This window comes from Cibotium barometz, chromosome 32 (assembly GCF_041138505.1).
Source record: "Cibotium barometz isolate CiBa-2024 chromosome 32, ASM4113850v1, whole genome shotgun sequence".
In the NCBI taxonomy this organism is placed as follows: domain Eukaryota; kingdom Viridiplantae; phylum Streptophyta; class Polypodiopsida; order Cyatheales; family Cibotiaceae; genus Cibotium; species Cibotium barometz.
The window spans coordinates 51,997,054-52,118,949 of record NC_141077.1 but is presented as its reverse complement, the minus strand read 5'-3'; the positions used below and the strand labels follow the sequence as shown (position 1 = coordinate 52,118,949).

At 42.0% G+C, this 121,896-nt stretch overlaps 2 protein-coding genes across 4 annotated transcripts; one reads left to right on the top strand and one right to left on the bottom strand.

Moving 5' to 3' along the window:
• Positions 1 to 9,477: 9,477 nt before the first annotated feature.
• On the top strand, positions 9,478 to 66,916 carry LOC147620326 (E3 ubiquitin-protein ligase SP1-like). Of its 3 annotated transcripts, none has more exons than XM_086772532.1 (11): positions 9,478 to 9,646; positions 9,746 to 9,798; positions 29,450 to 29,574; positions 47,468 to 47,563; positions 47,655 to 47,756; positions 47,905 to 47,970; positions 57,943 to 58,055; positions 58,210 to 58,320; positions 58,419 to 58,465; positions 58,567 to 58,687; positions 66,508 to 66,916. In XM_086772532.1, the coding sequence occupies exons 1-11, from the start codon at positions 9,573 to 9,575 to the stop codon at positions 66,608 to 66,610; spliced, it is 1,011 nt and encodes a 336-aa protein (XP_086628658.1). In that variant the 5' UTR covers positions 9,478 to 9,572; the 3' UTR covers positions 66,611 to 66,916. The 3 variants fall into 3 exon arrangements, with proteins under 3 accessions (XP_086628658.1, XP_086628657.1, XP_086628656.1); XM_086772531.1 differs by having other exon boundaries at positions 47,655 to 47,792; XM_086772530.1 differs by having other exon boundaries at positions 47,655 to 47,792; positions 47,905 to 47,997.
• Positions 66,917 to 83,514: 16,598 nt separating this feature from the next.
• On the bottom strand, positions 83,515 to 85,565 carry LOC147620325 (uncharacterized). The gene is made up of 4 exons (XM_086772740.1): positions 85,471 to 85,565; positions 85,247 to 85,368; positions 84,893 to 85,100; positions 83,515 to 84,223 (listed from the first exon to the last, which is right to left on the bottom strand). The coding sequence occupies exons 1-4, from the start codon at positions 85,529 to 85,531 to the stop codon at positions 83,706 to 83,708; spliced, it is 909 nt and encodes a 302-aa protein (XP_086628866.1). The 5' UTR covers positions 85,532 to 85,565; the 3' UTR covers positions 83,515 to 83,705.
• Between the last annotated feature and the right edge of the window lie 36,331 nt (positions 85,566 to 121,896).

The window sequence follows — 121,896 nt, the reverse complement described above, 5'->3', positions numbered from 1 at the left end:
TATCCAAAGGATGTAATAACCCAATAGATTTAAGGCGCTCTGCCTTATTAATATGACACTGATGACATTTGACCACATAATTCTAAATAAAATCTTTCATTTTTTACCAATAAAAAGTCCTTCTCACCAAAGCCAAGGTATGCTGTATCCCCGAATGTCCTGTCTCGATAGTACAAATAGGATCCTCAATTTAATTTCCGGCACATCCGGTACGCAAACCTTATCATTTCGGAATAAAAGACCATTCCGAATAAAAAATTAGTTGGCTTTTCCTTGATTCACCAAGTTTTGATCTACCTCAGAGTTGGATCTTGATTTTGCCAAATTCTAATATTTTCCAAAGAAAATATATGTACTGCATTTTCCCTTGAGTGAATCGTACAAGTTAGAAGTAATTTCCGTGAAGCTAAGTTCATTAACTTCACTAATTCGACTCAACGCGTCAGCAATGCTATTCAAGCTACCTTTTCTATATTTAACCATGAAATCAAAGTCCTGCATCAATTTAGCCCATATGGCCTTTCTACCTTTCAAGTCCGGTTGATCCACAAATGAACTATAAAGACTGATGATCTGTCAAGACCATAAATTGAGACCCATAGAGATATTGTCTCTGTGCTTTTAAAGCATAAATAATTGCATATAACTCTTTCTCATGAATTGGGTATCTAGTCTATGCATATAACTCTTTCTCTTGAACTGGGTATCTAGTCTATGCATCGTTGAGTTTCTTACTTTCGAAGGCCACAGGCTGCCCATCCTAGAACAAAGGTACGCTTATCACAAAATCACTAGCATCAGTCTCTACAATGTAAGGCCTACTAGGATCTGGTAAGGCTAACACAGGAGCATCTCAAACTTTATATTTCAAAGTATCGAAAGTTTCCTGTAACTTCTCATTCCACTCAATCGGAGAACTAGACTTCTTATTTTGTTGGTAAAAGGTAATTTCAACTTCGAATAATCCTTGACAAATTTTTGAAGAAATACCACGAAAGCTAAGAAAGATCTTAACTGCTTGGCTGTCTGGTCATTCCAAAACCTTAGATGCAATCCAAATCTATACTTAAGCTATCTCAAGAGATCTTATGACCCAAGTATAACAATTTCTTTTTAAAGAAATCACACTTAAATAATTTACAATACAGTTTCTCCTTCCTAACCTTCCTAGAACCTCTTTAAGATGATTCTCATGCTTAGTCAAAATTTTAGTGTATATCAAAATATCATCTAAGAAAACCACCACGCATTTTCCTAACAGATCCCTAAATATATCATTCATCATCTGTTGGAAAGTTGTTGGTGCATTAGTGAAACCAAAGGGTAACACTAAAAATTCATAATGGCCATAACGTGTCCTAAAAGCAATTTTAGGAACATCTTCCTCTACAATATGGATCTGATGATAACTAGTTCGCAAATCAAGCTTTGTGAAATGCTTAGCTCCTTGCAACCTATCAATGAGATCATCTGATCTAGGCAATGGGTATTTGTTTTTAATTATAACTTTGTTAAGACGTTTGTAAATAATCAATACACATCTGCCAAGTACCAGGATCTTTTTTCTTAACCAGGAGAACTGGTGCACCCTAAGGAGACGTACTTGGTCTAATTTGACCCATCCTCAAGTATTCAGCTAGTTGCTTTGCTATCTCATATTCCTCAGTTTGCCTAAGCCTATATAGAGGAATACTAACAGGTTCTGCACCCAAAACTAGCTTAATCTTATGGTCCACCTCTTGTTTAGAAGGTAATCCATGAGTTAATACATCAAGAAATACATCTTGAAATTCGCTCTTAATGGAATTTAACACTTTACTTTCCCAAACATCCATAGAAATAGTATTTACATCAAAATGAAGACACTAGATCCATGACCAATTGAAAAAGTTCATAGTTAAAAAGATTTTCCATTAACTCAAGCTCATTAATAAAAGTTTCCTTGGGTACAACAATGCTTCCCTTAAGAGTAACAAGGTTTCCATTGTGATGGAAAGCCATCAAATGTTTGACCCAATCAACAGAAAAATCCTTATTTTTTTTATGAAACCATTCCATCCCTGGAACTATGTCTACATGACCCAAGCTCATTACATGAAAATCAAGTCTATTTGAGTACAATTGGATGTCTAACGGTAGTTTTGACACCTTCTTGTCCCAAAATTGGACTTTTCCTCCAGCCATCCTGACCTTGTACATGTGATCAGCAACACTTGGCTCTAGCTTGAAATGGCAAGAGAGTAGACACAATGCTCTACACAAGAGAACATCCCTTGAGAATGCCCCATGCCCCTATTATATAGAAAGGCCCTCAAGTGACTCTTGACTCCTAACCCTAACCTCAACCCAAGGTTAGACCTAACCCTTGCCCCACTAGAGCAAGTTCCCATGCTCCCATGTTCACATGCCTAGGGTGGGTTACACATAAAACTCGTGGGGCCACATATTATGCAACAAAGTGGACGGAGGCTCAAGCAACAAAACACTGCACTACCCAGACAATGGCACAATTTGTGTGCAAGCATATTTTCATCAAGTTTGGATGTCTACTTGAAATCACAAGCGACCGAGGCCCTCACTTTGTTAATGGGGCCTTTTGGTGGCAAGCATTTGGTGGCAAGTTTTTTTTTGGCGAGCTTTGGTTCCAAGGGTTTTGCTTATGTGGACTACTCTGATGATGTTGTAATTAACATGTCCATGTCAACATGTAATGAGTCCATGTCAACATGTAATATGCATCATGGACATACATGCTATCATGTACACCATTGATATACATGTATCATCCACATGATGGCCATGCATGATGTCATAGATCATGGCCTTGGATGGTCCATATGGTCTTCCCTCCTCGTCGTTGTGCTCTATATAGTCCATGTGATTGGCATATGGTCAGAATGGGTTTCTATATACTTCTTCCCATGGTCTTTACATGCTTGTTCTTATCTTGGTGTGTTCTATACGATCTACATTTCTTGTACATGGTCAAAATTATGATCTTTATATGCTCGGTCTTCTCACATTATGTCGTGCATAGTAGTCCATGTGGTATGTATATGGTCAGAACGGACTGCCCACAAGAATTTTACATGATCGATGTCATCTCAATGTGCTCTATGATCCACATATGGTTGGAATGGGCTCTATGCGATCTCTATATGCTTGGACTAGTCGAAACAGACTTCCCCGGAAGATCTTTACACATGATTGATGTTGCCTCAGTGTGCTCTATACAATCCTTGTGATCTGCATATAGTTGGAATGGGCTCTATGTGATCTATGCTTGGTCTTCTTACAGTGTGCTCTACATGGTCTAGTAATCTCTATACATGGTCATAATGGGTTGCTCGAGATCTTTACATGCTCATTTGTCATCTCGGTGTGGTCTATACAATCCATGTGTCATGTACATCGGTGGAGTAGGCTCTATGTGATCTATGTATGCTCTCTCTTCTCATGGTGTGCTCTACATAGTCTATGATGCAGGTTCTAACATAAGGATTACTTCAACATGACTACTTTCTTTGACTCTTTTTTGCTACTTTCTTTGACATTTACTTGACATAACATTTCTTGGGGAGTAAAGATCAGTAGCTTGTTAGAGGCATAGCACATGATGGTGTGCACACAACTACAAGGGAGATGGGTGGCCTCTGTGACTCGATGCCCTCGATGCCCTTGGCATTGTCTAAGCATGTGGGCTATAGTGATGGTGTGCCCACAACTACATTATCCGAGCGTGTGGGCTATAGGAAGGCTAGATTGAATGGGTCAGGGGTCAAGACGAGGTATGGAAGGATCTTGCTAGTTGTAGGAAGGTCCAGGTGTTAGGTTATACCATGGGCCATGTCCACCATGGTCCCCCTATCTAGAAATGTACCTAGATGGTAATGAGGCTCAATGCAAATTAAAAAACAATGCATGTGTGTATTACATACAGAGCTCGTGGATATTGCAAGTGTGATGTGCATGCGCATTGGGCAAAAATGTGGGCTCGTATAGAAGCTTCTTCTCGTTAAAAAAAACTCTGCTTCGAAAGTGGGCCCATAAAAGATTGGGCAAGAAGTAAGCTAGGCTTGGTGTGGGGTGAGACCTATTAACCTACATTGGTACCAAATATGCCAACAATCTTATATAAATATGTGATGAAGGGCTTGCGAGAGAAAGCCATTGGCCGAATCGGCGCATGAAGAAAATCTACAATCTGGAAATTCAAAACATATTTTTTTTCCAGATTATTTACTTTGTAAATTTAATTCTTACAAACAAGTCCATCCCTTAGCCCATATTATAGATATAAATTTTAGGCAACCATCTCATAGATTTGGATTGGGTTTTCGAGAAAATCTGTACAATTAAGAGATTATAGAATCTAGATTTATTTTCACTTATCCGCGAATAATGCTCAACATCAAGTGGGTTCGACTTTTGTCTCTGGGGGTGGGTGTGCTAGGTGTTAACTTAGGAAATAACCTGCCACTTTAATTTGAAATCCTTAGCTGAGGGATATTTTAGGAATAGCCATGTGTTGTTCTATTTCTCATAAGCTGATAACTATATACCACCCACAAGTGCTAATTATAATCATGGATGATTAAGAAAATAAAGAAGAGCATTAAGAACTACACAGAGTCTATTTCCATCTTTGTATTGTCTATGCAATGTTGTCAGCATTATGTACTGATCAATTGTTTGTTGCTTAATTATGTCATCGTGTTTAATGTTAAATCTTTCTTTACCATGTTGGTTTATCTGCCAACACCAGCAACATCTTCACTACCCAAGCTTAGCAATGCAAGAACACGGTCATGAATAGGAAGGGGGGTATGTTAACCACTTCGTAGGCTAACATGGTTTCACCCACTCAACCTACCATAGGTGCTTTGCCATCTCACCCTCCCGACTTACCGTAAGGCGCTTTTCCATCTTATATGTGGCCAACGGAAGCCCATCTTTATAGCATGACATTGGACTTTATAAATCAGTCTTACCATGGCTTAATGCCAAATGGGAAAGTCACATACTTTGTGTATATACTTGCTTAAGGTTAGAACTAGTGGCCTATGACTATTTTTAAGTTATTTCCAACCTAGTGTGAAACCTAGCCATTTGTATATAAGTCATTTTAGACATTGAGCAACACACATCATTCCCTCATAGTAGAATACTTGTGAGATTTTTCCTCTTCCCTACTTTTTCTTGCTTATGTTCTAATAAATTCTTGCATGTTAGATGGTTGCTTGCTTGAATAGGTTTGATTGTAGGCTTTTCCCTCTCATTAGCTTCTTCTCCATTCACCTTTTGTGAGAGAGAACTACCTGCCTAAGAAGGCTATATCCATCTTGCCACCATAAGCAATGAGAGCTCTTCATTCACCCTCGTAGCCATGGGGCATTCCAATGTGACGGAGTGAAACACGACTGATGTGCTAGCACACCCACATCGGGAAGTTACATTTGTGGCTCAAATGCAAGACCTAACGACACTTGATTCGGCAAGCTCTTAACTTGAACACATGCTTAAGGAAGGCATGGACCTAATTTCGGGTTAAACGTTTAGTTATGCATGTTTCTCTTCTGTGTAATTTAGCTCATCATAGTTGGGACATTCATAGGGTTTGGCTGTGTGCCACATGGCACCTTCGTCTACCCACAAATTTTCCACCTTCGTCTTCACTTCTGCTCTCCTGATGCTACTTCCAAGTTCTGATTTATTGAGTTTACCACACACCAAATACTTGTTATCAGAGGGGAATAATAGTGTTGAAGCATGAGTAGTAACATATGCCTCATTGTCCTTACAAACCAAGTATTTTCTCACCTCTTTCATCCAGAGGGCTTTGCTTCCTAGAAATCACTCATATCACTTACTTAGTGAGGGTAAGAAAATAATAGTCATATATACATGGTTTTTATGAATATTTTTACTATTTCTTGTATGATATATACTTTGAAGATATTTTTTAGCACCCCTATTTGGATGTATGATATACATGGTTTTTACAAATATTTATGCTATTTCATGTATGATACTTTGAAGATGATTTTTTAGCACCCCTATTTTGGTTGCTAATAAATGGTGCACCTTGTGTAAATATAAAGACTGTAAGTGGTACCAACACAATGGTCTCTTGTGATGGCATGTGTTTTTTAACACCCCTATTTTGGTTGCTAAATAAATGGTGCACCTTGTGTAAATATAAAGACTGTAAGTGGTACCAACACAATGGTCTCTTGTGATGGCATGTGTTATCATATATATATATATATATATATATATATATATATATATATATATATATATATATATATATATATATATATATATATATATATATATATATATATATATATATATATATATTTGTAATGCCTTGGAGCTTTCATGCATAATCATTTCACATATACCTAGATTCACTTTACACCAATATAGCTTTTCTTAATTTTTATTGAAAAAACAAATAAGGCAAGTACAAGGAGGCCCTATATATATATTATTTGAATAAAGCCAAACCCATTTCAATACCCTCAACCTTGATTCATTTGAACTTTTCCTTAAACATCCAGACTTTCAGATTGTATTGATGTACACAATAACTCGTGGGAATAACTTTAATAGTTTACTAGCTTATAAAGTCATAAATCACATTTTCTCCCATTATTAACTTGTTATATGAATGATAATAAAAGAGCTTGAAAGAATAAGAAGCAAATTCAAAACAGAAGAATATAATAAAGAGGGTTCGGTAGTCTGAGAGAAAATGCACCACAATAAGCTTTTCATTCTCAACGGAAGATTTGACTATTCAAGTACATTTGAGAATCAACAGAAGATTTGACTATTCAAGTACATTTGAGAATCTACATCTTACATACTCTCTCTCTCTCTCTCATCATTGTCCTCTTAGTGGAATTTCGAGACTGGCATGCATTTGATGAAGGTCTCTAGAGCATGGCATTTGACATCAACAAGAGTCCAACTCTATGCCAAATACTCGTCTCTCTTTTGCACACACACACATATACACGCACCACACCATTACACTTGCATATTGTTTGACAAAGGTGGATAAGTTGATTAAAAGAAACGCAAGGAGATGAATATAAATATATTTTATTTTTTGACTATAAATCTACTATTGTTCTAACCTAACCATTGTTTTAACAAGGCATACACCCCAACCATGTAGTTTGCTAAGATAGAAAGCTGTCAAGGGCTTTTCATTCTCAACGGAAGATTTGCCTATTCAAGTACATTTGAGAATCTACATCTTACATACTCTCTCTCTCTCATCATTGTCCTCTTAGTGGAATTTCCAGATTGGCATGCATTTGATGAAGGTCTCTAGAGCATGGCATTTGACATCAACAAGAGGCCAACTCTATGCCAAATACTCGTCTCTCTTATGTACACACACACATATACATGCACCACACCATTACACTTGCATATTGTTTGACAAAGGTGGATAAGTTGATTGAAAGAAACACAAGGAGATGAATATAAATATATTTTATTTTTTGACTATAAATCTACTATTGTTCTAACCTAACCATTGTTTTAACAAGGCATACACCCCAACCATGTAGTTTGCTAAGATAGAAAGCTGTCAAGGGCCTTCTATCCCATAGACAAAATGTAAGGTGATTTTACAACGAAGGCTTCAACAAGAGTTTCAAATAGATTGCTAAGAGGAGATGTGAAGCAACTTAGGAAAGTTTAAGGGGGTGGGGTTAGAATCGAGTGGTTTAGGTGGCTATCTTTCTCCACACTAGTTTGGTTTCAATTGCCCCTTTCCCTAATTCCATAAAAGTGCTGAAGAGAGTGTGTGTTCCTTCCTCACATTTGGGAGAGCTGGATACCTTTCGGACAGCTCTTAGTAATTCTTCCCCTACTGATGGTCTTACGAGTGCAAATGTTGAAGGTAGTTTTCTAAAACAGAGGAAGTAAATAGAAAGAATATGGAACCAGCCAAGGGTTCCAATGCTCTCATTGTGAGAGAGAGAGATCCCATGCAAGGGGGGAAGTCTACGGACAGAAATCAGTCTTGTAGCAAATCACGTGGTCGCAGCAGTAAGAAGGACATTGAATGCTATTATTGTCACAAGAAAAGCCACATGAAGAAGGACCACAATAAATGGAAGAACGATAAAGGAAAGGACAAGAAGCAGGATGAAGGCAAAAAGGAGACAGGCTCTAGCGTAAAGATTGAGGATGGAGAAATCCTATTCACCTCATGTTTAGAGTGAATTCTGTACGTGCTGATGAGGATGGAGAAATCCTATTCACCTCATGTTTAGATGCTACACAACTTGTTGCTATGGATTCATATGTGTTCAGTGAGATTGGATCATTGATTCAGGTGCTTCCTTTCATGTTACTCCAAATCGGGAGTGGTTTATCACATATGACGCATCAAGAAAAGGATGCGTATGTCTTGGTAATGACTATGCATGCCAGATTGCAGGAGTTGGCAATGTGCATCTAAAGTTTTAGAATGGCTCCTCTTTCATCTTAAAGGATGTCAGACATATGCCACAGTTGACAAAAGTCATGATCAGTGTAGGACAGTTAGATGATGCGGGCTATCATTGCCAATTTGGCGATCACTCTTGGAAGATCTCCAAGGGATAACATAGGGAATATTTTTTTATTTCACCCCTTGTGGTGTGTGTGTGTGGAAGGGAAGGGGGGGTGTGGGGCAGGGGCAGGGGGTTTTTAAACTCATGCCCACATAGAGCAAAGAATACAATTCGGGTTTGTGTATTTTGTTTTATACATTTGACAAAAGTAAAAGATGGACCATGGAACTCATTTTTGATGCAAATATAATGGATGAGGTATGTGTGTAAAGGGCCATAAGAATACTGGACTCACCCACAAAAAACATACACATAATTTTAACTAGTTCTACACCCTCACATTGTTTGCGGCACTACCACAACCTATGCACAGTTTGTCCCTTTGTACACTACTACCACGTGGCTAGAGGTGGAAGAGATTTAGAGGTGCTAAAAAAAGTGACATATGGCAGGGGAAACCTGTGCTTAATAATGAACTAGTACTCAACCCGCACGTTGTTGCGGTATGTAAAAGACATTAAGAAAGGAATGGAAGCCGGAATACAAAGGGTTAATTGAAGGGGTTTTTTCCTCTTATTTTTTAAAAATCTAAGATTTCTCTTTTCTCTCCTCTTCTCCTCTGCCTTGGTTGTCCATGGTTAAAGATTTTTTCTTTTTATTTTTTAGAAATCCAGGATTTCTCTTTTCTCTGCCGTGCTTGTCCATGGTTAATATATAATAAATAGATAGATGGATGGATAGATAGATAATCGTACTTATAATTATAATACGGTACAAACGCACAAAAACAAATCACATATGTTGGCGTGGTATTTGTTTATAAGAACTGAACTGTGTTGCTCCCTCTCTCTCTCTCTCTTAGTGTTGCATTCTACCGACGTTAATACCTCTCTCTCTCCTCTTTCCCGACGTTAATACCTCTCTCTCTCCTCTTTCCCTCTCTGTGCATGGGCTAGGTCAGAGCGACAATAGCAGCAGCAGCAAGAGGCCATGCTTTCCTGGGGAGGGCTCACTTTCTGCCTCAGCGGAGCCGCTCTTTACTGCTTGTCTCGCAATACTGGCCGGTATATAAATCAAAAATGTTTTTCTCCCTCGTAATCTCAGTTTTTTCTTGTTTTACCATTATTATTATTATTATTATTTTTTTTGTGGGGCCATGGCAGGGATGCCGCTGTTCTGAAATCGGTCAAGAGAGTCAATCAACTAAAAGATTTAGGTATGTATGCAACAATCAAGGATGCAAAGACCAACCCATGGTTACAAAATATTGATCCCAAGGGATAAAAAATACGATTCTAATGGAAGCTAAATAATCTATTTTGTGTTTTGATTCAACCCCCTTCAGATCCTTCAAAAATTATCTATTTTGTGTTTTGATTCAACCCCCTTCAGATCCTTCAAAAGAATGAAATAATCTTTAGAATAATTTGGAGCCCTACCTGATGTTCATGGATGCAAATAAGGTAAGGACAGGGCCTTTCACATACTCAGATATTATTAATGTAGAACACACCATTTCTTAGCGAGATTATGGTGTTTGAGTTATCGCATTCAACTTTGCCCATGTTTATGATCATAGGTATTATTTTCAACTTTGTTGAAGTGTCGTGGATATGGCCATGACACATGCCAATACAGAGATGCTTGACCTTATTAACCTAAGGCACAACATGCTTTTGTAAGCATCCACTTCCTAAGAACCTTTCTATGCTTTATAAGATGATGCTTGCACCTCATCAGTGCAAACAAGGATATCTAAACTTTGCTATAAAAAGCATGGTCCAGCCAGGTTGTTAGTAGTTTTGAGATGTGGGTGATGTGTGGCTGCCAAACTGTACATGGGATGATCTTCTTTCTGGAATTTCTTTGCTATGCAAAAGAAGTTGCAAATTCCCTGCTGTCCTGCAGACGGGGACCAAACAAGCCATAAAAGGAAAAGACACTGTGTAGTATGCGGAAGCTTCGGAGGAGGATCGGTACTTCAAAACTCAGAAATCAGTACTCTTTTCGCGATGGAATTAATGCACAAACTGAAAGGAGATGTGCAGAAAATAGAGAGAGAAGGGGGAGATGGAGAGGACACAGTATTGGGTCCCAATTACCCTCTGTAGGGCCCCACCACGGATGGTGTATTTGCTTTATTAGAATGATGTAAATTTGAAAACAAATACAGAAAACTTGACCTTTTCTTGGCTGGAAAATCCTGCCCTTGACCTTCAGAAGTCCACCCCTTTGCTTGGCAATCTCCTTGGCTTGACTGGCCCTTGATTGGCTTGAGCACTTGGTGAAAACTGAGATGAATGATGGGATTATGGCCTCCACTATTTATACTCCTGTGCAGGACAATGCACACCTGACCTTGGACATCTGAGATGGATCCCTGGTTGACTCGTCCCGGATTGGGCTCACATGGGACCAGTTCACCATCCCAGGTCCTGCACCTTCTGTACAGAAATGTCTACGTGGCATCCAAGTGCGGGATGCACGTGACATCCCCTTCTGCTTAACTTGACGGAAGCTGCATAGCCTCCAAATAATCCGTCAATAATGCCGGATAGTCTTCGAAAAATTCTTTGTCGAGCCATACCGCTTCATGAGTTCCTCGGTCCTCAAACTTCGTGAGGAACTGTCGTAGTCTTTGGCCTGAGCCATGCTTGAAACGGTGCAGAAGGATCTGTTTTGGAACCATTACTTCTGCTTCATCAACAATGTCTGGTTCCGCTTCGTCTTTGACCTCTGAAGGGGGTGGACCTGTATATGGCTTTAACCAACTGACATGAAATACATCGTGCATAGTCCAACTCAGAGGTAGCTTTAAATGCATAGACACCTCATTAATCTTTTTCCGGATGGGAAATGGTCCGAAGCTCCTGAAAGACAACTTTGGGCATCGCTTGCCCACCTGCTTCAATCTTTGCTTCATAATCTGAAGATACACCCAATCCCCTTCCGAAAACTTCATGTCCCTTCGGTCTTTATTGGCCTATCGAGTGTAGGCCTCTTGCGCTTTAGCCAATCTGTCTTTAACGGACTCTAGGATCTCCTGGTAAGACTCCGTCACTTTGTTCGCCTCCGGTACTGAAGACGAAGTCTTGGTTAACAACGACTGGAAAGGCCTTCCAAACGTTGCCTCATATGGAGTCCTGCCAATAGCTGAAGAAAAAGAGTCATTCAAAACAGCTTGAACTAAAGGCAAAAACGATTCCCACTTACCTTGCTGATCGTGGACATAACACTTCAGCACATCAAAGGCCAACTGGTTGTATATCTCTGTCTGGCCATCTGTTTGTGGGTGGAATGCACTGGAAAAATTCAACTTAGTACCAAAATTATCAAACAATGCCCCCCAAAAATGACTGGTAAACTTGGCATCTCGGTCTGACACTATGGTTCTAGGAATCCCGCCAATTGGGTACCAATGCCGAATGAATAGCTGGGCAACATTCTCGGCGTTCACATTGGCCCTGCAAGGAATAAGCATAACAAATTTGCTGAACCTATCAACAATAGTTAAACACTGCGTATTACGCTTACTCGGACTGGGAGGCAGATTTGTGACAAAGTCCATCGAAATGTCCTGGAAAGGACCCTCAGGAATTGGCAAAGGCTGTAACAACCCTATCTTCTTTCCACAAGGAGCTTTCACCTTTTGACAAATGTCACAGCGTTGTACATATGTAAACACATCACGCCTCATCTTTGGCCAATAGTATTGCCGTTCTAATTTCTCCAGCTCAGTCGAATTCATGCCCCTATGACCACCTGTAATGGTGTCATGGGCATCATGGAGAAGAGCTGCCCGGAATGATTTCATGACACATAGTCGGCCTTTGTAGAAAAGCCAACCATCGCGTATCAGAAAATGGCATGGTCCTGTGGCATCCAATGCCTGTTCCCACTGAGTACCGAATTCCTCGGAATCCGCGTACGTGTGCTTCATGTCTTCTAGTCCTGTACCAACAAGGTCAAGTCTAGTGGTCTGATTCGCAGATACTTGTCCCTTCCTGCTCAAAGCATCGGCCACTGGATTGGCCTTTCCTGGAAGGTACTCAATCATACCACCGAACTGCTGGAATATCTGACTCCAGCGGTGTTGTCGATCACTCCACTGTGCACTTGGCATCGTCTGAATCCAGCGCAATGCCTGATGGTGAGTGTGAACCTCGAAGTCACGGCCATACAGGAAATGTTTCCAATGTTTCAAGGCCTGTATAACTGCTAGGAGTTCACGATCATAGACTGAGTAGTTCTTTTCGGCGGGCAGTAACTTACAAGACATGTAAGCTACCGGATGATCATTCTGTTGCAATACACCTCCAATTGCGATATTACTCGCATCGGTGATCACTTGAAATGGTTCGTCCCACGAGGCAAGGGCTAAACAAGGCGCTTTTGACAAAGCCACCTTGAGGTTCTGGAATGCCTCCAACGCTCGTGGAGTCATTCGAATCTTTTGCCTTCTTGTTTTCACTCCCTTTAGCAGATCGGTGAGGTCTGCCGAGAGGTCGGAAAATTTGTCAATGTGGGTGGAATATGCCTGGCATATACCCACAAATGATCTAATGTCATAAGCTGTCTGTGGTACTTCCCAGTTAACAATCTCGGTCCTTTAGCCGGGTCCAGTCGAATGCCTTCAGCACTAATTATATATCCCAAGTAATGTACCTGGAACAGATAAAATTCTGACTTCTTTTCATTGACGTAGAGCTCGTTGCTTTCCTGCAGGACTTTCTTCACATCAATGTCATGCTGCGCAACTGGAGCTGAAAATATGAGTATGTCGTCCAAAAATATGAACACACACTCTCCAATCAACTCCGGAAAACACGCATCATCATGCGGTTAAATGTAGTTGGGGCGTTCGTCAAACCAAATGGCATGACCACAAATTCATAGTGGGCATGTTCGGTACGGAAGGCTGTTTTGGGGATGTCCCCCTCTACAATCCGTACCTGGTGGTACCCACTCTTTAAATCCAGTTTGGAGAACACCTTAGCTCCATTCAGCCTCTCGAGAATATAGTCAATTCGAGGCATCGGGAATCTGCTCTTGATAGTTAGCTTGTTGAGTGCACGATAATCGACACACAACCGAGAAGACCCATCTTTCTTCTTGACAAACAAGATCGGTGCTGCAAATGGCGACACGCTGGGGCGGATGAAGCCAGCTTGCAACAATTCTTGGAGTTGGCGGTCCAACTCCAATTCCATTGCCTTAGAAAGGCGATACGGAAACTTGCTTGGGGGTTCCGAGCCTGGGAGGAGGTCAATCTTGTGATCCTCCGGTCTGGACGGGAGGAGCTGGGGAGGGAGACTGTCCCGAAGAAAAATCTTCTGGAACTTTTCATGGAGGACCGAGTACTTCTCAGAAGCACTGGCCACCGTCTGGGCTGTCTGGATGTAAGATCATTGCTCGCATCATCTGTTGGAACATGTCTGTGACACTCAAGCTTGGTGCCCTAGCTGGGCTGCCTGGTGCACCCTGGTCCCATGGTTCTGGTTCTCTCTCGTCGCCGAAGCTCGCCATAGCGAGAAAATGCAATTCCTTTCCGGAACGCAATCTAACCATCCACTATCTGTGTGGGAGGCTTCTGGAGGCTAAAAACCAACCGTCCTTCGAGGGACAGGAGTCACTCCGAAAGGTGTAGTCCACCGGCGTCTATAAACCAACCACACGAGCGAGAAATTTTTTTGGTTTTCCTTTGCTGAATCTTTGTCCTTGAAGTAGGCTCGGATACCACTGTAGTATGCGGAAGCTTCGGAGAAGGATCGGTACTTCAAAACTCAGAAATCAGCACTCTTTTCGCGACGGAATTAACGCACAAACTGAAAGGAGATGTGCAGAAAATAGAGAGAGAAGGGGGAGATGGAGAGGACACAATATTGGGTCCCAATTACCCTCTGTAGGGCCCCCACCACGGATGGTGTATTTGCTTTATTAGAATGATGTAAATCTGAAAACAAATACAGGAAACTTGACCTTTTCTTGGCTGGAAAATCCTGCCCTTGACCTTCAGAAGTCCACCCCTTTGCTTGGCAATCTCCTTGGCTTGACTGGCCCTTGATTGGCTTGAGCACTTGGTGAAAACTGAGATGAATGATGGGATTATGGCCTCCACTATTTATACTCCTGTGCAGGACAATGCACACCTGACCTTGGACATTTGAGATGGATCCCTGGCTGACTCGTCCCGGATTGGGCTCACATGGGACCAGTTCACCATCCCAGGTCCTGCACCTTCTGTACAGAAATGTCTACGTGGCATCCAAGTGCGGGATGCACGTGACACACTGCAAGTGTCTATGCTGGGCTTCCTGTTGACTCGAAGTCTGTCATTGTCTAAGTGTCTAAGCTCAACATCACGATCTAGACCTCCCTCAATGGTGTAAGAGTTGCAACCTCCGTTGAAATGGGCAACAATTGCTAATCCAAGTGCTTACTTCCCGCTAGTAGTCTAGCACTACTGCTCAGAATGAGTCCACACACATTCTTTTGAACTCAATTGGAAGCACTCTGTGGACCAGCAGCAACAAGCGAGTCTCTGTCTACCACTTACCATACTCCCCTTTGTGCTTGCCTGCCTTGTCCGCTTCTCCGGTATGTGGGCGAAGGATCTAGCAGCAGCCCACTCTCTGCTCTCCTGGATCACCTTCTGCTGGGCTCAGTACACCATGCTCTAATGTGCAATATCAGAGAACGGCACAAGGGCAGGACCTCCACCTGAGTTGAATCATTTGGCCCTCCTTGCCCCTTGTTACAGCTAACTTTGAGCAAGACATGGTGAGAAATGAGAGATGGGGTGATGGGCTGTCCAAAGCTGCCCATCACCTTGCCCTATCATGTGGCTTTAGATTGCCCATCACTTTCCATGCCGTCTCGACAAACTGCCTGCCATCAGGGCTGCCCAAAGCGGCCCGTCACCTTGCCCTATCATCTGGCTACAGAGAGCTGTCCCGAACTAACCGCTTAACCTCAGCCTCCTACTCCATGGTGTATCTTGGACCATTCCCACCATCCACTTCTCGATAGCAGCCTCACCACCGACTTGGGTGACGCAAGGACGTGATCACCATTAGGAAGGGGGATACGCTAACCACTCCGTTGGTTAACATGGTTTCACTCCCCGACCTACCGTAAGGCGCTTTGCCATCTTACCTGTCGAACAGGTACTTATCTTTTGTAAGGCAGCGCTAGAACATATAAAGCAGTCTTACCATGATCTTAATGTCAAATAGGGGAAGTCTATAGATTTAGTGTACAAGGTTGCTTATGATTAGTAATCGAGGCCAGACCATTTTTTAAGTTTGGCTGGCCTAGTGTGCAAACTTGTATGTATATAAGTTATTTTTGACAATAAGCAGTACACATTCATTCCCTTGTAATTGGGTATTTGTGAGCTCTCCTTCTTTCCTCTTCTAGATGCTTTTGAATTCATGCTTGCTTGATGGATGCATGCTTGATGGATGCATGCTTGAGTAGGTTTGATTGTAGGCTTCCCTCTTCAATTAGCTTCTTCTTTCCTTGCTTTTTGTGAGAGAGGACCATCGCGAAGGATCCTCTCTTCTTGCCTCCAGCTAGGCAATGAGAGCTCTCCCTTCACCTCCTTGGCAAGGAGCATTCGGGTGTGATAACGGAGTGAGGACTCGATACGAGCTAGCATATCCACATGGGAAGTTGCATTTGTGGCTTGAAAGCAAGACCCAACAACACATGCTTTGGCAAGGCTGAGGTAAGCTCTTGACTTGAATAGCTAGGTATAGAAGTAGTTGGCTAGCACTTCAGTGATCGTGGGTTCACATGAAGCAGTCAAGGAGCATCAAAATAGGCTGATAGCTCTATAATCAGCCGAGTGGGCATGGAGAGAGCTTTTTAAGCACTAGTTGGGTTACCTTATAATTCATCTAGCAGATTTGGAGTCTTGGAGACCTAGAAGAGGAGCAGAGGCATCAGAAGGCTGAGTATTTCACAGTTCAACCTTGCGCTTGAAGGGTGGTTATCAAGGGATGGGAAGTAGAAGTTGACATTTTGGGTCATCTTCTGTAAGGATTATTTTGTAATATTCTATGCTTATAGAATCTGAACATAATACAAAGTAGATTAGGGTTAAGATATGTGTGTTTTGTCTGGTGTGTTCTAAGTCTTCTGTTGCCTCTACACATTTTGTTAACACATCCATAACACAATTGTCTTACAGTTGGTATCGGAGCCTAGGATAGGGTAGAGCACTTAGATTCCAAGAGTGCACAAGTTCGGATTTAGGGAAAGTGAATATTTGGGTTCTCTTCATTGCACCTTGGTTAATTGGGGTATATTGTGCTTCCCTGCACCACCAAACCGTCACCTCATCATGCAAGGCTGAAATCCCTCACTTGGTCCTTGATCACTTGATATTTGTCATGGACTCAAAACTCACTAATTTGCTTCTCAGCAAGCATTCGTGGGCATGCAGGCAGCTAAAATGGAGGCTATATTTGTCCATCTTGACAGGATGGAGTCGGCACCTTGAGCATCTATTATTTTGGATCTGGAATCTACAAGGGCCCATGCTTCGGAGCAAGTGTTGGTCGATTCCGAGGATGAGGTGGCAAAACTTTTTGGAGAAGGAATTTTCACTCATTTGGATCCAGGCAAGGATATACTGGATTAGCTTCTTTCCCAGTTTGACAGTCATCATTCTACACTAGTGCGTAGATCACCAACGTGAATTGAAGAAACAAAGGGAGCATTTCATGCAGAAACATGACGAATTGATAATAACTAACTATCTTGCTTGTTTCCGGAAGCTTTTGCTTATGCTCCCAAGGACTGCCGCTACTCGGAGCAAGTTGAGCGATTTGTGGACGGTTTGAAACCATATTTGATGCAGACATTCGTGGACATCGGCCTCGTGATCTTTCAAATGCAGTTCATCTTGCTGCAACCTTCGAGCATGAGAGAGCGTTGGAATGAATTCTTGCCCTTCGCTTCTCACGCTCCCATGTGGCAGTCTATTATCCCACATAGTGGGTTGGGGTCAACTTAACCCCTCTGTATAGGGCAAAATGCCCCTTGGTCTCCCCTCATTTCCCACCTTTATTGGTGGTCTCATGGGATCTTCAGGTGGGGGGGGACCCGGCCGGTTGATGGCCTACATCCGCGTGCTACACCTCCGTTTGCATGGTGCTCCGTGTTCCATGTTCTTTCATGGTATCTGAGCCTCATTGGCTCCTGCCACTCGAGTTCGGGCTTTGCATAAGAGGGGGTTTTGGAATGGATTTTTGCCCTTTGCTTCTCACGTTGCCATGTGGCAGTCTGTTATCCCACATAGTGGGTTGGGGTCTAAGTCCTCCGTTAGCCAATAAAAAGGGCACCGATGTACTCACAAGAAAATCAATCAAGCAATCAAGCAATGTACCAGGCCATAGGTGTCACAGCCTTTGGTCATCTTTGTCCATGACCTGAAGACCAGATTTCTCCCGCCCCAGTACATGACCGGTCTGAAAGATGAGTTCTATGGACTCAGACAGAACGGATCCCCAGTGCTTCAGTTTTCTGGTAAGGTTATTACTTTAGCACAGCAGTTAGGGCTATCTACGCAGGCCAAGATGGAGCAATTCATTCGTGGATTGGATCCTAACATTCAGTTCACAGTTCGTAACTTTGAACCTAGTACATATGACCGGGCTCTGACTCTCGCTCAAAATGAAGAAATGAAGATGAACGGAGGCAAGCCCAAGCAGTCATCTCATTCCAGTACCAAAACCCAACAGGGGAAGGGTAATTCGTCTTCTAAAGACAGTAAGACGGACAATAGTCCTAGCTCTAGTTCAGGGGGTAAGGAATCCAAGCCTAAGAAAACCCCGGAGGAAAATGCTCAAGCAGGCATTACTGGAGGTTATCTTCCTCTAAAGGAGCAAAGACAATATCAGTCAGAAAACCGATGTTTTTTCTGTCACACCATCGGGCATGGTAAGAAGGATTGTCCAAAAGGACAAGCGGAGAAAACCTCCAAAGAGCCTTCTGCCACAATTGCCGCAGTATCCCCTGCTCCTCTAGACCCGCCTGCTACCACCAGTGCGGTTCAGATCTTACCTTCTATGCATTCCATGCCATCCGTGGTAATTTATTTGTCTCTCCTCTTTTGGGCTTAGGAATCCAGTGGTTTTGTGAATATGAGCCTATTCCCGATTGGGGGCAGGACACTTTTACTTTTATATATATATATATATATATATATATATATATATATATATATATATATATATATATATATATATATATATATATATATATATATAGTGATCTCCAGCCCATTTTACTCCATTTTATTTCCCTTTTTCATCGAGATATTTATATGATATTTTTAGGGATTTTTCCCATATTTCTTAGGCTATTTTAGGCATTTTTATTAGTTGTGGACATTTGTCCTCCAGTCCTACAAGCCGTCTGGCTCTATAGATATGTATATAAGCATGGGCATTGTTCATTCATAATTCATTCAATACTTTCAGTTCTTGGCTCAAGTGTTGGATCTCTCTTGGCTGTATACTCTCTCTTGTGTGATCTCTGTTTGCTTCCGTTTCATATTCACATATTCTTAGAGATACTTAGCTCTTCATCAAGACTTGAAGTGGAGTTCAAAAGTGGACAATGTTCAGTTTGAGTGTCTAATTCTGTAGTCCAGGGAGGACAGAGTGTCCACCCCATCATCAAGTTTAGCAGGAGCCTGTGCCATGGCATAATCTCAGCATATTATCTGGGTTAGGACAGCATCTTAGAGTAGTCCAGGGCATTAGCAAGGCAGTCGGCAGTAGCATGGGCACAGTTGGCAGCATAAACATCAAGGGCCATATGTGTGAACAAGCGTCAGCATTCAATGCTGATTTTTCCCTCAATTGTGGACATATAAACAGGCCGATAGCCTTTCATTTGGCCGACCAGCTTTCCCAAGGCCTATAAAGCTTTAGACATCATTTGTACAAAGCATCTCTTCTCTCCTTTGGGATTAGGTCATCATGTAGCCAGGAGATGCATGCTCGTGCGTCTCAGCTGTTTTCATTTCTCGGGTCAAGCACACACCCGGGATGCTTCATTGCATCATGCCACAAGTATAAACAGAGGAAGTTTTCAGCCAGGTCTCTGAGGGAGAGTCTTCATAGTTGCTGTTTGCACTCATTGGAGAATCTTTGGCTTCAGTGCGGTCGCTTCAATTTTTGGGGTCGTTCAAGAGGAAATTTCTCACCTGCCTTTCGCATTGGGTGGAGTATCTTCAGTGTTTGATGTCATGGAGGCACCATAAGAGGACATGCCTCATGCATACATGCTAATACTTTGGGTTTGGGAAGGCAATGTCCTCTCTTAGTTCCGGAGACTTCTTTGTCATGGCATCTCCTCTTTTCTTGTGGGATTAGGCATTGCAACCAAGTAGATTGGAGTTTAAGGTGACCACACAAGCATTGGCTTCATCAGTTTGCAACACCTACGATACAAGCAACCGCTTTAGTGTGACAAGGAAGGTGAGAACCATTCGACACGCATGCTTTCCACACAAGGAGATGAAGCTATGGAGCTTTGACTCTAGCTTGGTTTTGAGGTAAGCTCCCTAACGACCCTTGCATCAACAAGACTAAACATGAATTGGCACCGGTTTCGGGGAGTACCTTTTGCTTTACAAATCTTTCCAACATGCCACATGGTCTCGTTATCTATAACGGGATGTCCCGATGGCCCTCCTCCGGCGCCCTCACCTCCTTCCCTCGCTCAGGAGGTACTAGCACTGTGGACTATCTTATGGGATCTCCGGCTTTGGCAACACCTTATCCCCGACTTCTCCATTCCTCCACCCCCTTTTGAACCTGACCATGCCTACCTCTCTTTCACTCTTACCTGCACACCACCCGTCCCTCCACCACCTCCCCCCATCTCACATTACACTCAGGTCCTCTTTGATCACGAGCTTGACCTTGTTTACTCCAACCACATCTACCGCCAACTCCAGGATGTGGAACCTACTGTCCCCCTATCCACCCTCACAACACACAACTCACCACCATACTCCACACATTCGCCACAGCTTCTTTCATCTGCACGCGGCGGTCTACCGTCAAGCCACCTTGCGGTTTCATGCCCCAGAACTGTTGGTATGATGACGAATGTCGGGCCACACGCTCCCGTCTTAGGCATGAGGTACGGATTGGGCAAATCACGAAGCGCCAAGAGCAACGGATTTCTCAACGGCTCACCCGACGCAAGAAACGGGAGTTCTATGCTCGGAAAGAGGATGAGTCATACCGATTTTTCTTAGGGCCGAATTGCAAAGAGGCATGGAGGAAACTCCGAGAACATCGCCCTCCCACACCTATCACGTGCCCAAACACATGGCACTCCTATGCACGTTGAAACTCGCGGCGGGTGCCTAGGGGACTAGGGCCTTTGACACACTTGTTGATACCATAAATGCATGTTAAAACACTTAAACATGGCCACAGCCTTAACACATATCCATCATCACTTTGCATAAAACATAAAGCTGGACAAAACATCCACAAATGCTGAAAATGGAGCTTGCACACGTGACACTGCATAGAGGCCGGAATGGGCCGACCCCCCCCCTTGGAGTATTTTATTACCCAAGGAGGATAATATCATGTACAAGCTTTGAGGGCCTTACTCTCCCCACGGGAGATGCCGGCTTATCCATATACAAATGCCATAACACAGCCCTACACGAGGTAACCAAGCCGGAACATAGGCTGTAGAAATGCCGAGCCAACAATATAATATTACCATATACCTCCGTGTGGGTACTGATTCTTCCCCAAAAACCACGGGTCTTCATGCAATAGAAAGGGTACAGCAAGTACAACTCTCCATTCAGCAGGTACAATGGTTGGTACAGCCGGTACAGTGGTTGGTACAGCCAGTACGATGGCTGGTATAGTAGGTACAGCAAGTACAGAAGTTGGTAGTCGGTACAATGGGTGGTACAGCAAGTACAGAAGCTGGTACAGCTAGTACAAGGGCTGGTACAGTAGGTACAGTGTTTGGTACAATTGGTACGGTGGTTGGTACAGTCGGTACGGTGGCTGGTACAGCAGGTACAGCAAGTACAAAAGTTGGTACAGCCGGTACAATGGGTGGTACAGCAAGTACAGCAGCTTCAGTATTTCTTCGCGATGGAAGCCTCCAAAACAGTCCCCAACAGGCGGTATTCTTCATGGGCAGCTTTCAAGAGAGAGAGTAGCCATCATTAGGGCAGCCTGTAACGGTGGTAGAGGCTAGTGTGCAGCAAGACAGCCTCCATTAATGAAGAGAGAGGGCTCCAATTTATAGATTTGGGCCTCCCATGAGCTAAAATGGCAAGAGAAGGCTACAATGACAAGTGGAGAGCCACAATATAGCTGAAGTGACAAGTGTGAGGCCACTTGTCTCACTTTGATCCACTTTCTAACAAGTGTCAGGCCACTTGTCTCACTTTGGTCCACTTTCTTGCCACGTGTCCCAATCTAAGAGATGGGTCCTTCCATAAACTTTTTCTCTAAAAATATCCCAACTGGTAGACATTCTGTCATAGGCACTTTGCCAACTCTTGGTATCTCCTCAATTCCAGATGTAATGACGCGAACAGAATTTCCATCGGAGTCGGGCCAAAAATAGCAACTTTCCTAAATTTTAGGAGTGTGGTCCAGCCAGATTATCCAGCCAAAGTTTGCTGCAGCCCCGATGGTAGTGGAGGCACTCTTCCAAACAGTCACGTACCTTCATCGCATAAGTCACATGGATCCCCACAGGTACCTGAGGCTTGCCCTGGAGTCCTCCAGACAGCTAGCACTTGAGAGGCACTCTGGAGTATGGTATGCACTAGTTTCCACTTGGTTCTTAGTATATGGGCGTTGCATGGACCGCCTACCCCCCCTTCAGTACAATTTGGACTCCCCTTTTTTCTGGCTGTCTCACGAGGATACCAACCGGGTTATCTAGTCAGATCTTCTTAGCCTCTACACACATTGCACATGGATCACACCCCCGGAGCTCCCCACGAAGATGCACTTTTAGAGAGACCACTTCCTCACACTCATTGAGGATGGATTCATCCAGCAACCGGGCTACTTGAGTGTTCACATGTCCCATGCCATGTGGATTGCGATTGGCCAGATACGGGTTTCTTCCCACCGCCTCAGAGTGGAGACAGGTAGAGCTGAGCGCATCTTCAGAGCCGGGAAGCTTGTACGGACACCCAGAGAGGAGAGAATCTGCCGACTATGCCACACAGAGGTTGAGACGGAGGAGCATTACATATGTCGCTGCCTAGTATACTATGAGATCCGCGGGAGGTTTCACTGTCTATTTCGTGAGGGATTCGGTCTACTCTCCAGGATCATTGACTTCCAGGACCAGCGTTGCCTGGGCCTCTTCCTGCTTGAGCTCTGCAGACACAAGGACACCTTCTTGAGACACAAGCCCCAGCCACACCGCCCCCTACCTCGGCAGCCAACCATCACCAGTTTCTTCCGGACCCGGAGGACACCGACATAGTGGATCTTGTGGACCCTCCACGAGCTGCTCTGGAGCTACCTCGCCTGAGAGGAGGTACCTCAGACCGAGCCTCTGCACTCCAGCGTGCCCGACGCCCTCGACCCCCCCCCCCCGGTCGGCCACGATCACCTCATCAGCTCCAGATCTAGGACATGCTCCACCGCCATCGAGCTACCTTTCCACGTGACATAGCTGAGGGGAGACCTCTCGGCCATACTCGTCAACCCCATGCTTGAAATTTTGGAGAGTGGTATACCATCTACTCGGAGCCGATGTTGCTCCCATGTTTTTATGTTCTTAGTATTCCATGACGAGTTTCCATGGACAGTTTTGTATCACCCCAGTGAGATAGCTATATTTATGTTTTCATTCTGTTTTATTTTCCATTCCATGATGAGATATGCCATGGACATTATTGTACCACTTTGGTCTCATAGGCCCATTGGGTCTTTAGTAGACGCTTAATATATCTTTCTTTCTTTGTTTCTTTTCTCGTGTTTCCACTTTCCCATCTTCCGTTGTGCATTCCTTCATGGTATCAGAGCACCGGTGACTTGCAACATTAGTTGCTCCCTCCTCTTTCTTGCTTTTTTTTTTCCCAGATCTGCTGCTGGTCAGTTTGCCCTCTTCCAGGCGCTTCACTGTTGCAGTTTTGTGGTCGATCTTCATCAGCATTTGTCCCTGGGACTCTTGTAGTGCTGTTGGCCTGCACTGTGCAGGGCAGCAGCAGTGTATTTGCTGGGGTTTTTCTCCTACAGGCTCGTTTGCTGATGTTGGTTGGTTGATCTAAGGCTTGGTGGTACCTTCTAGGATCTGCGTTTTCAGATTCTGCCTTGTCTACTGCCCCTTTCACTTCTGCATTTTCAGATTTGCAGCCCTATTTTGCTTCGTTTTCTGGACTGTTCCTGCTAGTAGCTCTACCTTCACCCGGGCTTCATCATTTGGACCCGAAGGTACCTTCTCTTCAGTGTTTTTTCCTCATCTGAGGTGTGGAAGCTGGTTGGCCGGTATTTTCAGGTTTGCAGCCTCTCTATTGGCTGCGTTTTCTTCTCCAGTGGACACATATCACTTGCAGAGGGGTTTTTGTGTGGATTGTGTCTTTGGTGACAGTTTGGTACCTGAGGAGGACACTGAGTTTTCTGATTTTAGTCAGCGTTTTGCTGATTTTGGAGCATCTATACTTGCGTTTTGTTCCTGGCCTATACAGCTCCCCGGTTTCTTCACGTTCCTTGCCTTCTGTTGGCGGTGGAGTGCTGTTTTTTGCTGGGCAGCAGTGTTTTGGCTGCGTTTTGCTTCCTAAAAGAGTTTTCTCCACTCAGAGGGGGCCCATATCCAGCTACTTCACTTCAGGATCAGTTTCGGGAGCTGTTTTGAATCTGTGGAGACTTTCTTGCGATTGGAGTTTGTGGACTTTGGAGGAGAGTAGTTCTTTCTCGACGAGAGTAGTGATCTTTTCAGAGATCCTGAGCAAAGTTTATTTTGTCCGAGCCTATGTTCTTTGCAGTGTTTGCAGAGAAAGGAGGGTGTTTTGCTTGTGGGGTGTGATCCTTTCACAGGGATCACTTGTTTGATTCTTGGGATCTGATTATACTTATGGAAGAGTCTTCTACTATCAATGATGCTTTTGAGGACTTTGTTACCATTGTAGTTTATATTCGTGCTTCCCTTCCTCATTGTAAGGAGTCTACCTCTGCCTCTCTTTGTGATGCTTCTGAGGATGCCCCTCCCTCTGCTAGTTCTACATTTGGTTTGATGCGGCATGCAGGGTTGTTTTGGAGGATGGACTTTTGGACCCGATGGGATACTTTGGATCTGTGGTTGCTAGCCATGCCTAGAACACAGTGGTACTTCCAAAAGTTTTTTGGATTTGGATCAGAATCAGTTTGGGCTTGTACCAGTCCGAAGACATCATTTTTCAGAGGGGGATGTGGAGTTCTTTCATCTGGCGATAGGTTGCGACATGCTGCAGCCTGCTCCAAATACTGGTTCCACTCCCAAGTGTAAGAACACTCCCCGAAGTTAAATGTCGTGTTTCCAGCCTGGAGAAGGTCTATAAAACCTCATACCAACCAAGACCAGATCCTATAGATAATCAATCCTAGGAGAATCAGACTGCTCCTCACTGGAACCCTCTGAGTCCATCTGCTCAAACTCTGTAACAAGAGTTGCCAAACGCTGAGAAAAGAAGCATCCTCTGGAAAGGTCGGCATCACAAGATGTAAAGACTCTGTAGAAAAGATGGGGTCCATCTACTCAAACTCCATACCATGAGTTACCCAATGCTTTACATAAGCACACTCCACTGAGGTGGGCACATGGTTGTTTTCTTCCAGAGGAGCGGTGTACCTAGCAGCTTGTTTTGTTGCTTTTGTAGCTGAGTTGCTGAGGAGATTGCTTGTGGAGCTTTCCTGGTACCTGGTGCTGTAGTCTTTCATCTTTGATCGAGGACGGTGTCTCTGGCTTCTTGGAGTTCACTTAGCATCTGGTGATGAGAGGGGTTCTTAGACATCATCATCGCCTTGCTGTTGGCTTCCTTTGTGGTGTCCTATGTTAGCTAGCGGGGCTGGTCATCCCTCACATCATACTCCCACTTTTTCCCTATTTTATGGAGTCATTAGGTTTTATTCCTAGTTGTGAGGAGCTAGTCGGCTGCCCCTATTTGGGCATATATATATATATATATTTCCCATCTTCCGCTGTGCATTCCTTCATTACTTGGAGTATGTTCCATAGGACATGGGTTGTTTAGACATATAGGTGTTGAGTAGTGTTGATGAATATAAATTTGGTGCAACATTTTTGAGGAGTATTGTTCTTGCTTCTGCTTTCTTCCTTCAGGGTGCATTGGAGCTAGTGCAAGCAGTTCTTGTGCTCCATCTAAGCCGATGCATTAGTGACTGGATAACGGAGTTTTGCTTGGCCATTCTCTGGAGTGTTCTTCTTGCGGGTTAGCGGAGCATACTCAATGGTTTGCATCCTTTTTTCATGGATGATTGGACAGACGGAAAGTGCTTGATTAGGTGGAAGTTGGTTATCCAGAGGTTTCTTTGCAGGTCTTTGTGGTGATGTGGCGAGGACGGAATGTGAGCGTTCACATTGGACAAAGTGGTCTCGCGGAGTGATCGGGATCTTGGATGGTATCTTGGATACGCTTTGTTTGGATCTTTTCCTTTTATGGAAGGACACTTTAGATGGACACCGTGCAGTTGAGTACAGCTGTAGTAGTGCAAGTGGGGGAGAATATGGTACCCCTCACCTACCTCTACCAGGCTAGGCCACACGTGTGAAGGCGGCCAGGCATAGAAGCAGTCGGCCAGCACTTGAGTAGTCGTGGGCCCACATGAAGTAGTCGTGGAGCACAAAAACAGGTTGACAGCTATAATCAGCCGATTGGGCATGTCGAGAGCTATTTAAGCCCTAGTTGGGTTCCCTTATAATTCATCTAGCAGATTTGGAGTTTTGGAGTCCTAGAAAACGAGCAGCAACAGAAGGCTGTGAAGATCACAGTTCAGCCAACATTTACACTTGAAGGGTGTTTATCAAGGGTTGTGTAACACGCGGAAGCTCTGGGAGTCTTCTTTCAGCCCTAAACAGTTTTGGAAACATGCTGATGCAAAACGCAGATATAGAGAGTGGAGAGAGAGAGAGAGAAATGCTGGAAATTCAGGTATATTCATATAGTACAAAAAGGTACTCTTACATAGCCCTAGGTTGCCTTCATCTAAAAGGTGAACATCACCCAAAATTGTCCCCCTGTGGGACTCCTAGAGACCCAATCCCTAGAGGATTGAATGAATCCAACAATGAGCCTCCTAGCCTATTTATAGTAGTCTTATACACTTTGGTGTACTGGCCGACTGCTGGTCGGCCAGTCTTGTATACTTTAAATGCTTTAAATGTCCCTTTTTTGCGCTGCCCGACTGGTGGACTTATCTTTGCTCATCATGCGTCAACCGCCGCGTTGTCCTCTGGAGCGCTTGCAGTCGCCTAGTCTCCTGAAGTGCAGCCGCCGCCTCCTGATCAGGTTCAGCTGACAAACACTTGCAGCGGACTGCCTCTTCCATGCCATGCTCCAAATCCAATACCACCAAACAGCACTCCTTGCTCCACTTTTGGTTCTTCAAAGTCTTTATCTGGCTGCCTCTTCTGGATCAGCGTCTGAAGATTGTCCATGGCATTGATCATGCACATGACAGGTTGGGAAGTAGAAGTCGATATTTTGGTTCATCTTTTGTAAGGATTATTCTGTAATCTGCACTTAATAGCAAGTAGATTAGGGTTAAGATACATTTGTGTGTGGTGTATCTATGTCTTCCGCTGCCTCAATGCATTCTGTTCACACATTCATAGCACAAAAAAATAGTCTTATGCTCACACCATTGAAGAGCTAGGGGGGGATGATTTGTATAATCTTAATATTCTTCACTTGAAATCCCATGCCAAATTGTCGAGGGTATTCTCGACCGGAGACCTTATTCACATGCATTCATTGCACTTGAATGGTAGGTGGACATAATTGTTCAACAAATGCAATTTAATCTGTGTTAGAGATATGCATTGAGCATTAAGTGAGCCCTTGTCCATGGATGACTTGCCTATCACCATCAAGGTAGGCAAGGATAGGTTTTAGAGTGCGGTTCACTCATAAAGGTTGAGGTAGATCTTGTTGTGGCTGTCTATGCTGGACAACTGTAAATTGTGAGGCATGCAGTCGACTTTGTTAAGTGTGAGCCATCTTAACCTCGAATGGAGAAGAGAAGCTCCTTCCAAGCAGTGCACTCCACTATTACCACTAAGAAGCGGGAGTTGGCTCCTTGGTGATCCCTCAGAGACTCCCTTATGTTGAAATCATCCCCGATGCACCAATAATCTATGTAGGCAGGTCCTGTTGCACATGGATCCAAAAATTTGTGTGGTTATTGTCTCCGTTGGGACCCTCAGAAGTTGAGGAGGCAGATCCAGTCCCGCTCAATGGAGAGAATCACCCATTGAATTCTATGCGGGACAATGGTGTAAGAATATGTTGCTTGGGGCAGGAGGTAGCTGTTGATGGATATTTGACCTTGCTTTGGTTGCCTAGGGTTTCGAATGTCGAAGACCAAAAAGTGACCACGCCCCAAGAGAAGTGTCTTGTAGCGTATAGTCGGTCCCCATCGTCAAGTGGTGCTCCTTACTATGAGCATGTCAAGATTGCCCCCTGGAAGAGCGTGTTGAAGCACTGCATGGATCATCTTGTGACTGGCTCTAGCGAGGCCATGAACATTCCAAGTGAAGATCCACATGGGCAGGGAATACAGACACTAGAAGGCTCCCCTTATCGACTTTGAAAGTGTGTTTATATAGTTATGTCGTGTGGTTTAGATTGAAGACTGGTTCTATGCTTTATGGATTTCTTGGGTTCAAAGTAATCCCTGCATATGTGGACATCTTGTGGGACAATGATGATGTGTTCTGGATAACCTGGCCTATCCCATGTGTAGAAATTGAAGAGACCCCCAAAGCTTGTAACAAATAAATACTCCTTTGACACCACACTGGGACAGGAATGGGCCGGCCCTCCTTGGAATTTTATATCATATTACAAAGGATATTTAAATGTTTAATCACTTTAATAGTTGTGTGTGAACCTTGGGAACAATTACATTGCTATCAGAGCACAAGTTTCCTTTAAACTAAGGAAAAGGGTCTCAACCAGGAAATTCACATAGCTATTAGTGTGGTTAAGCCAAAGGCGTACCAATCCACTAGCCAGGCATCTACTAGATTTTGGGAGATTTCGATGGACAATATGGGGAAAATTTATCTCGCAAGTCAAATGCTTGGGCAAGCTAAGCACAAACCCAGTCTGAGAACCTTATGGCTATTTGCTCGTGAGAGAAGACTAGTTATGGGAGAAATTTAGCTTTGGATCTTAGGGTTTTTGGCTTTGACAAGAGGACCTCCTTTTTGTACTAATTGACAAGAAAAATTCAATTTGACACTCATAAAAAGCGAAGTATATTTTGAGTTTTGCAAGATTGCAGTATTTATTATGTAGTTTGCACGATTGTTGCATTGGTTTTACCTTACTGTTGTATCATTTAAAGGAGAAAGTGGTATGTTTTCTTGAGTGTGTTTTAGGAAAGCATTAATGAGCATGATTATTATGGCTTCTATATGATTTCTCATGACTTCCTCAGATGGGATATGTGTATGGAGCAGATTTTGCTTAGGGATCTATATATATGACCATATGGCACATACATATATATGGTTATTGTTGGAATTCTCAGGCATTATGATGTTTCTCTTTATTTCACTAAATATTTAATTGATTTTTAGGCAAAGATTGTGTTTTGCTATTTCCTTTGCAGCAATTTTGTTGGAGTCAGCTTGCAGAGCACTCCCATTGGTAGTGACTGTTGCTGGTCGGGTTGGGTCTGATGCGCCAATAAATTGTGAACATAGCAGTTTGCGTGGAGTCATTCTCGAAGAGATTGTAAACATCTAAACTCATTATCTTCTTGAAATTGAAAGTATGTCTTACTTTAGCACTACTTTAAGCTGCTTGTTAGAGCCTCTTGAAGAGAGGTGTGCTGGTTTAACAATATGAGCTTTCAGCTTAAGACATGCCAAATAGCTTTTAATTTAGATGATGTTCATATTCAGTCATGGGTCAGCAGAGAAGAAATCTGGACTGTTGAATCGTCCCAACAATTCCTGGAATCAACTTCTCCTTCACCCACTTGTCACCATCACCATTGACGTTCTGTGCTTGCTGATGTCTGATGATCCCTGTGCCTGCCCGTTAACTTATGCCTAAATGTCTGCTAGAATACTTGCCCGTTGTCTTGTCTAGCTCCATCACAACTGCCTGACCCATGACAGCACAGGAATGGCAGTTGGTTTGCTGTTCCATATCAAGAAACAGGTTGATGTGCCTCCTCCTTTTTCAAAACGGAAGGATTGCCGTTCCCTAAGACATGTTTGATGACTATGTAGAGTGTATACTTGCTGGCTGTTGTAATATTTACCTTGACTAGTTGTCTTGTCTTGTGTTTCCTTCCAAGATATCTGTCTCAACTCTTGATTCTTAGCACAGATGAACCGTCTAGGAATGATGTTGCATGTAGGTCTACTCTCTGTGGGATGGAATGACTCCAAGAAGTCAAGGTTGCAGTCTTTCTTCTTAAATCTTGGCAAATGACTTTCTATCTGTATATCTTTAACTTAAGAGAGACTAAAGACAGGTAACCTTTTAGGTAGTGGGCTCTAGCTTGAGTGGCTGTGACTGGTCCTGAATGCAATTTCAGGTATGAACCCTGACGTTTTCCCTGGGGGACAGGTTGAGCTTTCGGAAGGAGCAGATTATATCAAAAGAAAGCCAATATTGCCAAATCGGCAAATAAGAAGAGCATGCACTGGTCCTTTTTAGGGTTTTACTGAGTTCTTTGTTGATAGGCTCATCCACATTGATATGATCTTCTAGATTCTTGTAGGTGCAATCACTTTAGCACTGTAAAAAACAATTCAACACTCTATTCATTAGAAGCATGTATCAAAAGATATTCATTAGAAGCACGTATCAAAAGACAACACTCTATTCGATCTCACATGCGTGTGCCTACGTATCACTTTGATAGCTACTTTGCATGTGTGTACGTATCACGTTGATAGCTACTTAAAGTTTAGCATGTGGTTTTTGAGGTGGCTCTTTCAAACTTTGGCAGAAGTGCAGGATATAAAGTGGGAGACAGGAGAATTGATTTATGTGCTTGGACACTAATCTATGGATTAGAGAACTAATCTGGTGGGATTAGGGACTAGCAGGCTAATACTTGGCTAGGGTTCCTGGATTGATAAGACAAGCGTAATGACCTTTTATAGCGAGTTAGCTATTTATGCCGTAGTTATCACAATATAAGTGAGAGCTTGAGTTATTATGAGACAAAGTTGTGCGGATGCAGCACTGACGGTCTGGCTTGGACCAGGGTAGCAAACATGCTCATGCCACGTGTAACTATTTGGCCCTCCTAGCTCTATTTCAAATGATAGAACCCTTACCCGGACACTAGACAGGTGGAAGAAGGCATGGGGAGAGGGACCGTAAGGTTTGCTCAAGAAAAAGCACCAATCCTGGTCAAAAAGCAAGAAAAGCAAAAAGCCAAACTAGGTTGACCGCAAGCCAGGGGCACCACTGGCAAGAGGAGACTGAGCTGGACCAAAAAGCTAAAAGGCGCTTTTTCAAAAAGCAGCTCCAGGGCTGAAAAGCAAGGCCCTGAAGTTAGAAAAGCAAAGTTAAAGAACTTTGACAGAAGTGAGTAATATTTTATTATAAAGTGGAAAGCAAAGGGAAAAAGGCAAAAGCAAAAGCTTGGTTAAGCTTTTGGCAAAAAGCAGAGCCCTTTTTAAGTATAAAAAGGCTTGAATCTCTCTTGTAGCATCATGGAGGAGATCGTGGAGTGTGTGTGTGGGCATCATTATGATCATGGAGAGCTTCTTCGCCATCAACACCTTCTTCAACTTGCTTTTCAGATGTCTGGTCAGCCTTAGACTTGTATGGGCATATGCATGGGCGATACAAACGCGTGTATGGAGTTGTACGGACATGTGTAAAGCAAAACCCTAAAAATTTCAGAAACTCTAAAAATTGTTTTTTGGAGGTTTTTATCACGCGACAGGTTTTATATTAGTTTTCTTGCTAGAAAGAGATTTTACATGGTTTTCTTCATCGACAAGGCTGTAAGAGTTGTGGAGATTACTCATGGGATGAGCGAGTGATTCTTGGACTTGGGATTTGGACTTGGAACTTGGACTTGGGATTTGGACTTGGAATTTGGATTTGGACTAGGACTTGGAACTTGGACTTGGGATTTGGACGTGGAACTTGGACTTGGGATTTGGACTTAAGTACACAACCAGCTTCCAAGAGCAAGATTGTGTTCGTGGACGAGTGGGATTTCAGTGACATTTTATCTTGACACGCGAGTTTTCCTTGAGCAACAGCTAATTATCTTGGGTTTGTCATGGTTGATGAAGTACACAATGGTCGTGGGATGGACGAGAATGTTCAACACCAGCCATTGGCTGAATTTTTGGACAGCCACCTTCGGGCCCACTTATCATGTTTGAAGAACTTATCCCGTTGGGAATTGATGGCTCAATAGATCAGCCATCAACTTTACCTAATGGACAGCGTTTGGGTGCTCAAAATCAACCCATGAATGAGCTCATTACACCTCAAAATGTGGAGGAAGAAGTGGAGCAAGAGCGGATAGCAACAAAAGAGGCTAGAGCTGTACCTCGTTGGCTGCTCGGTACTTTATAGGAGAGCAAACTTTCAGCTCCACTTGGTAGCAGGACATGGGCTGGTTCACGTAATGCAAGAAAACAGGACACTTTGTGATGGAGATGAGCCAGATTCATTTGAAGAGGCTCATGAGGATGAGCATTGGATGCAAGCCATGCAAAATGAGATGGATTCTATCCATAAAAACAGCACATGGGATTTGGTAGACTTGCCTGCAGGCAAGAAGCCCATTGGCATACAAGTTGAAAAGAAAATCTGATGGTACCATTGACAGGACAAGGCCAGTCTCGTGGCCAAAGGTTATGCCCAGAAAAAGACATTTTTTTATGATGAGACTTTCGCACCTGCTTCTCGTATGGCTATAGTTAGATGTGTTGTTGTATTGGCTGCCCATCATGGATGGAAAGTGTCTCAGTTGGACATAAAATCAGCTTTTCTCAATGGGGATTTCTAGGAAGAAGTGTATGTAAATCAGCCCATTGGTTTTGTGATGCATGGTCAGATCTAGACTTATGGCTTTAATGCGGCAATTATGAAATATTATGGATTGGCATACTCGAAGCATATTTCAATGGTATTAGGCTTATACAGTTGCGGACAACTGTCTTATAAGACGGAGGGGATGTCACCATTTGGTTTCTTCACCAGTCTTGACCAGTGTTTCACACACTGAGCAGAAGTTCCATAGTTGTTACGAGGCGCGCCTCTTAACAATTCGAGGCGTACGACTACCTGATCGAGGCGTTCAAAAATTTATTTAATTTTTAATTTTTTAATTTTTTAATTTTTGCTGGTGTGAGTCTTTAGACGGGGGCTTTAAGGGCCCAAGGCAGCCCCTCTCACACACACTCTCTCTCACAGAGCCTTGGGAGCCATCACAGAGCAGGAGTCGAGGAGAGAGATGAGGAGACTTACTCGCCGCAAAAGGCGGGTCTTCGCAGAGATACAGGAGCTAGAGATCTTCCATTTCTTCATGAGTAGAGATAGCTCTATCTCATGGCGGCACTTCAGAGAGCCCCGGACACCAACACCCATTGCAGACCCACAGACATGGCACACATGCAGAGGGCCTATACCACGCCCCACAGCAGCCACCTATACCTCAGCCACAGGAGCCTCGACCTACCACAGCTAGCTTCTTTACCCACTCGATGGTAAAGGAAGCTATCCGCCGCCTACAGCATGGACGGACCGCCGACCATATGGCAGAGTCACATGGGGACGGGGGACGGGGACGGGGACGGGGACGGGGAAGTGCCGTCCCGGGGACGGGGTCGGGAACGGCAAAAAAAAAACCTCTTTTTTAAAAGCAATTTAGGAGTTGTATGCATGACATACATATAGAGACACACTTTGAACAAAATTTTACACCGAATAGACAAAAAAACAAGAGTCATTTTGAGCAAAATGCGCTAATAAAACATCGATGGCACACTGATTATGTGATTGATAGTCTGATAGATACAAAGAGATAAGTACATGCCTCATGGGCAGTGAGGGTTACAAAAAAGAGTGGGTACAAAATAGAGATACTAGATAGATCATAGATGACAGATCACAATAGATCATGCAATTCCATCCCCTTGAACCACCGCCCACTCCACGACTAGTGTAGTGGACCTCATCCCACCATGACCATGTGTGCACCGCCGGCCTCCTTCGTGAAGAGCCCGCAACGGAAGATGTGGCGGCGGCGCCTTCACCTTGAGATGCCATGAATGATGATAGTGTGAGAGAGAGGGAAGAAGGGTGCAATAGAGAGTTGCAAGTTGCCGCTTGACTCTTGAGGCTTGCAAGTCTCAAGAGGGATGGATCATGGAACTTGGAGAGAGAGAGATGGCTTGGAAGTTGGCACAATGTAGATAGTATGGAGAGAGAGAGAGGGCTAACTTGCCACTTGGGCCTTGAGGCTTGGACAATGGAACTTGGAACTTTGGAAGCTTGAGGCTTGAGCAATGAGGCTTGAAGCTTCAAACTTGAGTGTGGAGAAAAGTCCTAAAGTGTGCCTTCTTTTATAGCTGGAAATTTGCCCGTTTCTGGCCGTTTTCTGACCGTTTATGACCCCTGTCTGCGTCCCCTGTCTGCGTCCCCTGCCCGTCCCGCGTTTCGGGAACGCGTCCCCGGGACGACTGTATGCGTCCCCATTCTGCACGGCGTCCCCTGCGCGTCCCCGGCCGTCCCCGTCCCCGCGTCCCGCGTCCCTAAGGGCCGTCCCCGCGTCCCCATGTGACTCTGCCATATGGGCCTACAGGGTGAGCATCTCATATATGCAGTAGATTCTTTGGCTCCTTTTCTTGCACACCTGTTTAACAGGGCACTAGCAGAGGGTTTGCCTGCGGAGTGGACGATGCAGACCATTGTGCCGATCCACAAAACAGGGGATATGCTCGATCCGAGCAACTACAGGACGGTTATGGTTGGCCACGTGTTGGCCAAACTCTATGGTGCAGTGTTGGAGCAAGAGCTTAGCTTATATGCTGAGCGAGCAGGTTTACGCTCATCAGGGCAGGCAGGCTTCAGGAGAGCTTTCTCTACCACTGACCATGTATTCACTTTGAGATGTATGATTGATCAGGCCAGAGTGAGGAAGAGAACGCTCTATTGCTGCTTTGTGGATTTCCGCAAGGCATTTGACACAGTACCACGAGAGAGGCTCTTTCAGTGCCTGCAGTCTCTTGGCATACCAGCAAATATGACATGGGGCATCTATGCATTATATGAGGAGGTTTTTGGGCGAGTCAGATGTCCAGGAGGTATGTCCGAGACTATTGCTAGCACCATTGGTGTGAAGCAAGGATGCCCACTTTCCCCCACGCTATTTGGGTTATACATTGATGAGGTGGCTGACTTCATTACACGGGGAAGCGGAGATGGAGTTGATCTAGCAGGTACCTCAGTACATATTATGCTTTATGCTGATGATATTGTATTAGTGTCTGAGTCTCCAGGAGGTCTACAGCAGCATCTACATGCACTCCATGATTTCTGCACATAGAGGGGTCTTACTGTGAACCTTGGGAAAACCAAGGCTATGGTCTTTCATACATCGAGACAGGGCAGGAGTCAGCTAATATTCACTCTCGTAGGACGCCAGGTGGAGATGGTGACATCATACGTGTACCTAGGGGTTACCTTCTTTGCAGCAGCAGCCACGCGCTTCACCATGGGTTCAGCAGCTAGAGCTAGATTGATACGGGGATATGTAGCATTGGCGCTATGCTAGAGAGACAATGCCACTAGGCGCATTTTCAGGAGCCCCGGACGAAGGAGTGGCTATTTGACACATTAGTCACACCGGCACTGATGTATAGAGCAGCGGTATGGGCGCCAGGCCTTGCTACCCATTGGTGGACACAGATAGAGAGACCACAGGCCCTCATGATGGCACGCATGATACGCAACAAACCGTCAGTACATCATGACATTATCCGAGCAGAGTTTGTTGCGCCTCCTATGATGGTAGAGGCCGTATTCCAGACTATATGCCTGCTAGATAGATTCAGAGAGATGCCACAGGACAGATTGTCATACAGAGCTTTTGAGGCATCTAGACAGCTGGCTGAGGCAGGAGACAGAGGATCATGGTATGCACAGGTCACACATTGGTTCTCACAGCATGGCCTAGACATGGATCATCTACCACCATTCCAGTATGACAGGGATGCACCACATATCCGTCTCTCTCATAGTGAGAGGAACAGAGTATTGAGACAGGACCTATGGCAGCTCTATACACGAGAGACATGGATATCGCCTACACAGCCTCTTCCACCGAAGATGCTATACTACAGAGATCACTTCATGAGTATCACTGATGATGGATTTATAGAGAGGCCTAGATACATGGAGGGCTTTTTACCACACGGCTCCTGAGTGGCTATTGGTCAGCTTAGAGTTTCATCACATCGATTGGAGATCGAGATTGGCAGAGCAGCACGGATCCCTCGAGAGGAGAGGGTATGCAGATTGTGGAGAGAGGAGGTGGAGAGTGAGGGGTATGCAGATGCAGAGCATATACAGCCATCAGAGAGAGAGATATCCCATTTTATTTGGAGAGCCACATTCCCTACGCAAGATCTTTGAGGTAGTAGACCAGCACATACTGGGGAGCATATACAGCCATCAGAGAGAGATATCCCATTTTATTTGGAGAGCCACATTCCCTACGCGAGATCTTTGAGGCAGCAGATGTAGAGCATATACAACCATCAGAGAGAGAGATCCCATTTTATTTGGAGAGCCACATTCCCTACGCGAGATCTTTGAGGCAGCAGACCAGCGCATACTGGGGAGATTCATTCTAGACATACAGCGTCACAGAGAGACATCATTACAGGCTTAGACAGCTCCAGAGGGGGGACAACAGACACAGATTACTACATTTTTTCAGAGATCCATCCCACTCCTAGCCCCTACATAGCAGGGAATTACTCTCTAGAGAGCAGAGACACTCAGAGCCTGCAGAGACAGAGGACACCTGGCTTTCGGACACCACGCCTATACCAGAGAGAGATGATAGAGATCAGAGCTCAGTTTCACAGAGAGGGTGCGGAGCGACTGGCTCGCTTCAGAGCAGACCGAGGCATGTTCTTTAGGGAGCTATGGACACCCCCTTCATTGATGTATACCATTTTATACCCCCAGTATGGTACAGGATGGAGCTAGCTAGGTTGCATATCATGATTGTATACTCCATGCATATAGCTTTGCATTCTCCTAGTAGTAGAGCTCCATCCCCTCCTCCACTCATTGTACTTATTGCACACCCAGATTCAGCTTTTTAGTTCAGTACTTTTCCATTTTGTTGGGATGACAGAGGATACCCCACACAGGTACACTGATTTGTCTCATAGGCCGAGTTCGGTCTTTTGGAAGACGTTAATAAAATCTTTCTTTCTTTCTTTCTTTCTCCCTCATTCTCTCCCTCCCTCCCTCCCTTAAGCCTTTCTCAAGACCCAAAGTTCAAACTTCAAACTTCAAACTTCAAACACACTAGGATGATGATGTTTTTTATACCCACTTTTGGAGCTCTCTCTATACTCTACCGGTTCATTTCATTTTACTTTGTACCCTTGAATCTTGATGATGTATCCAGATGATGAGGATGGACTATTTTGGTCTCATAGGCCATTTTGGGCCTTTTGTAGACATTTAATACACCTTTCTTTCTTTCACACACACTCTCTCCCTCTCTCATACACACCCTCTCTCCCTCCCTCAAGGCTCATACATACACACTCTAGTCTCTCTCTCTCTCTCTCTCTCTCTCTCTCTCTCTCTCTCTGAACTTTTTTTTTTCTTTCCAAAAAGGAGACTTCTATTTTTCACCTCTCACGTTAGGTGCATAGATATTCAGGATTCCCAATTTCTGACCCTCATGCATGATCAAGATCCATTGCGCTCTAGCAGGGATGATAATATCTGGCCCAATAACATGAGGTATAATAGATGCTGCCACCGAAATACAAACACCCCCTCTAGTCCCAATTGCCGAGGACCAGAAGGTGTGGCCAGAAAGCATCTTACCAGTTTTGCCACACTGAGATCTATCCAATTTGTGTTCCTCCAACAAAAGCACATCCATAGACCCTCCTGTAACAGCAGGGTGAAGCTGGTCCTTCAGAAGGCGCTTCCTACCACGGGTGGGGAGCCCTCCAAGGCCCTAAACATTCCATGAGACAATTCTCATGGAAGAGAAGAGGGTTTGACCCCCGATCTAAGAAGACGATGGGCAGTTTGAGGACGCCTCTCATAATGCTGGAGGAGGGGAAAATCCACAGGGCAAAGTCCACTGACATGCCCTTGTCCGAGGCCCTGCACCGTGCCTGCATATGTACGAGAAACTTGTTTGCACTGCGGGACATCAAGGGCAATGGCATCATGCTGAAAATCCTGCAATACATGATCCCCACTGTGTTGAACATCCTGCATATCACCCCCTCCAAGTAGAGAGGACTCCACAAGATCATCCTGATCTGAAATATCATCTCTCTGCAAAGATGCATTAGCTGACACATCCCTCTGACCAGAAACATCATCTATCTGTACGTGATCCGAGGAAGCTTTCCCATCAATTGCACCAGGGGGGCGGGCGTGAGAGACAACACGCCACACCTGGCGGACTTAAGGGCGGGAAGGAACCAAGAGAGGTGGCGCTTGAGAGGCACGCTTACGAGGCCTCCTGCGACCTCGAGCCCGAGGACAATCTCGAGCAAAGTGACCGTGTTGGTGACAAACCCGGCACTGATCGGGTTTACTTGCAATCTCCATAGGTTGCTTCAAAGGGCCACAAGGGCCCGGAAGCAAAACATAGTCCTCAAAGAGCTCAATGTCACGGGCAAGAACCATGACCCTGGGGACAGCATCCGCCGAGGCAGTGACCACCTGGGCAGAAGATGTTGGCAAGGCGTGAAGGGGGGGCACTTGAGGAACAAGCCCAAAGGTAGACCCAATGGAACATACGCAAATTTGCGCGCGGAAGACCTAGAAATTTGAGAGTAATCGGGAAACGGTTCTGATCTTCCTCAACAGGGTCAAAATAGTTGGAGTAGGGAAGAAAGAATATCTTCCTCGGGCCCAATGGCAAAGGGCTGCCCTTCAAAACCTTTGAGGCTGCGTCCTCAGAGTCAAAATCCACTTGGAAGAAACCTCTTCCACACAACCTGACATCTCGAAAGTGTAGAGCGATGTCGGAGGGCAGAGCCGCCAGGACCCAATCCCGAGCCTGGAGACGGGACGGGTGAGATCCAAAGATTCTGGCAAGGAGGGTCGTTTTGGAGTCTTCCTCTATTTCGGCGTAGAGGGCCGCGAGCTCGGCTTCGGAGAAAACAATGGTTCGCCCGGCCGAGGGAGAATGATTAGCCATGATGCTAATCGAAGAAAAAGGCCGACTTGAACCCGGATGATGAGCAATCCGAACCAAGGGGGAAGAGGAAGGCAACGAGGCGGAGGAAAGGAAAGGAGGGAGGAAAATTGAACAGCAAAAAAGGGGAAGAAAGGGGGAGAGGCTGGACACAAAGGCGAAGAGGGGCGGGGGAGGGGCAGCACAGCAGCGCTGCGCTGAGGGAAGAGGCGGAGGAAGGAGGGGAGGCGATTAGAGGCGAAATGGGCGGGCAAAGGCAAGGAGGGGAGGCGGAGGAAAGGAAAGGAGGGAGGAAAATTGAACAGCAAAAAAGGGGAAGAAAGGGGGAGAGGCTGGACACAAAGGCGAAGAGGGGCGGGGGAGGGGCAGCACAGCAACGCTGCGCTGAGGGAAGAGGCGGAGGAAGGAGGGGAGGCGATTAGAGGCGAAATGGGCAGGGAAAGGCAAGGAGGGGAGGCGGAGGAGGAAGGGGGGCGAAGCAGCAGGCAGCGATGGAGGAGAGAGGGACGTAGTGATGGAAGAAGGAAGCGATAGGAAGGAAACGATAGGAAGGAAACGAGGAAGGAGGAGGGGGCAGCGATGAGGGAAGGAAGCGAAGGCAAAGAGGAAGGGAACGAGCGATAGGAAGGGAACGAGTCAGGCAGCGATGGAGGAAGAGGGGCGCAGCGAAGGAGGAATGAGGGGCGCAGCGAAGGAGGAAGGAAGCGATTCAGGTTGTTCGGGGAGCTCGCCGGCCGAGCACAGTTGATGAATATATATAAACTTTCACTATATATTTTATATCTATCTATCACTATATATATATATATATATGTGTGTGTGTGTGTGTGTGTGTGTGTGTGTGTACGTACGTATATATATACGTACATATATACGTATATATGTATGTATATATGTACATATATACATATATATACATATGTATACATGTATATATATATGTACATATATACATATATATGTATATATGTACATATATATATGTATATATATGTATATATGTATGTATATATGTATATAGATATGTATATATGTACATATATACATATATATATGTATATGTATATATATATATATATATATATATATATATATGTACATATATATGTATATATACATATATATGTACATATATACATATATGTATATGTATATATGTACATATATATGTATATATACATATATATGTACATATATACATATATATGTATGTATGTATATATATATATATATATAAACAGACGCCTCTAACACACCTCTAACGTCTCTAAAAAATACGAGTCTTTCGAGGCGCGTACCATACCCACCTCATACCAAATGCCTTGGACGCCTCTAACAACCTTGAGTGGAACCAAGGTGTGAATGGGGATTTTCCACAGAGGAAAGCTGAAACATTTACTAGCAAAGTTTGGCCTGAAAGACGGCTATGCAGCATGAGCACTATGGGATTTTTATCAATAAAGTGACTTATAATGTTTATAAGTCGGTGTGTTCACACATCATTAAAGACGGGCTGGACATATTATTATTTTGGGCACGGACAGGTGGACAAAAGGAGCATAGTCAAAAGGGAACGCCGCTCCAAGCTCTTGGAACGGGGGAACGCGTTCCATAGAGATAGCCATTCCCGTTCGTGTTCCGAAATGGCATCGCAGAACATGTAAGAAATGTAAGTGAACTATGTATCATGTAGAACACATCTATGCATTATCATGGCCACTAATGAGATGGTTTGAGGTTCTTTCTTTACTATGCCTCTTTCCAAAGCATTTATAGACATATCAAGTAAATTTATACACACGTTTATGCAATGATGTGGCGTTCCCGATTCTGTTCCCTTTTATTCAAGCTTGTCGTTCCCGTTCCAAAGAGTCGTCCGTTCCCCAAAACATTCCCGTTCCCTTGTGACTATGAAAAGGAGGCACCTACTTGAAACTTGGCCAACAAGCTTGGGAAAAGCATAAAACTGGTATTTTGGGCACATCAGCTACTTTTGGTAGAAAAAGGAAAAGCACATCAAATATAGCTGGTCGATTTTATTAAAAGGGGGGTGGGGCTTCTCTTTTGGAGCGTGCACATCCATCCTCAGCCGATTGGAGTTTCTCTCTCTCTTTTGCGCAGGCCGTACAATAGGGGTTCCCTTCTCTCTATGATTGTATACTCCATGCATATAGCTTTGCATTCTCCTAGTAGTAGAGCTCCATCCCCTCCCCCACTCATTGTACTTATTGCACACCCAGATTCAGCTTTTTAGTTCAGTACTTTTTCATTTTGTTGGGATGACAGAGGATACCCCATACAGGTACACCGATTTATCTCATAGGCCGAGTTCGGTCTTTTGGAAGACGTTAATAAAATCTTTCTTTCTTTCTTTCTTTTCTTTCTCTCGCTTCAGTGCTGGCCATACAATAGTCACTGCTGGCTGTACTCAGCAGCCACACATGTGGTTATTTTTCGAGGTGTTCTTCACTCTTAGAGTCCTGGCCTTGGTATGGGCCGATTTGGGGCTGTTTTGGAGGAATCAAGGATAGCTCTTCTGGGGCTGATTTGATACTTCGTTTTTTGGGCTGTTTTGGCACAGAGTTCGGGACTGTTTTATGGATTATTTATGAGCTGGTTCATGGGATTGTTTTGAGATAGTTTTCGGATGGCTTTTGGTGCTGTGTTTGTATCTTGGCATTGGATAGATATCTAGGCAAGAGATTTTCTGGTGCTTTGTGGAAAATCTAGTTTTGTATGCACCCGCACCTTGGTTTATTGTAAAAGTTCCTCTCTCAATAAAGAAGTTCCTACGGGGGCCAGCTGTTCCGGTTTAGTGCGGTGTTATTATATTGCTTATGGTTCTTCCGTTGTGTTTTCATGCTTTGTATCTGGCAATTGAAGTGTTATCATACATACCCTCTGCGATCAGTGGAGGAAGTTGCAAGGAGGTTTTGACCGCATGCGGAAGCGGTGGAAATCTTTCTTGAGGCTTGGTGGCGTGGCCCTCTTCTCATCGCTAGAGATGGTGATCCCATTTGGCATTACAGACCACCTGTGTGGTTATCCCCCCTCTCCCCCCCCCCTTTCCCCCTGTATGAGATAGCCTTCTCCTCATAGGGCGGCCAACCGGAGGAGAAGTGCATCTTTCTCCACCTCTTGATTACTTGTTTCTCTGCTCTGTACATGAAGGCGAGGTATCTAGTGTTGAAATTTGAGCATAATGATGAGCTATGGTGGATCATACACTAGAATCAACATGATTAACAAAGTGATTAGCAAATGATTAAGACGTAATTAGTGAATAATTAGCAAATAGATTAATAGGCATGGATACTCAAAAACCAGTAAATTCTCATTAGGGCTATGCCTCAATTTATAGAGTTTACATCAAGCATCTAATCCCATTGATTTCTCCATGATTCACTCCCAGAATGTCTCCACCTTTTGCCTGATTCTCTCCACCTCTTCTCTTTTCCCTGAATATCTCCCAGAATATCTCCACACTCCTAAATTCCCTCATGCTACCCATTATTCTCTCCCAGTAGATTCTTCTAACCTTTTCACAGGTTCTTTCACAATTACATCTCCTCTTTTACAGCCTCTATCCAAGAGCTTGTTCCCACACACACCCTATTCACTTGTATATTTCAACACCTCCCCTCAAGTGAATAATCCTAGCACACCTAGACCCTATACCATGTTTGCCACCCATTACTTGGCAGTCCGCGACCAGTGTCTACTCCTCCCCTCAAGTTATCTCAGCACACCTGGACCCTATATCAAGTTTCTCTCTTACTTGATAGCCTACGACCAGTGCCTCAGATCCCTAAACTCATAGTCCTTGACACACTCTCTCTCTATGTGTCCAAGGCTTACTATAGTTGCCTGCGACCTTGACTAAAGTGCTTACACATACATCTACCACGTGGCCTACATCATCGGTGGCTCAGAGGTGGTTTTACTTTATTGGGGCAGGTTACATTGGGTTGTGGGGTCTCTCTCTCTCTCTCTCTCTCTCTCTCTCTCTCTCTCTCAGATTTTCACATGGCTCCTCACTCTTTGGAGCCTCACATCTTCTCTTTTCTTCAGTCTTCTTGTCGTGGCAGCTTCTCTCCACGCGTCCGTCTCTTCTTTCAGTCTTCTTGGGGCAGCTTCTCTTCTCGTGTCCATGTCTTCCTTCAGATCTTCTTCTCGGTGTGGATCCTCTTCTTGGAAAGAGATATTCTTCTTCTTTCATGGCTGGGGCCATGAGCTTGTCTGTCAGGTCTTTTTGCTCCATGTGAGCAACATGTTTCAATGTTTTGCTGACAGTTCCTTTGGGCTTTTTATGTTTATCTTGTATCATTATGCAATGCAAACCCAAATTTATGTGGGAGGTCTTACCTCTTGCCTTATTCTGGACAAGGGCAGTGTCTGTTCCCATTTTTACACTGATGCAATGTGCCCAATACATAATGCGTATAGCATCCATTCTTATGCACATTCCAAATGCAACTCTGGCTATGAATAATCTTGAATTTGAGTGAGATTTACAGGCATTAACCAAGGGTTAAATGCAAAATGATGATTTTCACAAATTTATGAGCACAATTTTATCAAAAATTACATTAAATCAAGGGTAACCAATTTGTACGGGATGGTTGGAGTATCAAACCAACTCCGATTTGCAATCTGAAGCTTTAGGGATCTGTATCAGATACCTAATGGTTAATTTGAACCCTCAATTGCACCAAAGTACAGTGATTAGTACTGATTAATCATTGATTAGCAAATCAATGCTCTGGTTTGTGTGCAGAAAACAGAGTATGCGGGGAGTCCAGATCTGGTGCTTTCCACTTCAAATGAGCTCAAATGCTTTCAAAGGCATCAATAGCAATGAGTCTAGTAGAGGATTAAGCCAAGAAACACAAGATTTGACCAAATAATGAAAGCTTAATCTCTGTTTTACCAAAGTCACCTGCAGATTTGATGAAGAGCTTGGATCTCACTGTAGACTTGATGAAATTGATTTCTGTCTTCACCAGCTTGTAGAGCATGCTTGATTACCCTTTGGGCTAAGAGGAATTAGAGACCTTTGATCTGTGGAAGTAGAAATCACCAAATCATCTCAGAAAAACGTAGCTTTTTAATCAGCGAAAATCGGGAGCTTCCGTGGGCGGTTTGCGCTTCTGATTCGATGGGCTGGAGCTCCTATGGGTTAGCTAGCTTGTGTTAGAAGCTTATGCCCTAATTCTATGTGTGCAAGGTGCTAGAGATCCTCCACTGGCTGGGGGTGAAGGGGAGAAGTGAAAACTCACTAAAAAATTGATTTTTTGCTAATTTTTTTACTAATCCTAATTAATTCACTAATGGGCTCATAAATCTGATTGATTCTAGGCATGGCTTTGATACCATGTTGAAATTTGAGCATAATGATGAGCTATGGTGGATCATACACTAGAATCAACATGATTAACAAAGTGATTAGCAAATGATTAAGACGTAATTAGTGAATAATTAGCAAATAGATTAATGTAGGCATGGATACTCAAAAACCAGCAAATTCTCATTAGGGCTATGCCTCAATTTATAGAGTTTACATCAAGCATCTAATCCCATTGATTTCTCCATGATTCACTCCCAGAATATCTCCACCTTTTGCCTGATTCTCTCCACCTCTTCTCTTTTCCCTAAATATCTCCCAGAATATCTCCACACTCCTAAATTCCCTCATGCTACCCATTATTCTCTCCCAGTAGATTCTTCTAACCTTTTCACAGGTTCTTTCACAATTACATCTCCTCTTTTACAGCCTCTATCCAAGAGCTTGTTCCCACACACACCCTATTCACTTGTATATTTCAACATCTAGCTCTTCATGGCTGTTTTTTATTGACTAATAGAAGGATCTTTTTCCCGGAAAAAAAAAAGAGAGAGTAGACAGCCAAGTGAGATCCAAGAAACTGAAAAGTATTGAATTATGAATGAACAATGTCCATGCTTATATACATATTTGTAGAGCCAGTCAGCCTAGGATTGTAGGACAAATGTCCACGGTTGATAAAAAATTGCCTAAAATAGCTGAAAAATATGGGAAAAATCCCTAATTATATGAGATAAATAGCAGGATAAAAAGTGACATAAAATGTAGTAAAATCGGGTGGAGATGACATGTCCAACGACTCCTTGTGGTGATACAAGGCCTAAAGCATTGGAAGCATTCCCTTTACAGGCGCGACTTTGAGGTTTGCACAAATCACTTGGCCTTGCGTTGGCTTCAGTCGATGCCAAGTTCGAATTGGAGTGCCCGGCAGCACAGTTGGAGCTGGGTTTTCCAGTAGTTTGGTGGAATGATCGAGTATCCTCCAGGCAAGGCCAACCCAGTGGTGGTCGACGCCTTCAGCAGGAAAGGAACCGTGTCCCGCATCCAATCCACACGGATGGATCTCGTTGGTACAAGACTAGACGAGATGAAGCACAGGTACACGGATTCCGTGGGATTTGGTACTCAGTCGAAACAGGCATTGGCCGCCACAAAAACATGCCACTTCTTGATACGTGATGGCTTGGCTTTTTTACAAAAGTCGCCTCTGTGTCCTGAAAAAATTCCAAGCAACTCTTAGCTGTGATGATGCCCACGATGCCATTATTGGCGGTCATAGGGGCATGAACTTGGACTTCGGAGAAGTTAGAGAGGCAATTTTATTGGCCAAGAATGAGGCAAGATGTGTTCACTTATGTGCAACACTGTTTGATTTGTCAAAAGGTGAAAGCTTCTTGCAGGAAGAAGATAGGGTTGTTGCAACCATTGCCTCTATTCCCGAAGGACCTTTCCAATATATCTCTATGGATTTTGTGACAAAATTGCCTCCCAGTTCGGGTAAGCATAATACACAGTGTCCCTACTTTCATTGAAGAGTAAATGTTTGAAAAAGGGAAGAATGTTATGTACCTAGACACTAATCTACGGATTGGGAACTAATCTAGTGGGGTTAGGGGGCCCAGAGATTAGGGATTTGCAAGTTGATACTTCTTCTTGGATTGATAAAACAAGCTTAATGGCCTTTTATAGCGAGTTAGCTATTTATGGCGTAGTTTTCAATATATAAGTGAGAGCTTGGGTTATTTTGAGCAAACATGAGAGCTTGGGTTATTATGGGCAAACATGAGAGCTTGGGTTATTATGAGGTTTGACTTGGACCAGGAGAGCAAACATGCTTATGCCACGCACATGGTGAGTATGTAGGTTGTCGTGTCGAAGGCCTACAGGCCTATGGATTGGCTTCGGTGGTATGGGACGCCGGAGTTAGAAACGGGTCTATGGGATTGTGCAGGAAGCCCTAGCCTTGGCTTGGGGGGAGATTAGTGGTTGCCGTTGGGAGGTGAGCTAGCCTGCTACCTCATGATTTGTGTTTAGGGCAGATTTAGGGAAGCACTTTACACGACTTATAGCTGGTTTTCTACCATTGAACTGATGATGGGAGGAGATAACATTATTGGGATTCAAATTTTATGACAAGTATGATCCCTTCATCGAGTGAAGGTATCATTCCTTGACCCTGTCGAGAGAGCCTAAAGGCTCATATCCAGTCATAATTTTTGTGGTCCAAGCACTACAAGTATTTGACTAATTTAAGCAATCAAGCTCGAGATGGGTTTAGCAATGAGTTCCGGTCTTCGTGGTATACACGCTGAATAAGCTAGGTCAGGAGAACAGCCTTGACACTACCAAGAAGGCTTTGTTAGAAACATCTTTTTGGGCCGGGGTTGCCACAAAAATTACCATCTTCCAGACTACAATATTACACCATCAAGTTGATGTTAGCTGAAGGAGCCTTGGATTCTGAAAATTAAGAAAACGGCAATCTGGGCTAAAGGCATTGTGGCTAATTTCATAGGGGCGGAACTTGGTTACATGCTCATTTGGGAAAAATGGTATAAAATGAGCTTAATGCTTGTCGCTAAATTTCAAGCTTCAGATGCCAAAAGAGCTTAAAGATAGAACATCTAGCACTGTACTAAGTTCTAAGATTTAAACTTGGGCTTTGAGTCTAAATCTTAAGTCTACTCATCTCATTTCTCCTCTTGTTTTAGATTATTATTCATGTTTATGGTGCCACATTCACATGTTATGCCATGCACTTTTGAAGTATGTTATTGATACCCCGCGTACAAGTTTTTGATGTTCTGCTCTTGTATCTTTACTTGTGTTAAAGTGGTTTGTGCATCTTAGTGTTGCATTGATGTTGACTTTGCCAGGCAGAACAACATTTCTTGAAACACAACGAGTCTGGAGCATGGATTCAAGATTCAGCATTGATGCTTGCAATGAGCAAGGAGGTGCCTTGGTATTTGGTTAGTACCTTCCTCAGGGTTGGAAGAGTAGCGGTGTAGGAAAATTCTGGCAATTAATTCTCTAAAAACGTATGTCTGCATGTGTGGCTAGGAGGATGGTACATGCCGGGTTTTTATTGTTGGAGCTCGTGGGGCTCATGGTTTAGAGCTGCCAATTTCCAGTGAGGTCTTTGAGGAATCAGGTCGCTCACTTGTACGTGGGACCCTTGACTACTTGCAAGGGCTGAAGGTTGTATATAAGTCTCAGTTTTTGGAATGTGGCAGCTGCTTGCAATCCTAAAAGATGTGCTGATGAACTGTTAAAAACAACTGATTATGTTTGCTGGTTGGGATATTGGCAGATGCTTGGAGTGAAGCGGGTGGAGAGAGTCCTCCCTGTAGGCACAGCTCTGACTGTAGTAGGTGAGGTAAGGTCTACTTCTGTAGTAGGTGAGGTAAGGTCTACTTCTGTTTATCTTAAGAATATTATATTTGATGCCATTTCAACTTTGTGAATTGTGACTGCATAAGTTTTCAAGCACGAACAAGGCTGTTAAGCCAGATCCTTAGTCAAGCTAGGCCCTGGCTTGAACCCCTAGCTCATGTGATGATTTTTGATATGCATGTCACTAGCCCTTACATTTTTTTAATGGAGCCATGGCAGAGAAGGAGACCTGGGTCTCATGAATTTCTTCTGATGCATGGGCATGAAAAAAGTATGCATGCATGTCACTTGCCCGCATGTGCAAGTGTCATTTATGGTGCCATGACAGATAATATGTTGAGACCAGCTACCACGCGAGAGGGTTTTACATCATTGGCCTGCCTTCAGCCTTCACAGGGATTTCAGGCTCTTTTTTAGCAGGTCCAAACCAAGGCACTCCTTTGGGCCAGATAGAGAGACTTAGTAGTAATTAAAGGAAAAGAACACTTTATGGCTGATCATTTTTTAAAGGATCACAACAGGAATCCACATTGGATTTATGATTATGTACTTGATGCACCTCTCTTCCAACTTATAGCATACACATGTTGAAAGCAAGCCTTAAATCCGAGTACAAATGTTGTTGGCATGTAAACAGCCTCTTAGTAAGTGTTTGTGTGTTTGTCTCTTAGAGGGGCACACAATATCTAGATATTTTGTGGTTTGACCTAAGCAATGACGTCAACAGTAGTGCCATGTGTCAACTCCATGTAAGTGTGACTTAGTCACAAAAGATAAGCCCCATGGGCTATAAAAATATACTCACTCCTTGTACTCTCAATCATAACAATCACATCAATATAGTACTTGAGTTTTGTGCAATCATTGTCTTGTACTCTCTCTTTCACTCAACCATGGCTGCTCCACTGTTTCAGACACCATAGCTGAACCCTAACCCTAACCCTAAAATACCAACATGGTATCAGAGCTTTGATTCTTGCGTAGCTCCCCTGGTCGCCATCTGCTTCGTCTTCACCTATCCAGCCTGCTATCATACTTGTGCGCCTCCCATTGCTGAATATGCACAGCCTGTCGCTTAGTAGCCAAGTTGCCCGCCTAAGCACACCCGCTCCAGCACATCCCTGTGCATTAGCTGTCGCTGTAGTGAGCGTCTGCAGCTCGACTGTCAACATAGGCTAAGCATAGCTGCTGGCTGCACACAGCAGGCCGACTGGGCACACATACAGCAGTCGATAGCCTCTCCTGTCAACTGCTCCCTAGCAATCGCCTTGTACCCCCTGTCGCTTGCTGTGTGCCATCGTCTGCCTACTGCTGTCCAATATACCCTATTGCTGGACCTGCTATGACCAGATCAACCAGCGCCCTCCTGCCCTGACTGTGCCAACCAAGTCAACAAACCAACAACAAACAGAAGGTACAAATTTGGAGGAAGAAGACTGCAAAGAAGAAGCAAACTTTGTAGAGTACGAAGCAGAATGGGCTTTCTAAAAGCCCTTAACAACAAAGAAGAAGTTGGCTTGACAAAGTATCTCTTCATCAAGGACTGCACGAGTCATAACATTCCAGTGAAACTAAGTCATAGGCTTAGATTAATCCAAGGAAGTATGTGCTGGGATAATACTTGAGGAGGGTGTTGAAAGCGAGCCTTAAATCCTAGCACAAATGTTGTTGGCATGTAAACAACCTCTTAGTAAGTGTTTGTGTGTGAACCACCTTTTGGAGGGGCACATATTTTATGTGATTTGACCTAAGCAATGATGTCAGCAGTAGTGCCATTTGTCAACTCGATGTGAGTGTGTCACCATTTTGGGCATCTTCAAAATTGCAAGTGGTAGAGTGGACATGACGATTGGTTGGCACGGGACTCGTGTCTATGCCAAGGGTCATGTGGACTGATGCCTTGTTGGTAGGAGGCTTGTTTTGTCTTGCCCATTTACTTGGGACATGATTATGATATCTGGACTTCGGGACTGATTTGTCTCTTGCCCATTTACTTGGGACATGATTATGATATCTGGACTTATGGGACTGTTTTGTCTCGCACATTTATTTGGGACATGGATTTTTTTTCCCAGCCATAGTGGAATCATTATCTCCCCGTACGGAGGCCAAGAGGTTCATTGTTCATCTCACCATACATGTGGATTCGTGTTGGGATTGTGAGAGGGCAATTCAATGAACACTCCATCATACGCGTGGATTCGTGTTGGGATTGTGGAGTGAGTGTTTCATTGTTTCCACACCAAGCTCGTTGATCAGAGTTGGGATTGTATGGGAGAACATGGGGACCATTGGGATTGGGATTGCGAGAACTATGGAGAACCACCTTTTCTGTCACCATGGTTTGTGCTTTGGAATGGCACCAGTTTGTGTGCATAGCACATGTTTTTGTGCTAGGCACTAGTTTCTTGTGTATGGCACTTGTTTGAGTGTCTTAGCACATGGTTGGCGATTTTCATTGGCATATGATTATCTCATTGATATTGGTTATTGAAACACAGTTGGCTCTTGTGCTTGTGTCTAGCATATCTACCATGGAATTCTTGCCTATTTATTTTGGGACATGGTTATATCTTGAGATATGGTTTGAAGCTTCAAAGTTGAGAACAACTTGTAAGAAGCTGGGAGGAAATAGGCATTTCGGCCACCAACTCACACTACCCTCTCAAGTGTCCTTGTTCCCTTCCATCTGCTCTCTATTGTTCCACCCACACAAGGTAGAAACAATCTTCAAGAGAGCACGTAGTGTGACCGCTCCCTATAGGAGGCCTACATATCGGAAGACAATATACACATATTTAGAACACTTAATTTAAGTGTTATTAAACAATGGAAACAACATCAGCAACACAAATATCGGAAATACTGAAAAAAATAAATGACACCAGCACTAGGGCCGGAAATGCCCCCCCCCCACCCCTTCCCCTCAATACTTTTTGTATTTCTTGGAGTATTTATATTTGTACAAGTGTCACGGGCCTGACAAGCGAGATTTCTCCACAAGGGAGTGAAAACAACCAAATAAAACTGGTTCAAGTCGATAAAGAGGTGTTGGTCGGAGTAGCCCCAAATCACAGGCTCATTCCCACCTTCACTGGGTGTACACTTGCCTTTCATTGGTCTTCTGAGACCGTGCACAAACGGGCACGCCTGTACTAACGCACGCAACAGTGTACACCGCCTAAGGAACGTTTCCCGGTTCTCCCAATTAAGCTTTGTACTTGGTTTTTCCTCATACCCTCTTGACCTTCACTAGCTCCTCTATAAATGAGGGTGCGGTCAGCGCAGTCATGGTAGAAACCTCTTTCCAATGATCCTCCAGAGTGTATGCAACTCGAGAAGAACTTACCTACACAAAGCTTAGAATAACAGCATTTAACTTGAATTATTATCTGAATTTGAGATAAAATATTGAAACAAATACCTGGCATGGATTTTAATTCAAATCTTAGTAGTGAAGACCATTTCCCTTGTATTGTACTCCAAAATGGAAGCTTCAACAAAACAACCAATAGGTACACAAGACAGGTACAATAGGTACTTATGGGCAGCTTGCAGGTACAATAGATACTATCAAGTACATGTGGGCAGCCAGCAGGTACAGCAGGTGGTACTGTCAGGTATACGTGGGCAGCCAGCAAGTACTGAAGATGGTACAGCAGGTACACACAAGTACATGTAGGCAACCAGCAGTTTGTAGGTACAGCAGGTCTGGTCAGGTACGTGGGCAGCCAACAAGTACACATGGACAGCCAGCAAGCAGGTACACGTGAGCAGTCCCAACAGTTGTAGGTACAACAGGTACACATGGGCTATAGCAATCTGCAGGTGGTACAGCAGGTACACAAGGGCTATAGCAATCTGCAGGTGGTACAGCAGGTACACAAGGGTAGCACACAGGCGAGTACTGCAGGTGCACGTGGGCAGCACATAGGCAAGTACTGTAGGTGGTACAGCAAGTACACAAAGCGTGGAGATGATAGGTGCAGCCAGGCGTGGCTGGGTAGCAGGTACCCCAAGCGTGGAGATGATAGATGCAGCCAGGCGTGGAAACCCTACAACCAAGGGCCTAAACATGAGGAAAAAATAAGGTGCTGCCCGGGATAAATTTGGGCACCCCTGATACATAACTTGGGCACACTATCAGGAGATGAATAATGCTAACACCCCCTCTCAGATCCTGGGAGTGAAACTGGTCCAAGGAGCTGGAAAATGAAACCTCCAAAGCAAGACTTCTCCCGCCTCTGCCACTTACTCCAAGAAGCTGTTCTCGATCCAGAAGGCCAACAAAATCCAAAGAATGAACCACCAGATGTCCATATCTCCAACCCAATCTATCACACCTGTCACACAATGTGCTCCCTCTTCAGCCCAAGAAAGGACGTCGTCGGACTCTCTACCTCCAAGAGAAAAAAAATCTGCTCCTTAGAGAACACCGCCAAATTGTCTCCTTGTTGGCACCCCCTCTAGACACCCTAGAGGCCCACAATGTCTACATCAGTCCTGGTACTCAAGCCTCCAACTCTGAGCTTGTTGATTACCAATCTCCAAATACAAGGTTTCCGGATCTCCATGTATCCCTCGGTCCAAGAATGCCTCTCTGTCTTGCTAACACTCCAAGTGGAAGAAATATACCTCCAACACTGTAGCTGACAATCCTGCTGGCACCTGACCTTTAAAACCTGTATCCATAACTCGCCGTCGTGTGATGGGACTACTACTCACACACCCCTATGAGTCACCCAATCACATGGCAACACCCAGCTCTTTGGTGTTTTAACTATGGCACTGAGCTCAAGAAAGCTCTCCTGCCAAAACTTGACACCCCCAACCAACTAGTCACGTGTCCATGTGGAACCAACCATCCACAACTCATCATCCCAAAGCACAATCTGATGTCAATCATCTGCTCCAAACTGCTGCTCCACATGCCATGCATCCTGTACCCATCCTGCAACTGAGCAAGTACTCGTGAACCTCGACAACAGCTTTCGTCACCAAGTGACCTAGCCTGCCTTTGCATGAATGTCGATATCACCCTGTACACCAAGCTCCCAAATCAATGCTTATCCTAGGGATGAAGACTCCTGTACCTGTATCCTGTAATCCAAAAGGCCATTTGCCTAGGGAATAGGAGTGGCTCACTGCCAAGTAACCACATCCCCCTCTCAAGGTGAACATCTTGAGAACCTAAAGGAAACAGCTGTACACCAGCAAAACTATGCTGAACTAGCACAAACTCATAGAACCCCTCTGTCAAGAAAGGACTAACTGTCTTCCACACACACCTCGAGGATGAGAATCCAAGTGTGCACCCATGAGTCTGAAAACTCTGACAAATCAAAGATTGGCCGAGCAAGGGCTCAAGGCCATGTGGGAAGGCACCATTCCTGAAAAAAGAACACCTTCCTCCACTGCCTCCAAGAACGCAGATGAGATAATGCAAAAAACGCTGCTGTAAACAGCCGGCAGTTCGTGTACCAAGAAGAAGAGAGGGAAGAGGAAAACACAGCAACGTCAGCACCTCCTCTGGCTGCCCCAGATCTGCAGAAAACACATCCATAGGTGTCTCCCCTGCTTGCTACCCCAGATCTGCAGAAAACGCAGCCTAGGTGTCTCCCCTGCTTGCTGCCCCATATCTGCAGAAAACGCAGCCAGGCTGTCTGCCCTGCTTGCTGCCCCATATCTGCAGAAAATGCAGCCAGGCTGTCTGCCCTGCTTGCTGCCCCATATCTACAGAAAACGCAGCCATGCTGGCTGCCCTTCACCTGCTCACAAGGGCAGAAAACGCAGCCATGAGAGTACCTATTCTGGAGAAAAACGCTCCTTCCTCCTCTGCCACCAGCAGCATCAAAAAAACGCTGAAATCCTTCTCTCTAAAAAACACCAGAACACCTTCTGTAGATACAGGTATAGCAACCACACATGTGGCGGGTCTGGATAGAGGCCTGGACAGGTCTTGCGGTACAGGGGTGTACGAGCATAGTATACACAGCTGTACGTATGTACAGACTGGTGTGCAGCAAAAGCAGCGTCAGACATGCACAACCACCTCTGAATAGTCTGTACAGTGTATGGATAGCAGTGCGCAAGAGGGAAAAGCAGCCGGCAGTAGTCTAAAAATAGCGTATCTCAGTTTTTAAAAGAAAAAACAGAATGTTTTTTGTTAAAAAAAAACTGAGCGTTGGTTTCTCACAAGAAAAAAGCATGATGTTAAAAAAAGAAGAAGCATGGCATGACTTTTTGAACAAAGCTGGACATTGTTTTTAGAAAAGCATGGGACTGTTTTTTTTTAAATATCAAGGGGACTCGTATATTTACAAAAAAAAAAAGAAGCGGGCAGTTTTTTTTTAATGAAAAAAAAAACACATACCTTCCTGAAGCCGATGGCACGCGTGGGGGTCCCTTACCTGATCGCATGGGCTACGAGCGTGGGAAGGGCTGTCGATGGCACTTGTGAAGGGGTGTTGGAGTCCACCAGGGTTGTCAGCGGTTGTAGGGATTGTCGGGGCTCGATGGGGCTTGTGAAAAACACATGGGGATTGTACCTTGCTGATGGGCATCCCTTTGGGGTGAGGAAGCCCAAGCTTTTGGGGCTGTTTCCCATGCAGCCACGCATGATGTGTGTGCACGCACTCATGCATATGCAGGGCAGTCTAGCAGAGCTGCACATGCCACAGCCCTCCGTGTTACCCAAGGTCTACCACACGCAGCCAAAGGTTGTGGACAGCCACATGTAGGTTGTCCGGATAGAGGCGTACGATCGTCAGTGGGCTGCCCTACAGCAGCAAGTGATGGCGACATGTTTTTCTACGATCTCTCTTCTGATTCTTTTCTCTCCAAGATGTCTAGGTTGTGTACGGGACCCTGTTGTGTACTTTCGGGACTCGCTGCAGGTGCTTTGTTATATCCCAGTTTTGGACCAGCGTGTTATGAGGTATGTGTTTGTTTTTCACATGCAAGGGACATGCAAGATAGGGCTTAACAAAAAAAGCACAATGTTGTACCATGTTATGCAAGTACACATGTTTGTTCTGGTGGGAGTTTTTACTCCAAGAACTTTACGGACACATACACACAAGAGTTAGTCATGGACTTGTACCATGCAAGACATAGACCTAATACCCTACAGATATTGGAATGACCATTGTTTTCATTGTTGGGCTTTGATAGGCAAGACTTATCTACATATGTAGGATTGAGGAATAGTTGACTACACATTGCCAATGTGGCTACACGGATATTTGATTGAGGGCATCTAGATTAAGTTTACATGTTGGGATTCATTGTCAGATTGCATGACAAGACGGTTATGCGACAGTACCCAATATGCACCTTTTTAGCCTTTCAGTCCTTAAGGTTTTGATCTCTAGTTTTATATCCATAGCAGGAGTGTGTACACCATTAAACAATCCACAAAGCTGAAAATAAAAGTTGCACAACTGACACCACATAGAGGCCGGAATGGGCCGACCTTCCCCTTGGAGTATTTCATTATCCAAGGAGAAATCTAACATGTACAAGCTTTGAGGGCCTTACTCTCCCCATAGGAGATGCCGGATTATCCATATACAATCATCAACCTGTCCTTCATCCAATATGGCTATCCAACATGTCCTTCCATAGGCGCACAAACATGTATAACAGCCCACATGGCTCTTCCATACGTGCACAAACCTGTATGACAGCCCATATGGCTCTTCCACGAGCCATAGTAGCAGGGGAACGTCGTTTCCACCCCTTGGGGACGGTGGAACGCATTCCCCCAAGGCTAAGATGCCTAAACCGGGTGGAACGTGCATGGGGGAAGGATTTGGCATGGGAACGGCCAGGGGAACGTGGGAGAACGTGGGGGAACGGTTACATGGAACGTTTGGCTGCGGTTCCCCCTTTGGGGAACGTTTTTTATGTTTGGCCAAGAGAAAAAAAAAGAGAAAAAGTGTACCTGTTGTTGCGAGCCGCCTGTGGATATCCTTGAAAGTCGTACCCTATTGTCGCATGCCCGCATACTTCCTAGGCCCGTGCGGCATGCATACTTGACAGCTCTGAGTCACGAGTGGGCTCCTCTCTCGAGTCTCTTTAGACTTCGACTCCTACTTTCCAAGGCAAGGTAGCAAGGCTACTTACTTTTCCCTCTCTCTCTCTCTCTCGCTTCCCCTTACCGTTCCCCCTCGTTCTCGTTCCCTTGATGGGGCTTTCGTTCTGTTCCCGTTCCCGTTCCCGTTCCCGTTCTGTTGTTGCTGGTTTTACGCGATATACAAGCTGTTACACTAGTTTATGCGCTCATGGATGAGCGACATGCAGGCTGTTATACAGGTTTATGAGCTCATGAATGAGCCACATGGACTGGTTTACAGGTTTATGAGCTCATGGATGGGCCACATGGGCTAGTTTACAGGTTTATGTGCTCGTGGAAGAGCCATATGGGTTGTCATACAGGTTTGTGCACGTATGGAAGAGCCATGTGGGCTGTTATACATGTTTGTGCGCCTATGGAAGGACATGTTGGATAGTCTTATTGGATGAAGGACAGATTGATGATTGTATATGGATAATCCGGCATCTCCCATGGGGAGAGTAAGGCTCTCAAAGCTTATACATGTTATATTTCTCCTTGGATAATGAAATACTCCAAGGGGGAGGTCGGCCCATTTCGGTCTTTATGTGGTGTGAGTTGTGCAACTTTTATTTTCAGCTTTGTGGATTGTTTAATGGCTGTGATTAAATGTCGAAATGTTTAATTGTGCTCATGGTCAAAGCGATGCACACCCACTCCCATGCTTCCCGAGCGAGTTACAGAGTGTGACTTAGTCAAAAAGTAAGTCCCATGGGCTATAAAAATGTACTCTCTCCTTGTACTTTTATATCATAACAATCACAACAATATAGTATTTGAGTTTTGTGCAATCATTATCTTCTTTCACTCAACCATGGTTGCTCCACTATTTTAGCCACCCTTGCTGAACCCATAGTTGTTTCTCGTGCCGGTACGAACCCATTCGTACCGTACGGTTCGTACGGTACGATATCGTATGGTATGAGTTTTTTTTTTCTCCCAATTTTTTTTGGAAAAAAAAATCCAAATGCTAAAAAAAAATATAGAAACCCTACTTAATGAAGATCCCAAATGCTCGCAATACTTCGCAACTTTCGTGTCCACGCAGTATTCCATATGGGGTTGTTGAGAGACCTAAAAAATCTGGCAAGGTAGATTGGTAGTGTACACTTGATTGGTAGGATGAGAGAATCTTGCTACATCACTTGCAGATCCCTGGTATAGGTAGGCTAGACAGTTAGATTCTCAAGTTATGTACGAGGGAGAAGATTTGGACATGGCCATTTTGATCGAGAGAGGAGTCCCTAAACCTATCACCCTAGATGCACTGCTCGTATTTGTGCAAGGACGGTCCCTTAGTCATAAACGCTACACTGGGAGACCTTTGTTATTGCATTACCTATCCAGGTTCTTTTTTGGAGACAATCGGGAGATCCAACTGGGAGAGACACATATCCATGTTCTGGTTCCTCAAGCACTGTAGAATCCTGCCCTCCCAACCTTCCCTCACATTCAAGCTTGAAGCTCCATAGGTTGTAAGTGTAAAAAAAAACCGTATTTTATCGTACGGTATCCGAAAATTTCATATTGTACCGAAAATTCCTGTACGGTATCGTATTTTCGTACCGTGACAACTATGGCTGAACCCTATTTGTAAATAGTTGTCATATAACGTTTTCCTCTCAATCCCAAATGCCAGTGCTGATTGCTCCATGAGCTGTTTTGCAGCTGTATCAGCTTTTCTATATAGCAGCCGTTCAGGGATTTTTATGAGCAGTGTGCTCTCTCCCCATAAATAGTTGTGTATTCAACATTGTAGAGATGCATGCTTTTATGTATTTGCTCTTCTTGTATGAGGAATGTCATGAAGTATTTGACTGCGTCTATGGTAAAAAACAGGCTGTTCGAGATGATTTAGGCACACTACGAATTCAGAAGCCACACAAAGGGCCTTTTTATGTGTCCCCCAAGAGCATCGATGAACTAATAGGCAATCTTGGGAAGTGGTCTAGGTTCGTATTCTTGTCCATATGAATGTGCCCCCCCACTCCCCCCCACTCCCCCCCACTCCCCCTCTCCAAAAAAAAAAAGTAGCTCCCCCTCCATGTTTTTTCTTTTAAGGAGGATAGCAAACGTCCTAGTGTCGTTACTAGTTCACTTCATCAGGTGGTACAAGTATATGTCGTTGGGCTTTACAGTCTTTGGAATCTACCTCATGACATCACATGCAATCAAGTACTTTCTTGAAAGGCGGAGGAGAGCGGCTCTGAATAGGAGGTAACAATCAATTTGCAAAAAGCCAAGAGTCCTGTACATGCTTTCTGAGCTTGTTGTACATGATTTGTCTTAGTTCTCTATTCTATGTACAATTGTAGGGTCATGGAAGCTGCAGCACAGAGGCGAGAACGGCAGCAACAAGAAGGTAAGAGAAAAGGATGGGCTATTATGCTCATGTCTCTGTATGCTTACAAAACTACTGACTGGCTAGACCTGGATCTCACTTGGCTTTGGAGTATGTTGCAGGGGATTCAGCTACACCAGCTGGCTACGTTGAGGATGATATCTTTGTGCCAAAGAGGGATGCTGTGGTGCCTGACATCTGTGTCATTTGCCTAGAGCAAGAGTATAATGCTGTTTTTGTTCCGTAAGCCTCTCCAAACTTTCTCAGTATTCTGTTCAATGTTGATACATAGAAAATTTCAACTGTGTCCTTTAATGTGGAATGCATGTTGTAATGCTGTTACAAAGAGAACTGTGTCCTTTAATATGGAATGCATGTTGTAATGCCGTTGCAAACAGAACTCAAGTATTCAAGATGCTTAGGTTTAGTGTTGCACACCAAGATTACTAGAGCATATTTGATGGCATCACGGGGAAACAGTTTCAAAGACACAAGATAACACATTATTGAAAGTTAGAGACTGACCCATTTGTTAGAAAACCTTAGCCGCCTTTAAGGAGGTGGCTTAGACCACACACTTTTTCCTTTGAGTGGTCAAGGACTCACTTGACTTTTAGGTCCATCTTAAGAGAGAACTATCCGTGGGAGTGGTGAAGGGGCCCTTGGTGTTTAACAGCTACCCTATGGGGTCACAACATGTACCAAAATAAGTTGCTTCAATGAGACTCAAAATAAAGAGACGAGGGGACAAATCCAAGCATCATTAGCCATGACATGGTATGATGCCTAACCTTGTTGATTTGGCATGCTAATGTGGCATGATGACTAAATATGTTTACATGGCATGCTGTAGTGTCATGCTTACTGGACATATTGACATGAAGCTCTTGACAAGCTCAACCCGATGACAACTTACATGATAAGTTCATGACATTGTTTGGGGTAATCTCGTGACATCAAGCTAGGCCGATGGCTTAAGTTGGAACCTTGTCTGCCTTCCACCTAAGTTGCACAAGCCTTGCTTTAATAGAACGGCTTAGGTTATGTATATGTGTTCGTGCATGAGAAAGAAGATTGTAGAGTCTATGGAAGACCCAAAAGGGACTATAAGACCAAAAGGTAGTACATATGATCTGTATAAATTGGATGTTATAGAACATGGAGAACAAATCCTATCCATCTACCGTCAATCGTTTCTATTCGGATAGACTCTTGTGGTGTGATTTCCGATACTCGGAATGGTCCCAGGCCTCGGTATTTAAGTTTTTTTTCCTGGCGTTTCCCACACCATACATGAGGACAAGGTCCCCCATTTTTAGTTCTTTTTGCTTAAGGTTTTTATCAAACCAGTGTCTCCTGCGTAACTTTTCGACCATGAGCCCATGTGATGCTATCAACCGGGTCTCATCCAGTTTTTCCAAGTCAATTAGCCTTTCAGCTAATGCATTTTCAGTTAGACGTTCCTATACAACAATCCTTAAGCGTGGGACTAGGTATTCCATGGGCATAACCGCTTCAACATCATAAGCTAGACGAAAAGGAGTATTACATATTACTTGGACCCTGTATATACAATGAAACAAACCGATACTATCATCTGGGCTCGGGGTGTACTCTTTGTGAGATTGGGCCTGTCTGCCTTTCACTTAAGTTGCATGAGCCTTGCTTGAAACGAACGGGTTAGTTCATGTGAATCTCTAAATGTCTACTAAAGACCCAAAGGGTCTATGAGAAACAAAAGGTAGTACATGTGATTCATGAGTAGACTGAATGTCAACAAAGCATGAAGTAAAAAAACTCTATGTGAGAGTCGATCTGATGGCATATCTCTGATCCTCTGTATGAAGCCGATCGTCTGGAAGAGGGCCTCTACTAGCATAGGAGGTGCAGCAAACTCCGTCCGGACAATGTCTTGTGGGACAGAGGGTTTGCTGCGGATCATCCGTGAGAGCATGAGAATCTGAGGCCTCTCTATCTGAGACCATGTGGAGGTGGCGAGCCTTGGTGCCCATACTGCTGCAGCATACATCAAAGCAGGGGTGACTAGTGTGTCAAACAACCACCCCTTCGTGCGGGGCTCCTGGAAGTGTGCCTGGTGACACTGTCTCTCTAGCATGGCCAGAGCTGCATACCCTCGTGTGAGTCTATCCTTGGCTTCCTGTGCCATAGTAAATCTTCCTGGCGGAGTCGTAAATGTAATCCTCAGGTACACATATGAGTCTACCACCTCTACCTGTCCTCTTGCTAGTGTGAAGATGGCCTGTCGTCGAACCGGCCCTGAGGTGTGGAAAATCATGGCCTTGGTTTTCCCAAGGTTCGCTGTAAGCCCCCTCTATGTGCAGAAGTCATAGAGTGCATGGAGATGGTGCTGTAGTCCCATCTGCGACTCAGAGAGACCAGAATAATATCATCTGCATATAGCATAATGTGGACTGTGGTACCTGAGATGTCTACCCCGTTCCCACCACCGTGACCAATGAAGTCAGCCACCTCGATGTATAGCCCAAATAGTGTAGGATAGAGTGGGCATCCTTGCTTCACACCTATGGTGCTAGCAATAAACATCAGATAGCCCCCCGGGGCATCGTATGCGCCTGAAGACCTGCTCATATAAAGCATAGATGCCCCAAACCATCTCTGATGGGATCCCCAATGACTGTAGGCGCTGGAAGAGTCTCTCTCTTGGCACTGTGTCAAATGCTTTGCGGAAATCCACAAAGCAGCAGTATAATCTCTTCTCCTGCGCCCTAGCTTGGTTAATTAGACATCTCAGAGTGAATATATGGTCAATAGTGGAGAAAGCTCGTCGGAATCCAGCTTGCCCTGGTGCTCGCAGTCCCTCCTTCTCTACATATGAGCTCAACTTTGTCGCGAGCATTGCGCCATAAAGTTTGGCCAATGTATGACCAATCATGATAGTCCTGTAGTTGCTGGGGTCTAGCATGTCTCTCGCTTTGTGGAGAGGCACGATGGTGTGCATAGTCCACTCAGCTGGTAGGCCCTCCACTAGTGCCCTATTAAAAAGGTGAGCAACCAAGGGTCCCAGTGTGTCAGCTGCATAAATAAGATGCTCACTCTGTATACTTGTGTGGTCAGCCGATCTCCCATGCTGTAATAACTGGCGGATAGCTCTCTCTACCATCGAGGCGGTAAAGAAAGTAGAGGTGGTGGGGCGGGATTCCTGTGGCTGTGGTATGAGTGGCTGCTGATGGATATGGTAGAGGCTCTTTGCATATGTGTGCCATGTGTGTGGATCCTCAATCGGGGTACGAGGGCGAGGCTCTCCTGTGCCATGCAGTGGCTGCATCTCTGCTCATGAGTAGGTGGTATATATTCCAGTACTGTGCCTCCTCATATGCACGCCTCTTACGGCATGTGAGGATCCTCATCTGTCGGCTCGCCTGTCTCTGTGCAATGGTCCCCAGTGCTCTCTGGGCACGGAGGTGTCTATATAGCTCTCTGCACTCATCATCATACCATCGATTCTGGGGCATGGTCCCAGATCTATCTGTATGTGCAATGTGTGTATGATGGGGGAAGTTGCGGGTGGCAGCCGTATGTAGTAGAGATGACAGCTGGGTGGTGAGTGTGTCTAGAGGTGACGAGGGATCCATCTGGAATAGCCCGTCATATACATGATGCTCATATATGTCTGCCAAGTCATGGGTGAAGTAGAAGGTTATGTGATGCTTGTGTGGGCTGTGTGGGTGCTGGTGTGGAGCTCGCCAGTGACAGTAAGAGGTACATGTGATCCGCACCAATAGGACAGGGGGGGATGGTGAAAGATGTCACTGCCTGTGTGGTCTCCATGGACCCCATGATGTAGTCCACTGTGCTACCCCCCTTGATCGTGGAAAGCATGTCAGTGCTCCTGAATCCTGCCACTGTCTCATCCCGTTATAAATAATGAGATGGTGTTGCGCTCCCAGCTCAAGTAAGTGATGACCATATCTGGTGTTATCCGGCTCCATGTCCTCTGACACCCTGCAGGCTCCCGTGTCCTCCACCTCTAGTGTGTGCATCACCTCGGGGTAATCATAAATGTTGCACTGTCGGCTCCGTGTCCGTGCATTGAAGTCCCCCATAAGGAGAACTTCCCCCCAGGTTGGAGTAGTGTATGATCTCATCTGATAGGGCTGCATATGGTGACTCTCCCAATGGCCCTGTGTCCTCCTCCTCGCCTCTACTCTCATCCTCTGCTGTCATGGCATATCTCGATCCTCTAGGAGAGAAGTAGCATTGAGCAATGTATATCACCCTGTCTGCTGAGAGCTGCAGAGAGACAAGGAGTCAGAAGATACAATATTGGGTCTAGAATACCCTCTCTAGGGCCCCCACCACGAATGCTGTATTTGCTTTATTAGAATGATGCAAATCTGTAAAAGTATTCTGGTTCTTGACCTTTCATCTTCACCTTGGCTATAGACTTTCCCTTGACTGTCCTCGCCCTTGGAATTCAGCAACCCCTTTGTGAATGCTAAGGTAACAAATGAATTTCATGCCTATGCTATTTATAGTGCCTCTAGTCTTGGTCTGTTTGCTCTTACAGGGGTCGGCCTGCAGAAAACTCTCTACGACCTGCAATTAAATGCCCTTTTCAGGCGCCTTTTCACACGTGTGATCTGGCTGCCTTTCTGTTGTTGTCCAGGCTGCTGCCTAGGACTCTGCGCTGGCCTGCCCATTCTGTCCAGCCTGCTTGGATGCTGGCCGATAGGCTGGCTGGCCAAGGTGGGCTGGCCGACTTGGCCCATAGCCCCTCTAGGCCTGGCTGCCTGGCTGCCCAGGCCCTCCAGGTCTGGCCGACAGCATGCCCTAGCCAAAGGTGGCTATTGGGCTTGGCCATGGGCCTCTTAGCCCCCCTAGGGTAAGGCTTACCGTGTCTCCTAGTCTAGGGATGCCAATCCCTTTCTGGGGTAGCCCTTTCTCCTACATACCTGCAGCCGCAAAGACGCCTGGTCTGTGGCTAGACCAAGACCATTTATGGGACTTGTATACTTGATCTTGGAAGCTTAAAGTGGAACCCTGGTCCTGGAATGGGGCTCACATGATGGGACTAGTTTCCACTCCATGTCTAGCACCTGCTGTACATATGTCCACGTGGCATCCAAGTGCGAGATGCATGTGACAGAGCCTCTCCTTGACATAATGGTAATGGATCTCAATATGCTTTGTGCGAGCATGAAATACGAGATTTGAGCAATGGCCAAAGCACTCTGACTGTCAGTGTAGATGGTGGTAGAAGACGGCTGTCTAATACCAAGATCAGCCAATATAGATGTCGTAGCCAAATACATTCCACAATAGTTGTAAAGACTGTCATGTATTCAGCTTCACAGCTAGAAGTGGCCATTGTAGGCTGCTTCTTGTTGAGCCATGAAATGCTTGAACCACCAAGAAGAAAACAGTTTCCAATGGTAGACACTTGCGTGGCATAGCATCCTACCTAGTAAAAGCAATCAAGCACAATGTAGAAGAGCTGCCATAAAACAATGCAAAGTCAATGGTGTCTTTAAGGTAGCGAAAGACACGCTTACGTGCTTGCCAGTGATGAGTGCCAAGGCTAATCAGCTCAACTGTGAAGTAGCAAACTGAATGTCCAGATGGGTAGTGCATAGATAAATAAGGCATCCCACAACCTACTGATAAGTGGCAGCATCAAATCTCTCACCAACATCCTCAAGTGAAAGTTTAAACGTTGTTCCATAGGAGTAGAAACATGTTTACAATCTATCATTTGGAAATGCTCAAGAAGTTGCTCAATGTATCTCCGCTGAGATAGCTGGACACCCCCCTTAATAGATATAAAGTGAATGCCCAAATAGTAATGCACCATGTCTGTGACATTAAAAGCACGTTGCAATTCAGCTTTGAAAGCTGAAAGTTTGTCCCTATCAAGACCAGCAATGAGCATGCCATCCACATAAAGAATAAGGATCAACAAATTGTCCCCATCTTTGCGAACACAAAGAGTACTCTCAGTTGGACTTTTCGGAACCCATTAGCAATCAAGTACGCATAAATTTTCTGGTAACAAGCACGAGGAGCCTGTTTAAGGCTAAAGTGCTTTATGTAATTTGCATACTTTCTTTTCTACCCCTTTCTAAACAAAGCTAGGAGGTTGAGATACATACACTTCCTCTAGCAAATCGCCAACCCTTGTGTGCAGCCAAAGCAACAACAGTACGAATGGTAGTCATGCGCGAAGTAGGAGCAAAAGTCTCCTCATAGTCAATGCCCTCATGCTAAGCATAATCTTTTGCGACCAAACGAGCCTTATGACGATCAATAGAACCATTAGGCCTACGTTTAAGCTTATACACGCACTTAGTGCCAATAGCATGCTTGCTAGTAGGTAAGTCACGTAACTCCCAAGTGCTGTTCTTTTCAATGGAGTCCAACTCCGAGCGCATGGCTACAACCCAATGCTCATGTCAACATAAGATATAGGTTCCTCATTACATCCGGTGGCAACAAGAGGAGTGTCAACAAAATGTGAAGATGCATGACGAGATGCAGCACACGTATGACCAAGCATAAGAGTAGGCTGTTTGCTATCACACAAAGTGCCAATCAGCCAATGAGGTACATTTCTAGTCTCACGAATAACTGCATGTTCATTGTCCAATGCATCACCCAGGGTCTCCTGATGAACATGTGGCACATGAGGACTAATTTGAGTAGTGTTAGGTGGCTGAATTGCAGGAATTTCAGCACCATGTGATAGCTGTAAACAAGCCAAAGAGGGCTCTACATCATCAAGATGTGACCCAAATAAAGGCAGCAATGTATCAAAAACATCTTCTGATCCAATTGATGACTGTTTTTGACATGAAAGCAATGGCTGAGATGCAAACTCATCAAAGATAACATAACGAGACACAATGATTTTGCATGTAGTAGGTACATAAAGTTGTTATTCTTTGCTGTCACTGTTGTAGCTTGTAAAGATACATTTAATGGCCTTTGCATCAAGTTTTTGTCTTTGTTGTGCTGGTACATGCACATAACCCAGACAACCAAAAAGTCGCATATGAGTAATCATTGGGATTTTGCCATGCCAAGCCTCATAAGGAGGCTACTTGTGATTAGTACCTTGTAGATCGTTGCTCAAGTAGAGCTTGGTGGTTTGTAGGGACATCCTTTTTCCTAAGAAGGCTACTTGTGATTAGTGGTTCTTAAATTTGAGGAGGGTCTGTTTCCTCGTCAACTCTTTCCTCACTCACCATGCATTGGTGAATGTGGGGAAGGGCTTCTGAAATTAAGAATGAGTACATATGATCCATGAAAAAATGGATGCCAAAAACATGAAAAAAAATCTACCAAAAAAAGCAGGCCCACGTACTACGTGTGCCCATAGATACATGGAGGGAGAAAGAAAGAAAAATATAAGGACGTCTACAAAAGACCCGAAGGGCATTTGAGACCATGAAAAGAACAATGATACCATGAGTATACAATGCCATAGAAAATGTCACCACTTGGCCACCCAATTGGTCCACCCGTGCTTTCTCATCATGTATGTACATTGGATTGGTGTCCATGGCAGTTGTATATGTCGGGGATTGATGCCACTCATGTGATACTGTGGACTTGGTTGGGACTTGTGCCTATGTGTACATGTCCGGAAATGCCTGGTGGATTGGTGTTCCATTGGGTTTGGTACCTCGTGTACTTGCCTGGAGCACGTCTATTTTGGTGTAGTCTCATGAACGGGGATTGTCCATACCAATGTTGCATTGCATAGCATCTTTATGTGCTTGCAATTGAAATTGCATGCTGTTTTTATGTGCTTGTTTGCAATTGCATGCTGTTTTTATGTGCTTGTTTGCAATTGAAATTGCATGCTGTTTTTATGCTTGCTTGACCAATGTGTAGTTCCGGGTAAGGGGACGTCCACCCGCGAACCGTGCGTGTGAAACTGTCTGTTGACATGGTTATGTGGCATGTGACAGGTGGTAAGTATTGGTCATAAACCTAGCCTTAGGAGTTAACACTAATTACATCATGTCCATGGAGAGAGAGAGAGAGAGAGAGAGAGAGAGACAGACAGCGTGTGTTTGCAGGTGTGGACACATGTGCTCTTGTACATCCTGTTCAACTCAACTTTCTAATTGTCCTCTTTGTCGACGGCGAATTGAACAAGTTGTTAGAACATACCGACATTAGTAGCTGTCCTAAACGGTTTCAATTCTGTGAATGCACAATCTGAGATATAGCTTAAATTAAAGATCGTTACAAGTGTAAACTTCTTGCAGCATCTAGTCTTGCTATGAAGTGCCGATAAGCTGCCATATGATGTATCGATTTCCCCTTTGAAGATTTGCTTCGTATCCCCCTGCCAATATCAGTTTGTAAAGGAGGTGGAGTCTGTTTAGTTCATGTACATTCAATGACTATTGTGACTATTGAGGACTGACTGTGTTGAGCTTTTATATTGCAAGGCATATGTAGCAAGGTTTGTTGAAGTTGTCACCATTGCTTCATGTGTGTAGGTGTTTTAGTTTTTAGGCATGTATTGAATGTGGTCAAATGAGTGTATAGTGTTGTCTTGCTTTGTTTTTTCCTTTCATAGGAACTCTCTCGTGCTATAAGATTGATCAAAAGGAGCATACAAGGACTTGACCTCTTCTTCATTGCTGCCCTGGTTTGCACAAGACACTGATTGTTGTCCCAATTCAAGTAAGTTCCATTGTGGGAATCATTATGTAAATGGGAAGCATGCTCACATTTAATATCGGAAAGCAAGAGAGTTTGATGCTCTGCATGTTTTCAAGCTTTAGAAAAATAGTTGCCTGTGGTCTAAAGGTGGTCTTTATACATGCTATCTTTGTGATGATGGAATCATATGCTGGTTTACTGGAGCCTTGTGAGTTGAGATTTTATTCATGACGAGAGGTATTTGCTATTCTATATTGTGAAGGGTCTTTGATTACCTATATCGAAAATTATGAGCAGGTTCAAATGTTAGCTTGTCTTGTGGGTACGCATAGACCTGAAAAGTCTTGAAAATTACTCCAAACCCTTCCTCCACTTCTTTGTAGTCTGATCCCCGATCCCCCCACCCCCCCCCCCCCCCCCCCCCCCCCCCCCCCCCAAAACAACTTGTATTTAGTCTTGTTTGTGCTAAGTCTCGAGTCTAGCCTTGTTTCCCGAGTTGCATGTCACATAAACCACTTGCGTACTTACCAAGAGTAAGAAGTTAAACCTTGCACAAGGAACATAAAAGATCTTAAACCTTGGTCGAAGTCGTAACCTCAACCTCCTCTTAATCCATTTGCTGAAACAGAGGTCACCACTAAGGAGACTCCTACTCCCTAGACATGGCAATGCTTTGCAAGGTGTAGGGAGCTATCTTTTAAGCATAGGTCGATGCCACCCTTGAGAATCACTAGAAGGTTACTGTAAGGTCACGTATCCATCAAGAGAATGCCTTGAGGTCCTTCAGTTACCAAGATTAGCTTCCTATCTTGACAAAGTCGGCCTTAAAGCCTTTCGCACAACCTTTCGAACACAACACCTTGGGGCTTGGAGCTTCCTCTTCTCACCTTCTACTTCATAATGTCGTATCCTGCTTTATAAAGTCCTATTCCAATAATGATAACACATGATGGGTAAAGATAGATGGATCATAAAAAAGGATCACTCTCAATGAGGATCTCATTTGCAAAGGACCCTCCACCTTCCAACCATCCCACAAGCTCCACAATGGAAAAGGTGCGATGAATGAAGTTGGGTATTGAGGAACCAAAGATGGCCTGACCTCCAATGGTGAAACATGGAGGATATTCTTGTTCTAGATTTGGTACCCCCGACAAGGGTACTAACTTTCCTCACTCATGAAAAGGTTAAGAGTCTAGCACAACCGAGTAGTGCCGCTCATAATTCTATCCAAAGCTAAATATAGGCAAATTCATCAAGTTAGGCTGAGACATTTACAAGTGAACTCCAAGGCTTCTGCAAGAATCTGAGGCAAGTTCAAGTGTGTCCACATGCTCACAAAAGTAATGTCATGCAATCGGTAAAAAGCTGTTGCCTCCACACATAGTGACTCAACTTGACATATCACAACCGTCCTGAGAAGCCTAACCTCTTTGACAAACTAGAGCTCAATCTCCCAAGTGACAAAAGTTAGAGCGGACTTGGAATCCCTCAAAAACCACATCCAAGGTACCCATGGAGGATTGCATGACGGTCCATGAGCACATTGGCCAAGAACATCCACATCGATTTGACTCATGAATCAACAATCCCATTTTTGAAACCCACTCAAGAAGAAGACCCTCTCAACTCAGCTAGTGATATGTTGCTACACAAAATCTTAACACAATAAGAAGCACCCGGGGGAGAGGTACATGAAGCCCCAGTCGGACACGATGCAAGTTGCCCACCAAGAAATTCAACAAATAACATATGAGCAAGCTTCCCCACCATCATGCACACCTTTGCCGAACACTCAAGGAGGCTGTTGTTTGGCCCCTCTCTAACCGTGTCATTCCATAGGACGCAAGCACCAATGATCTCATAGCTCACCCGCGCACCTCTAAAAACCAACACTCACTTGTTCGAGCCTCTGCTTCGAACAAGCCTCTGCTTCTGCAGGCTTCATTTAGAAGGTGTGCTCCCTCTCCTGCATGAGTAAGGATGCTTGGGTCACATTTGTCAAATATTGGGCCAACTTCCTTACCCTGTCCAGATAAATTTCACAAGGGAAAATAGGAGGATGGGGAAAACCAAGAGAGTCTCTTAGATTACTTCCTAGGTCACATTTGTCAAACACTGGGCCGACTGCCTTACCTAGTCCAGATGAATTTCACAAAGGAAAACAGGAGGATCGGGGAAATCAAGAGAGTCTCTTAGATTACTTAGATTACTTCCTTCCACTGACTTCCCTTCTAACTTGATTTATGTATCTTTGACTTCCCCTTTGCTCTAAAGTGTTGCTGGTTCAGTTTTTTGTACAAAACTGGTCAAAGCACGATCTATTTCTAAAGCCTCTTGAGCAGGCCTTTCCTCTTCTATTAATGAGAAAGCCTTTCCTCTTCTGTTGATGAGCAGGCCTTTCCTCTTTTTCATTAAGTTCTTCTTCTTCTTCAGTAGTTCTTCTTTAGCAAGTTTGGTGATCTATGTGGCCTGCTCTAGCTCTGCAGTCTTCTTTGTAGTTTCCCTCCGTCTATCATTGGGTGTATCCACTACTTGCTCGTGTATCTGTTTTGCATCCTTGCTGAAACACGGCGAGATATGATCCTCTTCTTTCGTTGCCCTGCAAACAAGAATTGGGTTGGGGTATTCCTTCTTGGTGGTTATGGTGGTGTCCAACCACGTTGCCTCTAGGCAGGTATTGAGGGTCGGGGACAACTTTAGTGGTGATGGTGGTGGTGTCAACCACATTGCGCTCAGGCAGTATTGAGGGTTGGGGACAACTTTGGTGGTGTACTTGTAAAAACTCCATCATGGAGAGCAGCCAGATACGGCACGACCTTTGTGTGGACCTTCTTTGAGATCTTCTTGATCTCCTATGTGAGTTGATGATAGAGAATGCTCCCCTATGTGAGTTGATGATAGAGAATGCTCCCCCAAGAAATGCTATCCCCCCCTCCCCCCCTTCGCACTAACAAGTTCCATCCTCCTACTTGTCTCTGGAAGCATAGGGAAGCTTGCGAGTTAGGGAAAAAAATCATTTCCAGTAAAAAAAAAAATTTGGATTATGAGGCATTCAGTCCGCCACCCATTGCAGGTTGGCCTAAGCGCTAGCATACATTAAAATCATTGGCTATCCACCAAGTATCCTCAACACTAGTCTTGTCATTGAGCCACTAAAGTGGCTCATTTAGGTTATCAAAAGTAGGAATAGGTAATCATATTGAAACTTAGCAAGTAGCACATAGATGAGCTCCCCTAACAAAGTGCATAATATGGGAATTTTGTTTTACCCAAAAAGTGAAATTTTAAACTAAGAGTTTACTAAAAATAGTAAAAAGCCACAAAAGTGGTTGAAATATTCAGCAACACACTCTAATTAGATGGCCAAAAAAACGTTGTTAGCTTTGATTCTATCATCATTTTAAGTGAATACATACATTATGTATATGTTGATACATTTTTCATGGGGTTTTTGGCATGTGTAAAAATTATTTGATTGGGTTTTAATAAGATATACAAACATTTAGCGCTACTTGGCAGGTTCCACCTTTATTACTATTGAAAAATAGCATTTTTTATTCATTCTTTGTGGCTCTATTTTTTTCAACTCCATATATGTGTTAAGAAGAGTTTCCTAAAAGGATTTTGTTTGAAACTCAATAAGAGAATTGAATCTTTAAAAAAACCATAAAAGTGGCTTTTTTTACAAGACTAGTATTAAGGACTGTTGGCCAACACTTTAATCTGGCCTGGAACATTTTTCACCCTGTAATGTGTCCGAAAAAGTGACTCCCTGTAATGCCCTGATGGATCTCTGCCAAGACAGCTTTTGCTACTCATGTACTGGTATACATCTTTTCAGAACTTGGTCGATACCCATTTGGCCAGCAATTGTTATGAAAGTTTTGCTTCTTAATGTGAATTGTTTCCACTGATCTTGTTATAAGGTAGGGAAAAATTTCCTTGTGTTAGAAACACCAACATCTCATCATACTAATCCAAAGGGGATGGAATTACTTCCACTGAAAAGATATCTGCATCAGGAAATGAATCATTCAGACAGTGGGACCTTTACCTGTGTTAATTCTTGACACCAACGTCTCATCATAATAATCCAAAGAGGATGGAATTACTTCCACTGAAAAGATATCTGCATAAGGAAATCAATCATTCACACCAATGGGGCTTCACTTGTGTCGATTCTTGACAAGAAATCAACCACTGAATGCTCTTTTTCGAGAGTGTGGAAAATCTGAAGAGTGAATTCCTAAAGAAGCAACATCCACCGAGTCAGCTTACCTACTATCAAGTTAGGTTAATTGATCAAGTATAGAAGGGCCTGATGATCCACATGAAAAGTGAATTCATTTTTGAACAAATAAGTGAATTCCTAAAGAAGAAAAATCCACCGGGCCAGCTTACCCATCAAGTTAGGTTAATTGATTAAGTATAGAAGGGCCTAACGATTCATATGAAAAGCGAATTCATTTTCGAACACATAATGTCTAAACTTGTTAACACAGTAGATCATCCCAAGGGATTCTCTTTTAGTAGTGAAATAATTCTTCTCTACCCAGGAAAGTAGCCGACTAGCATAATAAAAAGGCTGACTAGCCAGCTACGCGACAATAGATTTGCCCAAGAAATCTGCTAAGATACTTTGCATTACCTAGGTTACTCAGAATGACCTCTACCTTCTATGAATCCACTACTAGGCCACCTTTGGATGTATTATGTCTAAGACAAATTCAGGCATCAACTACAAAAGCACACTTGGCCAGATTCAAGCTCAATCAGGCTTTCCGGTACTTCTCCAAACATAATCTTAGATGCAAAGGTAGACTTGGCCAGTTTCAAGCTCAATCAGGCTTTTCGGCACTTCTCCAAACATAATATTAGATGCAAAGGTAGACTTGGAATCATCTAGGAAAACTCGCATGAAACTTGTTAAGTGTTCATAAAAAATCTCATCACCATCCTTTGGAAGGTTGGTGGAGCATTCTTTAACTCGCATGTCATTACATTAGAAGCAAACACTCCCCATTCAGTCACAAAAGACTTCTTTTCCTAATCCTTTGGGTTGTTAAACCTTGATTATATTCATTGAACCCATCAAGAAAAGAGTACATCTTGTGATTGGCACTGCATCTAGCAGGGAATCTGTAAAGGGTAATGGGAATGGATCCATCATTGTAACTACATTTAGCTTCCTGTAATTTATGAGACTCTTAATTTTCCATTTTCTTGGGGATAATTACCATTAGTGATAGCCAACTAGCTTTATCCCACTAGGTAAATAAACCTAACTTGTCGTAGTAGTTTGTTGATTTCGTCCTTAACCTGCTTGGCATAATTAAGATTCATACGATACTTTTGCTGAGACGGATTGGAATTGCATCTTTTTTCAGGAGATTAATATGATGCTGATAAAACTAAGGATTAATGCTTTTCATATTAGTGTAGCTCCATGCAAAAACATCCACATAAGATTTAAGCAATTCATACAACTCCTCTTTAAGGCTGTCTTTTAACTTGGTGCTTACCCCAATTATTAAATGGCTGGCCGGCCATTGTAAAAAGAGAGCTAATAATACCATATTAGGGACTTTGGGAAAATCCCATTACTTTGGGACTTTTCTTTTCAGTCTACTTTTTGGTGCATCTTGAGCATACCCATTTCAAATTTGTCAGAGAATATGGATTTAGAACTTACTCTTTAAGAGCTTTCCAATGATATGTCACACGAGGATGTTTTGACAAAATCTTAAAAGAGTTATACCGTGCCCACCTTTTTTGATCTTGTAAAATGGAATTCGGATTTTTCCAAACTTCCTAATATGGTCTTTAATGTATATAAGTGACTTATGAAATATGAAAAGGATACAATCCCATTATCACAATTGAGTCTTCTTCTTCTTCTCTCTTGCTCTTTTGCGGCTATGGTGGTGCACTTGTGTGTTGATGCATGCATGCTTGTTTGATTTTATGTGTGTGCTTGTAGGTGATGCTCCCTCTCATGCTCCTTTTCCTTCTCATTCTTCTCTTTGCTCCCTCTCTCTCTCTCACTCTTGCACACACCAAGGCATTGAGATAGGAGTTGAGAGTAATGTGCAGTAAAGAGGAAGTAAATGTGCATTAAAAGGGCATAAATGTGGTACATCTAAACTATTAAGAGAATATTTGAAGAAGGCTATCAGAAGATATGTCGTTTTGGCATAGTTAAGACACCTTCTTGTCAGTCTGTGAGTGGATATCTGTACCTTCATAGATGTACGCCTGTTCCTTCACCAGTGTGAACGATCATACCTTTATGAGTGAATGCCCGTTTCCCAACTGGTAAAGTCTTTTGCTAACACAAAACACGGCCTTACCTTTTGTAATTGAACGATCATTTTGCAATTGGGGAACGCCCATTCTTCTATGTATCCATGGTTGTATCCTACTGATGCACAACACCCGTTCCTATTTACGACCATGAACGATCATAGCTTCTATTAAGCCACACCAGTAGCAATAGCAGGTGAATGCCCATTCCTTTGTGAACGAACAACCATTTCTAAGTTCCCAAAGGGAAAAAAACACAGAGAGGAGTCTTGCCTCAAGACCAAAAAACTTTATCCTGGGAAATACGCAATCAGAAGGGCCTCATCCTAGGGATACAAGCATGGATTGTCGACCAGAGAGAACTATCACACCCCCACTAGATCCAAGACTAGAGGTGGAGCAGGGCCCATATAACCTAATTTAGACTGATCCAATGGTCATGGGAGCCATGCCAAGAGCCATGAGACGGCAGATTCATTCTAGGATCGTAGGCCATCACCAAGTCCAGGTCAAGAACCAACTCACCAAGGTCATGGGAGCCATGCCAAGAGCCATGAGACGGCAGATTCATTCTAGGATCGTAGGCCATCACCAAGTCCAGGTCAAGAACCAACTCACCAAGGTCCAGAGACCTCCTACCAAAGAGAAAGAGTTCACCTAGAACTTTCCAGCTAGCATAGGGCACCCATGTATAGCCACTACCCACTTTGCGGTGTGTATCCTGGATATAATACGGATCCTTACAAAGTGCACACCGTCCCACTCTAAGGCACGGTTCATAGATAGGATACTATCCTCAAGGTCTAGCTCCACTACGCCTATCATGCTCCAACGTGCACCAGCCTTCACTATGGCAGGATTGACACTAGAAATGTTGAGGATAGCCATGGAAACAGGGAAGGGGGTAGCTTCAAGAATTGTACCACCAATAATTGCAAAGTCGGTGCAATGACCAAGATCGGAAAGGAATAAACCGGCCCACATCTCTAAACTTATCACTAAGTTTGACGTGTCTAGAGACCCTATACCTTATCTCGAGATGTTTGACTAGATTTGTGAGGCATTTGGCCACGTGGAAGATGAGGTTAAGGTGAGTGCCTTTGTCCTCACCCTTGATGGAAAAGTAAGACAATGGTTTTGATCATTGAAAGTAGAAGACGAAGCTATCTTTAATGCCCTGAAAAAGGCTTTCAAAGTAGGATATTCAAGACGAGGAACTTGATGGAGTCCGATTGAACAATTGCATAATGTAAAACAAAAAGAGAGAGAATCCATCTAGGACTTTACCAATCGGGTGAGATATCTTCACTCATTGTAATGATAGGGAATAAGTTCTTTGATGAAAGACTGATTGGTCAATTCCTAGAGAGACTTGAAGATGTATCCATGCATAACTCCCTATATGTTTTGGGGCATACCTCCTTTGAGCAATGCTGCAGAAGCGGGAACTCGTTCCCAAAAGTTACATGAGGGAACTTTTGAAGCTTTCTTTAAAACCACAAGCATGAAATCGGAAGGAAAGGGAAAAGAATCCTCTTCAGGACAACAGGTGGAGCGACTAGTAGCTGCTTTAACGCAACAAATGACCCAACAATAGAGAGCAGGCCCCAGTTGGACAACCTCATCTTTACCCCAAAAGAGAACTAGTGTGGTGCTTGATTTGTTGAGAAAACCACAGTAGTACGGAATGGCCACAATTGAGAACCGAAATCCACTCTCTACTTCGCTTACTACAAAAGATGGGGCAATCATGAAACCTCAAACTGCTACCACCAAAGAGATGCTCAAGTGAGGCACCTCTACCACAGGTCTTACCGCTTAACCTGAGGCAATCGTTGGCCTTGCTAGCCCCATCACAACACAATGCACCTTAACTTGGCCATGAAGTGGTCCCACAAGGAATCCTTAGGGTACCCAAAGTACCCTTGCCATCCTCCAATCCTTCCACCGCCACACGACCATTACCTCGAGTGACCCCTATTCACTAGTTGACCCTGAAAGAAATCTTTGAAGAAGATGAGGAGGGAGAAGCTATTAACAACACCATATTTGAACCCCTTGAGCCAAGTAGCCCACTCCTGCAAATCCTGAGTCACTATGTGTTAGAGGTTGAGCATATGTACCCCATATACCGAGACGAGCAATCGTAACTCCATGAGGAAAAGACTTGAATAGTAAATGACCTCCTATGCAATGCTATCACTACGCTGAATCTAATCGAATAGCTGGATGTCCAGTCACAAGAAAGGGATAGCTAGTACTCCTATGAGTGCACCCATCTTACTTAACTTATGCACAGATTGTGGGATAGACCATATGTACAAGGACTGCCCACTAAGAACGAGTGCAATGGGGAAGAGAAATTAAGCTAAACCAAGTACCACTATCAACTTACTAATTATACGGGATGGCTTCATCCACATAGCGCCTCTGAATGCAGTCACACAAATGCAAAGCAGGAGAACAGCTGCAGTCCATGTTATTGTTGATCAAAGTGTCTACTTCACGAAGCAGGAAACACAAGGATCTTATCTTCTAAGGAGGTTCCTGAACAAGCATGAGAAACTAGGAAATCTTGAAAGAGAAAGGCCACAAAGGTCAGCAGGGGGAGATAGCCATGTTGTCATAAAAAGGTGTGACGAGGGGACAACTACCAACAATGTGTCATATTCCTCATTTGACAAAGAAATGATACTACCATCCACCCCTCAAAAGAAAGAGAGAAAATAGAGACCAATCATCTACCGAGAAAGTTAGCTGAATATCCAAATCCAATCGAGGGGAAGGGGAGGCTGAAGGTTGCTCAAGAGTTAGTCAAGGATTGTTAAGCTTTATTATATATTGGAGGAGAAACCTCAAAACAATTAAAACTGCAAGAAGCTCCCCTATGCCTAATGTAAAACCAATTGAGGCAGCCCACAAACTTAACAGAGGTCCCAACAAACCACCAAGCCCCCCTTGAGAATCTCCCTCGAGAGGTAGACCCAAAAACCACAATAGTCCTGCACTAGGTGGACCGTGTTGTTGTGATCTTAAGAATCTAAGGGATGACCACCCAAGAAGATCAGACACTCAAGTTCATCTTGAAAAATCTAATCATGAATAGGAATGACTAGATTCACAAACCTACACCCATTTCGAGAGATATTGTATGTCTCTCTTCCTTTCTGTCTTCACAAGTCGAGAATCCCATTGGCACTTTACTTCAAGGTAGCCCAAGTCTATGGAAGGATTTGAAGGATTGGATGGAAGGAATGCTTGGAGTAGGAGTGGAAGAACATGCTAAAATAGAAAGTTCCAATGAGATCGACGAGGAAGGATCCATAGAACTAGATGGAATTACTGGCATTCCTACGGTCTGTGTGAATAAGTTATGGTAGTATTTTGAAGGATAAGAACTCAATGCAGCATTGCCTCTAACTTTTGCTGAACTTCAAGTCACTGCCATCCTAGATGGTAGGGCCAAAGTGAGCATTGTTACCAAATAATGCTGGGAAAAATAGGGAAAACCTTATATGGATGACACTACATTGGTTGTGAAACTAGTTGGTGGAGCCACCCTGAAGCCCATAGGATTCTGTGGGATTTGAAGATTAAGATTCTCGAAACCATTTTTTGACACACCTTTGTGGTGATGAACTTTGGCCTGCATCCCGTTTCCTATGCTTACATCTTAGGACAATCTTTATGGGAGAAACTAGGATGATCCATGACTGGGACACAGATCACATTTACATTTAAAAAAAGACCAAACGCTAAAGGTTAGCCTACGCACTTGTTGTTGGAAGTTCCATCCAATGAGTGGGGGACCCTTGGTAGAAGATTCAGCGAGTACTGCGAGATCTACAATAGTACACTTATGACACACATGCCATAAAACATTAGATGATGAATGGGATACCATGGAATTCTCTCCTCTCTTGGAGCCAAAAGACTTGGAGAACTTGATGCACATCCTTGCTACCATGGATATACTTTTAAAACGCACGGGTACAAGGTTTGCTAGGCTAACGGGCAAGAGATCACATCCCTCTACATGCTTAATGCCACATGTATGCTCGATGCTACAAGCCAGGAACTTGTGAGCATCAAAGAGGTAATTCCGTTAATGAGAAAAACCTACCCGCAAGATCCTTAAAACAAATGGCTTCATAGGAAAGGAAGCTAACATCTTCCCAATAGAATTTGAAGAGCATTGGCTGAGATATGTGGAAGTTGTTAATGCACATTCCTACTTCTGCCAAGTGTGGCAAAAGGAGTTTGATGAGTTCTTCATTCCACTTAACACTACGACTATAAAAAAAAGAAGAATCAACCGATTCCCAATCCAAACCCCAAAAGATCTACATGTAGAACACGAAACAAAAAGTTGGTGCAACTCGAGCGGGAGACCAAAAAAAAAGGAACAAGTGATGAAAGTGCTAAAGCTAAGGAGACCAAACAAGCTCTTGAACACTTCAGAGCCTACAAGGTAGGAGACCGTTTTGTACAAGAATTCTTGGTCATGCACCATAAATCTTCACCCTATTACCACCAAGCCAATGGCCAAAGAGAAAGCACTAACAAGACCTTATGTGCCATCTTAACCAAGATTGTAGAGACAAGTCGCAAACAAACGACTAGGAACAAAAATTGCTAGTTGCACTCTAGGCTTATCGCACTACATATAAAGTGGCCATTAACACGACACCCTTCATCTTAACGTATGGAACTAAAGTAGTTATGCCTATGGAATTCTTGGTGCCAAGATTAAGGGTAGCCGTACCAGAAAGACTCATCGACAATGTTCTGAGCGATCGATTCTTTGAGCTTAAGAAACTCGATGAAATGCATCTAAGGGTTGTGTATGGAATCATTGTTGAAAAACTAAGGCACAAGCAATGGTTTGATGTGACTAGATCAAGGACAAAGAGATGAATGAGGGGAGACATTTTCCTTCTCTAAAGCACAAAAATCACAAGAGAAAGCTTAAATATAGAGGACTAGGACCCTTCCTAATGACCGAAATAACCCCATTGGGTGCAGTGTACATTGAAACTCTAACGGTGTCAAGATGGCCAATTATTTCAATGGTAGCAAACTATGACGCTACTATAGATCGCTCAAGTAGAAGGCAACTTGCTTCAAAAAGGAGGAGAAACAAAAATAGAATGAGATGAAAAAAAGAGCACGACGTGAAGCCAAGGAACGACAAGGGAAACTTAGAGGCCAACAAATAGTAAACATGGCTCAGGTAGTAGTAGACCTTGAGGAAGAGGACTGGGAAGTGAAACCTACCCGTTTGTGGGTGGTTAGCAATGATCGCTCGGAAAAGTTTTACACAAAAGTTAGCACTTGTTTTGATAGATGTGCTAACCATAATTTAATGTCTAACACATGGGACTCTCTCAAGAGGCCAATCTTACTCCACACCTTGGCCATGTCACTACAGTCGCTTCGCATTCCGTTAAGTGCTTAGGCGTTTTTATAATTTTATTTCACATTGGAAATAATCCCTTGGAAGGAAAGTTATATGTCATGCCTATAGGGATGATGCAAGAAGAAATCCTTCTGGAAAGAGGATGGATGGTTCATTGGTGTCATATTGATTGGGACACAAGGATGACAACGTTACAACTGACCTCTTTCCAAAAATCCTTTTGGAAAGAGGATGGATGGGTCACTGGTGTCATATTGATTTGGATTATGCAAGGATGGCAATGCTACAACTGACCTCAGGGCAAGTTACTATCCTTATATAACAGACAAAGAGCTGGAGACGCCAATCTTATCTCCATAAGGTGACCAATCCTCTTCACGAACCACAACTCTCCTACTTACTGACAAGGATAGAGTCGTGCCACGCAAAAAGAGGCCACTCCTTTACCAAGATCCCCCATCCCACAATACCTCCTCTATAACACTTCAAACCTTGTCAATGATGCTATTCACCTTGCTAACAATGCTAGCACTACTGATTGCCAACCAGGCAACATCTCACCCATGTTCCACCCGATCTACCAACACTCACTATTGGGTGCCCAAGCAGGTCCTCATCGGACAAGGCTACTATGAGGGTGCTACCACCCTATGGATCCCCCGCAGTTCCCATATTTCCCCTCAGACCCCAAAGCTTCTGACACACCGATATACTACCCAAACCTCACGTCGGCATCCACCAAAGTAACTGCAAACTTGCATGGTCAGGGAGAACTCTCGGCATAATCCACCACCGTAACGATGCCATCGACAAATCCCACCCCATCCTCAGACAACCACTACTTACTAGTGGGTCCCCAAAAATCTCGTTAACACCCTGGTAATCAGAACATCTGGCTACCACGACTACCAACGCGCAACATCCCTGCCCCCAAGATCACTGCACCGTAACACTTCCAATGGAGACCAAAGCTGGCCACCGTTTTGCCACCACTAACACTCTACTAGATAAGAGCAAAGGAAAGATCGAGGAGGGAGCCAAGGCCACGTCCCCTGTGCAATCCCTGGTATACCTTTCGTGGTGGATTTCCTCGGCCTTGGCTGAATGGCTGGTGAGGGGTTGGGACTACTGCCAACAACGGTGGTTTTCAATGCTACTGGTTAATATATTGGTAAGATCGGCTGAGGCATAACGGTTTGGATAGGCACCACATTCTATGTTTGAGTATTCGTGCAGTTTGGGGGTTGCCTTCCATAGTGGCTATCATAGTAGCACTACTCAATTGAATGATTAATCAGATTTCAAATGGCACAATAGCAAGTTTTTGTGCAGTATTCTTTCAAATGTCTGGGCTTGCAACATTTTCCACACTAGACTTTGGGTTGGCCCCCAGATCCAGATGACTCCGCAAGTACTGTCCCCAGTCACTTTGGCCAAAACTGCTTTTAGCCATTCTTCGACTATCTTGCTAGCTTTCCGTTCTCAGCCAGTGCTTGTACTTCAGCTGATCGTCATCTGAGAATTCCTCCAAATCTTTGAAAGCGTAATCCATCCCACTGTTAGGATGTTGCAGATTTTTACTCTTGTGCCTTCTTCTTACTTTTGTGTTTGTTTTTGGTATGTAAATCCATCGCTAGTGCCCGTTCTGAATGTACTGCTACCTCCACCACTCATCAAAACCAACATTGCTTAAATCCATCAAAGCCAGTGCTTGATATGGCTTTGGCTACAAGCCGTGTACAAACCATCAATCGATAACCTCATTGAATGGGTGATTGGCTGCATTCACCCATCCCACAGTGAGTGTGAAATTTTTCTACATAATCCTGATTGCCGTTGGAGCACCATCGACGCTCCAAAGTACTCATATAAGTATTAGGATCCTCTGAATGCTTCCAATTGAAGATAGGGTACTCCATTTCTCATGATGTTGCACCATTTGGAGAGGTGGCAAACCGCCAACTAACCCTACAGCTTGATTCGTTTGAGGGGGTTGCTGGCCCTACCAGATTTTCCAAGAGGATGCCGATTACTAATACATTGGCAGCCGGTTACTAATACGTTTGCAGTGATGATCCGAGGATCTACAAGCAAAACATCATCATCTGAGGATTTACAAGTAGAACATCATCATCTGGCATGTCATCCGAGGATTGACTTTCCTCATCTCAACAAGGAGTTCCACCTAAATTGGGTTGCACACTAACACTAGTGAATTCAAAAAATTGATCCGCCTCATCATACTAACACTAGTGAATTCAAAAAATTGATCCGCCTCATCATACTAAGTTGTAGCTAGCACTCATCCGCCCACAGGTCCACCCGTTATTTTGTGGCATCGGGTCTCCTCCTATGTTAGGGCATGTTGGTGGTCATGGAACGTTAGGGACATGACGTAGAGGCTCCAATGCGGCGATCACCATTATCTGAAAAGAATATGGCCTCTCACCAAGAGAGCTGCCATGCCATCGTCCACTATAAGTACATGATAAAAATACTAGGATTGCCAAAAGTGTTGGGAGTCAACCCCAACACTTATTGAGGTTTGTACACAAAACAAAGATACAACAAAATACACAGAGTAGCATTGAGACATAATTGGAAATAGATTGTAAAACCATATCATCATCTATATTACATTGAATCTTCTCTCTTACAATGAGCACTATATATATATATATATATATATATATATATATATATATATATATATATATACACATATATATATATATATATACACATATATATATATATATATATATATATATAGTAATTACAAAGAAGATCTAAAACAACATGTGCCTTATTGCATCTTTGTGGTTCATCAATGTGAATCCGCCTATGGTATTAATGTACTATGCCTAGGGTATGTTAGTTCCTCCAACACTCAAAATACTCCAAACATTAGGAAGGTCCAGACCTGGCTCCAAGAAACCCTTAAGAATAGACTATTTAGTTTCATGATTGGGTAGTCCCAAGAAGGATTAGCTCTCTGTTGGCTTGTGCATAACTTTTGGGTTGTTCTTGAACAAGAGAGAGGATAAATTGCATCTAGGTAGTTGGATAGTATATATATACTCATCAAGTTGCTATAAATGAAAGCATATGAATTACAACCCATACATAGGGAATCATCATGCAATGTGTAGGGAGTGCGTAGGCTAAAAAGGTAGAGATATAGATGTCTATGCTTCTCAAAAAGGCTTCTAAATATGTATGCAAAATGTGGTTGTGAACATTGGAGTCAAAAAAAAGAAAGATTTGACAAGTTGTCATTAAAGGGCTTATGGTGTGGATTGCTTTGATAGATGACACTATAGAGTTTTGGTAAATGCAATAGAAGGAATTTCAGTAGATTCGATGCATTATAAGGATTTTTTTCTTGATGATATCACTTTTGCATGTAGTTTTAAAGCTTGTGGGCAGCATGGGGTAGGAGATAAGGACTAAAGCCAACACCAACCCCAAGTACTCTATCTCAATCTGGCTTTGTTAGGTTGGTATTATTTACACTAGTTATGTTTATACCAACTAGAATACCATAGCCTCTCCATACATTTTGATTTGAGAAATCTAAACATAATTTTGAGAGAGGATATTAACAAACTAGCATTTAAGGCTCTCTTATTCTAAAGAAAATGCTAAACAAAAATTTAAGAAATGATATTAGAGTAATAGCTTTTGAATTAATACATCTAATCATTTTTTAGGTGAGAATATTAAAGGATAATGAAAAGTAGCACTTTAGGCTCTCTTTTTTGAAAGAAAATGCATTTTTAAAAAAGTAACAAAACATGTTCTCATTGACAATAATATTGCACAATTATTTCTTAGCTTGCACAAAAGTTTAGTGGTAATGTCTTTTATTCAATAACTGTATATCATGATTTCATGTTGACTTGACATTGGATTTTTCTCACGCTTATTAATGTTTAAAATTACCTTTACACAAATATATTGTCCATCAACAAGTAGGAACCAATATATTGTCAATAGTTAGGGAAATATATCTTATAGGGGATGAATATTAGTTGTATACCATGATACTTGTATATAGGTAAAAGGTATATTTTAAAAATATTATAGAGGATGCATATTGATTATACCCCATGATATTTATATCATCTCATGGATCCTAGGAAAACTAGTGTAAAAACATTATGCACATGGATTTTGAGATAACTATGGCATAGTACAAATGTGGAATCATTGCACATATTAAATGTGTATAAAATGTAATGTAATCATTGCATGGATGGGTTGGGAGGGCTACATTCCCTTTCCTGGGCCGATGGTTGCCATGCAGGTCATGTTGGTATTTTATCCATATAGGGTATCATGATTCATGTTGACTTGAAATTGCCTTCTTCTCACGCTTATTAATGTCTAAAATTACCTTTACACAAATATATTGTCCATCAATAAGTAGGAGCCAATATATTGTTCATCAATAGTTAGGGAAACATATCTTATAGGGGATGAATATCAATTGTATACCATGATACTTGTATATAGGTAAAAGGTATATTTTAAAAATATATTTTATATCATCTCATGGATCCTGAGAAAACTAGTGCAAAAACAATGTGCACGTGGATTTTGAGATAACTATGGCATAGTACAAATGTGGAATCGTTGCACATATTAAATGTAATGAAATACTTTCTTTGTATGTTAGCATATTGTAACAATGTCATTCATATGTCACCATGTACATTTCTCGACAAAACCATGCATAGAAAACTTGCTTCACATGCTAGCAATATGCATTTCTCATGTACATATATATCAAGGTTGGTGAGCTATAACAAAAGAAGTTTAGTGGAGTTTCATACTGGGACTTTTCCAATAGCTTCTCTTTGGTTGCAAACCATGTTAGTAACCATTGAAATATGAAGGTGGAAGGTTGGGTGCAACCAATGTAGGTTCAGGCTGAGTATAAATGGGATCGAGTGGAATATTTGGGTATGGTGACTCCCCATAGTAGTGTGGGGACTGTTGATAATAAGGGGGCTCTGAGTATGGTGGGGGGACATATGGAGGCCCTGAGTATGGTGGGATATATGTAGGCTCTGAATATGGTGGAACATATGGGGTATATGAGTATGGTGGGACATTTGGGGGCTCTGAGTATGGTGATTCTGCCTCATATGGGGGTTCTATATATGGTGATTGTGCCTCGTGTGGGGGTTGTAATGGGTATGGTGATTCTACATCATGTGAGGATGGTGGTTCTACATCATGTCCTCCATCCTCTTGAAGAGATTGCACTTTGGAGAGCTTGCCCTTTATGAGCTCTTGTTTGGGGGTGGTGATTGTTGTAGATGCTCCCATTTGCATCCTGTGTGGCTCAGATGCTCCCAAAGAATCACAAAGGTTTGGTAGATAGACACCTGCATCAATAGCCATAGTGAGCTTCTCTTAGTGAATATGTATTGCTTTAAGCATGGAATTGATAAATTTGCTCTAATCTTGTAAATACATGCAAGATAAAGCATTTTGATCATGGGATTTTCCTAGTGTTAATATGAGTTTGTTGAACAAAGCAGTTTAGGCATATGATGGGCCTAATTGATACTGTCTTGGTGTTTGAACTCATTCCCCATGTGTACTATGTATCTTACATGGTGTATAATAACATTCTACTTGCTTCAATAATCATATGACTTGATTATAAAAAATCACCTTTTTTAATTAAAAAAAAAGGTGACATTTTTTTCTCCTTATCGTGATTGACATATCTAACATGACACTAACATATGACAAATTCTTTGTTGTCTTGACTTAATGGATTTGATCTATTAAATTTCGTGCCTTAGCTTAATGGATTGATGTTGTCACTACAGGCAAATGATTTATCATAACCTGGATTAATATTTCATAAATGGCTCTTTGCTAATTAGGCAATTATATATTAGCACCTGGAAATCCTGAGACTCGGTAATTATTTATCATCACTATACAAACCTTTAGGACTTTTAGCTATCAGAAATGCAGGCAAGATTGCTTGATTATGGTGGAAAGTGAAGGTATTAAATGAAGCTGATAAATCGACTAATTACCTTCTTCAGCCGCAAGTTTGGTATAGAGGTCCATGATGTTGGGGCAATGGCCTCTGCATCTAGTGGAGCAGATACCTCTGATGAAGGGGCGCTCTAGCAGGGCATCGCTTGAGAGGCCAACTGAGAGCCTCGTGAGCCCACATGACCTTATGCATGCATCTGTCTCGATCCACTCTACTGCGCCCCTCTCCGCCATTATAATTGACGTCTGTATTAAGAACGCAAGCCATCATTAGATACACATTAACACTTTCTTCACGTATTATTGTAACGTAAGATTAGCATTGGGTTAATGATTTTTTCTCCTAATGGCATAATTAGGGTTTATGATTAGAATGGATAGATATGACTAACCTGGCATTTGTATTGGATTCTGCCATTCTTGTTGACATGCTTCTCAAGCACGCACCTGGCTCCGGATGAAGCCACTGCGAATGCACAGTCCTCCACTGGCAGCTCTTCACACTCCAAGTTCCCTAACCACAGCACGCTTTGGTTAAACACGCAATTATCGTTTTTCTGCGTTCAGTCGCCAAACAATATTCACGCACCCTGCGTTTGCAGGTGAATAGCCTTACCTTGAACCGCATTGATGCTGTCACTAAATAACAACGTGATTATTATAAGCAGGCCGGCCATTGATTGATAGGCCGGGTTGATGGCGGCGGAGCCCATTGTGTGTGTGCGTGGGTGGGTGGGTGTGTGTGTGTGAGAGAGAGAGACTGATGGATTCATGAGAAGGTGACGATTGGGCGAAAAAAAAAAAAACAAATAAAACACGACGTTATCGATCTTCACTCGCTCTACCTAGATTCTCTAAGGTTAATATTATACGCGACGTTATCACCTAGATTCTCCATGCATGATTATTAATATTCAACTTAAATAGGGGACCTACAATGAGTTAAAAAAGAAATTCAATTAATTAATGAGAAAAAGAAGGAGACTAATAAATAGGTCCAACTAAGATTGAGAAACAGACCGATTTAATAGTCTAAGGCTGTGATTTTATTAAACGGACCAACTAAGGCGATGTTTCAAGTTTGTACGCCTCCTCTCCTCTCTTAGTTGTTGGAATTAGAGGTGGATCTCTCTCTCTCTCTCTCTCTCTCTCTCTCTCTCTCTCTCTCTCTGTGTGGAGCTTCAAACGGAGGATGGCAACTAAGTGATGCCGAATCCCCCTATGTGTGATGACTGGGTAGCAGAGTGGCTTGGCTTTGCCTTTTTGTCATGATGTGAACTAGGGAAGGGACTTCTTTTTCATTGCCTCCTTTCATTAGGTGTAATGACATTAAGAGATGCAGGAGGTTGGCATGTTGTCGAGGTGCTTTAGGAGGGAGGAGCCCCCTAGGAGGGGAGGCCAGAAGGGAGAGCATCAACGAGGGATGATGATTTATGGTTGTGGTTTTAAAATTTTTTCTTCCATAGGATTTTCAAACGATTTTAAAAAATAATTATGGAGCTAGATTTTCTAAAACATTTTTTTAAATAATATATTGGGTCCCAAAAGTTTTTTTACATTAATTAATTAGTGTTGTGTATGGGGAGATCGTTTTGAACATTAGGAGAGAGGCTTTATTTTTTATAAAGTGCTTGTCGAATAAGGTGGCAAAGTAGAGATGTCTAGACCTTTCCTTGGAGCACGTGAGCCTTCTTGATAGTTCCATAAATTATAAAAACCATGGTTGAGACATCACACCCGGGGCACTGCCCCACTGGAGAGAGAGAGAGAGAGAGTTGTATTAACGTCTTCAAAAGGCCAAAATGACCTATGACACCAAAACGTTACATCATGTCCATGGAACACATCATCATGGTACTGAAAGTAAAACTAAGAATATCTCGCATAGGGCACTACAACGTCAACCAAGAATATCTCGCATAGGGCATTGCAACATGGTATCCAATGTAGTGAGGCTCAGCCCGGTGGGAGAAAGTCCTGCGCTGATGGGAAACGATGGCTCTGATCCTCTTGAGGTAACATGAGCTAGGTGGTGGCCACTATGTCAGGGGCATCAGGCTCTGCATAGTTCAGTGGCTCTGTCTAATGTCACTCCTCTCAATCGGGCTCCTGCATTAGCCTAGAGGTTGGGGTCTACTCTCGAGGCTCTAGTTTGGAAGAAGTCAATGAGAGCTATTTGGGATGGTGCTCGTGGAGCTCCAGAAGAAAAAGTCCTAGGCATCTTTGGTCTGGAAAATCCATGATCCTAGAGAGAGTCTCAAAGTGGCATTGATGTTTGAGAGAGACATGCATGTTTTTATTAAAATGATTTATTTGTTTTTGCTAATGCATGAGAGAGAAATGATGTGGGTAATGCGATCTCTCAAAGAGTGATATGGGTACACGAATGATGTGGGTGATTTATTTTTGTGAGACAAAGGCTGAGAGAAACAATTTTTAATAGCAAGAGGTTAGACTAACTTAGTAAATTACACTAAGGTTTAATACCTTAGACTACACTAAGGTAATAATTAATTAATCAAGTCCTATTGAGCTTGATTAATTAATTAATACCTATGGAGTGAATATGTCTACTGAATAAGGACCAAAGTCGATGAAAAACTAGGTTCATTAATTGATTAGGGATGTAACTTTAAAAATCTTTAGCACACTTGAATTTAGCAAACAATTTGAATCACTCCTTGTAGCTTTCTAAATTACTTCCACTTTGTTATTTTATCATCATACCACTCTTTCTCTTTCTCAGAAAAATATCTCTATGTGGCCAATTGGGAGCATATCTCTCCATCTCTGTTGTTGGCAACATCTCTACTTACATCCCAAAAATAGAGCACGACTCTCACTCTCGCAAATAAGAGTCTCTCTCTCTCTCTCTCTCTCTCTCTCTCTCTCTCTCTCTCTCTCTCTCTCTCGTGCATCATACACAAGATTAGCGAGAATGGTGCTAGAAAATGGAAAATTAATTCCATGGGAATATTTATCGACTGAATAAAATTCCATGGAGGTAGATCTCCTATCTTTATAGTCATTAGGGCCCCTCTTTGAAAAAGATGAATCAATTAATTAGTTGAAAAGGGATTTAGTATTGCTAAGATTTTTAAAACCATAATAAGGACAAGGTTTCTAAAAATGCTACGATATCGAAATGGTTTCTCCCTCCTTCCCGATTTGTGAATCTCTCACGATCATCATGATCATGCTTCCACAAAAGAGGCTACCAACCAGTGTTATACTCTCTCTCTCTCTCTCTCTCTCTCTCTCTCTCTCTCTCTCTATATGAAATGTGATAATTTTGTGCATGCATGTGTGTGTGTGTGTGCACGTGCACATGTGTTTTCACTAAAAAAGGTGCGTGTTAAGTCAATTCTCCAGTGCAAATCTTTCTTCTTCTCTTAATATCTCGCCTTCTTGCTTGCTTGATTGTAGTGTGCATGCTTGTGTGTGTTGATGGTATATGGAGTGTGTATGCTTGCTTGCTTGAATGATTGAGTATGATTTTTGAAGAGGGTAGTTCAAGCTTCCTAGCTTAACCATTGCCTTTAGGAAGGATTGCTTAGTTGATTAGAGAGTAGAGGAAGGGCTTAAACAAGAGGGATTAACACACCTCTTGGCTTATTTAGCCTCTCCAAAGGGACTTCCATGATCCAAGATAAGTGGTCTAACCCACTAGCAGTATGATTCCTTCTTGTTGCTAGAGAGCAAGAAGGTTCTTGACATGAACAAATGGTGCCACTGTTAGGGATTGAGCTTGTCTTGGATGAGATAAGAGAGTAGAGCTATTTTTCTTTTTAAAAATGATCCTTTAATTTTTCCCACTCTATATTTCCCTTGCAAATCCTTGGTTAAATGTTGAGGAAATGTGTTCTAGTGTAGGGTTAGAGTTACATTGTGTGATTTTTGTTGAGAAATGTGGTGCCAAAGAGCATAAGGAAGAGGTAGGAAGTGAGGTGAGTAGCCAAGAAAGTGCAAAGCATAGCATGAAGCCACATGATCAAAGGGATTCATCCCACATTGTTGTACAAGCCTAAGGGTGTACCTCCTCATATAAAAGGGGACCATTTCCAGCAATGAAATCATATCACTTGCACACATCTCAAGCCTCTTTATGAGTATAAATCTTAATCTTGTAACCTAATTATGCTTGAGTCTATAACACATACTTATCATCACATGAGTTCACTTAGATTATATCCACCTTAGATTAATCATATTTAAGTATTTTGGATTAGTGTCTATTTAGAAAGTGATTTTATCATTAGGAGAACTTGATCCATGATTCGCAACATGGTATCAGAGCTTAGGTATAGCTCTCCTAGTTTAGGTTCAGTTTATCAAGAAAAGATTAGAGATTTCATTAGCAAGTGATTAGTGTTCTTATTAATATTAGGGTTTTTCTTGTTAGGGTTGTTACCCTCGTCGATTTATTTGCAGCCGTCTGTCATCATCACTTTGTTTGCAACCGTCTGTTATCATCACTTTGTTGCACTATATTGTGCCTTGGTGATTTGCTGCCAACAATCTTAGTGCCAATAAGCCTTAAGATAAGTCTTATCATAGCCTTTACATAAGTCTTATTAAAGCATCTTAGTAAGCGAGCAAAGTGTAGCATGATTAGGTCGCTTGCACAACAGTAGGTAGCATCTCAGTGAACACAAAAGAAGCAGCATTAGCCAAAAGTAAGGAAAGAAGAGCGGGCTGGGAGAGGCTCAACAGCCAAACATAAGCACAACAAGGAAAGAAGTGCCGGGTGATAGAGCAGCCATAGCGAAAACAGAGAGGCATAGCGTAGAGAGGAAATGCTATCCAAAGGCCAAAGAGGGGGCGCATAGCAGGCCAGGCAATATGCGAAAGGGATAAGTGCTTCTGCGTTGGGCAACAAAAGCAAAGAAAGGTGGCCAACAGAAGCTCGTATGCTGCGTGTAAAATGCTTCATAAAGGCGAGTTGTCTCACAGCACAATGAATCGAAGGGGAGGAACCAATAGCCCACGAATAGTAGCTCCCAAGGGTGATAGGAAGAAGTAGAGCAGGGTTCTGGAAATTTTTTTTAATGAACCGGCCATGAATCCTCCTCGCTACAAGTTGAACAGGTATTTCAAAATTTTGGGCGGCATGATCCTCTTCATACAAGAATGAAGAATCTCAGTCCCTCTTGCTACTTGAAGAAGGAGGACCATATCCTTCTATGACTTTTCTAAACCATCATAACATGCATTTCATAATGTACATGTGCTATAAAATTTAAACTTAAATATGCTATCCTTCTACGACTTTTCTAAACCATCATAATATGCATTTCATAGTGTATATGTGCTATAACATTTAAACCTTAAGATGCTGCATTTTGCCATTGATACAACTTCACATAGTTGAAATAAAGAGACTAGAAATCATACTTGAAAGAAGCAAGCAAGCATGTTTCCAATCCTGGTATGACATCTCCGTAAACGTTTAGTGGTTGTTGCTAAGCACCATTGCTCTTTGAAGAGAAAAGGTTCCTGTACATGCATTTGAAAAAGTTTATCTATTCACAATGAAGCATGCACATTCTATAAAACTATGTTACTTATACTTCTAAGATAATTTGATATCCTTAAGAACTACATACAGATGCCAAGCCTATCAAGTTAGAGGATGAAGATTGAGGTATACAGGAGTCCTTACCAAGACTTGAAGCACTCAAAGTACTTTCAATACTATACAAACCTGCAAGGCAACTCATTTGATAGGTTTACTTTCGGGGTTTACTTTCCTAAACTCAACATAACCAATCACGATGATAATAAAGTAGTATCATTATGCATTCTTACTTGAAAGTTGAAACACCCTAAAACAACTAGCTCTACACACACACACGCACACTTATATATGAAGATATATATGTATATGTGTGTGTGTGTGTGTGTGGCCTCAGAGAAGTATATAGATCACTAAGTCTCTGCACAAAGCCGAAACAATAAAAACCAATTTTAGTTTTTCAATTTGAAAGGTAACAAGTAAAACTAAAAACGAGAGAGAGACTACTAAAGAAAGAAATGAAAGAATAATGAGAAAAAGTCAAGCAATAGAGACACATAAAGAGAATGCATACATTTATAAAAATTCTGTAATAATAAAAAGAAAGAAAGATAAAAGCTAAGCTAAACAATTAGACAAGCATGTTAAAAGAAGTACATAATAATAAAATATAAAGCATTAGAAAGAAAGAAAGAAAAAACATGAAAAAAATTACATATAAGTAAGAAAACTAAAAAATAGTACAAAGCACAACTCATAAAATTAAATAAACACTAACTAGTAAAAACAACTTAACCGTCAAAAGCTAAAAAGAACTCTAAACAAAGATGAAAAAAGCTAAGCATATATACAAAAAAACCTTTAACAAAAAGAAAAAAAATGCTAAGTACATGTGAGCTTAGGATCCACAATTACTTCAATATCTCATCATCGGCCATTAGTTGTTTACAAAGCAAAAAATCAGCATAAAACCCATGTCTTATAAACTTTATTGCAAGACCAATGAGCAAATACCATTAGCTGTGAATAAATGTTGATGAGCTTTGCTAGCCCACAAGGCTATACTATCAGCAAACTTTGAATCACTCAAGTCCTCATCAGGACCTTCAACATACAATTTCATTAAAGCATCTAAACTTTTTATCTCTAGACGATTTCTTAGCTTGTCTTTTATCACAGTACGTGCACTAAAGCCTCTTTCACAAATTGCAATACTGGAACATTGTACAAGGGCAACTTGACAAATAGATAATACATTGGGGAATGCATCTTTCCACAAATCATTGCATGCAATAGATGAAGTTACCTCTGGGAGACTATACCTCACCCAATCCCTTGATGCTTGATGCTTGAACTTTGTATACTCTTTTTTGAACTGCTCAGGATTGATCACTGCATTAAAATCTTGCACATGAAGCTTTTTAGAGGAACCATAGAACTTACATATTCGATCGACCTCGTTGATGCCATAGGTCTTCAAAGGCCTTTCTAACAATGGATGTTGTGCAGGTACCAATATCTTCATACAACTCAACACAGAGTTGTCCATCAAACCTAGAAGTTAAATTTTCAATCACAACATTTGCAAAAGATATTTGAAAATCCAATGCTCTGTTCAAATCTTCCCCAAATAAATCATGAGTCAAATCATGATCATACATTCTATTACCACGCAAAGCATTTCTCAAACCATATAAATATCCTTTTTCAGGACCATACTCTGGAAGTAAAGCATATCCATTCACTCCATATGTATAAGCATTTATATCAACATCTGGGGCATCCACATAATATTGTTTGATGCAAGCAATCTCATTGTGTACAAGACTTTCAACAGCAGTGACATCAACAAATTTCTTTGGAACATTTGACTCAAAGTAGCTAATCCTCTTAAAATGTCAGCCATAAAATACAAGCAATAAAGACACTCAAAATCTGATAAATCACGGTAAATATGAGGGGCCTCAGTCTTTGTAATGGTAAGAATAGAATCCAAAGATTTCACAACTCTACTTACCACTCGATACTTGCTTAGCCATCTAATATCAAATGTGTGTTTCTAATCGAAGAATAGGGCATGCAAGATCAGCTTGCATGATTTCAAGGCCCTCTAATCACTTGGAAGTTCCATTGAAGTAGCTTGCAATAGCATTGACTAGTTTGTCAAGCTTTTTGCAATACTCCATCTCTTTGGCCACATTTGATATTGCTAAAGCAGCACGATGCGCTACACAATGTATCAAAGTCAAGAAAGGATTCACATGTTTTTTAAGCAATGCTTGAACTCCATTATCTTTTCCTACCATTGTAGCATATCCATCAGACCCAAAAGCAACAAATTTAAAAAAATCAAGGTTTATTTTCTTGAGCTCTTCAAGAATCGCCTCATAAATAGATTTAGCAGTACCATCATGAACACGCACAATTCTATAGAAGCTCATTTTTGGAATGCAAGCACTCTCAAGATAAGAAAGATAAATGACCATATGACCATGTCGAGAGATATCATTAGACTCATCAATTAAAACTCCAAACCATGGACTAGCTGTAACCTTCTTTATGGTAAAATCCATAAGACACTTTGCCATACAAAATATCATCTCAGCACATGCTTTATTATCATTGTATAGAGTAGTAGTGTATGGAGCATGACAATCTTGCACATATTTTATGATATAAGAAAAATCTGCAAATGCCATGTTTCTCTTTGCAATGAGATATGCACCTCTAAACAAACATAATAAAGCTTGATCTTTTATCTCTACTACTTTTTGCAAACTATTTTGAATGCAATCTTTATTCTCAATAAGCACGGCATTCTTAGCTGTCTTATGACAATTAGTTTGTGCATGAGACTTAAAATTACTTACCTTGAAGTTTATCGATCCACCTTTGGCATACGCAGAATGTGGATGAAGATACTCGAGCCACTTATAATTATCTAGCCATTCTTTTTGAAAGAGTGCACGCCTTTCATTTTTCCGATCATACTCGGTCCTCTCTTCAAGAGACATACACTTCAAGGCTTCATCAGTAACATTAGCAACACTCACACAAGCTGATGATGAACTAGATTCATTCTCAACAACCTTTTTAGCCTTTTTAGAAATGTTAGTTACATCAATGCTAGCCCAAGTAAGAAGTGTACATTATCTTTTATCTTTTGATTTAGGTGCCATGATGAAGCATAAACCTTACCTCAAAATAGACACCTTTTCTACAATTTGATAATACAAAGAATAAGAACCTCGCATGCGCACCCACACACACAAACACACACACACACAAGCCTTTAGGTATGCCTGCCCTTGCAGTTCCCTGGTGTGATTTGTCCGGCACGGCGGCATGTGGCCTGCTGCCTTAGGTGATGGCCCGTCGGCCAGCAGCCACCGAGTCACTACTGTGTGTGACTCGTTGGACTATATATATTTATTTGTTTTTGTGGGCTATATATTTATTTGTTTTTGTGGGCTGCTTTGTCATTGCCTTTATCTGGCTCGACCAGCTCGCAGGCAGGCACGCACGCACGCACGCTACACCACTCTCATTCGGACGAAAAGAAAAGGGTAAAACTGGGATTTGGAACTTGGCCAACCCTCTCCTCATCAGTCTTGATCGTTTTTATCAAGACGAGGCAAGCCAAGAAGGACTGTTGGTGACAAAAATTAAGGTTTGTAAAAAAAGAAAATCTTTTGGAGGGAAAAGTCTACGCTAAAAAAGAAAATCTTTTGGAGGGAAAAGTCTACGCTTCCCCTTTGAGTGTGCTCAGCGCGATTCCCTGCCCCGGTGGCCGAACCGCGAGTGCATGCACAGTGATAGGTTGGAGTCTGGAGGGGCCATGCAACAGGACTCCAATATGAAGGTTTAGAATAATGGGAGGTGGGCAGCAGCAGTGGGCGGCAAAGGAAATATGAAAGGCTGTAAAAGGGAGTAGAGGTAAAAAACCCGATAGCCTCTGACCTCGAGGATCAATCAACATGATCTTAGAGTGTAGTGATCGAAGTATTTCATGGCGATCGAGGCAACGATCTAAATCAATGCAATCTTATATTCCAGTGATCAAAGTATCTCACCAATTGATGATCTTACTGTCAATCTTGATCAAACAATCGGACATAAGAATCATCACAATCAGAGATCTGTACAATTGAAATAGAGTGATTTGAATGCTAGATCGTCGATCGTGAATAGACAATCTAAATAGCGACGTGATCTGAAATAGCCTGAGCAATTGGAGTATTTCACCCAGCTCAGCGATCCTCTTGATTAAACACATCGGACAGGCAATCATCTGAATTAACATAGGCTTAGAGTCCAGCAATCGGAGTATTTCACCGATCAACGATCTTACTATGGAAATCTTAATGTCATTGGGAATCTTGATCGGATACGATCAATAATTGTATTGGAATGTTGATCGAATCATTAGCGATCCAAAAAGCGTGTTATTAAAAATGGCAATTGGCATCGGTTGAGTCAGCATCCATTTTTTAGGTATTGCATGGGTCTCTACTCGTAACTCACCTTTATTCCCTCTTCCTATGTCACGTACTCCATAACTTATGCTCAAGCATGTGACAATGAAGGCCATTCGCCAAAGCTGCCATAAATAAAATATTTTCATGCTCTAAGTACAGTGATCTGGATGCTTATGTAATGATCTAGATCAGGATGATCTGGATCCTGGCAACAATCCAAAACTTTTAGAGAACAAAATTCACAATTTTTTGTAGATGTTTTATTTTTCAGGTTTTTAGTTAATATTTTTGGGTTTTTTTTTGCCATGATAGAGTTATTAATTCAATTTAATAAAAAATAACACTTAATAAGATTAATATCTTGATTAGACTAATCTAAGTTAAAAAAATGTAAAAAATGCTAATGTACACTGATGTCCTAGTAAATATAAGGTTAATGCTCATGGTTATAATGGAATCCACCAAGTGGAGATATAGCTTACCTCAATCACCCGGGAGGGCTTTCTTTCTCTTCATTACACCGTTTCCATAAGACAAAGAATTGAACAAAATAAGCACCATAAAACACCAAAGAGGTAAATGTTCAAAGCAAAAACCTATTCTAATCGCACAAATCTACTCCCAATCACTCCAACCACACAAAAAATATAGAAATCATGGATCAAGCTCTCCTAATGACAAAATCACTTCCTAAATAGACACTAACCTAACCTAATTAAATATGATTAATCTAAGGTGGATGTAATCTAAGTGAACTCATGATGATGAGTATGTGTAATAGACTCAAGCACAATTAGGTTACAAGATTAAGACTTGTACTCATAAAGAGACTTGAGATGTATGCAAATGATATGATTTTCTTGCTTGAAATGGCTCCCTTTTATCTGAGGAGGTACACCCTTGGGCTTGTACAACAATGTGGGATAAATTCCTTTGCTCATGTGCCTTCATGATATGCTGTTGCGCTTTGCACTTTCTTGCCTACTCAACTCACTTCCTACCTCTTCCTTGTGCTCTTTGGCACCACATTCCTCAACACCCCCCCTTGGTCCCAAATCTTTAGGCTACTCAAGGTTTAACAACACATTTTTCACCCCCCCTTGATGGTTGACCTATCTTTGAGGTCTAGAGGTCATCTCTAAGAGTGAGGTCCCTTCCTTGATAGAGACTTGACCAATCTTTGAGGTCTAGAGGTCTCTTCTAGGAGTAGGGTTACAACAATCATTACCCCCCCTGGGTGTTCAACTGACTACTCTTAGGTGGTCGAGTAGATACACATAACAAATGATTTTTTAGCCTACTTATTTGGTGGCCTTTACAACATATGATTTAGGTTAGGGTAGTGGTTGGTAGCTCAATGTTTCTCATGTTGATGTCGATGTCATGGTAGCCTCTTGGTTGCTATGACCTTGACTCCGCTTCTTGTTCTTTTTATCGATGATGACTTCTTCTTCTTGTCGACTCTTTGGTCTTTGCTTGTGAACACCTACGCTTACATACTCATTTGATTGCAACATTCTTACAAAAGATTAACTTTTCATTTTCACACACATTAGCGTGCTCATATCCACTTTTGACTTATGGTCAATCACATATGACTGCCCATTTGGTGGTGAAAAATTACAAGCGTTACATGAAAATAATTTATCGATGATGATGATGTCATTGCAACCCGTGTTGATATTTGTAGCTCCTTGGTGAAGCCCAATGTTGCTGTGAAAGTCCATGTGCAACTCTTCTCTTGGTTTTCATTAATGTCAATGGCATTAAGGCTATATGAGATTGCTTTTTTATCTAGGCCATGTGAACAAAAACACAAAAATAACTACAGTTGCATTATACATTTATGCCCATAAAAATCTATAAAAACCTTAAAATCATCATAAAAAGAGTCCTTGCAAAGCAATTCTGGCACTACATCAAGTGCTTATGCATTTGCAGTCAGACAGAATCATTACCTAGTCCTATTCAAATGTGACCTTTGAATATGAGACTTTGTTTCACACACCAACATTAGGGAGTGGTATTGGACCTCGAGTAGAATTGACCTCGAGTAGAATTGACCTCCCTTATAGTGCCAAACATTGGTTTGGAGGTAGACGAATATTCCTTCACGGAAGAGACTAGATCACTATTGTGGGGTATTAACCTTGTAGAGCTTCCGTAAGTGGGAATGGAGCCAGGTAAACATTTATAAGCAACGAGAATATTGAGAAATAGGTTTGCACGCAAATTGTAAAGGAAACCTATGTGCTAGATGCTATGGATATCATGAAATTGCAAAGGTTTCCATATACATTGACCATAATGGAGTGATCTTGGACAAATGGTCATTTCTAGCTATGCCAGGATGTGAACCATGAATCTTAGATAACCCAAAAGTTGTTATCGCTTTTTTGCACAATGGACACAAGTTTAATGTAGATTTTGAGGGAAATATGTATATTCCCATGAGACTCTACCAGCATCTAATCCGATTTGACAACATGGGCATAGAAACCTCACAGAGTCCTTAAGAATTTAAGAGCTTACACTGAGGCACCACTCGGCCTCTGAATTGATGGTTTCTTTCTAAGGAGGGTTAGATTCAATCAAGGTGACACATGAATATATGAGGATGCCCAAGGCAACCTCTTCAGCATCACGAGCACACAAAGGAATGCTTAGGGAAACCATAAGTTTCTTAACACTCCCTTTATTTAGCAGATGTTATTATCCCGCTTGCAATCAAACGACATGTGTCCAAACGCGGATGGTAACACATACATCCCAAGAGTGGCCGAGGAAGTAAGAAGGATGGAAAGGTTTGGGCAAGGGGGAGTATTCCCATCCAACAAAGATCCATAATATAGAACATCGAGGTTGAGTGAAATAAGGACCTCTCCTGAAGAGCACTTAAAGACTAGGAAGTGTAGTGACGATGAGAGAATTTTCATTTTAATCCACATGGGATACAAACCACAAACCTAAAGTCGAGGGGAGGCTTCCCTCCACATTAAACCTGATATACATGAGGAGCATTTATCCTCCACTCGAAGGAGAACTATGAGGAGAGCATTAGGCAAAATTTGGACTAAAAAAGGGTCCTCTAAGAAGAGCCATGCCATCACTTAGCTAGAAAAAATGGGGCCATGAAGAACCTTATGAATCTTATGTCAAAACCCCACATGTACGTACCGGTGGAAAGCCCTTGAAAAGTAGATTTTAAATCTACCACCTCCGACATATGCTCAAGTCATGCCTTCCACTAAAAGGTAGATTCTAACGATTGTGAGATCCATGTAACATGGATGTCACAATCATTGTGGAATCTACCTTTTAAAGGGGATGACATTCCTTGAGCATATCAACTCCAAATTTATCGAAGCCTGACCAATTTAGAAATTTTGGTACTTATTCAAGTGTCAGTTTTTTAAATCCTTATTAAATGCTTTATTTTTGGAGAATCTAGGTGGTTATAAAGATATTGTTAAAGAGATACAGTGGGTCCATTATTGTTACATGATACTTCTAATTGCATGATGTTCTTAGCCTTCACCTCATCTATTATTTTTGAGGAAAACTATCCTTGAGGCTGAAAGTCAAGTTTGAGCCTCTTGAGTCTATTTTGTGTGAAGATGATGTCTTTAGAAGCTAAAACTATTACTCAAGACTCTCATATAATATCTATTTGAAGGAAAATCCCCAAAAGGCTCAAAGTCTAGTTTGAGCCTCTCCTAGTGATGGGAAACAGGCTTCCCTTCTTATTCCCTTGAGGTCCAAACTAATATTTGAGCCTCTCATTTGTGAAGGCAATGTTCCTTGAGGCCCAAACTTACACTTGAGCCATTCATAGTCTGTGTTATGTGATGAAAATTCCCTTAGTGGCTCAAAATTGAGTTTGAGCCTCTCATATTTTATCATCTATGAAGCCTATTTCCCATCACTATGAGAGGCTCAAACTAGAATTTGAGCCTTGTGAGGAATTGCCTTTAAATAGATATTGTATAAGAGAGTCTCAACTAATAGTTTTAGCTTCTAAGACATCATCTTCAAATAAAATAGACTACTAGAGGCTCAAATTTGACTTTGTGCCTCAAAAATAGAGTATTTAATAAGGATTTTAAAAATGGCACTTGAATAATTGCAAAAATTCCTAAATTGGTCTTTAATTTAAACTTAATAATTTAGTAAAATTGATATTAAATTCAATCTTAAGTGGTAGATTTAGAATATGGCATGTTGTGTGGGGGGGTTTTAACATAATATTTATAAGGTTCCACGATCCCATTTTTCTAGCAAGATGATGACATAGCTCTTCTTAAAGGGCCCTTTTTTAGTCTAAGTTTTGTATAATAAGCCTTTTGAAAGAACCAAGTCAATAACTCTGATTGAACTAATAGAACCAATACATGTGGGATGGGGCAACCGTGAGAGTTGAGAGCCGAGATAATAGGGCCTCAAGCGTACAAATGGTTTAAGAAGCACCAGTACATGGATAACCTTTGATCTAGTCTAGTTTTACACCTTCGGGAACAATGCCAACATATGGATTTATGGGACCATCCTATGCACAAGTCTCTACTAGAATGGAACCCAAATAGACCACCATGATGTCTCCTGAGCCACTATGGACCAAGGGAAACTAGGTTCATAACTCACCTAATCCTAGAAATAAGATATAACATTAATGCCATTTTGACATTAATGAGATGTACTAGGGAACTAAGAGGGGAAACTAAACATAGTCATCCCAAGATAAGACCCTTTCATAACTAAGCTAATTTTGAAATTAAATGGAATGAGAGATTCCTACAGCCACCTAGTTTCCTTCAAACAAGTATGTACTACACTAAGGGTGACTAATCATTAGAGCAAGATAGATTCTTTTGGCTTAACTCTAGAGAATAAAGTGCTACTCTCACAACCAAGTAAACTTGGCCATGGGAGTTTTAAATGCAACTTAGCTATTCAAAACTACAATTAGAATCAATGACCAAGACAAAACCCAACTTCAAATGAGTCAAAGAAGGCTTAGGAACCCAAGAGTGCCAAAATGTTGTTCAAAGGACTCAAAGGAGTACTCAAGGAGGCTAGACCAAGAGAATCGGGCTATTCTCATCTAGCTCCTAGATGAGAATAGACGTGGTGTGAAATTTGTAGAAGCAACCACATAGCCCATGAAGCAATTTGTAGATGTGGTGTGCAATTTGTAGAAGCAACCACATACCCATGAATGCCCAGTCCTCAGAGTGAGAGCAAATTAGTGGTTTGGATATTATTATAGAAGATGTGGAAATGACGAGATAGCCAAATGCTACCATGCTCAGAGAATGATGAGGATTTATAGAGTGCTAGCATTGCAGCCAACACCCCCACAACCATTAGCTTTGCTTGTGCCACTTCCTAGTGGTACAGATGCAACTTACATAAGAAAAAACCAAATTGTGGTTAGGAATCCTTATAGGGACATGGAGATCCCACCTCCAGTGTTACCTCCTCAACTAACCCCACCAAGAACTACTCCTAAATTATTGATAGAGATTGAGATGATTATTAATGAGCCTCCTAACATGTCAACATTTTATGTTGAATACCCAAACTCAGTAGTGGGAAGTCCACCAAAGTCCAAGGGGTGACTATCACATATAGCCCAACACGGTCACTTGATGCTTGACATGCATCAGCCTGACCATCCTGATGTAGATAGCATCTGGAGCTTACAAACCAAGGGATATCAATACACCAAGATGAGCTCTGCTAGCCTTATTTAGATGTCAAGTCTCTCACACAGTGGCCGATTTCCCAATGATAGTGAACCCAAAAGTAGCTAATTGCTAGCCTACCATGTCTAAATAGATGGTGTATGAAGTGTGGCATGGATCACTTAAATCAGTGTGATGACTACCCTCTCAAGCCAACAACGCAAAATTTTTTGATGAGTACATCATCACCAATAGCAGGGTTGGGAATTATAAGTGTGTCATGTCCGCCTCTAATGACAAAAAAGAAATACTGTGAACATGGGCTCAAGCCAAACAATTGCAAGACTAAGCTACCCTATGCACAATTTCATCCATATCAAAAACCCTAAAAATCAAAAAGGGAAAATAACGTGTAGGGGCCATAACAAAGGGGAGGCATAGTCAGTGCCAAATGAGACTAGATCTAAAACATTCAAGACAATAACTTATCCAAGTTTTGAGGTGGTAAAGGAACAAAGGAGAAGAACCCCAAGGACCTACTAGGTTCCTTTGAGATTGATGATGTTCTAAATTCTTCTACCCAAATTACCTTAGAAGAAGGATAGGGAATGGGAAACCTTGATGAGCCAATCCTCATGGGGGATAGAACAAAAGTACTGAGGGAGAAAGCTAGGAGAGAACTTTGCAAGCCCATCGGGATAAAAGACCCGAAGAGAATAGAGATCCTAGAGATGATTTGGGCTATATAGAAATTGAAAACGTCCTAGAACCTCCAATCCAAATCACTCTTGAGAGGAAGAATGAGGTACGAAAAGTAGTGATGGATCTATCTTGAAGGACAAGAAAAGGACAAACTCCTGAAGGATATATCTTAATGGACAAGAAGGACGAACTCTTGGAAAGGGCCAAGAAGGCAGTGGAAGGACATTACAAACCAAGATCAAAGAATAAGAACCCCTTCCAAAGAAACTGCAAGAATACCCAAACCAAAGAGAGGAGATTGCAAGATTGAACAAGAAACATGAAGTGGTGTAGCAATAGATCCAATGTGTGGTGCTATTATTGGAAGATAACTCCCATCCAGAACACGACTCTCATGCGTGAAAGATATTTCAAGCTGTCGTGTGGTTCTATTATTGGAACATGACTCTCATCCACTCCTATTACGAAATGACTCCCATGCCCCAACAACCTAGGGAATTCCCTAAAGATATTTTAAGTTATAGTGTGCCAAGGATTTTATCACTTATGTGGCAAAGATCACTTATCTCATATTCTTCATCATGTGTGCCATCATGAATTCATCACTTTTGTGGCAAACACATGTTCAGTAATATAGTCACTTCTATTCTCTACACCTCATTTGTTTGCCCCTCTTGGGTAGTCGGCTATGGTGGCTAAGCCTACCACAAGGCCTTTTAAGAGCTTTTACAGAGCCTAGTTTCTCCATCATTGATCATTGCCTCTCTCTCTTCTCTTTTGTCCCATTGTGGTGATTGTGAGCTCTACTGGTAAAGCTTTTACATAAAATTCTTCATAATAAAATCAAAGTCTAAGGTTCATAATTATAAGGGTTCAAGATGTTGTTTCCACATGATATAAAAGTTAAAAGATTGGAAGTGTCACGGTTGTATATCTTCACGATGATCTGGACCTTCTCGGAGCGGGAGTATACAATGCGAGTGCGGGAAGACCTTTTTGAGCCAAAGAGTAGAAACAAGAGCTTGAGGAGGTTTCTGATGAGATGGACTCTCTAGTGTTAGAGCACGCGTCAAAGAAGGCATTAGAGCAGGTAGGCGTGAATGCTTTTAAAGAGATAAATTTCCCAAGGAGGGTGGGTATCCCAGTCTTTTTATTTCTTCATCATTAGGATCTCATAGAAGGCACCTTCAAATCCTCTTTCAATGGGATTATGTCCACCACAGGCTTGATGCCAAAGAGGGTGAATGAGGGTTTAATCCATTTGATCCCTAAGGAGGAGGAGACAGATTGGAGATTTGGTAGTGGTAGAGACCCCTATGGATTGCCTACAAACTCCTAGCCAAAACCATCCAACATCTTTAGATTTTCCTTCCCCAACTTGATACATAGCATGCAAACATGTTTTATTTAGGATTAGAGTATCCTGGTGGACAACATCTTCACTTTTTCGGATGTGATCGCTCGGCCCATCATTTGAGGCATCAAGAATTGATGGTTCTCCTTGATTTTGAGAATTTGAACCATCAAGAATTGATGGTTCTCCTTGATTTTGAGAAAGGTTTGAAAGGGTGGACTGGGGCATTTTTGAGGGGACTATGTGTCAAATGGGGTTTCTAGTAGTGTGGGTTTGAGGTGTCTCTGAACTCTATTTGGTCTCTCACCTCTCACACACTCTCACCTCTCACACAGTGTGATGCTCATCCAAGGGGCCTAAGGTGATAGATTCCCTCTTTCTTACTCAACTTGGTAGGGCTACCCTCTTGCACCCTTTCTTTTCTTATTGTAGCCAAGGCCATGAGCAATTTCCTCTCCACCTAGGAGAACCGATCTATAGCTGCTGCACCTACCTATCCACTCACAAGAGGACCTGCTTGACTTGGAGTTTTGCTGATGACATAACATAATACCTCTCATGAGATGTAAGGAATCTCCAAAGATTTGTTGATGCTATAGAGATCTACACGTATCAACTAGCAAGTTGTGTGGATTTTGGTTGGCTCCTCGCCCTCCTAGGTTGCCTTTGAGGTTTTTCAGTGGATCCCAAGCAGAACTTCTATTCGTTATCTTGGATGGTTGGTATTGACATTTCCTAACATTTTTGGAGTAGCAGCTAGCCCCTCTTCTTTTAAGCAATTGAAGGAAGTCGCTATACTGGAGTTCATCCACCACCACTAGGCTTTCCTTGACTAGTTCTTCTTACTGCCATGTGGTATATCACTTCCTGTTGCTCTTTTAGGCCACCTTGCCCCGTGTACTCCCATCACTACCAACCTAAAGGAAATTTTAGATCAACTATTGAACCTCATCGACGAGTGATCATATAGCCCTGTCATTGGGGGGGAGCCTTGGCATCATCGATCCCTCTATTCAGAGTCGAGCCCTACTGGGCAAGATGATCATTTGTGGACTTCTTTCGAGAACCTTGCAACAAGGAATTTCTTTTAGCCTGAATCTTAGCCTGCACCCTCGTTCTTGGGTGATCCCTTGCCCGAGATTTCAAGATGGATTTTCACAGAGATGTGGGCCCATGGCTTTATGAAAGAGAATTTTGGAGAGATCTTGAGTTCCTTATACAAGAAAATACACACACACACACACAAGAGAGAGAGAGATGGGTGAATTTTCTTCTATCTCCTTCTCTTCTCTATAACCATAAACTAAAGAGATAAGAGTACGCACTATAAGGAAAACTACTCTCATACTACTATAGCTTACAATGGTTAGTCCATAGTGTGAATTTGACTGTATGAACTAGCACTATAACTATGCCATACTCTAGTAATCTAAATATGGCTATCACATAGTGTATGTCACATAGTTTATCATCCACCAGTGACATAGTAACCATAACCTCACCAATCGTGCCATTGGATGATAGGATATCAAAAAGCCTATCATCCATCTAGCGGCATATATGAGCCATAATCTCACCAACCATACTAGTGGCATAAGTGTAGAAGCTATCACCAAGGTAGGTCATCAATGTCTATAGCACTAATTGAGTTTGATATCTCAATACTCCCCCTCGAGCTCAACGCCACAAATTGCACTCCAAATAAGCTCTAAACTTGTGGATCTTCTCTATGCCTAATTATTTTGTGAAGATGTCAACCACCTAATCCTATGTGCTGATATATACTAGATCTACATCACCTACTAGAACCATCTTCCTCACAAAAATTGATAATGCACCTCAATATGATTTGTCCTAATATTGTATATTGGGTTACTAGCCAATTATATGCTACTCATGTTGTCATAATAAATGACAATGGCCCTATATCTATAAGACAGGATCACCCATATAACCAAGTAGCTTCTGAAGCTAAGCTACCATAGTAGCATCCATGTACTATACTTGACTGGGTTGTTTGTTTACTACAACTCATAGTAGCACATCCAAAATAAAACATAAAGCTGTTGTGGTAGATCTCCTTTATACAACACTACCAGTCCAATTAGCATATATGTGTTCATGTAGTTGTATCTCTGTGCCAGTCTCATAGAAAAGTCCATAATCCATTATTGAAACTATGAACATGAGAATTTGTCTAGCCACATCCAAGTGTGGCTTCCTTGGAGGCCTGCATAAACTAACTCAAAAGTCTAATAACATAGCTCAAATCTAGCTAAGTAATGGTCAAGCTACCCACTATGTAGCTATACATAGTGAGGTCCTCTAAAAGCTCACCTGTATCTACAGAAAGCTTTGTGTTCTGCTCCAATGGCACTGAAATAGGCTTACAGCCTATTCATACCATACTTGGAAAATATGTCCAAGCCATACAAAATGCCATGAGGTTATCTCACCACCTATATACCAAATAAATATCGTAGCTCACCTAGATCCTTCATCTCAAACTTTTGCTTCAAAGCATCTTGACATCAAGTATGTCAGCATCACTATCACCAGTGATCAAGTTATCCATATAAATGACTAATTGCATGATCCCTCTATCTATCTTTTTTAGCTAAAGTGAAAAATCTACATTGGATATCTAAAATCTAATGGTAACAAGATACTCCGCGATCTTGTTTGATCATGATTTGGGTGCCTACTTCAAGCCATACAAGACTTTATGTAACCTACACACAGAAACTGGGTGTGCATCACTCTCATAACCTGGTGGTTGTATCATGTATACTTCTTCTTGCAAATCACCATGCAATAAAGCATTATTTATGTCCATCTGATGTAAAGACCAACCCTTCCTTATGATGTAGCCATAGCAATGGTGGCTCTCATAGTTGCTATTCTCGTAATCATGTTGCATGTTTCTTCATAGCCAATACCATAGGTATGTAAATAACCCTTGGTAACTAATTTTGCCTTTATCTTCTCATTGATTCATCTAAGTTATGTTTAAGCTTATACACCCACTGATATCCAATTGCCTTATTTTCCTTAGGTAAAGGCACTAATTTCCATGTTGCATTTGCATCCAATGTTGCCATTGCCTCATTCATGGCATCTTCCTATTTTTTATTTCCAACTACCTACTCAAAACAAGTGTGCTCTAGCTGTATTGCTTTAACCATGTAAGCATAATTATGAGTTGTATATCCAGCATATCTCAACCTCTCAACAAGGTATTTCACCCTTAGAGACCTACATACACTTGGATCAATGCGAGGTGTCCTCAAAACATCCCTAGTTCTCCTTGAACCACTAGGAGTAACCAATTGATGAAATGACAAGCTCCTCATCAAGGCTCTACTTGAAGCTGCTAGATCAGGCACAAAAGGTTAATCTACCTTTTCCTTCCCTTTGCATGATACATGTGTACCTACATCTTTCCTCAACCTGCTTGACCATGGTCTAACACTGGATCCACTATTAGAGGACTCTCCAAGTCCACTAAGCACCTGTGATTGTTGCTCTACATGTGAGGCAATATCATTACTTCTTACATCTTCATCTTTTCTTGCCTTCATTGCTACATTCCAGCTACTCATTTTATCAAAGACAACATCTCTCCTTACTCCTTAAAATATCCATGATCTTTTCGTCTCCAAAGCATAACTGATGAAGATGCATTTCTCTACCTTTGGATCCACCTTTGTCTTCACTTCATCTAGAACATGCATATATATAATACATAAAAACACTTTCAAGTGAGACACATCTAGTTTTTTATGCATGTAAACTTTTTCTCAAGTATCATTCCATGAATAACTGCAATGGGGGTCCTATTCATAATGTAAATAGCAGTGTTGCTACTACTCAAAAATATCGCATATTCCTTTCAGACATTAAGGGACATGTAACTTTTGTAATGTGTCTATTTCCCTTTCTATAATACCATTCTATGCGGAGTGTAGCTGCACGTAAATGGTTTCTTAATTCCCTACTTTCTCAAGAAATCATTGAACTCATTGGAAAATACTCTCCCCACCATATGATCTCATGCATTTTATTTATATGCCTTTTTGCTTCTCAACCAAGGCTTTAAATCTCTAAAAGTGAGAAAACACCTCACTTTTCTCCCTCAAGAAATAAACCCACACTTTCCTAGTGTGATCATCATCAATGTGTGTGACATAACTTATAATTGTTGCAATCTTGGTTAGTTCTCATACATCTGAATGTATAACATCTAGTGGCCATGCACTGACATGCTTTTCATGAAGGAAAGCATGTTTGGCCTGCTCACCAAGCTGTCATGCTTTACGTACTTTGTGTATATCATTAACTTTCAACTTCGACAAACCTGTAACAATATTTTGGGCCTGCATAGACTTCAGCCATTATATATTCACATGACCAAGCACTTATGCCATATTCACATGACCAAGCACTTATGTCATATGTTAATCTCTACAATGACACATGTCCTACACATGTCCTACGTACAAACATAGATTCCTTCACCTCATGCATGCTTACATAATCCAAAGTAAACATTTTACCATTTTTGTTACCCTTTGTTGCAAATGACACTAATTTTTCAAGTATTCCACAAAACACCCTTGAGGATTAAACCTCACTTGCAAACCCTGCTTAACCATCTGTCTAATAAAAACCAAGTTCTTTGTAATGTTTGAAACATGAAATATAGTTGTCCACCAAGTACTTCACTGTAAGATTCCTCCCTCCAGCTTTTGAGGTGTACAGGTGTAAAAACCTTCCCTTCTGATCTTATAATTATTCCCCTCTATGAAATAAAAGAAAGATTATGTTTTACCCTGTTTTGGCTTGGAGAGAGAAAATGTCTAGAGGGAGGTAATCTAAAATTGAGATATTTTTTGATATAAAAATCCTCCTAGTGTATAAAATGGTTTTCCCTGAAACAGAAATTCAAAAAGAACTTTCCAATGTGCAATTGGAATTAATTGAAAATAGGTATAAAGGACCTTAGCCTAAGGGTCTAGATTTTTAGAAATTTTTGGATTATGGTCCAATTAAGGTTCCTATGGGCCAATAGGATCAATCTAAGTGTGGGGAGGAGATAAATCTAATTTATAAAAGAAAAATACCCAAAAATGAGTAAATGCCCACATAAGATGAAGAGTTGACTGAGTACAAGGTTTATTAGTAAAAAACTATGAATATTACTAAAAAATGAGATATTTTGGGTATAATGATACATTTTTGACACCTTGGTAAGGAGAATGGGGCACTTCAAGGAGGTGCCTATTTCACATGTGTGGAGGAGTTTTAAACTAAATAATAATAATATATTTTTATCTCTCCTCTCTCCTGGATCAAACCAAAACAAACTAGGTCCAAATCTTATCCAAATTCAGCCAAACTACTGAACCTGGAAAATTCTAGAACCTAGTTGGACTTGGTTAGAGGTCTCCCTCATCTATAAATAGACCCTCATTATTTTGTATTCTCATATGTGAACTATACCATGCCAGTATTATACTAAAATAATGATATTTTCTATTATTCTCTAAAAATCCTCTACAATTTGGAGAGATTGGAGCTTCTCTCTCTCTTCAACCTTCTTTGGAGTCTTCATCAACATACTAAACCAATTGATTAGTTGGGGGCCTCTCCAATGACTAAAGAATCAAGCAAAACAAGAGGTAAAGTGTGATTTTATGGTCTTTTTCTTAATCTCTAAATGTTTCTCACTTCTCAACCCCTCTCAAGCTTGAGAAGTATTCAATTGAATGGCTCTTTAATGCAATTGAAGCTATCTAATGAATTTTAGTAATTAAACACATAAAGTTTACATTTATGCTTAAATTAAAATATTTTTAAGCATATCTCTCTCTCCCCCAAAGAATGGTAATTCCTATTACCTATTCTATATTCCAATGATGCTTCTCATAAAGCAATTCTCAAATCAAAAGTAAATTCTATACTTGTCAAAGTAGAGGCCAAAGAAGTGGCTTTTTAATGCTTTTATGCTAAATAAATTATGAAAAACTTAGGAATCAAGTCCATAATTGGATATTGATCCAAATGATAGTTATTTTATCATATTGTATTACTAAAACTTTATGCTTTCAAAATTATTAAAAATTATCAGTAATAGCAAAACGGAGCTATGGTAAAATTTTTAAAAAATAACACCTAAATCAATTTAATGCATAATATGAGAAGAGGATTTCCTACCATATTCTAGGATTAATCGTCCTAGGTTAATTGAATAATTCTCATCATAACCATGGAAAATTTAATTTTAATGTTTATGCATAAATAGTTAATTAAAAAAAAGAGAAATTTCTAGTTATTCATTTTTATGATAAAAGAGAAATTTCCATGACAATAGAAATCCTTGTATTCCAATGATGAAAGAGAAAAATTTGGAATACTAAAATAATGGATATTTTATTTAAAAATTAAATCAGAATTCTAGTTAAATTTATTTTCATGCATAGATATATTTAAATATGATAAAAGAGAAATTCCTATGACATTTGGAATTAAATCATTTGGATGGAAAAAGAGAAACTCCTAGCAGATTGGAATGAATGGATATTTTAATTAAATTCAAAGATAAATTTTAGATAAATTTATTTTATCTATGAGAAATATTTAAATGATAAAAGAGAAATTTCTATGACATCTGGAATTCAATCATTTAGATGAAAAAGGAGAAATTCCTAGCATATTGGAATTAATGAGTATTTTATTTAAATTCAAAGATAAATTTTAGATAGATTTATTTTATCTATGAGAAATATTTAAATGATAAAAGAGAAATTTCTATGACATCTAGAATTCAATCATTTAGATGAAAAAGGAGAAATTCCTAGCATATTGGAATTAATGAGTATTTTATTTAAATTCAAAGATGAATTTTAGATAAATTTATTTTATCTATGAGAAATATTTAAATGATAAAAGAGAAATTCCTATGACATTTGGAATTCGATCATTTAGATGGGAAAAGAGAAATTCCTAGCATATTGGAATTAATGGATATTTTATTTAAATTCAAAGATAAATTTTAGATCAATTTATTTTATCTATAAAAAATATTTAAATGATAAAAGAGGAATTTCTATGACATTTGAAATTCAATAATTTAGATGGAAAAAGAGAAATTCCTAGCATATTAGAATTAATGGATATTTTATTTAAATTCAAAGATAAATTTTCGATAAATTTATTTTATCTATGAGAAATATTTAAATGATAAAAGAGAAATTTCTATGACATTTGAAATTCAATCATTTAGAAGGGAAAAGAGAAATTCCTAGCATATTGAAATTAATGGATATTTTATTTAAATTCAAAGATGAATTTTAGATAAATTTATTTTATCTATGAGAAATATTTAAATGATAAAAGAGGAATTTCTATGACATTTGGAATTCAATCATTTAGATGGAAAAAGAGAAATTCCTAGCATATTAGAATTAATGGATATTTTATTTAAATTCAAAGATAAATTTTAGATAAATTTATTTTATCTATGAGACATATTTAAATAATAAAAGAGGAATTCCTATGACAATTGGAATTCAATCATTTAAATGGAAAAAGAGAAATTCCTAGCATGTTGAAATAATAGATATTTTATTTTAGATGAATTTTTTTATGAGAAATATTTGATGATATAAGAGTAATTCCCATGACATTGGAATGCAAATAATCAAATGCAAAAAGAGGAATTTCCATGATATTTGAGGTCCAAGAAATTAAATGGAAAAAAGAGAAATTCTTAGTATAGTTCGATTTATGATTATTTATCAAAAGTGAAAATATGGGTAGAATTGATTTCTGTAAATCCCATGAATTCTTCTATTTCAAAAGTGGAATATTGAATTTAATTCATTTGAGAAATTGAGAAGGAATATTGAATTACTCGTCGAGAAAAAGAACCTTTATCTAGGCCAAGCAATTGGCAGAAATTTAGGAAAAGTCCCATTATCGGTATCAAAGTAGTACAAACTACTAAATGGGAATAGGATATGGAACGGATGTGATAAGATGTAAATGGGATGTGATAGGATGTGAATGGATGTGATAAGATGTAAATGGGATGCGATAGGATGTGAATGGATGTGATAAGATGTAAATAGGATGTGATAAGATATGATGTAATGAGAATGAATGTGGATGAGAATGATGAGATCAGAATGAGATGAGAGGATATGTGAAAGGGTGAGATGGGAAGTACATGGATGTGGATATGGATGTGTATGTGAAAGAATGGATGTGGATGTCTATGTGAAAGAATGGATGTGGTTATGTATGTGAAAGAAGGGATGTGCATGTGTATGTGAAAGAATGGATGTGCATGTGTATGTGAAAGAAGGGATGTGCATGTGTATGCGAAAGAAGGGATGTGGATGTGTATGTGAAAGAATGGATGTGGATGTGTATGTGAAAGAATGTGATGTGATGTAAAGGGATGTGGATGTGTATGTGAAAGAATGGTTGCGATGTAAAGAGATGTGATGTGACATGAATACATGTGGATGTGAAGTGATAGATATGAATGTATGGATAGATGTGGGTAGTCGTACATGTGAACGATTGGATGGATGTGGATGAATGAGATGAGATGTGTATGAATGAGACATGATGTGGATAGATGTGATGTGATGTAATGTGGATAGAATGTATGTGATGGGATGGTGATGAGAATGAATGTGATGGATATGAATGAATGTTATGTGATGGATGTGATGTGAATGAATGTGAGAGACGTGAACAAATGTGGTGTGATGTGAATCGGGATGTGAATGAATGAGATGTGATGTTATGTGAATCGGGATGTGAATGAATGAGATGTGATGTCATGTATGTGAATGAATAAGATGTGATGTCATGTGAATCGGGATGTGAATGAATGAGATGTGACGTCATGTGAATCGGGATGTGAATGAATAATATGGGATATGAATGGATGAGAGGTGATGTGAATCTGGATGTGAATGGATGAGAGGTGATGTGATGTGAATAAATGAGATGTGATGTGAAATGGATGTGATGTAAATTGGGATAGATGTGAATAGATGATATGTAATGTGATGTGATGTGAAACGGGATAGATGTGAATGAATACGATGTGATGAGATGTGGATATGGGTAGATGCGAGTGGATGAGATCTGATGAGATGTGGATGCGAGTGGATGAGATCTGATGAGATGTGGATGCGAGTGGATGAGATCTAATGAGGATAAATGAGGAAAGATATGATGAGATGCAAAATGATGTGATGAGAATGGGAATACATATGAAATGAATGTGGATTGATGTGGAACAATGTGGAAAGACGTGAGCTCGTTATAGAAACTGTATTTATGACTTGTTTTTAAATGACTATTTTATGTCAAGAATGCTAGGGAAGCATTTTGACCGTCTTGTGAATAAGGTCGTGGGAGACCTAACTGATAAAGTTGCAACAGCTGACGGAGAGTCAACGGAGGACGTCTCGCATAGCAAGGTCGACCAAGGTCTTGACCAGCCTCGATTCAATTTAAATGGTGAGCTTCCGGTATGGTGGATGAGGGACCAAGGAAGCGGCCTATGAGTGAAGCGCTTGGTGACCTACGAAGGATCCTAGAGGGTGCTGACCATACGGTGCTCGGGCTTTGGGTCACCGAAGATACCCACACGTGCGTCGGGGAAGATACTGGAATAAGGAGTAAGAGTTGTTTTCTGAATTCGGGCATGGATCTGGTTGATTGGCCTTGCTAGTCCTCAACGGATGAGTCCATGGCTATTTTATATGGATCTGTTGGTTGAGCTTGTTGATCTTCAACGGAGATTCCATTTGGATTTTTATAAGTGAATATATTGTCGAGTACTATGAGCTAGAAACTATTGAAAAGGCCCCTGAGTGGACAGGTGGTGAGCGTTCTGGTTACCAATGATGCCATAGGTACTTCGATGAAGGAATAATTAGAAATTAGAATTCAATCGGATATTTTGGAGGATTATGATTAGTGATACTACAGTTTCATTAAAAGATTGTTTTAAAGACAGCTGAATTTGTGAAAAAGGCAATTTCATATTAGGTGTGTAAGTGGTGTGACTAGCTTGAAATTTGCATGAAGATCCAGCTAGGGGACCTCGGAACTCTTTTCCCTGGTACCCGGAATAAAACCTAACCAAATTCCTAAATGGCTCCCATCACTACAGTGGTTAGGCGGTTTGCTAACCCACGGGACTGTAGGCTGAACTGATGGATCCCTAAAATGAGACTCAATTCTGTTATGGTACGATAGATGAAGTAAATCCCGGATAGATATTGTTCTATGGAAAAGAATCAACGGCTGTGCCTCTCTCAATGAGGAAAAAAGCATTAGTCTCTATGATCCAAGCGTAAGTCTTGTCCTTGATCTGACCTCAGAACTTACAGGTTTGGTTGGATCAGTTCAGTTAGTTAAGGCTCTTCACTACGTTAGAGTAAAAATATCCTATGGAGGAATCGCCCGTGCTTTCTAGGCGAGGGTGGAAGAACCGAGGGATTAGTCTCTTGTCTGGATATCCGTGGTGGGCGAGACCCTGAGTGAGGAACCCTGCCCTGCGCAAGAAGTGCTCCTCCAGACCTAGCACCCATGAATTCGTTGCACGGAGGGGGCAGGGATATTTCATTCACTTTTTCATTTTGCATAGATAATGGTAGTTTACCAACATACACAATGGGATGTAGAATATCATCACATGTTTCTACATAACCTGGTTTTTTCATTTTTTGCATGTCTCTAAACCATTTACCATGACTGGTCATGTGATTAGAGGCGCTAAGATTGTTGAAATTAGAGCAATGTGATGAGCTATGGTGGATCAAATACTAGAATCAACATCATTAATAAAGTGATTAGCAAATAATTAAGACGTGATTAGTGAGTAATTAACAAATAGCTTAATGTAGGCATGGATAATCAAAAACCAGCAAATTCTCATTAGGCCAATGCCTCAATTTATAGAGTTTACATCAAAGCATCTAATCCCACTGATTTCTCCTTGATTCACTCCACCTCTTTTGCTTGATTCTCTCCACCTCTTCACTTTTCCCAGAATATCTCCACACTTCTTAAATCTTCTCATGCTACCCTTTATTCTCTCCTAGTAGATTCTTCTCACCTTTTCACAGGTTCTCTCACATTTACAGATTCTCTTTTATAGCCTCTAACCAAGGACTTGTTCCCGCACACACCCTATTTCACTTGTATATTTCAACACCTCCCCTCAAGTGAATATTCTTAGAACACCTAGACCCTATACCAAGTTTCCCTCTTACTTGATAGTCCGCGACTAGTTTCTAGCACTCCTCCCCTCAAGTCAACTTAGCACACCTGGACCCTGTATACCAAGTTTCTCTCTTACTTGATAGCCCGCGACCAGTGCCTCAAGTCCCTAAACTCATAGACCTTGACACTCTCTCTCTCTATGTGTCCAAGGCTTACTACAAGTGCCCGCGACATTGACTAAAGTGCTCACACATACATCTATCTACCACGTGGCCTATATCATCGGGGTGGCTCAGAGGTGGTTTTACTTTGTTGGGGCAGGTTACATTGGGTTGTGGGGTCTCTCTCTCTCTCTCTCAGAGATTTTCACATGGCTCCTCACTCTTTGGAGCCTCACATCTTCTCTTATCTTTTGTCTTCTTCTCGTGGTGGTAGCTTCTCTCCACGCGTCCATGTCTTCCTCTTCTTTCAATCTTCTTGTGGCAGCTTCTCTTCTCGTGTCCATGTCTTCCTTCAATTCTTCCTTTAGATCTTCTTCTCGGTGTAGATCCTCTTCTTGGAAAGAGATATTCTTCTTCTTTCATGGCTGGGGCCATGAGCTTGTCCGTCAGGTCTTCTTGCTCCATGTGAGCAACATATTTAAATGTTTTATTGACAGTTCTTTTGGGCTTTTGATATTTATCTTGTGCCATTATGCAATGCAAACCCAAATTTATGTGGGAGGTCTTACCTCTTGCCTTATTCTGGACAAGGGCAGTGTCTGATCCTACTTTCACATTGATGTAATGTGCCCAATACATAATGCATATAGCATTCATTCTTATACACATTCCCAAATGCAAATCTGGCTATGAATAATCTTGAATTTGAGTGTGATTTATAGGCATTAACCAAGGGTTAAATGCAAAATGATGATTATCACAATTTTATCAGCACAATTTTACCAAAAATTACATTAAATCAAGGGTAACCAATTTGTACGGAATGGTTGGAGTATCAAACCAACCCTGAATTGCAATCTGAAGTTATAAGGATTTGTATCAAATACCTTTAAATGGTTAATTTGAACCTTGAATTGCACCAAAATATAGTGATTAGCATGATTAATCATTGATCATCAAATTAATCCTCTATTTTGTGTGCAAAAAATAGAGTATGCGGGGAGTCCAGATCTGGTGCCTTAGACTTCAAATGAGCTCAAATGCTTTCAAGGCCATCAATAGAAATGAGTCTAGTAGAGGATTAAGCCAATAAACACAAGATTTGACCAAATATTGAATGCTTAATCTTTGTTTTACCAAAGTCACCTGCAGATTTGGTGAAGAGCTTGAATCTCACTGTAGACTTGATCAAATTCAATTCTGACTTCACCAGCTTGTAGACCATGCTTGAAAACCCCTAGAGCTATGAGGAATTAGACCAATTTGATTTGATGAAGACAAGATCTTTGATTTGCTGTAGAAAAAAGGCACACTCTAAATCAACAAATTTTCAGAGTTCTACGCGGCGGTTTGACGTTCTGATTCGACTGGCTGAATCATGGGGATCATGGCTCTTTGTGGCTAAAAGGGTTTGGCCTAATGTTGAGTGTGCAAGGAGCTAGAGCTCCTCCACTGGCTGGGGGTACAGAGGTGAGTTAAAAAAAGAGAAAAAAATATACTTAGCTACTAATCCTAATTAGCAAAATGATTAGCAAGATAATGGGCTCACAAAATGATGGATTCTAGGCATGGCTCTGATACCGTGTTGAAATTAGAGCAATGTGATAAGCTATGGTGGATCAAATACTAGAATCAATATCATTAACAAAGTTAGCAAATAATTAAGATGTGATTAGTGATTAATTAACAAATAGCTTAATGTAGGCATGGATAATCAAAAACTAACAAATTCTCATTAGGCCAATGCCTCAATTTATAGAGTTTACATCAAAGCATCTAATCCCACTGATTTCTCCTTGATTCACTCCACCTCTTTTGCTTGATTCTCTCCACCTCTTCACTTTTCCCAGAATATCTCCACACTTCCTAAATCTTCTCATGCTACCCTTTATTCTCTCCCAGTAGATTCTTCTCACCTTTTCATAGGTTCTCTCACATTTACAGATTCTCTTTTATAGCCTCTAACCAAGGGCTTGTTCTCGCACACACCCTATTTCACTTGTATATTTCAACAAAGATCCACATGACTGGTCATGTGGTTAGAGGTCCTAAGATCCACTCACCAAACATCTCTAGATCCTAACACATCTCCTATTGTGGAGCTGAGCATGTGTTATATCATAAAAACCCTCCTCACTTATGCCATCACCCTAGTTACTTGATGATGCATAGTTGCCTTGCTTTCCACTTTTGGTATCATTCTACTTTTTATGGTAGTCCTTTACCATGTGCCTTGGTTTGCCCACGGTTATAGCAGTCTATGCTATTTGTATTTTGATTTCTTTGCCAATCACCTCGGTCTCTCTGGTTTCCCTTGCCTCTAGATTGGCCTCTTCCACCTATATGAAACTTATTTTCTTCTTCTTGTTGTTGTTATTAGTTTCGATTTTCAAACCGCCGACCACCACCTTGTCCTCTAGATGAAAACTTGCCTTTACCTCTAGTTGTATCTAAGTAGAAGTCCTATTCATTTGCATTTTTAGAGGATGAATCTCCCCTAAGATTCATCTCTTCAAGAATGAGGACAGCAATCAATTCTTGAAAATCGAGAAAGATCTCTCGAAGTCCAACAATGGAGGTTTGAAACCAACTGTATTCATTTCCAAGACCATTCAAGGTCACAGATACCATATCATTAACATCATCCTAATCTCCTGGTGGAGCAATAGAAAAAAGGGCATCTATAAGCCCATTAACCTTCAGCGCCTGTAATCATTTATACTTAGTTTTCCTTTGTTTATATTATGCAGTTCCTACTTTAGTTGCATCTTTCGAGCTTGGGTGTTTGTGTTGTGCATCTTTTACCAAGGTGTCCCAAGCCTCCTTAGGCGTTTGTCCATCCTGTATATGCATAATCATAGAATTTGTCACATTAATAGACAACAAGTATAGCACCTTTCTAGCTCTTTCATGACATGCTTTATATGCCTACACTTGTTATGGGATTAGATTTTCTTTAGTACTCTAGCTCCTTTTCATCACATATGATGAACTCCCAAATATTCTTTTCCTATATAGGGAAATTGATCATCTTGAACTTACATGCCTAAAAGTTATTCTTGTATACCTTCTCACTCACAATCTATGATAGGCTATTAGACATCTTTACTTGTAGAGCAATGTACCAAATAGTGCTTTACAAAAACCTTCTATGCTAGTAACAAATCTACAACCTTCAATAGTGATACTATAAACCTGTTATAATGCCACTATATGTAAACCATTCACATAAACATACATCCACCAACACATGTAAGACTTTGATTCTTTGCACAGATTGTCTTGCAACAACCAAAGTTCTACTGCAACTTTGCACACAACTAAAAATTGGACATACACGATCAAAATTGACACTTCACAAATGGGGCCAGCCAAAAACGCACCCAAACCAAGCCAAAACGTGTAAAAATTCATCAAAACATGTAAAAACTCAGTTATCATAGTTAACTGTTGAAATATACAAGTGAATAGGGTGTGTGCGAGAACAAGCCCTTGGTTAGAGGCTGTAAAAGAGAATCTGTAAATGTGAGAGAACCTGTGAAAAGGTGAGAAGAATCTAATGGGAGAGAATAAAGGGTAGCATGAGAAGATTTAGGAAGTGTGGAGATATTCTAGGAAAAGTGAAGAGGTGGAGAGAATCAAGCAAAAGAGGTGGAGTGAATCAAGGAGAAATCAGTGGGATTTGATGCTTGGATGTAAACTCTATAAATTGAGGCATTGGCCTAATGAGAATTTGCTGGTTTTTGACTATCCATGCCTACATTAAGCTATTTGTTAATTACTCACTAATAATCACGTCTTAATTATTTACTAATCACTTTGTTAATGATGTTGATTCTAGTATTTGATCCACCATAGCTCATCACATTGCTCTAATTTCAACACGGTATCAGAGCCATGCCTAGAATCCGTCATTTTGTGAGCCCATTATCTTGCTAATCATTTTGCTAATTAGGATTAGTAGCTAAGTATAATTTTTTCTCTTTTTTTAACTCACCTCTGTACCCCCAGCCAGTGGAGGAGCTCTAGCTCCTTGCACACTCAACATTAGGCCAAACCCTTTTAGCCACAAAGAGCCATGTTCCCCACGATTCAGCCAGTCGAATCAGAACGTCAAACCACCGCGTAGAACTCTGAAAATTTGCTGATTTAGAGGGTGCCTTTTTCTACAGCAAATCAAAGATCTTGTCTTCATCAAATCAAATTGGTCTAATTCCTCATAGCTCTAGGGGTTTTCAAGCATGCTCTACAAGCTGGTGAAGTCAGAATTGAATTTGATCAAGTCTACAGTGAGATCCAAGCCTAGAATTCATCAGAGTTTATGAGCCCATTATCTAGTTAATTAGGATTAGTATATAATTAAAAAATAATCAAATTTTTAGTTATTTTTCAACTAGTCTCTGTACCCCCGGCTGGTGGAGGAGCTCTATCTCCTTACACACTCAACATTAGCTCCATTTCTTCTAGCCATAGATAGCCAACACCCTTGTGCTCCAGCCAGTCGAATCAACGCAGCAAACTGCCGGCGGAAGCTCCCAATTTTTGCTGATTAGTGGGCACCTTTTTTTCTGCAACAGTAGCAAATCAAAGAGTTCTACTTCCACAAATCAAACGGGTCTAATTCCTCTTAGCCCCAGGTGTTTTCAAGCATGCTCTATAAGTTGGTGAAGTCAGAATTCAATTTGATCAAGTCTATAGTGAGATCCAAGCTCTTCATCAAATCTGCAGGTGACTTTGGTAAAACAGAGATTAAGCATTCAATGTTTGGTCAAATCTTGTGTTTCTTGGCATAATCCTTTACTAGACTAATTGCTATTGATTGCCTTCAAAGCATTTGAGCTCATTTGAACTCTAAGGCCCCAAATCTGGGCTCCCTGCATACTCTATTTTTTGCACGCAAAACAAAGGATTACTTTGCTAATCAGTGATGATTAATCAGTGCTAATCACTGTATTTTGATGCAATTGAGGGTTCAAATTAACCATTAGGTATATCTGATACAGATCCCTATAACTTCAAATTGCAATTCGGAGTTGGTTTGATACTCCAACCATTCCGTACAAATTGGTTACCCTTGATTTAATGTAATTTTTGGTAAAATATGCTGATAAAATTGTGGTAATCATCATTTTGCATTTAACCCTTGGTTAATGTCTATAAATCACACTCAAATTCAAGATTATTCATAGCCAGAGTTGCATTTGGGAATGTGCATAAGAATGAATGCTATATGCATTATGTATTGGGCACATTACATCAGTGTAAAAATGGGATCAGACACTACCCTTGTCTCCAAAATAAGGCAAGAGGTAAGACCTCCCGCATAGATTTGGGTTTGCATTGCATAATGAAACAAGATAAACATAAAAATCCCAAAAGAAGTGTCAACAAAACATTTAAACATGTTGCTCACATGGAGCAAGAAGACCTGACGGACAAGCTCATGGCCCTAGCCATGAAAGAAGAAGAACATCTCTTTCCAGGAAGAGGATCCACACCAAGAAGAAAAGCTAAAGGAAGCATTGAAGGAAGACATGGACACAAGAAGAGAAGCTGCCACAAGAAAACTGAAAGAAGAGGAAAACATGGACGTGTGAAGAAAAGCTGCCACCCCACGACAAGAAGACAGAAGACAAGAGAAGATGTGAGGCTCCAAAGAGTGAGGAGCCATGTGAAAATCTCTGAGAGAGAGAGAGAGAGAGAAACCCCACAACCCAATGTAGCTGCCCCAACAAAGTGAAACCACCTCTGAGCCACCGATGATGTAGGCCACGTGGTAGATAGATGTATGTGTGAGCACTTTAGTCAAGGTTGCGGGCACTTGTAGTAGCCTTGGACACATAGAGAGAGAGTGTGTCAAGAACTATGAGTTCAGGTACTTGAGGCACTGGTCGCGGACTATCAAGTAAGAGAGAAACTTGGTATAGGGTCCAGGTGTGCTAAGTTAACTTGAGGGGAGGTGTGCTAGACATTGGTCGCAGACTATCAAGTAAGAGGGAAACTTGGTATAGGGTCCAGGTGTGCTAGGAGTATTCACTTGAGGGGAGGTGTTGAAATATACAAGTGAATAGGGTGTGTGCAGGAACAAGCCCTTGGTTAGAGGCTGTAAAAGAGAATCTGTAAATATGAGAGAACCTGTGAAAAGGTGAGAAGAATCTATTGGGAGAGAATAAAGGGTAGCATGAGAAGATTTAGGAAGTGTGGAGATATTCTGGGAAAAGTGAAGAGGTGGAGAGAATCAAGCAAAAGAGGTGGAGTGAATCAAGGAGAAATCAGTGAGATTTGATGCTTGGATGTAAACTCTATAAATTGAGGCACTGGCCTAATGAGAATTTGCTGGTTTTTTATTATCCATGCCTACATTAAGCTAGTTGTTAATTACTCACTAATCACGTCTTAATGATGTTGATTCTAATATTTGATCCACCATAGCTCATCACATTGCTGTAATTTTAACATTAACTACACATAATATGGTCTTCTTCCTTCACCCAGGAGGATGCCTCAATTTGAGACAATGACTTCCTTGTCTCCCTCTGTAGCTATCATAGGTACCAAAAGTGTTGCTCCAAAATCAAAGAGGAAAAGAGAGTGAAATACCCTTACCCGTGTACCGCTTCCATTCTCACCTTGTTCTTTCCTACTTAGCTCACATGAACTAGAACACTAATGAGACTATAGGGGAGAGGGAAAGCTTGAGTTCTTCCATTCTTACCTTGTTCTTTCCTCCTTAGCTCTCACATAAACTAGAACACTAATGAGACTATAAGGGAGAGGGAAAGCTTGAGTCCTTTACAAGCAAACACATACACACAAGAGAGAGATAGAGAGAACAAGACATAAGAGAGAAATAGATGTCTATTTTTTTTTTCTATCTTCTCTTCTCTACAACCATAAACAGAAAGAGATAAGAGTACATTCTATAAGGGAAATTACCCTCCTCCTATACCTTACAATGGTCTACCAATAGTGTAAACCCAACTATATGAGCTCGCAGTACTCTAGTGTAGCCACCCTCACTACCAGTGGTGGTCGGGCACCCAAGCTCATGAACCCCCAAGAGTGGGAACCCCCAAGGCACCCCAAGCTCGTGAACCCCCAAGAGTGGGAACCCCCAAGGCACCCCAAGCTCGTGAACCCCCAAGATCGGGCACCCCCAAATCGGCACCCAAGTTCGTGAACCACAAGGCCACCCACCAGTCACACAAGGTGGGAATCTCCAACGTCCCCACTCCCAAGTTTAGCTACCCACTTGACCGTGTTATGGGCTACCACACTTCCAAGAGGGAACTCAATGCATTCACCTGAAGGAAGAGCAATAGAACACAACTGTCATAGGGCACTTACCAATGCTTCAAACTTGAGTCCCTTGAGGCCTCCAAGCTCACTTGTTAAGCTCCAAACCTCCAAGCTCCACCTCTGGCATGCTGTCACCATAGAGTCACTCACACCATCGCATAAGGCAATCACTCTCTCTCACTCTCCCACACAAGCATAGAAGAGGCACAAATGCTACAATGATCTCTCTCAAGGCACAAAGAAGAGCTCTCAATAGCACAAAGGGGGATTGTATCTTTTCATATGAGAAAATGCCTTATATATAATTGGCCCTTATTCACACTTAGGTACCCAAAACTTACTTAACTAAGGCCTTGGGTGGCCAATATCTCATAATGTACAACTTTTATAGTGCCTTTTCATGACACTTATTAATGTCCTCAATTGGAGGAGCATACTTGTTAATCCAAAATGGGATTAACATCCTCCCCTACCTGATGTAGGTTCTGTCCTCTCAGAACCTGTTTACCAAGGTCAAAAGACCTGGTCACCAAACTTATGAACGATAGAAGTTTCTTCTGAACGCTGAGTGTGAACGCCAGAACCTTGTGTCA

Coding starts and splice junctions, on each gene's coding strand:
- LOC147620326 (XM_086772530.1), top strand. CDS start 9,573: ATGCTTTCCTGGGGAGGGCTCACTTTCTGCCTCAGCGGAGCCGCTCTT. Junction 47,793..47,904: donor ACTACTTGCAAGGGCTGAAG/GTTGTATATAAG, acceptor GGATATTGGCAG/ATGCTTGGAGTGAAGCGGGT. Junction 58,321..58,418: donor AGAGCGGCTCTGAATAGGAG/GTAACAATCAAT, acceptor GTACAATTGTAG/GGTCATGGAAGCTGCAGCAC.
- LOC147620325 (XM_086772740.1), bottom strand. CDS start 85,531: ATGGCCGGCCTGCTTATAATAATCACGTTGTTATTTAGTGACAGCATC. Junction 85,101..85,246: donor GAATCCAATACAAATGCCAG/GTTAGTCATATC, acceptor TTCTTAATACAG/ACGTCAATTATAATGGCGGA. Junction 84,224..84,892: donor CAAACTTGCGGCTGAAGAAG/GTAATTAGTCGA, acceptor CTATTGATGCAG/GTGTCTATCTACCAAACCTT.